The following is a 121,896-nucleotide window of genomic DNA, read 5'->3' as shown; positions in this document are numbered from 1 at the left end:
AAATATTTTATGTGGATATGTGTGAGTGATGTAAGAGTGATGAGAGGCAGGTGCACAACCGCATTTAAACGCCAAAGTAGCGACAGAAACCCCATGATACACACTTTCTTCTTTGTGTTTTTGTTCTTCTCAATCCTTGCACTAGTGGAGAAATAGTTCACTTTAACGTTCTTTTGCATCTGCATGAGATTGTTTGGCTTGGTCTCTAAAACCTTGTGTGAAGCAAGCTGAACCAGCTGAAGGTGTGAATTACCTCAGGTTCACCGTTACCTGCACCGATCCTTAGACTGGATCCTGATTAGGGTACCTGCTCAAGGGTCAGACTCCTGGATACCTGGAGTCAGAAAAACCCAATTTAGCATCAAATGCCATTCGGCCAGAGTTTAAACTACAAACAAACACTGCAGCAGGACAATATTCTTAGAATATGAGCAGATTATATTTCTGTTTCACTCCCCCATAAAAGGAAAATGATCAAAGTCTCCTCACTGTTAATCAGAGGTTTGTGATGTCACCATGAGACACTTCTGTAACTCTGAAATCGGTGATAGGAAGCATTGCAAATGGAACTGACCACAACACCAAGATGAAACCTCCAAGCGTAATTATAAATCTATTTTTTTGCAGTAAAAATTTATTTACCCATGTTTTATCTTTTCTCTACACACACCTGTCAGGGATTACCCATCATACACAGCAGGTTCTTTTTTGTAATGCTAACATCAGGGATCCAAATCCTAAATGAGAAACCACCAAGATGTTAAAAGCCAATTCGGACGGTGGTAGAGAGAGACTGCTAGCTGCGATCAGAGGGAATTTTCTTATTTATTTTAGACCAAGAGAGGTCTCTCCTTAGCATCTCTGTGCCTTAGAAATAGCATGAGGTGATGGATCAAAGGTGGATTATCACTTTAATGTCCAACCATCTTCCTGCGTCCAAACTTTTTCCTCCAAATCAAATCAGGTAAAATAGTTTCTGACAATGTGCAAAATCCTATAAATTGGATTTCTGAGCAGCACGTTGATAGAACCATTAAAGCAATAGATACCATAAGTTGGAGTTCTCAAATTTAAATCAAAAATTCATGTCATGATTTGTATCAGCTGCTCTTGAGAGAGAAAGGTTTCAGTTTGCTAAACAGAAATTGTAAATATGAATATATTATAATATAATAATATTCAAATAAACAGAAGCCACCACCCTGGGGTCATGACACTAGACTGTTGTCATAGCTTGTAAATAAATAATTTTTTCTATTACTGTCCTACAATACAGTTCTTTGATATATATTTAATACTGATGAATTTTTTTTATTAAGATACATTAAGATACATAGAAAAGATTAACATAGCGTTAACCGATTAACATAATCAATATCTATTTGGAATGTAGATTCTCATTTTAATTCCTCTCTGTCTTTGGTACAGCAGACTGGAGAGAAAGTCATTACTCCAGATTAAAACCCTGGTTTGGAACCAGCTGATTGTCATTGTTTGTTTAGAGGAAATGCCTTCTTTAAGTCTTTAACTGTCTGTATCAAGGCGTTATAGACCTCCTGCTACCTTTAGAGAGCACGGGAGATGAAGTGAAGCAGGTTTACAGCGTGTAAAAATAGACTCAATTCCTGTGTTCTTTGTGACTTTAGCAGCAAAGCTCTGAACCTCCAGGCTGTCGCTTTTAAACCTACACATAGAAAAATAAAAAACTTTAATAATGACAACTAATGCGTCCAAACATGGCTTAAAAGATAAGAGTTATGACAATATGTTGTCTCCAAGTCTCTAAATTCTAAAGGGATCTAAATCACTGAGCGAATGACTCATTTTTTAGAAACAAATCTCAATAAGATAGATTAGTAAGTTCTGATTTATAGGGTATTTAAATACTGTTGGAGATTTGTTTCCATTTTATTTTTTTTTTTTAATACATATAATTTAGATCACTAAAAAGTATATCCATGCTCCAAACACTGCATATACTAAATGCTTGGTCAGGGCTTCTTCTGACCACTGAAAAAGATCAAGTTCTTCTAATCCTTATGCTGTCTCTGGTTCAGGGGTGGTTTTAAATAACAAAATCAACAACTGCATGCCATTGTGCTGGATATCTCTCTGTAAGGTGGCTTTAGAAACACTGACCCCAGCTGCAGTCAATCTCCCCAAAGTCATAAATGGGTTTTGTGAAAAAAAACATTAAGGCTTCAGCCATCCTTGTTGCCTCTGGACTGTTCTCTTAGCACCACCTTCCATTACAGCAGGAGTGGCTGGTAGACCCTGGACAGGTTACCAGTCCATCACAGGGTATCACAGAAGGACAACATAACAAAAGACTAACAATGATGCAAACACAACAAGTCACTCCTAGGGGCAATTTTGAGAGACCAATTAACAACCAATTAACAACATAGAGCAGAAGACTGAATATGTAGGGAGAATGCAAGAAAGAAGACAAAAACTAATGCAGAAACAAATAGTCTGAGAAAGACTTTAAATGTATTTTTCTGACGCAATTAGTAACAAATATATTAAACAAATCAATGTTTCAAATACGGTCTTCTTTTTTTATTAATTTGTATAAAGAGTGCACAAGACCACCGGGACAGATTTTACCAGAGAGCTAATTCCAATGCGATATTCATCGTCCCCGATTTATAGAACACATAGGAACATCAAGAGATAATCTGAACATATCTGGTCTATCAAAAATTCAAGATTTAAATTAATAAATCAGAATCCAATCTGGAAATCCACCTTCTCAACAGCATCAACATTCTGGCAAAAAAGGAATTTAATGTTTTCAGCCTTGCTGCCAGTCAACTATCTTTGAGAATGGAATGGTTTGTTGTTAAACACTGCTCAAAAAATAAAGGTAACATGTAAACAACACAATACAACTTCAAATGAATCAAACTTCTGTGAAACCAAACTGTCCACATAGGAAACAACAGTTATTGACAATCAATTCCACATGCTGTTATGTAAATAGATTAGAAAACAGGTAAAAATTATTGACAATTAGCAAGACAGACTCAATAAAGGATTGGTTCTGCAGGTGGGGACCACAGATGACCTCCAGTAGCCTACAAATGTGTATGTGTCTGCATAAACGGTTAGAAACAGACTCCATGAGAATTGTATGAGGGCCCAACATCCACAGATGGGGGTTGTGCAAGAGAACACCAGGATTTGCAAATTAAGCCATTAGAGCCCTGTGCTTTTCCCTGAGCACATGTGACCGCGCATGGAGACACCGTGGAGGCCGCACGGCCCCCCAGGTGTCATTTTGACCGTTTTAAGGACATTACATCAAAGTTTGTGTTTTTTCACCTTAAGTTTGTGTGCGACTCCAAATCAGGGCCTCCATTGGTTAATACATTTGATTTCCAATAATAATTTTTGTGCTATTTTGTTGCCAGTACATTCAAATTTGTACAGAACATGGTATTCACTGAGAGTATTTCATTCTTTTCACATCACTGGGGTCCTTTGCTCTTCACAGATGAAAGCAGGTTCAACCTGAGCACACGTGACTAACGTGACAGAGTCTGGAGTCACCAGGGAGAGCGATCTGATGCCTGCAACATCCTTCAGTTTGACCTGTTTGAAATTAGCTCAGTAATGGTGTAGGGTGGAGATCCTCAGGTCTTTTGTGAAACCATATGCAGGTGCGGTTGACTCTGGGTTCCTCCTAATGTAGGACAACACTAGACCTCATGTGGCTGGAGTTTGTCAGCAGTTCCTGCAAGATAAAGGCATTGAAGCGGACGACTGGCCCGCCCATTCCCCAGAAGTTAATCCAACTGAGCACATATGGGACAACATGTCTTCGTTGGACCACAGACTGTCCTGGAGTTGCTGGATGCTTTAGTCCAAATCTGGAAGGAAATCCCTCAGGAGACCATCCACCACTTCATCAGGAGCATGCCCAAGTGTTGTAGGAAGCTCAGCATGTGGATGCCAGACACAATAATGAGCCTCATTTTGACCTATTGTAAGGACATTACATCAAAGTTGGATCAGCCTTTAGTGCATTTTTCCATTTTAATTTTGTGTGTTACTCCAAATACACGGCTCCATATGTTGATAAATACGATTTCCATTGCTGATTATTGTGTAAGTTCACTGTTAGCACATTCAACTTTGTACAGAACAAAGTATTCAGTGAGAATATTTAATTCCATCAAAATCTAGGATGTTTTATGTGAGTTTTCCCTTTCTTTTTTTTTTAGCAGTGTATATAAAGAAATCTACATGGTAAAAAACCTTAAGTTTCCATCCAACGTAATTGTCATAATAGACGTCAGGGTTCTACATGTTTATTGAAACAGAAGAGTACGCATTGGAATCTGGTTCAAATCCCAAAACAATATTTCTACAAATCAGTTCAACTCAAAAAATCAACCCAAGCTAAAAGCTTAAAGTCATGCAGTGTCTTTTGACATGATGTACAATGACCCCGTAGCAATGAATCGTGGGTAGAAATCATTCAGCAGGAGAGTAAACATCATCTAGTTTTATGACATTAAAACATTGCAGGAAAGATACATTAAGGATTGGACAAGCACAGATAACTCCTGCTGGGAACAACTGTGCCATGATGGGCTGTATAACTGTCTGATCTGCACAATGTGGGGAACCACTTTTATTCTGAAGCATTATCACCTGTAGTTATCACTTCTTCCAAGGCAGAACGTCAGTTATCCCTCAAAGCCATTTCCCTTCTCATCTTCAGAGAACATATAGACCATGAAACTTGGAGATTTCTGTGGAATGATAAATTGAGTGCTTGGAATAAAAATAAGCCCTGAAGGCCAAAGGTATATATATTCAGTTAGAAAAAAAAAATCAAAATGGACAAAGTGATGGGAGCGCTGTTGGTAACATCCAACACATTGTAGAATAATGTTTTTGTCTGAGTCCTGTTAAAGACTGACAGCCTGTGCGAGTGTTTTACATAACTCATGAATAAAAATAAGCCATCAGCGAAACTCGAGGAGTGATTGATGGGATTGAGTCCGCTGCCTAAAAGCTGGCATTCTGTAAAAGTTAAAATGTATTCAATCTTTTGCAGTAAAATGTCTTCATACATACGATCAGTGCTCATGCTGATGCGTCTACAGCCACAAACTGAGCCGTGACATGGAGTTGGAGCTGCAAGGCGATTTTTGGGACGATGATAGTGTCTTTGTTCTCTCTCTGAGAGGCATATATATTTTATGGGAGGGGATGGAGCTCTGAGCAACAGAGATGGTGATGAAGATAAGGGGAAATAAACAGAGAGAAAGCGAGTCCTCTGGGCTTTTACTGCCCTCTAACAGCATATATCCTAAGGGTACCGGGACAGGGAGCGGTTGCCACTAAAAGGCTATTGATCACATCACTGTGTTATCTCCTTCACTTCAGAGCATATAAGTCACGTCTTCCCGCAGGGTGTGGACGTGTGTTACGATGAGTCTCTGCTGTCTGCGTGACCGGTGGCTGGAACATATATTGACAGGAGCAGCTTGACAATGCCAATGACCTGCAGTGTCAGTTTATTGAACTGCTCCATAATGCAGGGTGATTACACAGCAGTGTTAATTCACTCCAATGCAAACAGTCCACCAAGAGACAACAACACAAGCACTAATACAAACACAGAGGCCCAGCAGGCATTCTACGTTAGTATTACTTCCTGACGATCTGTTGGTGTGTTTCAAAGGTTTCCAAGGGTTCCAACAAGTGAGACTTTTATTTTTGAGAAATTACACGTGCAGTTTAAGTGTTCAGATTAATTGAATAGATGAAGTTGTGAGTTTACCTATAGATCTACATCTTGTTTCTCCATGTGGGTCAAAGTTTCAGAGTAAAATGAACAGTCATTAAATTATTAGAATAAGAGGATACAATTTTTTGTTTTTCCGATTGCAGGTTCTTGCTGCAAAAGCTAAATTTGAAGGAAGGATGAATATTCTGGTTCTGTTGGCACCAAAAAGTCAAACATTTTAAATTTACAGTCAAAAACACACAATGAAGTTCGAATTCTAAAAAAAAAAATTTAGCACCATATGGCAGGTACACATTTAATATGCAGTGAAAGCTGACTTAATAACTATCATTATAATATTATATTGCAATTACCTCCTGTTTGTCAATGTGTCCATTTGCTGTTTTATTAAAAAAACAAAACATGGAGAGAATGATATTATTATGGGCTTTTTAACAGTAGTAAATAATACAACTAATAACACAATTTGAATTATTTTCTGCTGTGCAAAATGAACACTCTGAAGTCAGACGGGGCATAATTCCCATCTCTGAGCTGTGTATTATTAATACTAAAAGTAACTGGTCAAAATCAAGCTGATCTAACAGACCTGAAACCAGCGAGATGCTTATCACATATTTCTGTATTGATTGCTGAGGTGGACCTTAAGAAACAGAGGGAAAAAAAAGAAAAGTGCCAGTTTCATGTTCAATAACTGATCGTTTTTGTCTTTGTTGTTTCTCTCTATACTTTCTAACAAAGACCATTGATTGAAAGGTGTCGGTTGTTAAGGGAGGATAATGTCTTTCAGAGGTCAACTGAACAAATATCCTCATGACCAAACATGAGGTTTTTTTAAATTGTCTATTTTGGCTTGGCTGTCAGTAAAACAAACAAAAAAACATGCTACAAACTGTGTCCACAATAATGTCTCCAAGTCAGTGGCCCCTACATAAACACTGCCTTTATACTTCCCTTTGGAGTTAATCAGTTAATGATATGGTTTTCCTTTTGATTTCAGCCATCCATCACCTCAAGCAATGCCTGTCTGGTATAATTTATTATCTGATAGTTCTTGCTTCTTGTATTTCCACGGACTCTTCTGAGATCCCAGCTGGCCTTGGCTGTTGGACCAGGAGGTAGAAGATTAAATCTGGTTAAGACTTTCTGTAGCTTAGTTGTAAAATATGTTAAAGATGTCTTTCCTCATGAAGTCTCCTAGGCTAACTGCATCACTGGAAATAGTGCTTTCAAAAATAAAAGTGGTCAGATAGGATAAACAAACATCAAATATCTTGGAAATGTTCAGACCCTTAGTGCATTTTAACATTTCAAGTTTCAACCACGTCCAAAGAGCATCACATAGTTCATTTGCATTTCTGTCTTCAGGATTGTGACTGTCAAAGTCTCCAAAATAATTAAGCTGTCGTATTCAATACATTTCACAAGATAAGAGGTCATTAAAGATACAGAAGTTTGTTTTGGACTTATAAGGCCTTTAACTTTTCAAGGCTGGATTCTTTACATGGAGAGCCAAATACTTAAAAGAATCAGTTTTGCCCAAAAATGCCTTCTTACACTTCAGTGAATCCAAAATATAGATGTCTTTAAAAAGGTTAAGTAAAAAGTTAGACAGAGATAGTGTACATGAAGTGCAAAGTTTAAACACCAGTGTAAAAAAAAAAAAAAAAAAAAAAAAAAAAAATTATATATATATATATATATATATATATATATATATATATATATATATATGCATGCATTGTATATAGCTATATTAAGAGATTAAAACTAGTTTGGCTTTTTTTACTAGCAAAATTAAGTACCACTCTACCAGTCTAATAACAATCACAGAATTAAAGATGTCAAATTGCATTGCACTCTCTGATTACAGTAGCTGAAAAGGACAAACCTGTTGACCTTATGCGTTTTGAAGATCCGCTGTTGGTGGAGGATGCATTTAAAACAGGCAAAGGCAACCACAGATGAATCTGCTTGCCGTTTTCTGTTGAAGGAAAGGACCGTCCATACTCTTCACCCAGTGAGAGAAGCAGAAGTATTCAAGAAATGTAAAGGAACAAATATGGAGAAGAGAGCCTACAGCGCAAATACATCGCAGTTTAATATATCTGACAAAATTGTTTTTATAAAGGTTTTTTTCTTTTTTTTTAAATAAACCATTTTAAATGCCACAATAATCACATTTAGTGAATTTTAATGCATATTAAGCCCTTAATTTAAAAAATAATAATCAAATGACTTTTGATGACCCGCGAAAACCCTGGATTGGAGTTGCATGAGTCTTCTTTCAGAATAGCTGACAGCTGTCTTGTTTTTGTTATGTAATGTACTCATCCCCTTGGGGAGCAGTGTGATGTCATTGTGTGGTGCCCAGGGAGCAGTGTGGGACTAAGGGTCTTGCTCAGGGACCCAGAGTGTCGGCTGTGGGGATCAAACTGGGTACTTGCGACCTTCTCAGAGCACAAGTGCACTGCTCTAACCAGAAGGCCAACACTTCCCCACAGGGATGTGGATGAACGGGTATGGAAAATCTGCCCGGATCCACTCTTTTAGTCTTTATAGACTTTTCTATTATTTGACAAACCAATATAGACTAAGTTGGTTTATTTACACAGTCTATTTTTTAGTGCTCAGAAAAGGGAATAACTTTGGCCATTGTTATGGGCTACTTTTAAGATAAGAAAAGAAGGAAAAAGATTTCTTGAACGGTATGCTAGACTTTTTTTCCCCAGAGCTTTAACCAATTGCAACCTTTTATACACACACAGTGGTAGGGAGTTACAACGTCAGCTGTTGGCCTAAGGAAGGCAGTTTTGAGATCTGCTGAAGCGTCCAACAGGCTGTTTTAAATGGTGACTGCTGGAAATCTAAGAGAGGCCCACATAGTAACAAACACATGCCTACTGACACACAAACAGGGTGACACACTTCAGTCGCCACAGTTTGTGAGCTTGTGAGTTCGCCAACTGTCAGCTGTGAAATTAGATCAGCCACCCTCCACAGATGTGACGGCTAACAGGAAATGCAGCGAGGCACTGAGACAGAAGCTCTGTCACACAGGGATAAAATGTGCAGGAATCCTTATTTGTTACCCAGCAGATTTTTGGACAGCAATTTACATAAAATGTTTGTGTTTCAAAAAAGCTTGACAACAGAATAAAGGAAATGTGTACATCCAAAGATCTCTTTAGCAGGTTGTAAATGTGGTTAGGATAATTAAATCTACCTGGTGTTATTTTTAAGCCTTAACACTGAAAAATCTGACTCTACTTGAAAGAATAACAGAAACGTCATTCATGGGGACAAATGGACTGGTATAGATTCCAAGTTGAAGGCATCAGCAAAATAAACAGATAAATTAGAAGCTTTGTGTTTCAGAAAGTTAAGTTCACAGAAATAGTGAGGGTAGAGGATGTGCATTTTAGGTCCCGTGGGCTTTAACCAAAAACTGTACTGGTCCTCCCATCTAATGAGAAAGAGCTGAGAGCTTTTAATTGACATACCTTTCTATATTTTAATTCTCACCAATATTTAGGTAATGTCTGAGAGAACATAATGATGAATATTCCGTAAAAGTTCAAAAAAATCCACTGGACTTGGTTTCCAAGATTTGAAGACGTTTCGCCACCTCTCCAGGAAGCTTTCTCAGAGGTGGTGAAACATCTTCAAATCTTGGAAACCAAGTCCAGTGGATTTTTTTTTTTTACTTTTATGGAATGACTATGACCTGGATTACTGAGAATCTTCATCAGCATAATGATGAATAAGAGTTGCTAAAATAAGACTGTTCAGGGTTGCTAGAAAAAGGTAAGGCAGGTTTATTTGTCTAGCATCATTTTTTACAAAGATGATTCAAAGTACAATACTTAACAATAAAGGCAATTAAAGATAAAAACAAGATAGAAACAGGTATTAAAGCAAACAAAACAGTTGGTCCACAACCTTAAACTAGGAATGCCTCAGTTAAGTTTTTCAAAGGTGGTTCCAAACAAATGGGTTTTTAACTTTGACCCTAAAAGAATTCAGGCTTTCAGCACTTATACAGTCTTCTGGAAGTTTGTTCCAGATAAGTAGAGCATAGGGACTAAATACTGATTCTCCATGTTTGGTTCTAGTTCTGGGTGTACAAAGTAGACTTGAACTAAAAGACCTGAGTGGTCTGGGAGGTTGATACTCTGACAACTAATCTGTTGTGTATTTAGGTGCTGATCGATTCAGTCATTGATACACCAACAAATTTTAAGTATATTCTCTGAGTGACAGGGAGCCACTGTAATGACCTAAGAACTGGCTTGTCCTCTACTGTCTTAGTTCTAGTGAGAACATGGGCAGCAGCGTTTTGGATCAGCTGCAGGTCCACAAAGGACTTTTTAGGCAAACCTTGATGGTTTGGATTTTGTGGGGATAAGTCCAATATTTGTAGATTTAAAAACCCACTCAGTCCAAGAGCTGGAGGAGGTAGCTGGGGAAAGGAGGTTCTGGGGATCTTTAGTCAGGATTTTACCCAATGACTTAAACTCAGATGAGAGCTTAACCCCTTGAACCCTACGGACCCACCGGCGGGTCCAGCTGCTACGTGACCTCGTAATTTTACCAAACCCCCAGTATTGATGTAAAAAACATATTTGGCACAGTTTGGTGACATTTATGGATAAATGTGCCAAAATGGCCTCTCCGCCTACGAAATTTCTCACTAATACCATTCTAAAATAAATATGATTCATCTGATTGAGTCCAAATTTGGTATATTTTTACACAACATTTAGATTTGAAAGTCTGTACTACTTTTTTGTGCTATAAATAATATGTTGGTAGTGTTTTGCAATGTTTACTTCAAAGAAAATTTTTGCGAGGTTCAAAAAATGCAAAATATTTTGTATTTTGTCCCTAATATTTCAGGCAGGGTCAAAGCTACAATGGTGCTGACACCAGAAAACCATTCTATGACATCTTACCTTTACAGACGTACCAAAAGTTTCTTCTTAAATCTAATAGCTTTGAGGCTATAAGTTATTTACTTTTGTGTGTTTTTGTCAGGCAGAAATTTATTTAAACCCCCTTAGGGTGTAAGAGGTTAAGAAAAGATGAATCCATAAATGTAGGAAAAGAAGACTTTAATTGATTATTTCTAACTCTTGATGCCTTTAATCATCTGTCATAGGACTGGCCTAAGAGAAACAAGTAAAAATCTCCATATTTATTTCCACTTCTGTATTGGCAGCATTGGTATAGAAATGCTACTACATCCATGTAAAAGTGGTTGTCGCATACTATTGCTCTGCCTAAGACATTTATGTAAAAACTAAGAATAAAACACCACCTGAAAGCCGTCACGCCCTGGACTTCCTCTTGCTGGAATGAGCTGAAATATCTAGAATCAATCCTAAATGCTTTTCTGAGAGGTAGAACTAGTCATAATGATTAATTCCACTGTAAATCTAAAATCAAACTGAATCCCATCCATCATGCTGGGGGCGGTGCGAAACAAAAGGCCTTTTGGATTTTTAATCAGAAGAAAATGTCAACCTCGGTCTAAATAAGAAGACATTACGACAGAAGGCTTGAGTGAGTGAACTCACTGTCAGGGGAATAAAAAGCCAAGACAGAAGGAGGACTGGATGTGAGAGTTGAAACACTTTAAGTTTACTTACCTCAACGGCTACTGTGTTGTGAACAGCGTGGGCCAATTCCCAGTGACACCTCATTTATTACCCTGAACACATTGGAACAGAGGTACAATGACAGTGCTGCCACCCACACAGCGTAGAAGACAACAGCATGTTTCTTCAGCTCACGTGGCAAAAGCAGATTTACTGAACTGTAGTGCCATGGATAAGGGCATAAACATTGTTTTAAACAATAGCCTTTGCTCAATGGACCCAATCTTAGGGCATCTTCACTTCCAGGATAAACCTATGAAAAGAAGAGGCTATACGTTTGTGTAGGACAATGTTATTGAATGTCCATTATTATCCATATGCGAAGAACCCTCAAGCTCCCAGACCTCTAGCAGAGGTCCCAGCCTTGAGATGAAGGAACCACCCACCTGCCCAGGAGTACGAGGGATGGGTGGGGTTTTTTTTCTGGTTTTATACATATACAAGATATACAAGTACCTTGTATATCTCAAGGCTCTTGTATGCCTCAAGTACCTTTTCAAGCGAGTGGACTCCAAAATGCTTTACACTACAATCAGTTATTCACATTACATTTATTTCTGCTTAACTATCCTACTGGAACACACTAGGCTACTTGAGACAAAAAACAAGGGAACATCAGCAAAGTTGGTCAATCTTTAGTAATCTTTAGTCTTTAGGTAAATGAATTGCGCCTTAATTATATGATAAGTAATTATCCATTAAACCAACAGTGAATGTAAACGCCATTGAAGTGAGTTTGCAATATGATACAACAGAGCTAAGTGGAACCAGGGGTCTGTATATTTCCGACGCCAACAGTAAGCTAACGAAACTCGCGGCTGCTGGATTTGGTCTGCTTACACACAGTGCACAAAAATAGGGGACAATTAATGCAGATGGAGTGAGAGGGAAAGGGAAGGGAATTGATCCACTATCCAATGCTTCTGGAGCCGTTTTAAAAAACTCAACAATTAGCGGCAGCTTACTGCACAGTTAAAACCAACCGTACATTTGCTAGCAGAAAAATGTAATAAACTTTTACTGGAGCACACTTTAAAACATATTGCTTTCCTGTTACCTGCCCAGATACAGCAAAGAAAGAGTAAAAGTTTTCTTAAATGTGAAAAAGTTCTCTGTCGCTACATCTCTTTTTAGCTCTGATGGGGGAAATAGAGCTTGGCCGCTACAGGGGAGAGAGCAGTGGCGGTGCTTTCAGCTAGAGGACTTCTCTTTTAAAATTCAAATGATCATCTAACTTCACACTAAATTCCTATCTGTGACCTGGAAAAAAAGACCACTGTAGACAGCTCTTCTTTTTTTGCCTTAAAAGCATTGGAATATTTTGGTAGGTTTATACTTGATGCATTGAACTGGGTGTAATAGTCCGTTTTTTAATAGTAATGGAGTCACGCTATCCAAGACATTATTGTGATTCCTGGTCATGCACCTCTGATTATTTTTTTTTACTTTCCATCAACTACTGTACCTTCACACAGCTCCTATCAGAATTATGGATATGCAAGCATTAAGAACTCAGAAAAGACTGAATAAATTAACAGAAAGATATAGGATATAAAGTTAGCAACAGAATTAGGCAAATAAAAAAGGAGTAACGAGTCTTAATCTAAAACTTAAGTACATCGGTGGTTGCAATGATAACGGCTATCCAATAGGTTGTGGCAATAAGAGGAAAAAAAAGCAAGCAGAATGCCTCCTAGCAATAGCTCATTTGACCCAGGGACCAACAATTCCTATCTGGCACATAGGAGCAATAGAGGCTCCCATAATCCTTTGTTTGACAGGACATATGCACAGAGCTCTTCTCAAAAATTTAAACAAATATATATTATGTGCACTGTGTGACACATGCAAATGTACGCACCTTCATATATTTTGGGTTTTATAATGGAAAGCTTTGTTGGTTACATTTGTTTAATTTGTATTTTTGTTAAAAGGCTGCAGTCCCACTTTGACATGCACCATCCAGGTGTGTTTCAGTCTTGTAAAGACATCTGTGAAGCTAGAGGCTGAAGTTCCTCTCCAACTGACAATAGTGTTATAACATTTAACCTTGTAAAAGCAGAGAAAAAGGAGCTTAGAACAGGAGATAGGAGCTACAGTTTGGAGTATTCGGATTGAGGGAGTATTTTCTTCTATAGGCCACACAGCCATGTTTTGGTGTTTGTGTGAATGTTCTCTTTTACTACTTTTCCAGTGTTTTTGTAGTGTACTGCCCCATGTTTTCTGAGAATACCATACCCATATCCACATCCAGCATAAAAGCCCACAGCCCTCGTTCAGGCTCAAACCATCAGCACAGTGTTTCTCAGCCTTAACTATATGATGCCTCTGTCAAGATTTTATTCCTTTTAGGATTAAAAAGACCTGAATAAAGATCTAACAAAATTAGAGAGCTTGTGTTTTTTTTACTTTGACTATTACACCTATGCTGACAGGATAAATAAAAAGCTTGGGTAAGCTGTAAATTTATATTTGTTAGTGATGGAGAAAGTAAAACAAACACTGGTGTCCTTAATTCAAAAGATTGGGTAGTCTTTAAGGCACAACTACTTTAAAACGTGCTAGGTACAGTGTTTGTGTACTTGTACTAAAAAAATATAAAGAGGTAAATTTTTTAGGGAACTGTGAAGCAAAATATCAACAAAAACAATCGACAATCACAAAACATCTCTCTGCAACTTCAGATTCCCAGTTCCAATGCACAGTTACCTTTGATTCCATATTACTTTCATACGGGCTTTTGTGGAAGGAGCAAGTTGGTGCACACACCCCGTGATCTCATTTTTTTAGGGATGGTTAGGCAGAAATTAATGGCCCACTGAGGGGTGGCCAAACAGTGGTAGATACCAACACCAATATAGTGTAAAAACACAAATTAAACCAGCATAATATTTGTATTTTCTAAACAAAGAAATAAAAAATCACTTAAGATATACATCTACTTACATTTTTATACAGCTGCACGTCTTAATTTAGTAATTTATCATTTTGCAAAATATACACATTAAATAAGATGAGCAGTACCATAACTCTAATAAAAATAGACTCCTAAGCGACTGCAGAGACAAGTTTCCCCTTATCAATAATACAGAAAAACAATTCCAAAGAGCAAGAATATTTTTTTTCTAATAGTTGATTGATATTAATAATTAAGTGTATTTTGTTGTCAGTTTATAATTAATATACTAACAGGTAAAATGTCAGATTAGGACTTAAGAGAATCACTGCTTCCACCCACTGATTTAGAGAGGAAATTCTGGATCCCAGGTGGTGTATTAAGTCCACTAATCACCTGATGGGGGGGTGTTAAAAGGCTCGGAAGGGCTATGGCCACACCTAGTCACCCACCAGCTCAGCCACTGCATCCACTTCTGTTTTTTGGTGTTTATTCAACTTTGTGCTCAATAAACCTTCTTAAAAACGACATGTGTTGGTCTAGAAACATGTTTAAGTGAAATCAGTGTATCCAAGGGAACCAAGACTATGCCCAGACTACGAATGTTTTAATACAACTTGTAAAGAAAATAAATATATCTATCAAACCACAGAATCTGTTACCATCACATTTCTAAATGTGTATCTGATCAGTTTGTGACCTTCTGTACTTCTCCAGGCCTGTTCCACAGAGGGAGGAGAGAGAGCTGCCCTTATTAACAGTGGCAGGCCTGGGTGGCTCTGGGTGATAAAGATGGATGATCCAACTCTCCAACACACACATACAGCGACACATCTACTGCAGTTATAACACTTTGGCAAACCGTGAGAGCTGATGAAGAGGAAAATGTTTAGTTTTTGTATGCCTACAGCATCTTTTACAAACTGAAAAAGCAGCTTCAAAAAAGGTGTACCTGATGTTTTCCAAGACCAAAACTCGAGCTCATTTTAATTAACCCATCAAAAATAAGCAAATCCATCACCCTGTTTCACCAACAGTCACACTCGATCACATTTCCAAAGAGCAATAGAGAAATTATTTTCCCCTTTTGGACATTTTTTTTTTTTTTTTTTGCAATTATGCACTTCTGCTGATGAACTGCAGCAAGAAGCAAATTATCAGCAGACTTGGGGAGTGTGTCTCTAAGATTGGCTGCTGGAGGGATTATGGAAATAGAAAGGAGGAGCTGATATTCTGAATCCGGGCAGAATCGTGGTACAAAGTGAAAGCTGTTCATTTCATCCAGACTGTTGGTGTTAGCACCACTGGGTTGTCCCTAAGGTTCTGATGGTGTAGGCCTGCTACCGTCACTGTGAGCTGATAAACTCGATTTTCCTTTCATTTTTTAAGCTTTTTAGCGTTATTTAGACAAAATAAATCCAGTTTGACTTTAACCTTAAAAACTAACATCCACTTAAGAAGACATCTTACCTGCTGCACAGAAGAATATAAGCCATTCGGAGAATTGTGAGATGCCTGCTGACATTAGTTTTTAAGTCAAAACCCTGCTGCGCTTAAGTGTTTTCCTCACAGCGGTGCTGTACACTTAATCTGGATTTTCTGCGTATTTCTGAGGTAATTATAGCCTTCCAGCAGTAGTTAAATGTACGACCTCTGATATTCGTCAGGACAACAGTACAGCCATTGAGCTGGTACTGCTGTGACTTTTCCAATTACTTTCTACTGAGTACGATATCAGCAATAAGAGTTGGACAAGACAAAAAGTAAAACCTTATAACGAGAATTTCTAAACACATGGAATAGGTTGGGGAAAAAATGCAAATACAGTCATAAAAGCAAGACAGACTTTCACATATACTGTACCTGCATCTTGGATTGATACGTTATAAGAAAAGTTGTGACAGGAGAAATTCAACAACATCAAAGCATTACGTAAAAAGACAAATAAAACAAAAAAAGGATAATAATCTCATAGGGAAGTTTATTTTCCTTGACAGTGCTTTAAGGGGCACATGAAAGTGTTTTCCTTGGTGCATTTAATATGTTTACAATTCACACATTTGTCCAAATCTTGTGAAGTTTCCTCTCGGCTCAGATGCCGTTTCTGTTGTTCATGAAAAAAATTGCAAAGTGTAGTTATAGAAAAGAGGATGCATGATGTAAGAAACTCAGGATGGTCGATTTGCATTCTCAGTGCCTTGGAGCCATACCTCCATAAACGCAAAATGAAATAAAATCAAAGTGAAGTCATTTTATTAAAATACCATAAATGATCACGTTATCTCAAGGCACTTTACAATCAATTCAGTAAAATCCTAGAGATGGTGATAGTGACAGTGGAGAGTAGCTTAAATGGTATCATTGACATAACAGCAAGCCCTTACTGTATACCAACCATGTATGTAGTGACTGTGGAGAGAAAAAACTCTAACCAGGAAGAAAACTGGTGCATAACTAGCTAAAACTAACTAGGAGTTTGAGAAGAACAGATATACACAAGGAATGTGGAAGCACTGATCTAAGAGTACCGTCTATGTAGTAAAAGGTAGTAGCTCCAGTAATGGTTTCATAAAAGAGGGAAACAGCTAGATAGATGAGCTCTAAGTCAGCACTTGAGTTTAGAAGATAAAAGAAAGCACATAAAAGAGCATCCTATGTCTATAAGAGAAATAGAGTAAGCGATAGAAAGACAGGAACAAGTAGATCATCTATTGAAGGAGAACATGAGCAGCAACTCAGCCCTCCGCTCCAGAACAGTGTTACAGCTGAGACATAGATAAGTTAAAAAAATAACAAAAAACAGAGGTATCAAAGCTCAGGCTAAGCAGTCAACAATAGTTAGAGGTAAAGAGAGAGATGTGGAGCGATCGTAGGAGACAGAGCCAAGCAGATCTGTCTGATTGGACTGGATCCTCCACTGCTGGACTGGAGCAGAAAGCAGTGAGATGCAGCCCGAATTGATACATTTTTAGAACCTTTTATCTTTATTCATATTCATGACAAGTGAAGCAGACACTAAACTATACATATAGTATGTTTTAACAAACTTGTTTTTTAGGTGATTGCATTCAGATATAAAACCGGGAGCTCTGTCATTGCGGAGGGGAGTGACAGAGCTGTGGCTGAGCTGATTCATCAAATCAGGATGCCTCTTTTTGGACATTTTTCAAAGCCCTTTGAAAAATACCTATACCTAACTTTGGATGGTTGTCATCTCCAATCACGCTAAAAGCATCAAGATCACCATTATATTACTATGAACATTATTTATAACAGTGAGCATCCTCTCCAAAATATTTTTCAACAACAGACTGTCTTCATTAAGAGGCTTCTCCAGATCATTTGCAAAAAAACTTCAGGCACACAGTTATGAAAAGCTACAACAGATGGTTAAAAATAAGGGGGGGGGGACCCATAGAAGATACTGTGACATTTGATTTCACAATTAAAGATAGGATCTGTGTATGCACCTTGATGCTCTATCCCTCCGGTTCTTTTCCCTGAAAAAAGATCACTTGGGACAAACTCTTTAAATAACACTTCATCACTTGTATGTATTAAATAACCAGGAGACACAGATTCTGATAGAAATTGTAATCTTATTCAGATCAGAGAAATTGCTTAGAGTTTACAGAATGGCAGCTGCTCACCTCCGGGCTCACCTCTTAGGAAGTTAAAAGGCATTTTATACATCTCTAGTCTGTCTCATCATCACATCATTACATCATACATGTTAGCGGCTGAGTAGACATCCATGGCTCCAGCCTTATCAAAATATTACACTTCGTTATTAGCTGAAGGACACCGCTCTCATTTCATTTCCAAATCTTTGCCATGTACAGAATTAAGATTATAACTGTATATCCAAACAGAGGAACTGTCTTAATTAGAATAACTATTTTGGAAACATCAGTTCTGAGATGCAACATGCAGCCAATAACAACTTGTTAATGATAATTATCCTAGCATCACTTTGGGATTAAGTATTGTTGAATTTAATTGAATTCTGCTGATGTCAGATTTAATGTTGTTCATTTCAGCCTTTAAAGAAAAAAAAAAGAAATAAGTCACACTGTATATGTTGTTAACTTATGCTGCATTTTATTTCATCTTCTCTCAAATGATGCAGGTCTGACCGTTTAAGCTCAAATAAATGAATTCAAATCCATCACCAGATAAATGCAAACTAACATAAGATAGAAAACAAATAAAAGAGAATAAGAAAGTTAAAACTGAAAACAAAATTAAATAAAGGGACAAATTCTTAAACAGTATACGGCAGATTAAATTAAGAAACAACATAATACTCTTGACCTAGAAGTGTAGAGATTTTTTTTTTTCGCAGTGGAAGTACAGAATACTTCATTCTCATCAAAGCACCATAAAATAACAAGACAGCATTTGAAGTAGGGTTCTGTCAGCAAAAACTAAGTGAATTTAAATTAAACTTATTTTATATCTGTTGGTTGTGTTTATGGCACATAATTTATCACATAACATTATAAAGATTGTCTTTGTGAGATGATGTTTCCAGGAAAGTTCCTACACATAAACATACTGAGATAGTGAGGTTTCCAAAATCTTTGGAAAACACTAAACTGCAGCTTTAAATGTTCTTTTATGAAGCAGTAAAAACTTTTTATGATGAGGGCAAGAAAAGCCACTCCAGAAATGAAAATGCTACTATCTGCATATGTTCACAGCTGTCCCAGTTATTCCAACTCTGATGAGCTAACAATCCCATGATGCAGTTGGATTAGATTGGAACAGTTAACAATAACAGATGAAATACAAGTCATGCTTTATGAATGAAGGAATGGGGTTTAACCTAAAATAAACCGTAAACATGACCCGTCGATCGAAGTCAGGTGGAAAAAGTATGATGTGACGGATGTTTTGAGGTATTTTGTTGAGAAGCTGGAATGGAGCAGATCACATGCAAGCTGCCAACCCCTAAGAGTAAAACTACACGTATATATTAGGCAAAACTCTTAACATCAGGGCAGCAGCCGTCTGTTTTCCACACCTCAATGAGATCTGGGACTGATGACTCTCCTTCCAAAACATTATTTTTTTCCCAGCGGCCTGTTTAATATTTAGGTTAAGACAGTTTTTCATTTAGTCATTTATGGATTTAACTGCTTGACAAACAATGAAAGGGGCTCTTACAGCCGCTTTGTTTTGGAAACTGTGATATCTCAGATGAGACCTACATCATAAATAAATAACACTTCAATCTTACATACTTCCCAGCATTGTGGAGTCTTAAAGATGAAAAGTACAATTATGTTGATTCAGTATGAAAAGTTGTTGATTAAGTTTGTCAAGTGGAGCATTTAAACCAGACTGTGTGAGCGTCCTGGCCTGAAGACAATAATGATGTCCCTGTTCCAGATGTGTCTCAGTGCAGAAACGCCAGCAGAGCTGAAAGCCAGCGAGCCATCACAGATCCTCTGACCCACAGAAGAAGTTCATACACTGAGAGTTTCCACAGACTCACAGACTCGGCCAGCGTGATCTGCAGACACCTCCTCCTGGACTGGGCCTTGCTCCTTTTGTGCCTGTTAGTGGAACAGAGGAAGAGGAGGTAAAAAGTCACATTTCGAGATTTAGTCACATCCAACTCCAAAGGAATCAAATGAAGAGGTGATTACTGACAGTTTTGAAACTCAAAAATATAGTAAGCTAATAAATGTACACTGCCCCCCCCCAAAAAAGGAAACACTCAAAAAACGCATCATAGATCTAAAATAAAATAAAAAAATCTCATTGAATACAAAGATAAATATGCTGACAACAAAATAGCAAAGAACACGATCAAATCCGGGCTTTAACCAATTAAGGCCAGATGTGTCTCAGGTTGTGCCTTAACCAATTAAGGCCCGGATTTGGAGTCACACAGAAATGTATATTGGAAAAAAACACTAACTTTGAATGTCCTTAAAAAAGGTCAAAATGACACATGGAGGGCTGTAAAGCCTCAACTGTGTTTCCAGACTTTGTCAAGTCTGTGAAATTTGGTCAGGCAAGTGCACAGGGCGCTAGTGGGTTATTTACCAAACCTGGTGTTCTCTGGCAAATGCCAAACATCCTGCACAGTGTTGTGCTGCAAGCTCTAACCCATCTGTGGACATCGGGCCCTCATACCATCCTCATGGAGTCTGTATCCATCAGTTTGTCCAGACACATACACATTTGTGGCCTACTGGAGGTCATTTTGCAGGGCTCTGGCAGTGCTCCTCCTGTTTCTCCTTGCACAAAGGCAGAGGTAGCGGTCCTGCTGCTGGGTTGTTTCCCTCCTATGGCCTCTTCCACCTCTCCTGGTGTAGTGACCTGTATACTGGTAGCGTCTCCAGCCTCTGGACACTACACTGACTGACACAGCAAACCTTCTTGCCACAGCTTGCATTGATATGCCATCCTGGATGAGCTGCATTTCCTGAGCCACTTGTAGAGTCCGTCTCATACTACTATGAGTGTGAAAGCACCACCCACTTTCAAAAGTGACCAAAACACCAGCCAGTAAACATAGGTACTGAGAAGTGGTCTGTGTTCCCCACCCAAGGAACAACTATTTTATTTAGTCTGTCTTGCTAACCATCAATAATTTCCACCTAATGTCTATTACATTCTCATAACAGCATGTGAAATTTCTTGTAAATCAGTGTTGCTTCCTAAGTGGACAGTTTGATTTCACATAAATTAGATTTAATTGAAGATATATGTTGGTTCATGTTTTCCCTTTACTTTTTGGGCAGAGATTAAAAGTAAAGTTAATTTCCAACATTTCAATCATCTAGCGACTTTGGAGAAGTGAGAAGCACTGACAACAGAATCAGGACACTGACCTGGCAACGGCACGTATGCAGCAGCGGGACATGTTGATAAAGGACGAGGATGAGGCTCTGGTTTGTAATGTGGTCTCGATGCCCCTCAGAAGGTCGTTGGTCTTCAGCAGCAACAGCATCTGTCTGGGAACTCGGTTCAACAGGTCACTGATTTGAGGCAGGTAGAGAGCGGCGTTGGTCCGTATCTCAACGTCCTGCAGACAGAAAAAACTGATCACTACTTGGTGCATCTTTTGCTTTAAGTCGACATTTATACATCATAACTTGAATCAAGCTTATAATTCAACCTTTAAGCTCCCTCAAAGATCAATGTTTCTAAAAAATTTCTATTTTCACAATTCCCATTCTAAAAGTACCCTCTGTTGATTGGTTTGTTAACCACCATTGAGTCCATCACTTCAGCTGTGGAGTAAACTAGGTTTTTACAAAACTGTAACTACAGACTTTCATAAGAATCCAAGCTGAAGGACGGGGGTAAGGAAACAAGAACAAAAGAGCAAAGGGAAAAGAAAAGACGCAGGAAGAAAGAAAGCAGCGTTTACCTCAATGGAAACCATTTGTTCTCTTTGATGTTGCTGCTCGAGCACCACTGTCTTCCTCTACTCCACTTCAAAGGTTCTGCCTGCTGCACATCAGCCGGCCTAAATTACACTATTAGTCATGGAGGAGAGTGGACTGCAGGCTTACAGTCCTTTAGACACTCAGCAGTCTTTAAGCAGAGAGGAAAACCAGGACGCGAACAATCTGCACAAGGATGTGACGTTACAAAAAGCTCTCAACCGCTGTGAAATCAGGAGCTGATTGAAAACTAAATTGACAATTTTAATTCCAGACATAATGATGAGTTTATTTGATGTGTTTTATTAACCTGTATCAGCGCAGGTATAAACTGCAATAAGAAGACACACCCCAATGACTTTTCTATATCCAACGGCTCAAGATGTCGAGCAAAACAATTCTAATTAAGAAAACATTTTCGTCAGAAAATAGTGTGTTTTTTTGTGTTTGCAACCATTTAAATTTGTAATAATTTTTGAAATATAAAAGAAGCATAAAATGAATAAATTGGTTTTTTTATCCATGTTCCAGGTGGTATAATTTTAAAAAAGAAAGTCTGACCTTTAGGTGTGCTTCAGAGCTTACTTTCTCCTTTTTTTTAAGCACTTACTGAATGTCTGTGACATTTATTTCTGTGGCAATATATCATTTCTGCTGGACTGTGAGAAAGGCTTTGAATTATAATGGTCACTTATTCGGCAAAACTTTTAGATTTGCTGCAACATACCAGTTAGATAATCGTAAAAAAAAATTAAGTAAAAAAATTAAGTCACTGTTTTCCAGATAGACTGGTCATAATGCTTTTCTTCATTTAGGTTGTGGCACCAACTGTGGAACCAACTACTAGTTTAAGTCCATGAGGCAGACACCCCATCTACTTTTAAGGGTAGGCTTAAACTTTACATTTTGATAAAGCTTATAGTTAGAGAGGCTCAGGTTATCCTGAGCTATCTCTATAGTTATGCTGCTATAGGCTTAGACTTCTGGAGGACATGGGGCTCGGTTTTTCATCATTCTGCTTCATTCCATCCCTTTTTTCCCCATTCTGCAGAATTTATTAGTTCAATCTCTAACATCATGCTCTCTCTGTTTTTCGTTACAGTAGCTTCATCTGGTCTGTTACCGTTTGGCTTTGACTCCATCCTGGAAATATCAGCTGTGTTGCTGCGATAAAAACCTTTTATAGATGTTGGAGCTTGGCCTGTTTTTCAGTGTAGTCCTGTTTTTCTGAATGCGACTACCTGCATGTGCTCTCTTTCATCCTCTGACATGGGAGCCGTGTCGGAGCTCGTCTGCCTGGATGTGTGTTTCCTGGAAGGGGCCGCCTATGGAGTTGCCTTTTTGACAGTTGCCTTTTGTATTTCTGCTTCTTTCTGTATGTCTGCTTCTGTCTCCTTGTACCCCGGTCGCCCTCGCCAGATGGCCCCTCACACTTAGCTTGATTCACTTGGAGGTTTCTTCCTGTTAAAAGGGAGTTTTATACTCCACTGTCGCTACCAGCATGCTTGGCGTGAGGGATCACTTTCGAGTCAGTGAGTCAATGCAATCAGCTGGTTTTCCTTAGATAGAAAACTTTGAACCAATCTGATTGTATGATCTGGTTGAATTGTCTCAGTAAAGTGCCTTGAGATGACATGTGTTGTGAATTGGCGTTATATAAATAAACTGAATTGAAATTAACTATCGTCTGTAATGCCTTGCCTCTACAGGGTCATGGAGAGGCAGGCAGGTATCTCCAGCTGTAACTGGGAAATAATTGGGGCACACCCTGGACTGACTCCAGCACAGGGCGGACAAAGACAGTTTCACTGCATCTACCAGGATAGAAAATTAATCTCTTGAAAGGGCTCTGTAGCACTACCAACCAGCTACAAGGAATTATATATATATATATATATATATACTCCATTTCAGTTTCCCTTCTGAAAATTATTTTCATCATTACCATCAGCTTTATTTATAAAGCCCTTTAACAACAGCCAAAGCTGAAGTGCTGTACATTAAAGATAAATAATAAAAAAAAGAAAAGGCTACAATAGGTTGATAAAGCTACAGCTAAGCATATAATAACATATGTAGAATAAAAACAATGAAAGGACGGGCAGTTTATCAAAAAATTACACCGATTTCTGGTCCAATATCAGATTGCCAAACGAATCATATCAGGAATGAACAAGTGGTATCAGGACACCCCTATTTTATAGTGCATTTTACATTAGTATCTCAAAGTACTACAAACGAAAGTAAAAAATTAAATAAAAAGAATAAACAAAAGTCACAAAGTCACTGTCTTTCTCAACTATCTTCTGTGTGACAGCTAACCCACTTTAGACACACACAGCCACTACCTAATGGACTGAAGTGAGAGAAGTTAGAGTCTTGCTATTGTTAAATGTAATCTAATTAAAATTGAGAGTGTCTGCCATTGGAAAATTGCATTTATAAACTGTAACTATATTGCAAATGCAGTTAATTGCCTAGCCCAATTAGGGAAGGACCTAAAGCCTAGTGATGCCATTTAAAGGGTCAACAAAAGAACACTCCTGTAAGTGAAAAGTCAAAACAAGTGTACTAAACCTATAACATTAAATCCCTGGAATTAACATCACTTTAGAATGCATTTATCAATCCGTGTGATTGTGCCCATTTCTTAAATAACTAAAACAAACAAAAAAATTCAACAAAGACCCTTAACCTATATAGTTTAATCATGACTCATTTATATAAGTGGAATAAACGTTCTCATATCTGTAAAATTTACAGTCCCTAGCTGAGGCTACCTCTCTGTACATTTATTCACCTTATTTTGATTTTATGCAGCAAAGCTCTTTAGGGTCCAGGTCTCTGTAAACATAAGTGTAACATCATGATTGTCAGAGCTGTCGGTCCAGATAAAGAGATTTGAGATGCACAGAGGGAGACAGACAGCCAGTCAACAATGTGACATGGATAAACCCTGCGTCTGTCTCTGATGCCTACAGGAAGTGCTGAGAAGTGACAACCTCTGTAGAGAAAACATGCAGCAACCACATTATCCTGCACACAAATATACTGGAGCAAGAGAGGCTTTGCAGAGGAATGTAAAAAAAATGTCTTATCATATACAGCATGTTTCCTTACAAAATCATTGCACTTGTTATCTTTAGAGAGAAAAAAAGGAAACTTTTCTGCCCGTGTCAGCATGTATCATCTTTAAATAGTCCCTAAATCTATTCCTTTAATAGGTGACTTGAGGGCTGCTTTTCCAACAAAAGCAATAAAACAAAAGTAAAACAGAATCCCGAATTCTCAATCCTGGCACTGCCGCCCTGCCTTGCAGAACAGGGTCACTTCTAAATGAGAGGTTTAGTATTAAAACAGGGTTTAAAAAAAAAAAAAACACACAATAAAACATGCTGGATAAATATAATCTTCTTTTGTCTGTAATCAGTAGGAGGGTGTTTCCAGGACCAGACTCTAATCCGGTAACTACCACTGTGTGAAAATACAGTGAGGTATAACAATAACCGGTGACATCATGAGTGATTAACTCTTCATTCACTCAATGCAGCATTCTGTGACACGTTAATGAGAATAATCAGCTGTTCTATTCAGAATAAGAGATGCCTATTTGATAAGATCGTATGTTTTTACAAATATGTTTTTTCTAATTCTAAAATGAAAAAAATGCATTATATATCCTAAAATATACACTCAACTGGCTTAAGTCGCATGTGTATCTAAATGGCATCCCATTCTTAATCAACAGGGTTCAATATGAAGTTTGTTCACCGTTCCTTAACTGTATCAGCTTTAGGTATTTTGAGAAGGCTGTCCACATGATCTAGGGAAGTGTTAATGGGAATGTTTGATTACTCTTCCAGGAGTACATGTGAAAACAAAGACCGGAGAAAAGGCCATTTCCAAACCTTTTCTACAAACGTTTGTTATCAATGTCCCCTCAGCAGAGGATAAAAATGTCCGCCTCAACAGGATTTGAATAAAAAAATCTTAAACTAGAAATGTAAACTCTATAAGGTTGAAGATCATTGATGGACACAAATTATCTGTCACCTTCAGAAAATCTGTGGGTCAAAGCATTTTTCCAGGATTATATGAGCAAGTCTGTTCAAAAACCAACCCTGTCATGTATTTTCTGTGCACTTCTCTTGGTTAATTTCATTTAAAAAAATCTCTCTTATCAGGCATTGGGTTTTTGTTAGAGCAAATTGTCAAACAGATTTAGCATCAAACATGGAGTCATCTTTATGATTATTTATACCCTTTTCACACTGGCAAAAAAAAAAAAAAAAATTCGGGAACAATCGGTTTTTAGTGGCAGTGGGTAGAGCTCAGTGACGCATGTCTACCCGGGTCAACTGACTCGGTAAGCTACCAGTGTTAAAATTGCCTCGGCTCTGATCAGCATGCTGTGGGAACACCAGACCCGGATTGACGTGTTAAATTACGTGATATCATTAAGCACAAAGACGGACGTCAACATACGGCGCCAGTCACTTCTGATTTTAACAAGCCGAAACAACTCTGCTTACATTCGATAAACATGGCTCAGCTCTGGTTAGAGGGATTCGGGGAGATAAAAGAGTGAAATAATAAAGAATACAGACTACGCTCTGGCACCCGTCCATGTTCCTCTCCATTATTTACTTCCCTGATTTCTGTCATATCGTTGTCATTATCAATGCTCACCCATGGTGATGCCATCATCAGACACGCAGTAGTGGGGGACATTGGCCACGCAGCTTGTCAGCAGGGGTTAAACTCGACTTTTTGGTCAAATGGGAAAAGGGCCAAAAGCCGATTATTAGCAGGTCCACCCGATTTTGAAAAATGTGGGTTTTCAGTGGGAAAGCGGCTTTAGTGAAAAGGAAACTGTCTTAGAACAGGCTGGATTCAGAAATGTGGAAAGCTTTTTAGAAATGTCATGTTTGACATACAATCTCTAGAAAATACAAAGAGAGAAATCAGTTTGATTTACTTTACTTAAAAAAGGGATACATATTAAAATATTATTATTGAAATAGATGAGATACATATTAAAATCACACTGTTATTAGAACCTGAAAACAAATGGAGAGGCACTCTGAAGTTGTTCTAATTTGGGTTATCACTGCAACCTTATAGTCTGGTTATCTAGATTAATTTCATTACGAGTGCAAAGGAGACATAATACCTGCAGTAATGAGAAGCATAATTATTTTAATAATTCCTTAATTATATCCAAAACTGGCAGAAATGAGGTTGAATAACAGTTTGTGCATCTCCAGAGCCCTGTCGATGGCGATTATTGATAATTCTTAAACCATCAGGACTCTGTGATTAGTTTTCTTTAAAATATTCAGTATTAACAATAAATCCCCATCCGACTAGCTTTTGCTTGACTAACTGAGACCTCTACCGTCTCACCCACCACCTCTTCATTTCCTCTACTTACATGACAATCTAAACCAAGAATTACCAAGCTAAAGACATCGACATTCAGCACAAAACTGCGCCTCGCCCCCTCCTGTCCAAATAACAGGGTCTTCAGGAGTGCTTTGCTAAGTCCTGCCTTGGGAATAACAATTAGTAGCAATTATCGGAGGCAGGGAGGCCGGTCTCACAGCTGCCAGCAGGACACAGAGAAGGTGACGGTGCTCTCATTTGCATCTGAAAGCTTCAATAAGGACATATTGTATTGCGAGTGGCGCAATAATGGGCTATGCAAAAGGCAAAGGAAATTCATTTGGGAAAGGGAGGGGGATCAGGCTGGTGATTTTCCTTTTTCTACAGCATATTCAGAGTCAGAAAGCAGACAGTAGAATATATTACTCAGACACGCAGCCCGAAAAAGATAGTTGGGAATGTATTATTAGCTTTTATTAATGCATTTTTTAATAAGTGTGAATTTAAAATGAAGCTGAACATAAATTATACCATTCAGGTGCATTTATTGAGGAAGATGCATTTGCATTCAAAGGTACCAAATGATAAATTAACACACAACATTTTTAGTTAATCATCTTGTCAGCACACAAAAAAAGATTCAACATATCCGTACAAATTCAACTAAATGTAGTAGTTAAGAGTACAACTGGCTACTTAAAATAGAAGTCTTAGGTTTTTTGTTTATAAAGCAAAAATAGCCTCCTAACATAGCTAAGATGCAACACTAATCTCTTAGATCATCTGTAGTGAACGCTAACATAGATCAGCTTTTTTCCCCTTAAGGATAATCAAGGGTGTGATGGAGTTTGTCTAAACAATCTTTGTATTTTGTTGACCTGGGGAATGCTTTTGAATGTGTACCTAGTTGTGCTCTGCAGAGATTTATCTTGGAAGCTTTGGCCTTTTAGGAAGGGCAATTTCAACCCTGTGCAACTGGACTAAGAGTCTTGATGTACAGTATGTATGCCTGCATGCACGGACAGCATGAATAAAACTTGTGCATACTACCTATATCTTGATAAATCAAAAACATAATTAAAATTCAGCTCTTAGTCCGACTGACTAAAATGACTGCTACAGTTAAAGATTTTTGTTTTAGTTTTTTTTATGAACTCGGAGGAAAACAAAAAAACAATTTGGAGCTCAGAGAAACTGCCTCTTTGCTGTCAAAAATTGCAAATTGCTTATTATTGTGACTCAGTCTTGTCACAAACATCATAATCCCATCAGCACAATAACAATAAACTGCAGTTATAATAATATTCATACACAGTTCATTCTCTGTGCCACATATCTCCATCATGTCTCAGAATTTTTTAGCCTTTAAAGAAGCAGTTTGATGAGAAAAAAATTCTGCCTTTTGATTTTACAAAAATCGGTACAAACAGTGATAATTGGAAAACAAAAATGACAAGTTAAAGACCAACTAATGTTAAAGAACAAACACAAACACAAAAAAAAGGGAGCAGCAAGATAAAAGCTGCAACATATTGAGCTTGGCTTGCTTTAGTAGCTTTGTTTTGGTGGCGTTCAGTAAGAGAAGGATTCATTGAGGAGGTAAAATATTCCTGCCCATGAAAGAAAAAGCCTCAAAAAGCCACAGCTCTAAAAGCACTCAACACGAACTGCGTTCACGTGATTGCATTACTGTTAATGGAATGCATCGTTGGCTGTTAAGAGCAAAGCGTCAAAATGATACATAAAAAAAAGAGCTATGTGTCGGGGCAACTTGATAAGCGTACTGACAGAATATCCAGACTGAAAGTCAGGTTAAAACTGGTAATCAGACACTTTACCAACTAAATACAGTATTGGTTGTCTCTGACTATATGACTGTGCAGAGTTCAAATCCCATGTGGACTCTTTCTGTTCGCCATTTGACTTGTTTTGTGCTTTAACCACCTGGAATCTAAATTAATTTACAATTTTCCCCCATTTCGTTTATAGACTATACTTACAACTTTGAGGATGTATTTACTTATTCTTTTATGGCGAAGCAAACAACACATAAAACTAAATAACAGAAAACATGAATAAGGGTTCACCTCTTTCAAAAATGGTTTTGTTGAGCCATTTTTTGGGGCAATTACTGCTGATCAAAGCTATTCTTGCTCCTTCATGTTGGAGCGTTTCTGCTTGTAAACAGAATTTTGCAAAAACAACAATTTCCCCCCCCCGGATATTTCTATATTCTTACAAAATTATACTCATTTCCAATTGTAACTGAAACGGTTACTGGTGCATTAATCCAACATTATTCCCATTCAAATTTGTCTATGTTAATGTGTATACTGTACTCTTTTGATTTATCGGTTGATGCATTTTAACTGGTATGTACTAGGAGAGAGTAGACCTTTCAGAGCTTGTGTAATGTTTGTATGAATGCTCTATTGTGTTTATTGTATTTCTTTTTTTATTCCATTTCTTTAATTTGTGTAAATTTAGTCTCTGTCAAGGACCCCTGAAAATCTCAAAGGGCTATCCTTTCAATAAATGCCAAATTTAAAAAAATATGTTTAGCAGTCAGGAAGTAGTTACGGTTTTGCATGGCAGGCTGTGCATGACTCAGAACAAAAACACTCCAGACTCATAAGACAGCAGAATCATAAGCCTCTGTCCTTCATACTGCAACCATCTACTGAGACCAATATGGGTAAAAAGGGTAAGTTGCATTCTATATAGTATTTGCCAGCGCTGAATTAGGGGAATGATTAAGAGTATAAGAAGAGAATATAACCCCCCCTCCAGGAGTTATTTATGTTGCGGTCCCACCATGTGTGAGGGGGTGGCACACTGTAGCAGACCGTTGTGTCATAGTTTTGCCAGCTTCAAAGCATTGCATAAGGGAGGCATAAATAACCACTCCTTAAGACAGATGGTGTTGTAGAACACCTGAGGGTTTGATGGGACATGGTCCAGGATGGATCCTGAAACTGAATTCATCTTGGAAAAAAAAAAATTAATAATGAAGTCACATAGAATCTACAGCTTTCAGCACCAAATCCCCCTCTAACAAGGGGTAAACCACGCCTGAATGACTGTGTATGGAAATAAGCTGCCAGCTGGGAGGAGCTGCAATTGTGGAAGCTCTAAATGTACACCGGTAAGAGGCTGAGGATCGGAACAATGAGTGAAATGTATTAAAGCCATACTGCTGCAGTTTAATCAGCTAAATATGTATTTTAATATTACTTGCAGTTCAGCTGTATGGATGGATACTATATATTGTCAAATAAAGTCAATTATAATTTTCTTTCAGTCTTTGACAATAATTTTAGTTTCTAAAACAGGTTTAAATTTCACCTTTCTAATCAAAGTTTCTATGCAGTCATCTTGGACATGAACATCACATCATCTTATGTTGATATTTCACTGACTCAAAAACCACTCTTTTTCCTTTAATTTTCTTCTTTATGAGAGCGATTTTGGGATGCCTTTAGAAAAGAATGTAAAATATAAATAACATTTACTCCTGTACAGTTATTATATAACTGATATCATTGGAACTTCAGTTTAGAGCAAGGGTCTCTACCTCCGGTCATGGAGATCTACTGCCCTGCAGTTTATAGATACATCCCTGCTCCAGCAAATCTGAATCAAATAAGATACTCATTACTATGCCTTTGCCAAACGTGACAACATTTCAAGGATAAAATAATTTGATTCAGTTTTGCTGAAGCAGGGATGTACCTTAAAGCTGCAGGGCAGTAGAAAGGACCTAGATTGGCCACCCCTTGGTTTAGAGAACCGTTAATAATACAGAAATAATCTACCTGCTGCAGACAGTCAGGATCAAAATAAAGCTGTTATTAGGCTTTGATCACGTTAAGTAAAAAACAAACACTAACGAACGTTCAGCAGCACTCACTATGATTAGATAAATGTTCATGTAGGTATGCGTTTAAGTCTTTGAGGATTCACACAGCAGGTGATCTTTAAAGATGCTTTTTTTTTGTTTTTCACATTGTTGTTTATACACCAAAGCGACCCACAGAAGGAGATCACACAGCAGTGCACTGTTTTCAGAAGACATAATGAATGTGACTGCCATGCAAAGTATTAAATAAATCTTTGTTGAAAAACCAAAACATTGTTGTTGTGGATGTAAGTGTCCTGATAGAATGAACAATGTTGTGTACAAAAATCATCAAAAGAAAAAGGAAGGTAAATAAAAAACAGCATGTAACAATCAAAAAGTCAAGCTATAAAAAAAGGTTTAAACAGAAATATTCTATCCAAATCTAAAATAATAAAACAGAATTTAGTTCTCTTACTTCACTTTCCCCCACATATTTACCCTGAGTTCACAAACTCTCCAGGGAAACATTATTAAGATAATTCAAACAAACAAAAAACTGGTGTGGTCTAATAGTTAGATGCTCAGTGTATGCAAAGTTGTCCTTCCATGTCTGCTTTCATTTCATCAAGGGGCCAAGCCACATACTCTCCCCGCCCCCCCCCCCCAAAAAAAAAAACCAACAAAAAAAACATATCTTTATTTTGAAATAAAACAATACACACAAAGCGTTTCTCCTAATAATGTTTACTTATTCATACAGCTATCGTCTGCAGGCAGTACCTATTCACGCATTTATCACCCTACCAGCTTTGGCATTTTTACGTCGTGCTTCAGTGAACATCGACGGGGAACCTTTTAGAGATAAAAGCTATTGAGCCCAGTTACATGTGAAAAAGTAATTGCCCCAAATGCACCAACTTATTTTCCCACCATCGGTAGCAACCGCTACCATCACTTTAAGCTTAGGAGAAGTATTTATGTACAAGGGAGGTCTGCAGTAATGTCCTGGGTATGTTTGTGACCTCCTGCATGAGAGTATTGATGCATTGTTTTGGAAGAAAGGCCCCTCTGGTTCATCACATTTCAATGATCTCTCCATTTGCGGATAATGGCTCTCGATGTGGCTCAAAGGATTCCCAAATACTCAGGAAAGGATTTCTAACCATTTCAAACATGATGCCAATGAATAGGTTTCTCATTGCTTCTTAAAATTAGTTTAATCAAGGCACGCTTATTTGCTTTTAGGAATATTTGAGCCTAATTTCTGTTAAATCATATTCTATTTAATCATCTTAAAATTGAAGAGTTAAAGGCAATCAGTTGATCTGTCATTTACCTTCTATTTTCGCATACTAGTAAAAACAGCAAAGATTCAGTTGAAACACATTGAAAAGGTTTTTTGGAAAGAGATTTTTGTTAGTATGTTATTAAAATCTGCTTGAAGATCTGAAACGTTTAAATTTCAAAAAAAGCAAAAAAAAAAAAGAAATCTGCAATGGGACACATACATTTACACAGCACTACTTGTACCTGCAGGAACACCAAAATATCATACCTCTGCATGTGTGACGGGAACAGAACTGATTCCAGTGTTTACAGCATTCCAGGATCGAGCAGTAAGCACACAAGCAAAGAGGGGGTAAAGATCTCCTGCTCCCAGTCTGCGGCTGTAACGCTCCACTCCAGACATATCGCCTTTGATGAGGGACATCCACAGTCGACAGTAGTCCATCCTGAAATCTGGCTGTAAGACCTACAACAGAGAATTGGCGATTAGCTAGGTTAAGGTATTATTTATGATTTAATTCAACAAAGCAAGGCCAAATGGAAAGAAAAATGCTATCCTTTATGCCTTATGCAAACACACTTCACCTTGAAAGTTTTTACTTCGCTTATGAAAAGACTTTAGACTGTAAAGTTTGACGTCACCTTTCTCAACCAGGTCAAATTAAAAGTTTGGAATGATTTATAAATTGATTTCAAATGAATGAACTCAGTTTGGTGGTTTGGATTTGCCTTAGGAATAAATATAAAGATGTCAAATAATCTTTATCATCATGAGGAGGATTGGGAAATGTTTTCTGGGTTAATTGTTCTTTTGACTTTCAGATCAACATTAGACCAAGTGCTGTAAACTTTTTTAATGATTTACTACACTTTGATTAAATCATATTAAAGTTTAAGTCTTGTCTAAAAGTTGTTTTTCTAGAGAAGAATTGTTACCAAAAGTTCTCTTTGAGGATTGATTGCTCCAAACTTAAAAAACTGTGAATAAGTTAAGAGGCAGCAGCCTGCATTATAAAATGGTCTTTCCACCCCACCTGTAAGTAAAACAGCGCTCACTGTAGCCACTATGGATGGACGGCATAGCAGCGGGCGTTATGAGTTATGAGTTTTCTTTTCATTTTTTTGAGTTTCCTTTTAATAGCCTCAGTTTTTTTCTTAATAGTAAATTAGTTGTGTTGTCCATTCCAGAGTGAGCTGATGTTTTAATACTTTCAGCAGCAGAGAAATGGTTCAGAGAAGTTTGAAATATTTTTGTGTAGGTGAAGTGATGGACAGGATGTGTATGACTGTATCAGTTAAAAGTTCCGGAGCGTGGTGGTCCAGCTTTTGAAGGTTCTATAGTCTAGGGAAGTCAGGTTTAAAATTTGAGTACCTTGTATGGGTCAATAACATCTCTTACATAACATATAAACAGATACCTTTCTGGAAAATAACAATTTAGGCTCTGAGTCCAGGTACATCTTAAAGGTATAGTGGAGGATGTTCTTTTTTCCTGGTGGATCATCAAAATAAGTGGTCCTCCTAATTGTCAATCAATCTGGTGATATGTCTAGGTAAGGCTGTCCTATGTGCTCATCCCCATTTTCAATTACCAGTGGCGAGTCTGACATAGTGGAAAAATTGCACATCTTCTTTTGGAGAGTAAGCTTGTATGAGATATGCAGACAACTTTTAAACAGAGTGTGCATGAGGAGAAATAGGTTTGTGCATGCTCCTGCAAGCGTTTTATTGGCGATCCTGGTACAGGGTTATGCATGTGTAAATCCTCCACTATACCTTTAAGTAGCACCAAATGTCACTGCTTTGGGGGCGATATTTAGATTTGATTGATCTCAGAGGCCAGGATATCAAAAAGGCACAGATCTTATAGGATGAAACATGAAGAAAACCATAAATATAAAATAATTAATCTGGGTAGCATGTTGAGTATTTCTGACTAAAATAGACGTCAGTAAAATAGACAGTAGGAGTGAAACCCATTGGAAACCCTATGGTGAAAATAATAAGTTAGGCGATGGTTACATGAGCTCTGATGTATGAGAAGTGATTAAAGAGCTCTCCTTCAACTAGGTTAGTTGGAGCATGTTTGGATTCCAATGATTACTGAAGAGAAGTATTACCCCTACAAAAATGGAGAGATTTGAATAACCAAAACAATCCTTAAAGTTACAAAGGTGGTTCCACTCTATGAAATTATACATATTTAGTTTAATAATGCTAACAGAGTAGTCCTGAAAAAAACCATGAACCAGAGACCTGGAGTGTAAAAACATTTTTGAGATGTCTGATGGCCTGTATGATTTATTACAAGAGGAAGTGTCTTCATTCCAACTAGGGATGCAGAAATAAAGCTTTTAAACTAAAGAGATGAAAGTTTAAAACTTGATTGTTTCTTTTTTGTGGAAAACAAAAATCCCAGTCAGGGACAAAATGTGATTTTGGTTAACAGAGATTTGGACTTTTTAAACAGTTACACGGTGAACAAATTAGACTCAGATCTAACAAGATGAAACACATAGTTAAGAAGGAATAACAAAAACAGGCTTATTATAATTATAAACAATGAAAAAAAAATCTCATCTGAAATGGAGAGAACATTATTGTTACCTCCAATAAAACAACTGTGCTTAAAAAGAAATAATTTAAGTTCACTGAAACCGTGTTTTGTTTTTATAAAACAAGGACAAAATAAAACTGTAAGATCTCCTTTGTGTCTCTCGATCCTAATCGTGGTAAACTGATCAATTCTTTTTCCACAGGGCTCAGTTGCACTCAGCTGTACTTGAAAAAGATTTTGAAAATGATACCTAGGGTTGCGGTTTGATACTTGCATTCACAGGCTGAGGAATAAAATTCACTGACCTTTTTAATCCTAGGAAGAGTATGATATATTAAATAGATACTGGATTTAATGAAACTTTAAACCAAAACTAAATTAGATGATGAGCAAAATGAAACTCATAAACCTCTTCTACAAAATTAGAATTAAAGTCATCAAGGGGGAAAGTGACATAGAGATGCCTCTACTTTCCACTAAGAGAGTTTTTTTTTTTTTACTTCATATGTAGTCTGACATGGGTACATCTACAGATTGAGTGGAATATTCCAGTTTACATCCTGTAACTTATGCCCTGTGTAAGAAAATAATGGTGGAAATAGAGGAATTGTTTGAAAAAAAAAGGTTTGATACAATAATGTTTCTGAGTAGGGCTGAAACAATTAGATTAATCAATTATTGAAATAATCGTAAACTAATTTAGTAATCGATTAATAATCAGGAGTATAGAGAGTGTAAAACATTCCTTTAGCTGTGAGAGCAACCCACTTGGAGCGATAAGTACACTAAGATAAAAAATATTTTTAATCTGTCAATATACCCAGAACTCCTCAAGTGGAAAAGATTTAGTTTCACTAGGTTTCATTTAGTAAAAAAGTCTTTCTTAAGGAATCTTTTGTTATCTGATTATTAATTGAAATAATAACAGACAGATTAATAGATTTGTAAAATAATCATTAGTTGCAGCCCTAGTTCATAAGGTATTTATGAACAGATTTTTTTTTTTAGGGCAGATTGGTGAACTGAGATCACCTAGTTTACACCGCAGTGGTTTCCATTGTTGTCGCAGCAACAAAACATTACCACAAACTGCTGATATTGGTTGTTGTTTGCACCAAGCATGTGTTAATTACTCAAACCAACAACGTAGGGAGTTTTTTTTTTTTCTCATCTTCAACCAGTTTGATAAAACCCAGCTAATTTCCAAACTAGGGGAAAAGGAACAACATGCCCTGAGTTCAATACTGGCTAGTTTCCCTGCATCGATGATCATCTTCAAATACATTATAATTTCTAAGCATGTACTCAATATGTTAAAAAAGTAATATTTATTTATGCATAAAACACCTTGTTTATTTTGCAAAATGTAAAGTTGTGTGAAGCTGTTCTGCAATGTAGAGTCATGTTTTGCTGCACACCAGTAAAATCATTGATCAAACTTTACCATAAAGGTAAAGAAAGTCATAACACAGTGTGTCATAGCGTGTGTGTGTTGTACCATTTGTTAAAGTGCAAGGATAATTTTCCAACATATACCACATACGCTGCATCTTATGGCGATTGAAGTCTGGCCCCCATAGGGAAAAGTCCGGTTTTGGGGATAGGTTTGGGACTAAAGAGTTAATTGAAGAAGGACCTAATGTATGTGTGTGGGGTGTTGGGATACGGTTAAAAATCTACATGTACTGAAAACTGACATCTGAAATTACAAATCATTAGGAACAAATTTGGACCCATTATGATCCAAAGCCTGCAAGTGATGCATGTGTCTTGTTTCTATAGGTGTGTGTGTTGCTGATTTTGAGTTGGATGATTTAGTTGCATATTTATGACTAAAGTTTCCCATGAATACTGCAATAAGCAGACAGAAAAAGTCAAGCCAAACCTGCGTGAGGGAGTGCATGTGTCAACATGAGCGTGTGCCCCTGTGTGATTAAGCTGCCATACATTCAAATGCAGGACACAGCACTCTGTGAAGAACAACATCAAATGAGTTGTTTATCAAAAAGCTTTTATCCTGCTGTACTCTAATATAAGTGTGTCTGTTTTTGAGAGTGTGCGTCATCACTGTGTTTGTGTGTTTGCTGCTCCGCCAATTTAGCCAAAGCCTCCACCGGCAGCATGAAAAATGGGTTGCAATAATACAACAAACGGGGGAGCGTTTGTGTGCGGGCAGCCTGCAGATTTCCTACCTGATACAGGCCGTGATCGAGTAGAACGATCTCCGTCTTCTGGCTCCGGGGACACTTTCGGACCAAAACGTTGCCCGGGTGGGGGTCACAGTGGACGAAGCCATGGACGAAAATCATTTCACTGTACATTTTACCCAAGTTTTCCGAGATCTGTTGGAAAAGTGAAGGATGAATGTGATAAATAAGAAAAGACAAACAAACCTTCACATCTGTCTGAACAAATTAAGCAGGCAACATCTGTGGAAATTCCATTTGGTTCCCCATAAATCATATGGCTCCTCCAACAAGCAGCAATGCAACTTTAAAATACAATCCACCACAAATGCATCAGTTTATTCATCTCACAGTTACTCTTATGCTCTCAATAGGTTTATGTTCTTTGACATTTACAATTTCTACTTAATGCATGGTACATTTTTCATCCTGTTTTGGAATTATCTTATAAATAAGCTCCTAAATTCATCCATCTATCCATGCACCTATTATTATTTTAATAAATGCATCATCAAACACACTTTTACCCACCCATAGCAGGGTCCTGGAGATGAGCTTGAACATATATTATATGCCCAACATAAGATCAAGAGAAAAAAAGTCACCCGTCTTTGAATAACAAAAAACTGCTTCTTTAAACCTTAAATGTAAATCCCATTATTGTCCCACAATGGGGAAATTCACTTTCTGCATTTAACCCATCCCCTTGGGGGGCAGTTGAATAGCAATTATGCCGCACGAGGAGAGCAGTGTGGGGTTGAGGGCCTTGCTCAGGCACATAGAATAGAGGCTGTGGGGATCGAACCAGGTACTTGCAACTTTCTCAGAAAACAAGCACACTGCTCTAACAACTAGACAAACATTCCCCAATATATATAAATAATCTCTAAATAGCTGTTCCAACCCAAGAATAAAACTTTTAAAATTGACAAGGCCACTAAACTCAACCAAGGAAACTTTTATTTGTTTCCTTAGGGCTATATAAAACCTTCTTTATCTTCTGATGGAGCCAGATGAGTCAATAGAACTGCAGCAGCAATTTGTTTGACCCATAGCTGCGGCTTTTACTGTATGGCTGAACATCAGTTATAGTTAGGATATGACTTTATGATTCTTCTTTCATATCAAACTTTTAACCACCACCCGTACAGCCAAAAGGCATACCTCATTGACGTTGATGTTGTGTTTCTTCATGTATTCTCTGTCATTGACTTGCCCTCCCTCTAAAAACTCCATGGTCAGAATTCTTTTTGTGGATAGATCCCAGTAAATCATGGGAACCTGAAGAAAAGTGAGAAAAAGGTAAATGAGACAAAAATATGATTAGTACCTCCTAAATCTTAAATCCTTTGTTGAAATTTTAAACAAACAGAAATCTGAGATCTAATCTTACAATTATAAAAAGTAGTAATCTAAAAATGTGCAATAAAATCACAACACATTTGATTCTGATACTGACTTCATGGCAGGCTATATAAAGCCTGCCATAAAGATATTCCATGCTTTGCCTTATCAGCTAATTTATTTGTAAATATATGTTCTGGCATTTCATGCTGTAAGAAGTTCCCAAAAATAATTGAATAGAAGAATTTTAGGGCTAGTAAACGGAGAATGGGTGTCAGGCTCCAACCATCATTCATCAATGGGTAATAAATCCACACAGACAGGAAATTGCTTTAATAAAAACCTTTGCCAGTTTTAAATGCTACTCCACACTGTATGGTCACAATCCCATACTGCAGTTTCATTGTAGAAAAGCCAGAATGTCTTTAATATCATCTTATTTTTTCCAGGGATTACCATAAAATATTCTCATCAACACAACGGAAAGCAATATACCACACACTTGCTGAAAGCATAGTTGATTACAGAGGTACAGCTGTGGGACAGACCTGCTGACAGTTGTTGGAGAATTTAAAGAGATGGCAACAGGGCTGCAATACCATCATTAACCTTAAAACATTTGAAATAAGCAATGAAATAGGAGTGTGGCTAATTAATTTGCTCATTAATTAATATGTTGGCTATTTTATTCATTTAACAGATTATTAATCAGACTACAAAATGTGCTTTATTGGAGATTTTTTACAGTATTTGTAATGGCTGAAGATAAAACTTCTTCGCAATGATGGTAACTGCAACAAAGGTTTTTCAGTTTAAATGCAAAATGTATATATGTTTTGTACAGTCTTAGCTAAACTACTTTTTCTAGTTGTCCTTTCAGTATGTTTTAGATTATGTATACTCCAGTTAACCTTATTGAATTATATTTTTTATATAAATAATACATTTTCAATCAGATTCATTATCACAGTCCCAGAATGGAAAAGCATAACCCTCTGAAATCTACGGCTGACTAGCCCCAATAGTGGATAGATCAATAAGCAGGGTTTTCCTTACTTTAATATAAGTTGACTGTTTATGTACTTTAAATACCTGTTTATACTCTAGCAACAGTGATACAAAAGGTGAAATGGTAAAAAGGACCAGTTGAGAGACCTTTGGTTGGATACATCAACACATAGGGATTCATAGGTCAGTTTTTTTTTTTTTGAATCACATGAATTAGACTTCACTCTTTCAGTGAGTCATGCTTGGTTAATCGGCCAATTTTCATGTGATCTGCCACAACTGGCATCCTGCCAATCATCAAGAAGACAACCAATTTTAATCATCTGTCATTGCATTGTTGATGAGTTTTTCTCTGGGCGGATGCACGTGTCCTATGCTTGGTCCATGTTTGTTTTGGTCAGAGTGCCCAAAACAGTGGGAAGAATCACCTGAACAACAGCAGGAAGGGGAGACAGGATTCTAAGCTCAGACAGAAGCAGTGGGGAATCAGTATGAGAACACCAGGAGAGAGAGCAACATAAGTGGGATGAGGCGTCCAATTGTGCTCTCCTCTGGAGCTAAGGAACCAGTGCGGTACAATGGAGGAGCCCGCTGGGCAGACAGGACACAAGAGTGGGAAGATAAGGCAGCTCAAGAGGAAAGCAGAGGAGCACAGCGGTAGATCGGAGAAGCCTGCCTGGGAAACAACACCAGGACGGGCAAAGGCTACAGCTGACCAAGGCTAGCTAGGCTAACTGTGGAGGATTGAAGGAACATAGCCGGAGATTGGATAAGTCAGCCAGGAAGACAGTATGCTGAATGCAGGGGAGAGGCTACTGCTGGAAAGGAGTCGGACAGTGGTACTTTGGTAAAGCCTGCCAGGGAGAATGATCAGGGCAAGGCTACAGCTGACCAAGGCTAGAGGCTCTCACACCACAACTCACTCCTGTCTCCTTTGGCCATTAATTCTCCCCTGGTCTCTTTCCTCTCTTTGATGAGCAACATGCTCATAATTATAGGGTTAGGGTCCATCACACGGAAAGTTGTCCACATTAAAGTCTCTATGTTGTCTGAATTAGCATTGGTATCCCCCATTTACTTCTGTAAAGCTAAATAGTCCCATGTCATGTCACCTCCTGTGCCCATTTTAAATACGAAAGTAAAACATTTTCACAAAAATCACCCAAAAAACTCAAACAGTTCATATATTAACATTTTAACACAGTGTATACCCAGCATTAAATGTATCAGTAGGAGCAGGACTGAGAAACAGTCAGTTTGTTTGAATAGTTTTTTCTATAATAATTTTAAAACTGCATTGAGATTTTTATATGACATTATATTTAATGTTTAAAGGGTTATTACTCTATCAAAACCAAATCATGCAGTTGAAATCTGAAGATTAAAAATCAGCGACTTGCCAATAAAGACTGTTTAAGCGTTTCAGATCCAAAAACAGAAAAAAACTCAGGCTAGAAGAGTCAGAATAAGTTAATTTGCGTTCATAAAAGCTAATAAAATCACTCTTACTGACATATAAAGGAAAACGACATCAGGAAATGAAACCATAATGACATCAAGTCTATCTCTATCTAGTAATGGAAATATGATTCAGCATTGGTAGAATGTAGAAGAGCTGACGAGTAACACAAAGGAGGATTCTGACCTCTATTAACGGCAGACAGCAACATTACTAACACTCTGATTTTAAATTCAGACAGACAGTGTAGGAATTAAAACAAGCATGCTGAAGAATCACAAGTTCCTCGCTATAAAAAAAAGCACTGGAGGAGAACAGTACTAAAATGTGAGTACCTTGAGAAAAGGGAAGTGGGACAGCATTTTAGCCACCTTTTCTGCATTGTGTCCCTCGTTAAGGAAGTCCAGCTCCAGTGGCATGTTTTTCTTGGCTTCCTCTACCAACCACATGAAGGCAAAGTCTGGGAAGAGCCAATGGACTGCCTTCAACAACACCTTCAAAATAAAACAGACACAGATGAACTCAATATGGTTTTACAGCACATGTTTCAAGTTAGTATTGTAATGAAATACTCACTCCGCACAATGATACTTAACATACCGTAAATTCTCTAATATTGGCCTGTATTCCAATAGCGGCCGGGTCTCTAATAATGGCCGGTCTCGCTGTCAGAGGAGGTAAATAATGGCCGGTCTCTAATACCGGGGCTATAAACGTTTTTTCTGGGCATACCTCAACATTATACTTGTGGTAGTAAGTAACATACAAGTACCACAGCCCTGCGCAGCTGGATGACAGGCCCTGACTGCTGCCCGTCTGCGCGAGGAAGAGAACAGACACGCAGCAGAACAGGAGGAGCGCGAGTGATGAGGAGATTAAAGGGAGAGATGAAGAGGAGGAGAAAAACTGAGGAGGAGAATTAAACAGAATTGGAGGATTTTTTTTTTTTTTTTACTTCAAACCAAGCGAGACATGGTAACTGTACTTTTTCAATAAATGAACCTAGTGTTTTATAGGTTCAAATAGACACAAAATCTCATTTTTATTCATTCCACTGGTAGTCTGTTTTGCTCAAATAGCAATAGAGGCCTGTCTCTAATTCTGGCCTCTATCCAATAAAGGCCTGGACCGCGATGCACTTGAGTGAAATAAAGGCCCGGGCCTATATTAGAGAATTTACGGTATTTATAAAATAATAAAAAAATAGACCTCAGTTTTGTTCTAAAGCTATAGCTTTGATGAATTTATGGCAGTTATACTGGAATTCATATCTCTTTATAGTCACAAGACATTTTTTAATAATCCATAGATTTTTAACTGAAGCCAAAAATTTGACCTTAAGTTAAAGGTTCTATGGAAAATTAAGCACAGGTGCAAAACATCCCACCAAAATTATGTGGTGAAACTAAAAGATGCTGTCCATAATTATCAGTAACTTAATTCTGTTTTAAAGAGAATTGGCACGGTAAAAATAATAGCAGCAAATCTCTTAAAATAGATTCCAGGCTAACTAGCTAATCTTGGCAAGATGCTAAAATATTCTGTGCAATTTGAAGGTAAATACTTGTGATAAATGTATGCTCATTCCACATTTGCTTTCGCCTTTTTTGAAGGTCTATATCTCTTAAAGAATGTTTTTCTTCTGAAGACAGTCAATTCTTCAGACATCTTTAGTTGAAAAATATGTGTATGTGACCGTGACTGAGTGGATGTGCTCTCTTCGTCCTCTGACATGGGAGCCGGCTCGGAGCTCGTCTGCCTGGCTGTGTGTTTCCTGGACAGGGCCGCCTTTTAAAGCTGCTTTTTGTGTCTCTGCTTCTGTCTCCTTGAACCCCAGTCAGCCTCAGCAGATGGCCGCTCACACTGAGCCTGGTTCTGCTGGAGGTTTCTTCCTGTTAAAAGGGAGTTTTTCCTCTCCACTGTCGCTACAAGCATGCTTAGTGTGAGGGATTGTATTTGAGTCAATGCAATCAACTGGTTTTCCTTAGATAGAAAACTTTGTATAAATTTGACTGTATGATCTGGTTGAACTGTAAAGTGCCTTGAGATGACGTGTTGTGAATTTGGCGCTATATAAATAAACTGAATTGAATTGAATTGTATTGTATTTAACGCATTGTTATTAGTATATAAAGGATACTACAAGGTAAAAACTCTTAACCCTGTTTTAGTTCATAAAAACATGCTGTAAAAGAAGCATACCCATTGTTGGACTGCACAGGGTCTTAAGATTAGCACCTTATACCTACACAAAGTATTTTTGGAGGCTTTTTGTCTAAAGCTGGCAAGCTCACACTGTGCATGTGAGTTGTTTCCAGGTTCTCCAACCCCTGCAATTTTTTCTATAAACATGTATGTAAATTAAGCTGATGAATCTAGATTATCCTTACATGTGTATGCATGGTTATTTTCCCAAGTGTAGTTCTGTTTTGTTATGAACATGAGACTTTATTGTCTGCAATCCTTTGTAAATCGAACATGGTAAAGTTTACACAGATACAGAATGCATGGCTATATAGTTTTGACATGCAGGTGTGCACAGACAGATATAAAACAGCAATTCTCACCTCAATCACCATTATATCCTTGGAGCTTTGTCGTTGAACTTTTGGGTGCTGGACCTTGATGGCTACAGTTCTGCCATCATGCAGGACTGCTTTGTGGACCTGCGCTAAAGACGCTGCACCCTGAGGCTTTTCCTCAAATGAAACAAACAACTCCGAAAGCTGCAGGAGAACAAAAAAATGCAAACATTTTAACTCCCAGTCTGGTAATGAAAATGCCAATGCAATAGTTAAAAAATAGATTTTTCTAAAATATGCAACTTAGGCTTTTCCTCTTGAAATATCTGTAATAGGGGGATGGGCATTAAACAAGATTAGCTACCCATATTGTGTGTATATTAATGTGTAATCCCATTCATGTTTTCATTGTTGCAGGTCTAGTTAAAGTTCAGAAGGAGGTGTGTTGCCCAATGAAACGCCACCATCTATAGAGGAAACCATGAGTGTAGAGATCAGAGGCTGCTGTCTGATCCCCTCAGTCCACCAGCATGTCTGTATCACAGCATTCAGCCCCCAGTTTGTCCTCAGAGCATAGGTGGTCCCTCATTAGCTTCCACTGCTCTCTGTGGACTCCCAGAACACACACAGTAATTAGTGTGTAGGTTTGAAGGTTAAACAGACTTCCCCAGGGACATTTGGTTATTAGAAACGACTTATTGTGTACTTGGGAATCTGAGAATTGCCCCCAAGCTTTCCTGCTTCATGGAGACAAATCTGTTCAGTTAAAGCAAAACGCTACATACAGCCTCAAGAAAATTGTTTTCCCTAAGGCCTGCAGCAACTACTTACTGACATATACAACAATGTTAACAGTTAAATGCATCCTAAGGACATATTGTGACTAACAATGTATTTGGAAACAACATCCCAAATGTATAACAGCAGATTATGTTTCCAATTTTTTGAACTGCAGTAACTGTAAATGCTCATATTTTCCAAAAATGGTTTGTTGGGCTGTCTTTAGCTTCTAGTTTTGACTGAATCTATGAAGAGAAAAAAGAGAAGAAAATAGACATAGATATAGATAGAAATAAGTTTTCCTGTTATATCAATTCAAGAAACAAAGCCAAAATAAAGGATGAGAGCTGGGTAGTTAGGTAGAATGTGTCTTAGTTAAACAGTAGGTTTGGGGCGACAGTGAGTTTGCCCTGCTATCGGAGGGTTGACGGTTCAAACTCTGTCTTTCAGTGTCCTTGGGCTAGGCACTTCACCTGCATTGCCTGCTGATGGTGGTCAGAGGGCCCCGTGGCCCCAGTGTATGGCAGCCTTGCTTCTGTCAGCGAGCCCCAGGGTAGCTGTGGCTACAATGTAGTTTGCCACCATCAGTGAGCGAGTGTATGCGTGAATGACTGAATGTAGTTTAAAGCATTTTGGTCGTCTCCTGATTTGAAAAAAGAAGAGCTATATAAGTACAGGCCATTTACCAAAACAGTAAGTTTCCGTCTGTTTTATCAACCAGGTTTTGTTTAAGCAATACAAAAGGCATCTTTATTTCTTTCCCAGGGTGTTTTTGCTTAGACTTCTATGTTGTGGGTTAGTATTTGGTTAATGGTCGTATCAAACTCTAGATTATTATTTTAATTGCTTTTAGTCTTCAGGCTTCCTCTTGTAGTACTTTAGTGTCGAATCAAGCAAATAACTGGAAAAGGCCCTCCTGCCCCCAACTTAATTTTACACTAAAAGTTTTTAAATGAAGTCATGTGTGGAATCAGGGAACTTGTACAGAGTCCCAAAGAGATATTTGGGTATGTTGATAGGAGTGTTCAAGAAATCACTGGTGTCCAAAGCCAGTCTTCAGTGATATGGTTTGTATGTTAAGATGGTGTACTGATTTAAATCAATTAATTCAAATAATTGGTTTATTCAGAGGCCTCGTCAGAGCTTGGTTATTTGCTAAGGAGGCAGTAAATGTAGTAGGCCAGTAATATATGACAAATATGTGGCTTAAACTTAAATCTGTGAATCAGATCTTTAGTAGCATAGTGAAGTATGAGATCAGACTGATTGGTTAAAAATACTTTTCAGATTCTCTTTTTTAGTTTAAATCTGTTTTGCACTTTTGTTTTTCTTTCGATTAGTTTTACACTCCTTTCATGTTTTTTGTTTGCTTTTATAGTCATATATTACAACATTTAAAAATATAAATTTTGTGTCATCTTAGCTGTGGAAAAAGAATGTTTAAAGAAATTCAGTGTTCTTCACTGGATGCATTGTTCTTTATAACTTAGCAAAAAATGCTGCTAGAGGAACCTGTGCTAAAGTCTTAAAACAAACTTATATTTCGTTGTCCTGTTTCAAAACAATCCATAAAGAGAGAAGATTCCCCTGCTGTTTGGTAACATGAAAAGAGGCTAATTTGAACACAATGTTGGCCCGTCAGGTACAGACAGAACATGAGCCCTGCAGAAGATGCCACCAGATATTAAATTATACATCCAGCAGGAGCTGCTGTGCGGCCTCAGCTGAGCTATTCATTATGCAAATACGCTAAATGGAATGAAATTGTCTGCACCCACCAGTGTCTACACAGGACAACATCAACAATCCGGAGGGATCTGACACGCCAAAAGTCCTTTCATGGTTTAAGAAAACGTGTAATTTCTCAGATGAGCCCATCATTTTAAGCAGCAGCCTGAGCTCTCGGAAATCCCAGCAAAATTAAATCAGACAGAATTATAAAACTAACATCAACTTAATCTAAGAGAGGATGGAATACTATGAATATTTGCAGCTCTCTGCCATACACTCAACACTCATGTTGAACTCGGCTTTGGAGTTAATAAACATGGTAATGCATGCAATCAGGCCCTGCTCCCATGGGGCAGACCCTCAGTGACATACGTTCCCTGAAATGAGTTATGGCACAAATAAAATGGCCCCCGAGGCCTCACAGTTGGATGGAAACACATCGGTGTCTGTGTCACTGAGGAAAGGTGGCCAGTTTGGCTGCTGGCAGTGAGCCACAGCCCCAGCTGGCTGAAAATACATAAATCATTACAGAGCAGAGAAAAACGGAGGCAGGAAGGAGAGATTGCTCTGCAGAAGTTGGAAACTAACAGCCCTTTCAAGGAATCTTAATGTAAACCTCAAAGTCATACAGACAAATATCCACACCCTTGTTGACCTGCATTGGTGTATAATGAAAACAGCCACATTGACTTTCCTAGGTCTTAAATATCAAATACTTAAGTAGGCTTCCTATATTGCCAGAAGATTCCTGAGAAAATTCATCCAAATATAATTTATGCAAAGAATAGCAAAATAAAAAATAAGTGCAGAATGCATTAGTTTGCATTGCATTTCTGTGAGTCATATTTGGATTTTTGGATTAATAAATAACTTATTGATCTCTCCCATATGATGCAAAATGATCATAGATAGTAAAAAAGTTAAGATAATTCAAATATTTTGCGGGTATGATCAGGGTATCTCCAAAACAATCCTCCTACGTAGGTGTATGGTTTCATTTGGTGGCTTATTTGGGATTTTTATCAGTTTGGGAACAACATTCCTCCTCCACTTCCTGAAACGCCACAGATGTCCTCACACCCACACACTCCAACTTGGACAGCCATATAGTGGTCATGTTCTCCTAGGTCACGCCTTTATTAGCAGCTAAGTGTGACATTCATCCTGGACTCAGTTTAGTAAAACATATTGTGCATATTGGGCTTTTCAGCAGGTTTGCTGCAGCCAGATCTGTGCACAGTGGGAATACATATGTTGCTACAAATGGTGCTGGAAATGGCGCGCACCGCACTTAATGCTTCTACATGACAAAAAGGCCATGATGTAAAAAAGAAACATGTGCGGTGAAAAGGAAATGATGCCGGAGCGGCCGACGCTTCCACTCCGGAGCTGCCTGGTACAGCTCATCAGCGTTGCTTCTTTCCCAGCCACTTTGGGAGGGAGGAGGGCTGATTCATCCCATTCGCCCTGCTTTCTACATACAAGACTTGTATCATTGCCTTTTCAGGGATAATGAGACCCCATGCAGATAGCAGGAGAAATCAAACCCAATGAGCACCTTTTGTAAAAAGCCTGAGAAAAATATTATCTAGTGGTTTTGCATTAGAGGAGGACTTGAATAAATGTACAGATATAAAATATAAGATGAAACTTGTAATTTGTGATTTCTTTTTTTCCTCTGAGAGCTTTACAGAAGTTCTTCTGAATGTTGGAGATGCTGCAGGTGTGCTGCTGTATACAGAGTTCAGAAATCAAGTGCTACTATCAATTAGCCTAGATGTTAGAACTGCTTCCTTCTCTCTCTCTATATATAAAAATTATGATAATACATTTTATTTAAAGTGAATTTCAGAACCCGCATATTAGTTTTAGATTCAAACAAAGGTAAAGTATCAGTATTATGAATATCAAGAGGGAGTGAATTCCAGAGTTTGGGAGAGAGCGGCAAAAAGCTCTTCTACCCATGGTGATAAGGCAGGCAGGAGGTATCAGGAGATACCAATCTGAAGAGATCTGAGAGTTATGGGGGAGCTAGATTAGGGATGTGCTTGAAAGCAAACATGAGGATTTTGAACTGAACTCTGAATCTGACAGGAAGTCAGTGAAGCTCCTGTAGGACTGAGGTGATTTGATGATGTATGAGTGTTTTGGTAAGTAAAAGAGCTGAATTCTGGACCAACTAAACCTAATGGAGAGATTTCGGATCAAGACCAAAAAGAAGAGAGAAGCAGTAATCAATGAGGGAGGTGAGAAGGCTACAGACATGAACAGAAGCAGAGAGCAGAGAAAGACGGATGAAGATGAATGTTTCGCAGATACAGATATGCAGAACGGGAAATGTTAATGATGTGGAAGGTGAATGAGAGAAGCTACAGAGGATGACACCCAGACTTTGACCTTAGGAGAGACGGTGGAACTGCAAATTGAAAGAGAGAAACAGTCCGTCTTGGTTAAAACTGATTTAGTTCTTACCAGCAGCATCTTTGTTTTGTGGCAATTTAGCTCCAAGATAATAAAGGTGAACCAGCCTTTAATATCAGCAAGACAGAAGGTAAGGGGTGAGCAGGGCTCTTTCTGAACCCTCATACCTCCGTGGGTGCGCCCTCATGCATTTTTTGTTTGTGTTTTTTTAAGTCATAGGGAAGCAGCTGTTCCAACAGTTGCACTTCTGAGTTCTCCCGAGTGGTGCCCGACTACACATGTTAATAAAGTGAATGTGACTGGTCGATTATCAAGGGGGAGGGATTATGGTGGCGGAAGGTTTGCAAGCATGTTTGGTTGTGGCCGGTGTCCCAGAAGCATCTTGCTAACCAGTTAGCAACTTGGTGTTAGTAGGTTCCCAATGGGAAATTACATTGGGACGAAGTAGTACTTAGCAACGACACTGTCAAGGAACGTTATGGATAGCGGAAACATGCAGGAGGAGGAGAGTTTTGGGAAAATATGGTCTGATAAAGAGTACCTTTATATACATGTTTAAGCCAGAATGATTTGAAATTTAAATACAACTTCCCTACGACTTTTTTTCCTTTTTATTATTTTTTGAGCTCCTACGGCCATTCACGCACACAGTTACACACTGATGGTGGTAGGCCACAGCTGCGACAGAATCAAGACTGCCCTTCACAGACGCCAACGGGCCCTCTGACCTAACATCAGTAGGTGAAGTAGGTAAACTATCTTGCCCAATGACAAGAGTGAGCTATGGAGCAGAGCAGGGGCTAAATTAGTCAACTCTGTTTTTAGGAAAAACTCCTCTATCCTATGCTACTGTCCCCCTCTTCGACCATGCAGTAGACTGGGTGGCCGTGCAGGCTCAGGTACACCATACAAAATTTCAACAACGGGTACATGTCAATCAGAAGAGGACAACTGAGTAAAAACAGGTGTCCTGGTCTGATCGATAATGTTTTTTTTTTTCTTTTTTTAACATCATATGGTGAAATCTCCATTTGCCTTCAGTAAACATGGCTCTAATACCCAATATAAGAGAAAGGTAAACTTGTGAAGATATTTTGATGCTTGTTGGAAGGTTCTGCAATGAAGACCTTGTGTCTAGCTATTTATCTGGATAGCTCTATGACACACATAACCAACCCAACCTTTTCATAGAACAGGTGCCGATGACTGTGGACTCTTACAGTCAGATATGTCATGTTATCTATCTATCTATTGCCTATCCTCACATGAATTCTGGGGAATTGTGTTAATCTTCTGCAAGAGGCAGGTACACCTTGAACAGAATCACAAAGTAAAACAAGGACACCCACATTGGACAACTACCATATCTCAGCAGAGTTCAGAGAGACCACTGAACATAAAAGCCATGCTTTTTCACTGTCGGAGAAAGCTAATTCCATTAAAAGCCCCTGGGCCAGGATTCAGTGGGAAAGGCCTTCTGCTGCTCACACTGGGCTTGGTTCTGCTGGAGGTTTCTTCCTATAAAAAGGGAATTTTACCTCAACATTGTCATTGCATGCTCATTGTTAGGGATTTCTAAGGTCAATGACAGTACAAGTCAGGCAGTTTGAGTTGGTCTTCAAAATTGATTTATGAGAACATTTTTCATTTTGCTCAGTTTCTTTTTATCATCCATTTTAGTTTGCTTCTCATCGTCCAAGCATACAAATAGGTATAAATGTTCAAAAAAGTGTTTTTTTGATATTCACAAAAATAATTTTGTTACTGAACTGGGTCTAGAAATTAGAGTTTATGAGGTTACTTTCTCATATTCTTCCATGTCCTGTATTTATGGAACCATTATTTATCCTGCACTTGCTGCTATTGCACTTCAGGTTAGATCTAAACTGCATTCCGTTGCCTTGTACATGTACCTGTGTAATGACAATAAAGTTCAATATAATCTAAAAAAAAATCTAATATTCCACTTTGCTCAACATTGATGCAAACTAGAGATAATATCAATACTGGTCGCCATATTGAAGAAAATTCTAGAAGTGGTATTAGTGAAAACGGGCGCAATGCATAGTGGCAGATTTATCCAGTGTATTTCTATAATAAATTTAAGTTGGTTTAAAAATCTCTTGAACAGAAGAACCCCTCCCTAATTTAAGAGGTAAATTCAGCCAACCAATACACCAAAAGAAAGCTTTAGGTGTTGAAAAATGTACCATCATCTGCATATAATATCCGGATTACAAGAGACCAAAATGTGGATCGGTGCCTCCCAGGACACGCACACCCGTTCATTCATGTACCTAAAGCTGTAGCCTCCCTCAGTAGTAAAATGTGTCCTGTTGTAAACCAAAAAATGTCTCAGGCATTGAGTTTAACAAGTTTAGAGTAGGTTCATGGTGTTTAAATTCCCCAGATTTAACGCCAACTATACCTTAATGGTAAAGAACATAAGGAAATAAAATGTCCCTCTGTGACACCCAGCAGTGTAAAAGCTTACCACACCAAAGTGATCCAAGGCAGATGAGTAGTGTAGGAAAATGAACATGTTAAGGCTGCCCTGCATTGTGTTGAGCTTATAATTGTTGTGAAACTGTTACATCTGATTTAATGGAAATATAGAAAAATCTAAGTGAAACATGCATTTCTATAAAGGCTTCATCAGTTTCTTCAATGAAGCGAATTGGTTTCTTTCGAAGCAACAACAAAATGTTCAGTCCAAACCTGACAATTACTGACAGTTCACATCCAGAGATTATATCAACCTTTCTACAAAGCAGGGGGAAGACAATTAACTTTACTACCGATGTTGCTGATTCGATGTTCCTCAACTGGGCACAATAAGTCCACTTCTTTAGTACCCAGTATGCGTTAGGAGAGGACCTGTGTATCTGAGTATAACAGAATAATTGCCTGGCCTCCTGCAGGCCCTAAAAGGCTGTCATAACAACTGGGTTTGAGAGCAAACACCGCACTCGGTGCCAATAGCTGTAACAGCTTTTTCAGCTTATAAAACCAAGCAAGGACACAATGTCAGACTGCTCCAGCTCTGCTTTATCTGCCCTTTTTTTCCCTGCAAGCCACAAAGAGCACATGTACAGACAAGCGCACATTTAACACCAAATCAGAGCTGGTGATAAAGAAGCCTCAAGTGCCAAAAAGTGCAAATGTAAGTGCATTAAAGGAAATTGGGAGCTCGAAGTCACGCTTTCCTTTAGCAGAGAATAAAACCCTCAGAGTACTTTGGTTAATGCAACTCTCAGTTTGCTTTAACTGCAGTGTAATTTATATTTAAACCTGTGCTTTCTTAACATCAAATCCGTATGGATCTGATAAGTGGATTTCTGAATAGCACAATCTGAGAAAAACTGATTGGTAAAGAGGAGGTGTAAACATGCAATAGGATCCAGCGTAAAAAGTCAAGATTTAGGTTAGTATTCATTTTCACAGCAATCCTGTTTTATTTTCACCACAGGTATATATATATATATATATATATATATATATATATATATATATATATATATATATAAAGCAAAATATGAATTTAGCTTTTCAGAAGCAGTTTTCTAAAGAAAAAGTAAAAAGTAAAGCATGCCGTAATGTGTCTGGTGTGTTTTATGATTTTTACCCAGTTTTCTAATCTTTGGTTTTACAAAACTTTATATTTAATAAGGGTTTTAATCCAACAAATTGTCTTATAGGATTGAAGAAAAAAATATTAAATTATAAAGAACATTTTAAGCATACGTTTTATAAAGCTGTATCCCTCTCTTTATCACTATTGATAAACAAGAAAACTGACTGATGATCAAACAAGCAGAAACTTCCTGTTTTAGTGTCTAGTGCTAAAAGTTAACCTTCAAATCTTTGCCACAATTGTTCAGTTGAAGGGTATACTGTATCTAACTGGTTTTACCTCCTTTCCGAGATCCTCTCTGATGACCTGCTGAATCTCCTCCATGGTGCTCTCAGGAGCTCTGCTGTGGAGCACCTTCAGGGTGGAGGTGTACTCCTCGGGCAGCAGATAGTCCAAAGCACCGAGGTGTTGCCCCACTTTGATGAAGGTGCCCCTGTTGGCACAACACAAGTCTCGAAGACGCTCTGCTGATCGCCGATGCACCTAAAAGGAGAGGGAGTATCCAAATAAAATGATTTTGTAAAACTCATAACCTCTTTTTATCATTTTTAAATAAATTGTTCCAAGTTAGAAAAAATAAATAAAAAATCTGGAAAGATTCAAGTAGGTTCGTTTGTTAAGATCGGGTGAAATTTTTAAATCTATGCAAAGGGGGCAAATACTAACTAAAATCTTTCCTCCTCCACAAATAGAAAAATGATAATAGTTTCTTTATGTATGTGACTTATGCTGGAAGGCATCATCACTGTGAGACAGAAGAGGGACAAACACAAAGCCTGTGTGTGTTGGTCCCGTCCCGTCTGTCCCATTTGAACCAGCTGGATGTGATAATGCTTATAGAGAGTTTGTCTCCTGAGACCCGTGCAAATAAAAAGGCGTGAAATTAGCTCCCCTTAACCCCAGTAACCCCACCCCCCCACAGACACACACTCACACACGCATGCACAGCTGACTCCCAGAGGAGCGTTTGACACCAGTGTCATCTGGCCGATGATGACAACGCAATGACAGAAACAAGTCACCAGAGATTACCAGATGAGCCTTTTTTTGCTCAGAAGAGCATTGGATTTATTTACAGCAGGCCACCTTCTCAAACTGGAGTGTATTGAGCGCTCCTTTAGCACCAAAAACACTGCCTGGAATAAATTATGTTTCTCAAAGTACAAAAAAATGGAAAGGAAGGTATTTCAAAAAATCAAATCAATGACATTTTACTGTAAAACATTTTTAATATTTGAGAGAAATTTACTACATCTACATATAAATCCCAACTGCAATCATGAAAAAAAAAATCATTTCCATTTTGAGAAAAAAAAAACACCTGAGTTTAAACACACTAAATACCATTTGCTTCATCTTTAACATATATATAAATTAGGGCTGAAACAATTCATTGGATTAATCATAATTAATAGATTATTGAAACAATCGTCAACTAATTTAGTAATAGATTAATCGTTAAACGGAGTATAGAGAGTCTTAAACATGTCTTTAGCTGACAGAGAAACCTACTTAGAGCAGCAATTACACCAAAATTGCAACAATTTTTTTTTTAACATTTTGCATTTAAGATTTAAAATCAAAGTAATCTGTACATATTCTCTAGCCAGAACTCATCATTTCGAAACCTTTTAGTTTCACTTGCTTTAATTTTACAAGAAGTCTTCTTTAAGGAAACTTTTGCTATCTGATTATTAATCTACAGATTAAATGATTTTTAAAATAAAATATATAAAAGAAGAGAAATTTGATGAACAAAAAAAAAAAACTAAACACACAAATAACTGAATATATATCATAGGAACCATCCTCAACAGTACATGCAGGACAGAAAAATATGCTGATCTAAATGGATGTTAAATCAGAAGTGATTACTTTAAATTTAAATGAGTTATTTTTAATCATAAATCAGTGTATAATATACATCTACACCCCTCCATTATTAGGGACTGCAGCATGCAACTGTAAAAACTGTTTAAAGTAGAAATATAAAGGTTATGTTTACAAATTAACATATTAAACTTATACAAAGAATATTTTTATTTTAACAAAAATTATAAATAAAAGCTTAACAGTACATATTAAATAATAATGACACAAATAATAGCATAATGAAAAGACTTGTCAGAACCATAAAACAAATAATTTGTTTGACTGCATCTCTTCTTAGCAGAGTCAGATATAGTTAATGTAGCCTACCTCATTTTATTGAAAGGATGGTAAACATAACTGTACGAAAAAAATGTTAAAATACAAGAGTGAGAACAAAATAACATTACATATATTAGGAAAGAGAAACTTGAAAAAAACTGATGGAAAAAACAAAGAGAATAAAAACTCAAATGTAATAATTGAATATTTTATATTCAGATGATGAGATTAAACTGTATGAACCTTGCAGCTCATTCCCATGAATACTTGTTTGCTGCAGATTATCTCATTATCATGTCTGCCTTTAGGGGGGAAGATTATGACTGAAAACTAATCTGGAAGTTGATCAGACCCAAAGTGATGCCATCTCATGGTTCGATCATCAGATCGATCTCTGCTCTTCCTCTTTTCTGCTCTCCTCCAGTAATCAGTCAGCTTTGCTGAATGAGGGCGTGCACTAAGCTTGAGGATGACATCACCATAGCGATGCAGCTCCCTGAGAGCCGGAGGGGGAACGCTGCTCACAGATAGGCTGACACCCACCACCGCCCACCACCTCGGCGCACGCGCAGACCATGGAAACGGACAATTAGTGATAGAGACACAAGGGTTAATTTGTGAGAGATACGGGTTGGTGCAGAGTGTCTCACAGTATCTCTACACTTATGCTCTGCACTAAGATGGTGATTTGAAGGAAAGAAACAGCTGCAGGAATCATGATGGGATGGATTTGAGGCCGAGGAAGCAAGGCAGCGAACTGAGGGAATGGAAATGGCAAAAATTAGTCAAACTGACAGCTAAAAAAAGCATCGGATTCCTTAACTAATGCTTAATTTTGATAACATCGAAGCAGAAAATGTGCCAACTCTCAAGCAGGCAGGTCGCAATCACCTGGCTAATTGTTATCCATTGGTTCAGCTCTTCTGTTGCAAGGGAAAAGCAGGTGTAACTCCTCTGACTTTTCCTCCACAGATGGTTAAATGTTAGGTTAAAAAAGGCTGGATCTTGTTTTTCCTGGTATTTACTGTGTTTCTGTTCAAACATGGGGACCTCGAGGCCAGCTCCCCGCGGAGCCTATCGCTGGATGGCCTTCAGATGCCATTAAGCACAGATGGCAAATTGTTTTCTGAGAGAGCACCCCCTCCTCTTCCCTTTGTGCACTTTGATAGTATTTCAGAGTAAAGTCAATGGATTAAACACATTGGTTAAATCAATTTGACATAAATCCTCACAATAGAGATGGTCTGAGTGATCCAAACTCAATTATACAATAAATCTCAAGGTAGTCTTAATATTAAAGTAAAAAGATAGAAAAAATAGTAGATGACTTCATTATTAGAAACCGAAAATCAAGAAGCAAGCTTATTATGTACAAAATAAATCTAGAAACAGATCCAGAATGACACTCACTGTCTCTAGAGTCAGAGGTGTGGACATGTGTGCAGCTGGAAAGCAGAGATCAAGCTCCAGCTGCAGTAATTGATTTCTGCAGCCCCACCACGACTAAATGACTGGGATTAGTGGACTATGAACAAGACCTATTTATTACTGGGATGCTCATGATTAGCTCGTTACTCAGTTCACTGGGGCTCATCTCTCCGCCTGTCACTGGGGAGGGGAGAGGCTGCACAGTGTTTGTGCTGAGATTTAAGCCCGTACGGTCAATAAGGCTTGGCTACAAGTATTATAGCAGCAAAGCCACCCTCAAAGAGTGCTCCTGCAGTTAATGCACAGGCCCCGCTGCTGCGGATAATATCAAAAATACATTTATTTTAACAAAGCCCAACAGGAACACGACAAATTGAGAAAAAAAAATCTAAGCCGTTGGCTACGTATTTCTCTGAGCCCTTGCTGCTGCTTGCCGCCGTGATGCAGCTTTGTCACTGTAACACCCTGAGAACGGCCTGGGTGCAGAATTCAGGGAGAATGTCTGGGAAACGAAGAAGAGGGGCCATGAGAAGATGGAGGGTGCTGATTTTTCCAACAGCAAGCACAGTTAATTTCATGCTCTGCATTTTATTGTCATGCCTGAGTGATGCTGCCTGGTGCTGCAAGAACGACAGAAAGACTCTAAGTCACAACCCAGTGGACGCTCAGGATCAGTTATAACCAGCCAAGCTTAAGGTAAATACAGAACAGACTACAGAAAAACACCATTACTGCTAATTAAAAGTATTTCTACAACAACGGAAATATTTGGATTTGGTGAAATTCAATTCTACCTCTCATACTCATCATTAAAAAAGATTTTTGTCTATTGCCCTGAAACAAATGACTATTTTCCTTTCAGGTATAAAAGTATAGAGGATGATCTTTTATTTCGGGTGGATCACCTAAATAAGTGGTCCTCTTAATTGTCAATCATTCTGGTGATATGTTTACGTAAGGCCGTCCTACATGCTCACCCCGTTAGCTATCTTTTTCTGCACATGAATTCTTTCAGCATATATGTGTGATTATTTAAAAAAAGGCAGAGGGTCATATGTGAAAAAATAAAGAAATGAAAGGAGGCAGAACAGGTCGATATATCCCAGAATGCTTTGCATGGAGAGATCTCCTTGCAAATGCCATTAAGCGGCGACTAATAACAAAGATAGTGCAGGGACCGCGCAGTGGAGGAGGGTTTATGTGACTAAAAGGGAGCAAAATGCAGTGATTACCTGTCTGAATGGTCCGCTAACTGAGTTTGCTATAAAGCTATGGGTTAGGGCGGACGTTCGGCCACAGTAAGCTTGAATGAGCTATGAGAATAGCAGTTTTTAAACAGAGCATACACGTGAAGAAATGGGCTTGTGCATTTTTTTTTTTTTTTTATAGAGAGAGCGGGTCTTTTAAAAAAATTTGTGAAAATCCTCCACAATACCTTTAAAGTCTGCTTCTTAGCAACCTCAAGGTTAAGCTCCTTTTACAGATTTCAGTCTAAAGGTTAGCCATTTGTGTCAAAAATAATACAGAGCTTCTTTAAAACAAATTTCTAGTTTGCTTACTATCCTGAGAGTCTATGTTAATCTGGAAAGCCCAAAACTACGGATGGGAATCAAAAACCGGTTCCTGTTCAGAACCGGTTCTGTGTGTTCCAATTCTATGGTACCCGTTTGACTGCTTGCTTAACTATTCTCTTATCGATTCAAGGCAGCACCAGAGCCTAGGGCTCTGGGAAGCACGAATTACGTCATGTTTTGTACGCAAGTTACACACACGGCATTCAGTAAGCAAGTACGGCATGACCAGGTGTAAGTCTAGAAAAGCGAAACAAAAAAATGGTGTCCCATCAGGTAAACCGATCGAAAGTTTGGCTTCATTTTAATAGGGTGACCAGACGTCCTCTTTTTCCCGGACATGTCCTACTTTTCAGACCTTAAAAAATGTCCAGGGGGGATTTCAAAATCGTCCGGGATTTTGGTCGAGTACAGCGCAGCACGTAGTCAAAACAGGGAGTCAGAGCGGGGACAAATGCCCGTCGAATGAATGGTAGCTGCGCGCACAGGCTACCATTCATTCATCCTGTCTGCTGAACTGTTGCTAGATTTACTCACATGCCTTGAAGATGTCTAGTGCTACTACCACAGATGATATAACCCCATCAGGGACTTGGGTAATTAATACAGAATGGATAACTCTACTAATAGCCTTAAAAAGGTAGGAAAACACTTTCTTATATACTCAGATTACACCAACTGGCTTTCTTTTTCTTTAACATCTATTCATGCCCCAAACCAACCGGGTTTATTGATATCGAACACCACATCAAGGTTATTACTGGATTTGGGCCGGCTTAAGGAGAATATTCATCAAAAGAAAAAGAAAAAACTTTCCAGTGAAACATTTCAATTTCTTCCGGAAGAAACTGAAAGAAACTGTTTTTTTCGTCCGTCGGGAAAAACCATGGAAGAATTCTGGGGGAAAAATAAAAAATAAAAAAAATCGCCATTCAGAAGAAACTTCCAACCCTGCTTACAGGACACAACATGTCAACTGCATCTCAATGTCTTTGGATAGCATTAAGGGTTGGGCCTTAAGCTTACATCTTTAGATGTGAAGCAAAGCCAAAGTTGTCAAGCTTGAAGTGAGGGTAAGTAATTAAGTGTCAAAGCTAATAAATCCACAAACAATGTCTAGATTGGTAAGGAATAAAATAAAAAATACATAAATAATTGTAGAACATTTGATGGGTACAGTATAAATATTTACCCCTCGTGACGATTCCAGTGTTGAAACTAAATGATTCTGCATCCTTAGGAATAGTAGGGTGAAGTCCAATGAGAAGGAGCTTAGGCATTGCCGGGCTGAAGTGGCTCTATAATAGTGTTGAGATAGTGATGCATGGAGCGTTTCTTCTTGGCGTTACATTTCAAAGATTTGTGCCCCAAAAAATAATCAAAAGAAGGGTAAACAGTCAAGCTTTTGAGCACTGGTGCTGAGTTGCGGAAGCAATGAGGCTTAGAAGTCACACGGAGGTTAACGCTTAACTTTTGGACAGGAAGGTTATATGTTTCACCAAACAACTGCTTAGCAAACAGTACATTTGAAGGTTGGAGCAAGATTGGGTGGGCATGCGTGTACCACCTACTGGCTTGGAGGACTTTAACTTCTAGACATCTCCTTTTATATTAAAATACATAAAGAGATTTAAGGTTTGTTCAGTGGAAAACTCTGAGGTCAAACCCAACTGGGGCTAAAATAAAACAAATGAAGGATCAAAAGTTCCTTCAAAATTATGTAAAAAATGTGTTGCCTAGAATAATGAATGCTTGATTGCAGTTATCTCCACCAAGGGTGGCACAAATAGTAAGTGTAGAAAGTACATAGGTAATGCTCTTATATACTGCATTCCACTACAAAGCTAAGAGATGCTATAAAGAAACCTGAGATTACTCAATAAAGGCCAGTGATGAAATACATAAGTCTGGCCAAAGAAATTCGCTCCGTCTAAGACGGATGTAAGTCAGTTAAAACTTTTTTTTCTAGGAGGTTTTTACAGTACAAGTGGCTCGTATTTTTTTTTAACAGTAGGTTGACAAGAAACGGGGTACAATACAGGGGGAGAGACATCCAGGTTAAAACGGTTTTAAGGTTTTTTTTTCCTGCATCCACATATTTTCCCAATTTTTTCTACAACCTATTTCTAAAATGATTACAGATATAAAATATGTGTAAATATATTCATATTTCTATTGGATCTCATTTCTAAGAGCTTCAAGAAAATACACTCCATATTTCTTTAATTAATTGGAAAATACTAAACGTTGTAAATATTTTGTAAATTGGTCCCTAACTTTCTGTCCTTTCATTCTTAAGTGTTTTAAAATCTTCTTAGAGAGAAATCGCAATCATCCAACATCCCTGACAATAACCAGAGCTTTGCAAAAACTGGACTTAAGAAATTATGCGCAAAACTGATGAGTGTATCTTCAGCAGTCAAACTTTTACCAAACTTCTGTGGTATAGAAATTTACTTTAAGGCTTTTACAGAGTTGCTGGACATTTAATGGATGTTTATAATGCATATAAATGATTAGGCAGGCATTTCCCTCTTAGATTTTCTATATTGTTTCAGAACATTGGTAATCCTGACCAAGAAAAGTAGTTTATTATTGTATAACATAAGCTGAGGTAAACAACATTGTGTGAAAATAATAGCATTTATGTAAGTATCTATGGATTAAGTTTAATAGGGGAACTGAGTCTCTCTTGGGAAAAAATGTCATCTGTGATTTAATATGTGAACTTTTTGGAGATTTTATGAGCAAAATCTGGGAGTGTTGTGAGATTTTGTATTTTATCAGTTCTGTGACAGCTGATGTTTTTGATGTCTGCTAGATTAGCTCTAGGATTACTTAAATGTGGTTGTGTGAGCAGGAACTGCTTGTTCTACTATAAATGTCCTCGGAGGACTGTTTTTTACCACTGCAGCTACCATAGAAGATAGACATCCGTGGAACATTATAGAACATAATAAAAGACACAAAACCCATAATTTTCTTTTTCCTTTTTTTGATGACTTGGTGTACAATTTTCCCTTTACAAACTGGAGATGTTTAGATTTCTTTTCCATTTTTTTTTTTCACATTAGAATTATGTCGCTCTATCAATCTGTCAAGCACTAAATACTGCTCAACCACCATTTTAACACCTGTGATCGCTGACTGATTTTTGAGTAAACAAAAAGAGATGCCGTTAAAGGAATAGTACACCCAAAACATGATTAGCCTTCATTTTCTACTCACCCCCATGCTGAACAACACTCTGGAGTACTTTTTTGATATCTCAAATGCATCTGGAGATCTGGGAGGCTTCTTGCTGTCTGCTGACATTCAAATAATGGAAGTCTATGGCGCCCGAGGCAGAAAGGTCCATAACAGTCCGCAAAAAACGTGTCAATATTCCTCCATACTGCTCGTCCAATGTATTCCAAGTGTCCTGAGTGGGTAGCGTCCATAATTTACTCGAAACGAAGTCATTTAGAATGTTTTTAGAGCATAAACAGTAGTGTATAGGATTTCCTAAAAGCGCGTTCACGAGTCTACGGAAACCGCGGCAGACCAAACCAGATGAAAGTGCGCATTCAGCGTCTGCTCTGCCGATAATGCAAGCGTAGAAGAAGAAATGTGCTGTTTACCTGTGCAAAGAAAGAAACAACGAAAGAAAAATGTCTGAGGACTTCAGTGTTGAGGAAGAGCATGAGTTCTTTGCCGAGCTGGATGCGCACTTTCATCTGGTTTGGTCTGCCGCGGTTTCCGTAGACTCGTGAACGCGCTTTTAGGAAATCCTATACACTACTGTTTATGCTCTAAAAACATTCTAAATGACTTTGTTTCGAGTAAATTATGGACGCTACCCACTCAGGACACTTGGAATACATTGGACGAGCAGTATGGAGGAATATTTACACGTTTTTTGCGGACTTTTATGGACCTTTCTGCCTCGGCCACCATAGACCTCCATTATTTGAATGTCAGCAGACAGCAAGAAGCCTCCCAGATCTCCAGATGCATTTGAGATATCAAAAAAGTACTCCAGAGTGTTGTTCAGCATGGGGGTGAGTAGAAAATGAAGGCTAATCATGTTTTGGGTGTACTATTCCTTTAAGCTGGCTTTGAAACATGAATGTTGTCAGAATCCTCCGTTTTTGTTAAAGCTGAAAACATGGATATGTTTAAGACTGGTATAGATATTAAATAAAAATACTATAGATATAAGAATACCATTACGTTTTGAAATGGGAAGACTCAGCTTTTTCAGTTACCCATTTTGGGTAACTGTTTTAACTCTAAACATCAAGCTGAAAATTCCCTCCTACTCTCACTTTCTTGTCACTTATATTCACAGTAGTAAACAGGGAACATCAGTGTTGTAGCTGTCTGGCGCAAATAAAAATGAATGAGTGTTAGGGTTACCTCAAAACAGTAATGACTAAGAGAAATTGTAAACACCATTAAGGCATTTTCAAATTTAGCATGGACACAAGTATATCCAAGCCATGACTATCATCTAAGTGTGTCTAATCAATTTTTCTTTTACTTTATCCTAAATATTTAGGTTATTCAAAAACCTTCTTTGATAAATGATCCAATACTGAATTGTGTTTTATGTTTGGGGGATGGGGTTGGGATGTGTTCCCAATTAAAACATCTTGCACATCATGTTGCCGTGCAGTGGCCACTCCTTAAAAAAAAAAAGAAAAACACAACATAGTGTGATTTCAGCGGCGCCATGCCAACTGCTGCGGGACTTGTCTTCTTCGGCTGGCACACAAGACAAAAAAAAAACCCACCAGCGACAGTGGAATGGAGTATTTACGCTGCTGTTGCTGCTGGAGAGTAGCTCGTCAGCCATGATGTAACCACAGCAGGCAGTCGGGAAGCAAATGTCAAACGTTCCCTCCTCTCCATCATCCCTCAAGGATTTTCCTGCCTTGGACTAGCTTGGCTGATAAGCTGCTGCCATGAGCACATCAAGGTCAGCAGTTATCTGGCCCCACCCCATATTTACATCGCTTCTCCCTCACAAGAGCGAGAGCTCCAGGAGGGGTGGTGGACCTCATATCATGGCTGAGCACATCCCCTGTCATAACACTATGATACATGCAGACAATGCTGACATCTGCTGGTGGAAAGATAGAGTGCAACACTATGAGAGATTTGCTCCCTGATGTCAAATCACTTTCTTTGAACTAAAGGACCAAAAATCTAAAATCAAGAACCAAGACAGGAATTTTCCCAAAGTTAGGGTCAGATAGTGTTAGAAAAGGCTACAACCGCTAAATTAATTAATGAAGATACACCGCAAACTTTGAATTGATGTTTCACAAAAGGTAAGAGGTGATTATGGACTAGAACTAATCCAATCTTTTAACTCAGCAGAACCTATGGGGTTTATTTCAATCAAAACATTTAAAAAATATTTTTTTTAAAGAAGAACAAATTAAACAGGTCTAAAAATGATACAATTGCCATTGCCAAGTGGCATTTAAAGGAAATTCCACAACTGTCAGAGATACTTTTAAGAATAGGGGCCAAGAGAGACCAGTTAGGGAACCACTAGGTAAAGATTATGAGAAAATACAAATAACAGCAGGGCTGGGGGCTGTATCAAAGTGAGGCCATTTTGCTGGTCCTCACTTCCTATTATGTTAATGGTTAATTCAATTAAATTAAATTCAGTTTATTTCTATAGCGTCAATTCACAACCATGTCATCTCAAGGCACTTTACAGTTCACCAGATCATAGTCAAATTCATTCAGCTTTCTATCTAAGAAAAATCAGCTGATTGCATCGACCCATTGACTCAAAGGCAGTCCCTCACACTAAGCATGCTTGTAGCGACAGTGGAGAGGAAAAACTCCCTTTTAACAGGAAGAAACCTCCAGCAGAACCAGGCTCAGTGTGAGCGGCCATCTGACGAGGTCGACTGGGGTTCAAAGAGACAGAAGCAGAGATACAAAAGGCAAATGTAAAAGGTGACACAGCCAGGCAGACCAGCTCGGAGCCAGCTCCCCGGTCAGAGGATGAAGAGAGCACAGGGTGAGGTATGCACTGGTAATGGTAAGGTTTAGGGTTATTGTCAGGGGTAGGGCATAGAGAGGGTTAAAAATGACTGAAAATCAAAAGGAGTCAATACATGGTCCAGACTAAGTATGACAAGAGGAGAAAGTGTGTGTGTGTGTGTGTGTGTGCATGCATGTGGCCATGTATTTGTTATTCAGTTGAGACAAATTCCCAGAAATATGCTACATTTTGGGGGACTTGTAGGTACTTGTGGGGACCATTGACTGGTCCCCATGAGGAGAAGTTATCTTCTCGGGTTTGAGGTTAGGTTTAGGACATAGTTGTGAGTTGAGTTTAGGTAAGGTTAAGGGTTATGTATATTTTGGTAATGGTTAGGATCTGGGTTAGTACATACAAATGAATGCCAAATAAGTGGAAGTCAGTCTAAGGTTCTTCTAACAATTAGCGGGGACATATCATGTGTGTGTGTGTTCTTTAGATTGAGGATCGTTTGTAACAAAGGGAGGACATTTTGCCGGTCCTCACTTAGATTTTTTTTCTCACGTTTAGGGAGTGACTACAGCTTAAGTTAAGGTAATATTAGGTTAAGGCATAGCAGGCTTGGTAATGATTGAAAATCAATAGAAGTCAACACTTGGTACCCAGTAAATACAGTATAGCAAGAAAATAATGTCTGTGAGTATGACTATACATATAAGTATTTGCATTCATTTACTTTAAACTTGTTGAAAATGTATATATAAACAAGATTAACCATAGAACCATTATCCTAACTAGGACAGCCAGGCAGTTATTTAACAGATTTGCACAACCTCTCTTAACTGAGACGAAAACAAATTTATTGGCACAGCATCATAAGCTTAGACTGTAATTGCAACTAGTTGACATGCAGCTAAAAATACCATACAGAGTTCTCATAAACATGTTTGAATCACTACAAACAGCATTATGTTAAAGCCAAAAGAACCTGCATGAAAGAGAAGCAGATTATTTTAACATTTTTAATAATTTTATCAAAACCTTCCAAAAAGAAAGTTTTTTTTTTTTATTGCTTTATGGATTTCTGCAAGTACCTTCGATCATCCTGGTTAATTTCCAGCTGTTCTGTGTTCAAACCTATATTTATACTAATGCAGAAATATATTAAGCTGAAAGTCTACCTTTTAATGCAACAACTTCCCTATTAACTATGATAAACAACAAAATAATGTGTTCAAACAGTCCTTATATGGACTGACTGGTTAAATAAATAATCACTGATTAGCAGATTTTGAAGGGAATACTGCACACCTGCAGTGATTTGTAATCCCTTCTGCATTTGTGGAGAAGATCGTCAATTAAAGCACCATTAAAATTGAATATACAAATATAAAAATGGGGCCAATAGAGTGAAAGTTGTTTTCTCTGGTAAAAAGTCACAAATCAGCATAAGCAGAGGTACTGATTTCCTTCCCCTCTGTGGTTCTTTTATATCACTGTGACAACCTCAGTGCAACAGGGGCAAGAAGCTGCGCTTTATCTTTAACCTTTGGGTGATGCGGAGACAGAGGCTGCATAATGCTGCGCAGATGTGTCGAGTGAATCAGCGTTTTTGTTCTTTTCATCTCAGCCATGGAAAGCCACCTTCAAAATGGCTGCTTGCCTAAAGCCGCTCTGCCTTCTGCAGCTGAAGAGGCAAAGAGATCATTAGACATCACTTTCAGCAGTTTATCGCATCTCTCTTCATGCTTTCCTTTCTCCATATCCGCTAAAATGAACTTAAAAACCTGCAGAGGGCCTTCATTTCATTATGCCTTTAGGTTATTACAGTAATCTAATGCAAAGTCTCCTCTTTGTCTGCCATAACACCACTGGAGCACATACTGAGGTTCACAGAACAAAGACAATACAACATTTTTCATTAACATCAATATGCTTATGTTTGACATCCAATCTTGTTTGAAAACTGTTATTACTATTATCAAAGATATATAAAAAATACATCTAAATGTTCTTTACATATTGTTACCCATTTCTGGGAAAAACTTGTGTTCGAAAACAGCTTGAATTTCCAATAAAACCACAAGTAATAAACAAAAAAAGAGCTCATTTGCTTTTTGGGGGCCAAAGCAAATAATTACATTTTCTAATAGGAAAAAGAGGAACACACTCAATAAGCAATACCAGGCGATACCAGAGTATTGTACTTTGCACGTACTTTTATAAGGATTCTGTTAAAAATGGGCATTTGATAAAAAAAAATAATAATAATAATGACAAGCAGCCTATACGTGATGTAAGCCTTCATGTTGTCATGTTCTTTATCCTTTAAACAGGGCTATGTTCAATTACTGTATTTTTAAAATCTCAATATTCGAGGCAACCGACCCCTCCCAACCTTGCCTGTAGGCTTCATTCGGTGGTCATGCATTATTCATTTGCATTAAGTAAGCTACATTTAATTTCCCAATCATGTGTTGGCATGGCTTGTAATGAGATGCTAATAGAAGCTTGTACAGCTGGAGAGGGAGAAAGTAAAAGACAGACAACGCGGAAAGAGGACCAGGAGAGGATTGCATAATCAGTGCAGAGATAAAGACCTATCTCCATCGCACAGCACTCTGTGATGTTAATGGTGCTTCTGATGTGCATTTTAATCTGTCTGATTGTTTTGTCTTTGATTTGACTCAGTGGCATGAAGAGCTGAAGGGCAGGTGGAAGGACCACAAAGGAATACAGAGACAAGTGCAATCTGAGGACACCAAAATCAAAATAAGAAATAAAGAGAACAAGGATAGGGAAAAATCTGCAAAATCACTGTTGATAGGTTGGGATTTCACTTGGAGTGCATCAGAAAACTATCTCTATATTTTCCACCAAATGTTTGCCCGTTGATTGGAAGCTCACATAAGTTAATCCCAAGTTTGCAACAAAATACTAAGAATTAATAACATTGGCCAAAGAATCTATACCTATCAAATATTTTTTGACTGCAGTAGCCAAAGTGCAGTTCCAGGTGAGCCCTGAGGAACTCTCACATGGTCCTATGGAGAAGTCTATGCTGTTAAAGATCATTCTACATTGTTACAGTTAGACATGTTCATACATTTTGGACTCAAGGGATTTTTACCTATATTTTTTGTAAGTGCCACAAAAAATTATCAATATTTCAGTTTTTCTTACTATGCTCTGTTCTTGCTTCATTCAAACTAGACTGAGCTGCAACCCAGAGCAAAACATCTTGCATACTAAGGCAAAATTCAATCTGCTTTAGTATCTTCTTGACAGCAAAGACTCTGTAATATACATCTTGCCATGGGTATCGGTCTACTTGTATCTGCTAGGACTACTCAGACATTGACTTGTAGCCAAGACTTCTGAAACAAAGCTGGCTGTGGATGCTTAAGAAACAACACAACCTCCATTTAAAAGGTGGTGCCAATTACAGAGCAAATGAAGAAAGTCAGATCATGTAGAAGAGACAACAAAAACGCTTGCTTTATAGAACATTAGTAAACCTGATAGCCTGAGCAAAGATGATCTACTAACCAGGTGAAAATTGCATTGTGTCGCTAAAATGCGGGGCAGCAGACATAAACAATTCAGTGCTGTTTACTTTCACGAATATGCAGAACATACGCTGTTTAACAGATTATGCAAATAACCAAAAAGTGGTTCAAGACTGAGCCACAGCATTGATGACCATATGGAATAAATATTTTTATGGATAAATTGTCCATTGTCAAGGTATAATAGTTAAATCTATCTGATTCTGACTAAATTGGTTGAATATTTAAAACCTGTTTAATCTGTCTTTATGTTATTTATTCATTATTTTATTTCTCTTTGGGATCAATAAAGTATTTTTGAAATTAATTGAATTATGACCAGGGTTAGTTAAAGCTTGTTTCATGGGTAGGCCACCTGTCCTTTTCCAACGGCGTTGGTGGAAAAGAGGAAGTAAATAAATTAATATCTGAAATTACAAACAAAAAAACAAAAAAAAACAACCTCTTTTCTAAATAAAAAAGGGAATATGTAAAATACTGGTTTAAGGCTATAATAATAATTGAACTTGAAATGTACCTCTGCATTTAACCCATCCCCTAGGGGAGCAGTGGGCTGCCATTGTGTGGCGCCCGGGAGCAATCGGGGGTTAAAGGTCAGAACCCCAGGATTCAAAACTCTATGTCCTAACCACTAGGCCGCCACTCCCCCATATGGAAATGTATTTACTTACGAGGTCATTGATAAAATCAGAATTGGATTTTAGGTGCAGTTTGTGCTCCTCTTTTGAAAAAACCTCTGCTAGAAAACCAATATGTTTTTTCTTTCTGTTTCATAAAATAAAGATTGTAATATCTTCTCAAGGACATGAATTATACAAAGATTCTCTGCTTTTTAGGGGGAAAAACATTTGTTTCAAGGCTGTGTGGAAAGAATTAATGTTTCTGAGTGACACTGCATTCAGAAAATAAAAGAAATGACCTTATGGTGTAATACTGGTTGTGATCCAGATACCAGAAACAACTCTGCCATGTTTGCACCTATAATAGGCTAGTGATAGATCCTGATTTTATTGATTTTTTTTTTATTTTAGAGAAACAAAGAATGTTCTTTTATTTTGTTTCTTCTCTACCAGCATTTTCTCACCCCTGAGGTCATCTCTACGGTCTGTGCCCAATGTTCTCTGATACCAACTCTTTAATAAAGATTTCCCATCCTAAAAAATGGCTTGAAGTTGCAAAATGGCATCATCGCCTAATTTGCGTATTTGGTCATATGATCCAAACTGTAGAAAAGAGGAATTTCAATGCTGGAAAGACAAAGAGGTGGTGAAGTGAAAAGCAATTAAAGATTTTAAGATCTGCAAATTAACTTAAAGATATAAACAGTTGTTATTCTTATTTCTTTGTTAAACTTAACCCAACTGCTTGATCTGATGATTTCAAGATTTTTTAAGTATTGTATTTACTCCAAGAAAAATACAACTCAAATGATTTGAGGACAATTTTCAACAACTTGAAGGTTATTTTAATCCAACTTTTGTCATCTCTTAAGAGCCTTTGACGGAGTAAGGAATGACTTCAAACTATCCTAGACTTAAACATTTAGTTAGCTGACTGATGATATTCTATAGGCATGTTCCAGCTTTCATTTGGCAGAATTTAGAGTGTTTGCATGCTTGTTCCGTGATGCTCTCTAATTGGCTGTGAATAGGCCCTCGGGTAGCTCAGGGAAGCCTTTGATGAGACTCTGAAACTGGCTGCTCAAGTGGCTTTTGAATCAAGCTCTTCAGGAGAGGCTGAAAGCATCTGGCTGCTCTGCTGAGCGATGAGCATGCAGCCAGGACGACGGGAAGAAGTGCAGGAGCACTTACAGGAGCTCATTAACCGTGCAGCCAAACAAGTACAAAGAGGGAAATAATTTTAGTAGTCAGTGGGCGCTGACATTATGACTTCATTTGACACACAGGATTTACATGGTTTTAACCTCCTTTTTGATATTGGCTGTCTGGATTATAGTAGATGCTATAATGAAAGACGAGTAATTTCTCAGGTCATGTTTCTGTTCATCGCTAATATTCAAGAATTCCAGATGCTCTGCATGTTCTAAAGACCATGTATTCTTCCAAGTGTTGCGTCTATTATTTGTTCAACGTTGTATCCCATTTCCAAATGAAATCTCTACAGCATTAAGTAGAAAAACAGGAGTTAAACTAAGTGAAAGAGCAGCTGGTGTTCACAGATGAGTTTCAAAAGCCTGAAAAACTATTCCTCAATTGTTCAGGGATCAAAGCAGATCCCTGTTCAGAAGCCAGGATCTGCTCAGCATCAAGAGTCTGTCTCTTTAGGTAAAGGGCCACAGACAAGAGTCTGATCAGATTAGGAAATCTGCAGAGTTAAGAATCAGTTAGTAGGAACTTGTCTGTTCACTTTCCAAACCAGCTTAACCAACTAATCATCAGCTGAGGCATATTTAAAATAAGCCAGATGTGTTTGTTACAAGTTTAAACATAAGTAATCTTTCCAACATCTAGAATCCTGTCTACATTAGTAATTCAGAGAGCTAAACATTTCTTTGAACAGGAGATTGACTAAGCAGGACCATTCTAAGACTGAGATATGTTCTATTTGTCCTGAGAAGTAAGTGGTATAAACATATTTTATAAGCCAGTAAAATGGCTGATGTAATCCGGAACCAGTCATTCTTTAATCATGAACGTTCATAGTGCAGAAAGGAAAACATGTTTAAGAATCCAATTAGATTAAAGGGTGTTTTAAATGAAGGAAATAAAAAAAAAAAAAAATGGAAATTGTTCACAACCATTAATCTGTTCTTCAATGGAACACCTTTGATTTAACTTAGCTGAAACTGGTGAAATCACAGTAAGTGACTAAAGAAAAACTTAGAAACGAAAAAGTAAGGTCTGGGAATCTACTAATAAAGATCAATTTACTTGATTGGAGGCATAAATTGAACCATACAGGTTTTTAAGACCGATCTTATGCCAATCATCACAGTAGTAGCCATTCAAAATCTCCCCACTTTCCTTTATGTCTCCCACAATTCCTTTTTAAACCTTTAAAATATTCTGTCATGATTTGTGGACATTAAGACCTCAAGAGAAGCGTTTTCTCGTGGTCAGACCCTGTAATTCAATGAAAGGGTGGAGTCAGAGTAAAAAAATATACACGCCAATGATGGCCATTGGCTGGAAGTTGGAGGGGATTTTGCAGCCATTTGGCTGGCTTTTGACAGGGAAGGACCATTTTGAATGGCTGCTACTGTACCATTCAGTTTGACATCAGGGCAGGATACTATGGACTGAAAATAAAAGTTTAACATTTTTACAAAATCTGTTTCTTTCTTTCTTTCTTTCTTTCTTTCTTTCTTTCTTTCTTTCTTTCTTGTGACAAAAAAAAATAAATAATATAAGTTGCTTTCAAAATCAAACTTTTGTTTCAATCTTACTCTCTAGACTGTTAACCCAAAGTCTGAGTAAATCCAAGCTGTGAAACATGCCTGTGTGAAAAGCTGGCCGGCCTGCCACTGAAAAAAAAAAAAAAAAAAAAGCATACCATAAAAAACTTAAAGCCTGGTCTTCAAAGTTAAAAAAAAAAAGTGGGGGATATGAATTACACATGCATTTTGTTTTATAGTAAATGCAATAAGTGAGCATGTTGCGGTTGATCTACAAAGATTGCTGCTCAAATGTTAAGATGTCCACCCATGAATTTGGGCAGTTTTTTCCATATGTAATCCGCATAATGATAATGGCACATTGCCTGCTAAAATGCAAACGCAAATCACTTTACACCTTCTTTTCGGATCTGCTTTGTGTGTAAAAACACAGTTGCACCACTTTTAAGATGTGCAAACCTTTTGAAGATTAGTCCCAAAATCTTTAGAGCTGGAGGTATAACACAGTGAGCTAGTTAATAGGTTTTTATTCTGGAGTACACATCCAGAACAAAAACTGATGAATGTATGTCAATCTAGGATATACAAGTCCAAAGGGTGCATTGGTGAGAAAAACTGTTTGCCAAAATTTGATTAATCAATAATATCTAACTAGCATTTTCTGTAATATAAGCAGCAGATTTCACTGGTGATGATGCTTTGGGCCAATGTTGCTTTTTCTTCCTCTATTTATGTGGTAAAATGACACAGTGATAACAAATATTATATAAGTCTCAATATAACCAAAAATAAACATGTCACAAATCAAAGAAAACATAACCCAAGAAAAATTGGCTAATGTCTGCAAAAATATCAGCCAACCGATGTACGGGTCTATCTCTAATAGGATAAACTATTTCTAACTGACACAGTCTTGACAGAATGTTTAATCTTTAGTTTTAAACTGAGTGGTATGATAAACAGAAAGAATCCAACCAAGGCTCCCTATTAAGTGAAATGTTCCAGATTGGCCATTTGGGCCAGGTCCTCCAGGGGAATCCTGAGGCATTCCCAGACCAGCCGACAAACATACAGTATGCTGAATTCGAATTCAGCGGCTGCGTCCTCCGAAGGCCAGATTTATCGGTCCATTACCTCATAGTCGGGCGCCAAGGCCTGTTCGGATTGGAAGACTCTTCGTTATGTGGCCGACATACAGTCTTCATTTTGACTGTATTGAAGGATTGGTCCGGTATATCCTATGTAGCCTTGAGTATTCATTGTGAGTCCAGGTAGACCGGGTCCTTGCAGCCTCTGAAATCGAACACACCCATAGTCCCTCCAGCGTGTTCTGGTTCTCCCTCTAGGTCTCCTCCCGGTGGGACATGCCCAGAACACCTCACCAGGGAGGCGTCCAGGGGGCATCCAAACTAGATGCTCGAGCCACCTCAGCTGGCTCCTCTTGACGTGGAGGAGCAGCGGCTCTACTCTGAGTCCTCCCCGGATGACTGAGCTCCTCACCCTTTCTAAGAGAGAGTCCAGACACAACACAGAGAAAACGTATTTCACTAGCTGGTATCCTGGATCTCGTTCTTTCGGTCATGACCCAAAGATAATGACCACAGATGAGGGTAGGAACGTAGATCGACCCGTAAATGGAGAGCTTTGCCTTTGGCAGCTCTGTCTTTACCACAATGGACTGGTACAGTACCCGCTTTACAGCAGACGCTGCACCAATCAGCCTATCGATCTCTCGCTCCATCTTCTCTTCATTCGTAAACAAAACCAAAGATACTTAAGCTCCTCCACTGGGGACATTCATTGTAAATGAATAAGCCAATCTAAAGTTTCTCATCCTCAAGAATGAGACAAACTTGTTTTCTTTTTTCTTATTAAAGCCGACTTTAAAAAGACATTGACCTATTATTTCTACCTGTGGTCCTTTTCCAGTCTGCAACACAAAAAGTGAAGAATGAACTGCAGCTCTGAAGCCTCACCTCTTTGACTTGAGGATAATTAGGAGCCGAGTCTCCTCTCTGGAATAAATCAGCAACATGCATTAATTCTAATCAGCCTGTGCAGCCATGCTTAACTGGCGCCGCCCGAGGGGGCAGGAGCACTTGTCTGAGTGTTTGAGTCCCATCCACATAGCCAGCCATGCTGAACCATGTTCTTCAAGGTTCACTGCAAAGTTCCTGCAACAACACCAACAGCAGCAGAGCTCCAAGACTAGGAGCAGGTTGTTTCTGACCTTTTTACCACAAAGCTCACTTTAATGACCTGGGCTGACCTGCACAACTGAAGCACAAGAGTAAAAGCCCACGCAAACTGTCACAATGCCCTTCTATTATATAAAGAATGCTATATTATGTTCTGTCATTTTATGCAAACAGATTTGAGCTTGATCCTGAGTAGCAATCAATGAATCAGTAGCTATGTTTATATTAAATTAATTAATCAAAAACAGCCCATTGGACTTAAAATGTTTAATGTAAACATGTCAGTCGGAATATTCTGATTGGATTCAGCGGGACCAGGATAAGATTGTAATCTGACTGAGTTTGGTGGTTTATGCTGATTCATTCATGCAAATGTTTGTAAGGATCAAATTTTTCATTTGGTGCGAACTGAGCGAAATGTGACAAAGTCTCACTTTGAGTGGTTAGATGGTATGGCAATTTTAGTCTGACTAAGCATTTTATTCAGATGATTTGTTTTTATATTAAAGTTTTGGGTCTTTTTCTGTTTTTTTTGTCTGAAACATTTCAGTTTGATACCGATTTTGTGCATGTAAACATAACCCATGTCTCCAAGGTGACAAGACAAGTTGTGTCATACAGTACAGGAACTGTGGAATGGTGCATTCACCTTAAATTTGTTTTGAGTGTCAAGAGCGTTTGGTTTCTTTGGTAAGTCTGTGTTGTTAAATCCTGCATGTAAAAAAAATATCCAATTTCATATTTTGGTATTTGCAGTTTTGATAATATACCTAAAAGAATAATTATGTTGACTGTCATCCACTACGAATGCCAGAGGGAAAGCCTGGCCTGTTTGAGGGAGATTAAATAGGCATTTCCAGCATCACTTACTTGTATGCGAATAACTGAATTTTTAAAAGTAGCATCTTAAACCTGATGAACTGACAGTACAAATCACAATTTGAGGTTTAATATGTGAAAATAATTATTTTTCCCCTTCCATCAAAGCAAACAAAGCCAATGCAAGCAAAGTAAAAAATAAAAACCACACCAGAAACACTTCAGAGGCCTCTGTTCACGATGTTCCGTCCACAAACGTTAAACTGTTGGACAATCAAAATGCATTCATTTAATGGAAATATCAAATTAGGAACTTTTTGTTTTGAATAATTTTGATACAAAAAAATATTCTTTGCTTTGTTAAAAAAATATATATATAAATTAAAATTCTAAGATTCAATGTTAGATTTCAGCCCCTGCCTCAAGTGCATTGAAGCAGGACCTATTCATGTCAGTCGGACTATTAATTTTCCTTTTTTCTTCTTACGGTAGTTTTTAGGTTCAAACCTTCTCTACATAAGTAACCCCTACTGACAGGGAAGGTATTTTGTAGATACACCTGTTTTAAACAGCTCAAAACAAATATGATTTAGGATATAAGAAATGCATATATATATATATATATATATATATATATATATTGCATATTTTATACTAACTGCTTAGAATATTGATACAGTAATATTATTTTAGTATATTACTGTATCAATATTCTAAGCATTTAGTATATATATATATATATAATATATATATATATATATATATATATATATATATATATATATATATATATATATATATATATATATATATATGAATAAGCCCCAACTATGATATGTTAATCATTCTGGTAAGGCCTGCTGAGGTTGAGCCCTTGAATAGAAACATGAATGAATACAGTAAATTTAGGGCATTTATTTTCTAAATAGAACAGTATAAAGCTTTCTCTGACAGATTTCAGGTGATCAGCTCTTCATCTCTAAAACAGCAGGTGGCAGCACACCACAATTGTTTTAAGATTAGCAAAGAACTATGTCAGAATTAATTTTTAGATTAGATTAGAGTCAACTTTATTGTCATTACACATGTACAGGAACAAGGCAACAAAATGCAGTTTAGGTCTAACCAGAAGTGCAATAGCAGCAAGTGCAGGATAAAAAATGGTTCCATAAATACAGGACGTGGGTATTTCTACTGAATGAGTGTAGAGATGAATACTATTATAAATAATAAATATAATATATAGATCACTAGTGTTATGAACTAAATTTACAGCTGGATATGTACCAAATATAATATACAGATGGATATTACTATTAAAAAAAGTTTTTTACAGTTATGTACAATAGCTTAATATACAGATGGGTTTTACTATAAAATGAATAAATAGAGTTTGGGCAGAAGCTACCGTATCTAAATTAAAGTGCAGTGGAAGGTAATTGCAAAGAACTATGTCAGAATTAATGGAGCCTAAGCAGTAAATAGATTCCTATTATAATTCCTATTTTTGTATCTGATACATTTCTGATACTGGTATTGGAATTGGAACAACCCATAAAAAAAAAATTATAAAAAAAAAAAAAAATAATATATATATATATATATATATATATATATATATATATATATATATATATATATATATATATATATATATATATATATATATAAACAAAATGGGTGAATTTTTTTTCTCATACACTATATTGCCAAAAGTATTTGCTCACCCATCCAAATTATTGGAATCAGGTGTTCCAATCACTTCCATGGCCACAGGTGTATAAATTCAAGCACCTAGGCATGCAGACTGTTTTTACAAACATTTGTGAAAGAATGGGTCGCTCTCAGGAGCTCAGTGAATTCCAGCGTGGAACTGTGATAGGATGCCACCTGTGCAACAAATCCAGTCGTGAAATTTCCTCGCTCCTAAATATTCCACAGTCAACTGTCAGCTGTATTATAAGAAAATGGAAGTGTTTGGGAACGACAGCAACTCAGCCACGAAGTGGTAGGCCACGTAAACTGACGGAGCGGGGTCAGCGGATGCTGACGCGCATAGTGCGAAGAGGTCGCCAACTTTCTGCAGAGTCAATCACTACAGACCTCCAAACTTCATGTGGCCTTCAGATTAGCTCAAGAACAGTGCGCAGAGAGCTTCATGGAATGGGTTTCCATGGTCGAGCAGCTGCATCCAAGCCATACATCACCAAGTGCAATGCAAAGCGTCGGATGCGGTGGTGTAAAGCACGCCGCCACTGGACTCTAGAGCAGTGGAGACGCGTTCTCTGGAGTGACGTATCGCGCTTCTCCATCTGGCAATCTGATGGACGGGTCTGGGTTTGGCGGTTGCCAGGAGAACGGTACTTGTCTGACTGCATTGTGCCAAGTGTAAAGTTTGGTGGAGGGGGGATTATGGTGTGGGGTTGTTTTTCAGGAGCTGGGCTTGGCCCCTTAGTTCCAGTGAAAGGAACTCTGAATGCTTCAGCATACCAAGACATTTTGGACAATTCCATGCTCCCAACTTTGTGGGAACAGTTTGGAGCTGGCCCCTTCCTCTTCCAACATGACTGTGCACCAGTGCACAAAGCAAGGTCCATAAAGACATGGATGACAGAGTCTGGTGTGGATGAACTTGACTGGCCTGCACAGAGTCCTGACCTCAACCCGATAGAACACCTTTGGGATGAATTAGAGCGGAGACTGAGAGCCAGGCCTTCTCGTCCAACATCAGTGTGCGACCTCACAAATGCGCTTCTGGAAGAATGGTCAAAAATTCCCATAAACACACTCCTAAACCTTGTGGACAGCCTTCCCAGAAGAGTTGAAGCTGTTCTAGCTGCAAAGGGTGGACCGACGTCATATTGAACCCTATGGATTAGGAACGGGATGTCACTTAAGCTCATATGTGAGTCAAGGCAGGTGAGCAAATACTTTTGGCAATATAGTGTATTTTTTGCTTTTATTTCCATTTTAGCATTAGCAAATATAAAGAATATGATTAGTTATGGTTACTATAGGATCTTCGTCAATACATCACACTTCTTTATCAAACTGAAGTCCTAAAAGACTAAAGTTGCAATGTTTTTGAAGAGTAGAATTTGTGATTGTGGTATAATTGCTGGGGATTGCAGTGATGGCTACACAGTTGCCTAAGAACTACTTAAAATAATTAATGAAGAGTGTTTTTAATCACCAAATTTATCTTTATCACAATAGTGTATCACAAAACATAATGCGATTTTAAGGTCATATCGCCCAGCCATTTTCTAAACTATTCCATAAAATGTAAAATCAATCATCATATTAGAGAAAAAAAAAAGTGGTAATATCATTAATATTTATGACAAGGAGTATACCAGTATGACACAAATAAATATTTGTCCTAATCCTTGTTAGTAATCAGGATTCATCCAGCTGCTTCTGTTACCTTTGGCATATTAGAAACAACAATCTAATTGATGTGTGCAATTTTCTTCACTCCTACAGCTGGATATGTAGTAGTGAGGCTTAAAACTTTCCTTTTTGATAAAGCTTATAGTTAGAGTGGCTCAGGTTACCCTGAGCTATCTCTATAGTTATGCTGCTATATGCTTAGACTTCTGGAGGACATAGGGACCCCTATTTCATCATTCTGCTTCATTCCATCTCTATTCTTCCACTCTGCAGAATCTGCTAGTTCAGTCTGTAATATTCTGCTCTCTTTGCTTCTTCTCATAGTAGCTTTGCCTCGTCTGTTCCTGTTTGGCTGTCACGCCATCCTGGAGAGAAATATCAGCTGTGCTGCTGCCATCAACACCATTGTTTATATATGTTTGAGATCGCCCTGTTTTCCAGTGTGGTCCTGTTCTCTGACCGTGACTGGCTGGATGTGCTCTCTTCATCCTCTGGCATGGGAGTTGGCTCGGAGCTCGTCTGCCTGGCTGTGTGTTTCCTGGACGGGGACGCCTTTTACAGCTGCTTTTTGTGTCTCTGCTTCTATCTCCTTGAACCCCAGTCGGCCTCGGCAGATGGCCGCTCACACTGAGCCTGGTTCTGCTGGAGGTTTCTTCCTGCTAAAAGGGAGTTTTTCCTCTCCACTATCGCTCCAAGCATGCTTAGTGTGAGGGATGACCTTCGAGTCAATGAGTTGATGCAATCAACTGGTTTTCCTTAGATAGAAAACTTTGAATCAATTTGACTGTATGATCTGGTTGAACTGTAAAGTGCCTTGAGATGACATGCGTTGTGAATTGGCGCTATATAAATAAACCAAATTGAAAATTGAAATTGAATTGATATCTCTTTGGCATTCAAAGCTTTAACTCCGAAATTTTAAGGAAAATAAACAGCAAATATTTAGTTGTAAACCATTCTATGCAAACTACCACAATGCATTAACCATACATTGTGCTGCCATAATGTCACTGCATACTGCAGATTTGTCAGAAGAACTGAAAGGTTTCTAAAAGAAAAAAAAGTGTTACTTCTGACCAGGTTCTAATATTAGTGTTTAAGAAATCATAAATCTTTATCATTGAAATGTAAAGTGTCAGTTCTTTGCATGCCCAGAAAAGAACCTGTCAACCTGTCAAAACTTCAGCAAAATAGAGGGTAAAGCATGTTTTCCTTCCTAAAATCACACATTACTGCCAAGTTATCACAGTACATGTCGCAATCTGGCGCATGACATACAAAGAACGCACCAATCACAGATGAGTCCTGAACAGTAGAGGGCACACATGTGTGCATTTATTCCTTTTTGAGTTATTGAGCAGTTTGACAGTAAAATAAGTAGGAGAGACGATCTTAAGCATTCCACACCAACGTAAGGCACAAAAAGCTCTTTAGAATAATGTTTTTGGCTTTTATGAGAGAAAAAAACAAAGTATTATGATTCAATTTAAAGTCCCTCTGGAATACCTAATCAAAAAAGCATTAGTTCCAATTTTATGGCAGCAGGTCGTTGACAAAGTTGATCTGATGACAACACTAGATACTTAACAACAGCCAGCATTTTAATTGTGTTTTTACAATGCTAAAAACCAACCATCTCCCTCTGGTAATCTGGATCCTGGAACACATCTATATTCCTGAATTTAATCTGCTCCTGATTAATGAGAAACTTTATTCTGTGACAGTGACCCCATCAACAACAAAAACTGATAAGCAAAGTGCATTAATCACTTATATATACACCTGAGAGCTGTCAGATTAAACTGAAGCTGTCTTTAAAACAATGCAGAGCAAAGATGATCTCCATAAGACCTGACCTTGGACTTGAGGGCCCAGTACTCCTCTGTACCGTAGTCCACATGTTTGAAGGCCGTCAGATAGTCGTAGCTGATCACCGCTGTCTGAAACATAAACAGGGGGGGTAAATATGTGCAGCTTTTTTAAATGAAAGTAGCAGCAAAAATAATAAAAAAAAAAATTTAATGTCTTAAAATTTCGACCTTAAACCACAGTCCTGATTTATCCCTTTATTTCATCACCTGTTTCCCGTTTTAGTTCAAGCCCCAATTCTATCTAGCATTAAAATCTTTTAAAATGGGTAGTTGAAGTATTTCAGTCCCAACACCAAAGTTTACTTTCCTGTAAGTTTCCCTTGCACTGCAGAAAGCTAAGATTGACCATCCTGACCAAAACCCGATGACAGGATATTATCTTTTTCGATACGTTGTCAATCTGTTTATACAAACATTCGATCCTAGTGAGATAATTTTAGAAAGGATACTAAGCAATACTATTTTGTACAAAACTAAAGGGATAAATGGGTTTTGACTATGGATATGCTGGTCTGACGGGGTATGCTGATCTGACAGAACACTGGCACCATAGCTGTATTTTTTTACTACCCCAAAACTATGTGACAAATTTCATTATAAAGTTGAAACTTTATGAATGGGCTTTGTAAATTATAACACTTATTAGATGAGTTTAAAGTTACTCTTGGCCATCTAGTTTTCATTATTTCTCTGCAGATGTATGCAAGTCCCCAAAGATTTTACTCCTGCAGACACTTGAATAGTCTTATGTCACTTTTGGTTGAAAATACTGCTCCATGGAAATGTGAAGCCATCTACCAAGAGGGAAAGAGAGAAATATACTTCTTTGGCCAAATTTATGCCTGAAGTTACGTGGTACAGGCCCCTCCATGCAGTGTGCATGCAGCCTGGTTTTCTGCAACGCTCACCAAGAAATATTTGCACCTTGACAGTTCAGCCCAGAAAAAAAATGTTGGACAGGTAACAGCTCGAACTGCAAGGGTTTGGCAAGTATAAAACTCTAGAGAAATCTTATGATATGACGCATAAATACCACTATTAATCGATTGTGAAAATATCTTGAAAATAAATGACTTGAGTCTTGAATGACAAATAGAGGCTTTAAAAGTGTTGGAAACAACTTTGTTTTCTACTCCTACATGTTTAATCTGTGCCGTCCTCAGCCTGCTAAAGTTGGCTAGAATAGTATCTACAGGGGGAAAAGCAGCGCAGTGTATAAAAACTGCTAACGCTGTTTCCCACGCATCGAGTTGATAAAGGAGTTCCCCTCTAGATACTATGGAGACGATTTCACAGATTGAAGTTCTTCATAAAATGAATAACAATTGGGACAACAATGAGCATCAGCTTCAGAAAACTGTTAGATTTTATCAAAGCTTTGTCCAGATCTACTTGAAGACAGACTGTTGCAGAATATTCTTCCTTCCTACAGCGATTAACCTCTTCAACAACTTCAAAAAATGAGATATGATAACATTTATATTCCCTTTACAATCAATAAAATATTTCTGAAATGAAGATTACTAAAAGGTCCTAGAAGGCATGATTACTAGACCCCACTTTGATGCACTTGCTGCTGTTAAATTTTGATTTAGATCAAATATTATTTTACTTTTTTTAGGATTTTGTTGAAAAATTGCTCTTTATACATAGTTTTTAGGCAGGATTAAGTACAAATAGCCTCTATGCATATGGAGCCTATAGCCCTTTTATTGTATTTTAATTAAATAATTTTTAAATGGTCTGGCCCACTGTTATTAAACTAAGTAGCATGACCTTCAGACACTTGAGGGACCAACAGTACATGGAGCCTTATCCTATCAGTGCAGCAGAGATCAGAACTAATACACAAAGGTAATCGGTCTTATTTTGCCTCCTTATATCTGTAGCCAAAAATTTGAAATTAACTTCCTTAAACTAGCTTTTTAAACTTTGCTTGGAGTCACATTTGTGTTTTTCTTTTCTGCTTTGTACCCTTCATTTAGTATTAGATTACACACATTTTTGCGCATCGTTTTTACTTATCTTTTATATTAATACTTTTTATTGTTTGTTTTATTAGTCTCTTAATAGCACATGGGTCAAGATTACCGCTTTAAATCTGCTAAACACACAGATTACTGCTGGTTTTCAAAACTATTTTATTGTTGCTACGTAAATAACAAATGGATTAGAACTATTCTAAAGTAACTCATATTTGTAAAGATAAGTGATGTACAGATCCACATAAATAAACCCAACAGCTTGGGCCACTGGCATCAGATTTAGAAAAATTAAGAGTTTCATCTGCTTTTATATCTCTCTAACTTTAAAACTGGTTTTAAAAATGTCTAGGTTCATATTTTGGATAAAGTTATATTTCTAACATGCATTTTCTGCTTTTATATCTGACAGTTTTTACCATGTGATCACCTGCTTGCCAGTGTTTTATAAACCTGAAATCCAAAGAGCTCCTTCAACAAAAGCAAAACTCAGCAATAACATTTCCAAACCACAGTAAATGTCTCTAGAAAGCTGGACTTCAACCCAAACCAGACATGCAGTTACATCTGAGGTTGGTTTAAACTCACGGTGGCTGCAGCTCGTCCGAAGCGGATCACGCTGAGGTCACTGAGGTCCAGCTGCCTGCTGTAGAGGTAGAAGCCTGAGGAGGCGAACACTGCTGTGGCCAGAGATGAGACTTTGAGGAGCCGACCCGCCATTGGAGGTCTGCGGGAGGAGAAAGAAATCCGTATATAAAGACTAAAACACAGAAAACAACCAGTGCTCTTTGTTAAAGATACTACAGAATAGAAACGAATTAAATGACAAAAACGAAGGGCAGATATCAGCCTTTTTTTGACTAAAGAAAACATCCTGACCCTGATTTCGGAATATGTAAAAAGCCTTGGAATATATACAAGAAATCTCATCACTTAAAATGTCCCTTGATAAAAATCACTTAAACATCTTCTGATATTAACGCTGCAAAGGGCTGAGAAGTTTCCAGTATCATCTCTGTCAACATGAGGAAGACGCCGCTAATCTAAATCAAATTTTTAATTCCAGATAAAAGAAGGAAAAACAAACAGGTCTGATATATACTGAGTTTACATTTAGGTTCCTACATTCTGTAGGGAAAACAATGAGTCCCCAGCATAGGAGACAAAGCAGCAACAGCTGAGGTTTATTATCTATGTTTTGATGCACAGGCTACTGGCTTCACACAGTAACAAACGAAGACATGATGAAGTCAGAGTCTGAGCTAAACATTCTGTGGTAATATTGAATAAAAATCATAAAAATTTATTTTATATGAGCTTTATTAGGCCTTTTGTGTAGCTTTGTTGAGGTTTTCACCAAGATATTGCACTGGAAAAAAAATCTAAATGTATATAATTAATTTTCTTCTTAAAATAAGTGCATTTGTTCTTGAATTGAGAAGGTAAAAGAGGCATTTTGCCAATGGGACAAGAAAATTTACATTTAAAAAAAGAAAACACAATTGCATTGTCTTATTTCAAGTGCATTGTATCTAAATACTCATTCCATTGGCAAATCATCTCATTTACCTACTCACTCCTATTTACTCAGGGTAAATGCACTTAATTTGAGAATTTTTTACTTATTTCTAGATTGTTTTTCCAGTGTGTTGTGACCTTCAGCTCATCTGTGCTGTTGCATCTTTTGAATGATTTACTTCAACTATGCAGGATGAAGGCAACTAACCTCTGGTTCTGCTGATGCACAGTGAACCCTAGACTTTAATACTATTATTCAGGTCATATATATTGCTCAATCTGGCCTCTCTCATTTTCCACTTGACGATAACTAAGGAACTGCAGTTCCAGTCCTTCTTAGGTCTTTATAAGGGAATCTGGGACCTGGATTTTTAAATTAAATGCAAAAGATACTTGAAAAATGGCCATTTAACAACAATAATTAGTTGTTTTTTAACCAACTTACTCCAGGAGTGACCTCTCTGACTTTGTCTTTGCTTCCTACCTGGTAGTAGGGGTGTCAAAAGTACACACATTTGTTACTGCAGTTGAAAAACACTGGTAAAAGTTGAAGTATCAACTTGACCTCTTTACTCAGGTAAAAGTGAAAAAGTATGTGCTCCAAAAACTACTTAAAGTATAAAACTATAAAGTAACCTTTAAAAAAAAAAACAGCCAGATCCTACTATATGAATTGAAAGCAAACATTTTTTCGACTATTCCGAAAAATTCTTGGAGATAGGGCCAAGGATGAGGGAGGTCTTTTTGGTCTCTGTCTCCATCTTCTGATACGCTCTCGCCTAAAGGCCCATTCATACCTCACGTAAAAGACGGATACGGATACGTGTGGAGTGTTTCATACGTTCTAACCGTCGATTTCGGCCGTACTTTGACACGAAAATTGGGAGCTTACGCTTACGGACGAAACGGATCAATACGGAGCAATACTACCGGAAACGGTGGGGGCGCTATTGAGTTTTTAGTACAAAATGTCAACAAAATCACAAAGAAGGTTAGAATTCTGGGCTTTAAACAATGGCGGGAGGTGTTCCCCAGCAACAGCAGCAGTGCCATGTCTGAGGCGGTGGTGCCCGACGCCATGGTACCCCCAGCAGTGGGCAGTCTGTATGGGGAGAAGGCCGCTGGAGCTGTGGTGGACTTCAGCTATGTGGGCATTGATGCCATTCTGGAGCAGATGAGGAGAAAAGCCATGAAGCAGGGCTTCGAGCTCAACATCATGGTAGTAGGACAGAGTGGCCTCGGAAAGTCGACTCTGATGAACACTCTCTTCAAGTCTAAAGTCAGCAGGAAGTCTGTACTGGGCACAGGCCAGGAGAAGATCCCTAAAACCATAGAAATTAAGTCCATCAGTCATGACATTGAGGAGAAAGGAGTCCGAATGAAGCTGACTGTCATCGACACACCAGGATTTGGAGACCAGATCAACAATGAGAACTGCTGGCAGCCCATCATGAAGTTTATTAACGACCAGTATGAAGCATACCTCCAGGAGGAAATTAACATCAACAGGAAGAAAAGGATCCCAGACTCCAGAGTCCACTGCTGCATTTATTTCATCCCCCCAACTGGTCACTGTTTGCGGCCCCTTGATGTAGAATTTATGAGGCGTCTCAGTAAGGTGGTCAACATCGTCCCGGTCATTGCTAAGGCAGATACTCTCACACTGGAGGAGAGAGACTTCTTCAAAAAGAAGATCAGGGAAGAGCTGCGAGCCAATGGGATTGATGTATACCCCCAGAAAGAATTTGATGAAGATGCAGAGGACAGAATGATTAATGAAAAGATCAGAGAGATGATCCCGTTCGCAGTAGTGGGCAGTGATCAGGAGTACCAAGTGAACGGAAGAAGGTTGCTGGGGAGGAAGACCAAGTGGGGCACGATTGAAGTTGAGAACATCGCCCACTGTGAGTTTGCCTACTTACGAGATCTTCTTATCAGGACCCACATGCAGAACATTAAGGACATCACCAGCAGCATCCACTATGAGATGTACCGCGTGAGGCGCCTCAATGAGAACAACACTGCGGTGACTCACGCCAACTGCATCCCCGAACATCACCTGACCGCTCACGAGATGTAGGCCGTCGTCTGTAGAGTAAAACACCAACTACAAGACTTGATCTTGTTCTTCCCTCCACTCCAGCCCTGATCTCACAGGTGGGGTCCAACGTAAAGTCTGCCAGAGGGACTTTATCATCTGCAGCTTCCAGGACTCTTTGTTTATTGCTTTTTTTTAACCATATCCTTATTGATGACAAACAGAGAACAAAGGGTTCTGCCTTCAAGTTTTGCTGCAGCTTGGTTTTTATATTCCTCTCCTGTCTTACAAATCTTATCGTTCATATTTTTGGTGCCAAAGTGTTTCTCTCTACCAAACTGACCAGTTATCTGATTTGCTTTAATAGGTTAAACAAGTTTGTTGTTTCATTTCAATGGTAAGCCTTTGTGCAGCATTAGAAGCACAGTTTCATCTAGAACACCAATATGCATGAAAACTGATAAAGATCATGTTTTAAGGTGATCATTATGTAACCAGAATGTGTTTGAGGAGAGTAGGGGAGCTCTTTCTCAACATGTCTGACCTTCAACCAACCAACCAACACTAACTACAGCTACAGGTTGAAGTAAAGCACATGATGTGCCTTAGATTTTTCTCTCTCTGCATCACATCCTGTGTTTTGGTTTTATTCTTCTATGTTCATATCCTGTTAAATATAAATCTCAACTCTCTTTAACCATCAGCATTATTTAGTTGGAATATCTTAAAGAGTGATTTAAGATACAAAAAAAGTATTTATGCACGCTTTAAAATGTGAACATTTCTCACAGCTTTTCTTCCACTTATTCAGGAACGGTAACAGCAACATGCTCTCAAAAGTTTTTCCTGCTCTTATTGGGTCCTCCTCAGTGCCTTATTTATTGGGGGATGATTTGCGATTTTGTCGGCCGAAACTGGAAAGAAAAGCAGGTTTTTTGATTCCACCTTTTAAAATATCATTTAACATCCTTTAGTCCTCTTGTCGTTTTATCTTCCATTGACCAGACAACCTTCTGTTCTGTTGATCATAATGTACCAATAATCTTTTCCTGTCATGCATATCTAATGTCCTGTCATTGCCATGCTCTATTGTATATTCCTCTGTGTTCTGTGATACAGTTTTTTAGTTGTATTATTGATAAAGTTTTCTTTATCTTATTTTAAAGAAATAAAGATTGAAGTTTTAAATGTTAAAAAAAAAAAAAAAAAAAAAAAAAAAAAAAAAAAACAATGGCGGGATTCGAGTAACGACTCTCGGAGCTTGCCCAGCACTGCCACCTAGAGGAAATACGGGTTATTGCGCACCTCAACGGACGGAGGTATGAAGGAGTCAACGGATAGAACGTACGGACAGAAATACGGACGTGCAGGCCAAACGTGAGGTATGAATGGGCCTTAAGTCCGACTTTTCAGACATTTCAACATCTTTTTCTGAATCCAACATTGTAGCATGGCATAGACAATTCATGTTTGCAGTTTGAAGAACACCTGCTTGCTTCTGATGATTTCCTTTAGCTAACCAATGAGTGTTTGTGTTATGCGACTCATCCAATGACACTAGTTTTCACTAGATGGATGGCACCAATTATCTGCATTGGATGGCGCACATGACGTGAAATAAATATCTATAAACATTAAACCGAAGCCATGAGTAACGAGTAACATTTGCTTTAAAGATGAAAGGAATAGAAAGTAGAGATACTTATGTGAAAATATAATGAGTAGAAGTCAGAGGTAGGAAAAAAAATAAGTAATGGAGTAGAGTATAGATACCTAAAAAGTGTACTTAAGAACAGTAACAAAGAATTTGACACCTCTGCTCTTATCTAACATAGAAAAAGCTTCCTTAACAGTAAGGTTATTCACCAATTATCATGAATCTCACTCATTAAAAACCAATATAATGTCACTGGGATAAATAAAATATGTATGGAATACAATACAAACATTTTTCTGGGACTGAATTGTATCTGTAAGTTATGATGATTTAATATATAAATTGATATAAAACATTTAAACTATGCCCTCTGAGTAACATTAGTCTAAATTTGAGTTGTTGTTTTTTTTATTAGTGAAAATCCATTGTTTTTTTTTTGCAAGCTTCCTGAGTGAAATGTAAAATAATCGTCCTGATAAAGGGAGCTTATCTAATGTGCTAACAGTGTTGCTTAATAAAGATTCTCTGATTTGAAGGTTTTTACACGTGGCTTTAAATGTGAAATGACAGCTTGTGATTGTGAATAAAACCCATTCTTATCTTCTCACCTCACGCAGCTAGACAGCCTCAGGTGTGAAATCCAACTCCTGATTAAACCTCTTCCCGTCCCTCCGACAGCCGCCTACCAACGGGTCAAAACAACATCCGCAGGTTCAGTCTTTTTTTAATAGACATATTTATAATGTTTAGCTTAAGAGGGCTGACTTGAACGTCTCTCGAACATTTAACTTATGCAACCACTGTTTGGTGAGTCTGAGCAAGTTCATAACAAATTGCAACCTGTCTCACACACACACACAGCTGCCTTGAGTTAAAATATCTTCACTTTATTCAAAAATAAAACACGACCAGCACATCACTCTCCTTCACTCACCGGTTTGATTTGTGACCCCTTCTCCGGGTTTTCGAAACATGACCGAGGAATTCTGGGTAATGTAGTTCCAAAGGGAAATATAACCAAAAGTTTGTATTCCAAACGGAAGCCTGTCTGAGACTCACACAATAGAAATGTATTTATAATGTATATTGGATCTAAAAGAAATATACTATGCCTTCATATTTGGTAAATATATTTAATCTACTCTTCTAGTGACCTTAGTGACGCCTTCATTTGCGTCACGGTCAAAGGAAAGCGTTGGTGCGTCGTGCTGCGTTCACGTAAATCTGGGAAATCGGAATGCATTCAAATGATGAGCAAAGGGTTTAAGAGGCATGCACTATTTGCTTTAATAAAAAAAAAAAATTCATAATGCAATGTGAAGGCGGTCTTCCCCGTCAAACTGTTAAGAATAATGAAACGTATTATGTCGTATTAGAATTTATTTCTTTTTCAACGCAATATAAAATATTATCCTTCCCATTCAAGATACTATTTTGCTACTTCCTCGGCAGGTTGTTTTCTTTAAAAATTTGTACCACTATTCATTTCAGTTAAAAAAAGAACAATAAAATACTAGATTCTTTTGAAGTAAAAATAAATACATTTTTTAAAAGTACAGCAAAGTACACATATTTTGAGAGGAATACAATTTTTGGGTTGAAACACACATTACATTTTTATATTAAAGAAATGAAAAACTGAGTACTACATTCTTCTGAACAAGAAAAAGTTTCAATTTTCCTTTTTCAAAATATTGTATAAAAAATCTGAATAGCATCATGCTAAAATGTGCTGCATTCACTTTGAGCATTTTTCTTGTGAAACCTTGTCTGTGAAAATGTGCTATACCAATAAAAGTTACTTTGCTGAAAATAAAGTATTGCAACACAAATATATCTATATTTCTTCCTGTAAAATAAGTTGAAATAAAAAATATCCTCCTGCTAATTTCCATAAAAATTGAAATTAAATTTATTCGAAATGTTTTTAAAAAAAGATTAATACTTCATACAAAGAATATTAAATACAATAATATTATAATATAAACATATTAGCCTCATTGATACCAGGTTTTGAGCAAGGTCTTCTTCTCAATGGTCTGAATGTATAAACCATCCACAAAATACTGTTTAAGGAAAAACAGAAATGTAGATAAATTTTTGCAAATTCTGTAAAGGGTTTTTAAATATCCAGGCAAAACCTTTTTGGACGCTATAAAGAAATATGTGGCTTTAATAAATATTTGTTAGCTTCCACTCATGTGGGACCAGGTCGCAGTGGGCAGCAGTCTGAGGAGACACTTCCCTCTACCCTGACACCTCCTTCAGCTCTGCTTGGGAATATTCCACACCAGCAGAGAGACTTCCCTCCAGCTTTTTCAAGGCCGTTCCCCGAGTCTCCTCCCAGGGAAGCAGGGGAAAAATGAGGAACCGGTGCAAATAAAACTAAGCAGCAGTCTGAGGCCTCAGCCATAATGACAAATTAATCTTATTCCCTGGGCACATTCTATATGATTTTATGCATATGTATTATAAACATTATAAAAACAGAGTGAAATGGCAACAATAAACACTTTTTATTGCTTAAAAAAACAGACACTATGTGAGGGAGAGGAATATTTCTCACAATAAATACAGAATTTATTAGAGGACAAAACTTAAAATAAAACTGACAATGTTGTTGCTCAGTTCCAGTGAGACTGGATAAAGAAAAAATCCTTTTTGATGTTGGGATCCAGACACATTGATCACGTTTTTTGTCTGAATTGGCTGTTCAAATACAAAGAAGCTGGAATAATGGAGTCTGACAACAAAAAAAAAAAAAAAATTAATCTGTTTGGTCTGATCGGCTCAGCAGAACCACATTTTCAATCAGAGTCTCCGTCTTTATTGGACCTCTGTCCTGCGAAGGGACGTCTGTTCCTCTGAACCTGAAGCTGGAACAAAATAACATCATCAGTAAATCTAGTAAGCTGACCTTTTCTTTTTAATACTGAAACCGTTCAGACCACCTAGAAATGTGTTTTTGTCGTTTACCTTTGCTCCTTCCAGAATATGGGGGTCCTTCTGCAGAGCATTGTTCAGTCCTTCCTCTGTGGAGAATCCAACCCAGCAGAAACCTCTGTGGAAGCCGGTCTCTTTGTCCTGATCCATCACAGAGTACACATTGAGACAAATATCCCCCCACATAAACAGTGCTCAATATGACCAGAGCAAATATTTTCCATCTTGATCTTTTCAAATCACTTATCAGCTTAAAAAAACTTACAAATGGAAGGAGACACCTCTTTACTGTGCCGAACTGTCCGAAATACTCTTTCATCTCCTCTGAAATATAAACAGATCAGTTACGAATTCAGAACAGATAAATGTATCCTCTCATATCCTGAAGTTGAACAGATTTATTTAATACAAATAATAATTAAGTTCACCAGTTCATGTTAAATGCTACTGTAGTCTGGAGTATTTCAGACCTGGAAAGGAAGATGTTTTGGCATGTTTATGTTACTTTATCTGTATCCATTTATTTAGATACATTTCACAATAACATGAATTAAAGTCTAATTTTACTCCAGCTTACCTCAAACCAAGCTGACTGTAGGGTGTCAGCTAGAGTTAAAAAGGAGCACTTACACTTACAAACAAAATAATAGCTTGAAAATCTGATGATCCAGTGTTAACAAATCAGGCTCTATTAAAAAAATTCAATTATTGGCAAAAAAAGAAAACAGATAAAGGATCTTTTTTTTAAATGCAATAAATATAAAGATTTCTATTATTATAAAATAGAAATCGTTAAAAAACGATAAAAAACGTTAAAACGTTAAAAAAATGAAATTATTTAATGCAAGCAATATACTAACAAAGATATGGTAGACCAATAAAAAAATAAGAGAATCATCAATCAAGAATAAATATCTGACTTAATTTAGTTTTAAAGAGATTTGTTGGGTATATTTTTAAGGGGCCAATCTACGCTCAGAGCTGTGATGGATGTAATCAGAACCTTGCAGATATTTCTAGATCTGCATAAATGCTTCGAAAAATTAGGTGTGTATTTACAATTTTAACTAAAAGCAGTTATTCAACCTTCAGCAAAAAGCTTACAGGAACCCTTGTGGACTTATCTTTGAGGTTGAAACTGAGCTCGCTTTCTCAAACGTCTTGATTTAAAACATAAAATAAATATAACACATGTATACAGTTAAAATGGGAAAATAAATAAGGATATATTCCCTTTAGGCACTAAAACTAGCCAATCAGAAGCTGAGCTGACCTTCCTGTCCTCACGTGCGTTACATCACATATATTTTTGAAAACATTTTTCCAGTTAAGATTTCAGAGAAAAAAAGAAAGAAAAACCGCCACAACTCGGTAACAACTTAAAAACTAGGAGGACTCACTGGTTGCTACAGTCCAGGGGATTTTAGACACAAACACCTCCAACACTTTCTTAGACGGGGCCGCCATCTTGCTTCCTTGAGATGCTACTCTGACCTCTGACGTCTATGGACACGTGGGTCCCGCCGCCAGCGTGCTACGTCATGGCCAAGATGGCGGCCTCCATGGTCGCAGAAAGCGGAGAGGATGTTTTTAAGAAAATGTTTAAGTTTTATAAAAGAAGGGAGCCTCCTCCAGACCTCAGGGATGTGACAGACTTTGGCAGCGGAGCAACAGCAGGAGGAAAGGTCTCTAAAATGATTCAAATGTGAATTAAACCTAGAAAAATAATAAAATATGTTACTATAGACCTGGAGATAAAGGGAAACGTCGATGTTGACCGATATATATGTTGTGTTTAAACTAACAGATTGTCCCATTGAAACTGGATCCGGTTGCTGTAAGTGATGAAGAGGCCGCAGGCGTTGGTTTACAGCCCGTCAGAGACTGGAGAGCTTTCGGCTTGCAGGGGTACCCAGGTATGTGGTTCTGAAAGGATGGTTTGGGGGAGCTTCTCTTTAATTTCTACCCTAAAGGGAATCAGAAGATCTAAATCAAAACAATGCACATGTCCCACTCAACTCTTATGTCTTTTTAGGCTTTATTTTCATCTCCAATCCTTTCCTTCGGGGCTCCCAGGCTTTCTGGGTCAGGCAGTGTTTGAAGACATACCCTCAGAAACCAAACGTTTGCAATCTGGACATGCATATGTCACTCTGTGAGACGCAGGACATCTGGGCCAAGAGTGTGCAAGCCATCCGGTAAGGGAAGCTCTGAGTATATTTACCCAATGGGGTAAATATCAGTAAGCAGAGACAGCAGTTGCTTAGGGGCCCCTGACCTCTTAGGGGCCACATCACTGATACCTGGTTGGCCCCCTATGCAATTGTCGACTAGGACGTCTCTTTGCAGACGTAATGGTGCAAAAAATTCCTCTTAAACCCACCTGATATTGAAGTGACGGACTGCACCGGACCTTATTTATACCCCAATACATGCCAGATTTCAACATGATGGTGAGCCGTTTAAACACGACACTGATAGCAAAGCAGACAGTGGTACTTTTAATTACTATGTTAATAACTGTGTATAGTTCACTAGACGGTTGTTTATCTAATAATATGTTTCAAACCGCAATAAACATCATAAAAGAACAATGTATTAGAGTATTTTATTTTTTACACTAGGACTTGGAATTATGGGTAATCCGGTGCGTAGATTAAAACCATATCTGTTACATAGAATGTGTTAGCGACGACGGATACCAAAAAGAGGCACTTAAGCGGATTCCTGAAAAGAAAAAGGAAAGAAGAGCTGCTGGAAGAGCTGAAAAAACGTAACAAAATAAACACGTTCTTTCAAAGAACCGAAGAGGGTGAGGTTGGCGTTGCTGCTACAGTGAGTAAATATTGCGACCAGGAGATGAATGGAGAGAGCGTCAGTGAGGAGGGGGGCTGTGAAGCTCAAGGTAGCCCGATGAGCCTGATAAGACTCATTTTACAGCAGAATACACTAAAGCTGTCACCAATGGTTCCATTCGTGGTGCGCAGTCACTATTTTTGGGTGTGAGGTGTGATCATATACTACTGAGAATTGCATAAGTATATCTTCTTGGCCGATTTATTGAACCGTTGCCCTATCCTGAACCTTTATCATGTGTTGTACTTCATATGGGGCCCACCCAGATAATGTTGCTTATGGGCCCATTGTTGTGTCGTTACGCCATAGAGTACTGTAGAAGTTTCATGCATAAATGTGTCATTCAATAAGTACTTGTACTGCCAACCAACAGATAGGTTTGTAATAAAAAAAAAGAAGTCAAAAATTTTGAAGATTCATTATTTTATTTAGAATCTCTTTTTGCATAGAGATGACGTCTGATGGTGCAATTTCCGTGTGTTAGAGAGGCTGAAATTTAGAAAAAGGGGCATTCTATAGCCAGCATGTAGTGACCTGCTTCCAATCCACAGGTCTCCCCTCTCTGTAAAGAGGCAACCAAAAACTCTACTGGAGAGGCTGCGCTGGGTAACGCTGGGATACCATTACAACTGGGACACCAAGGTGAGCTTGCTAGGTGAAGACAGTCACATTGGAACAGTGATCATCATTCAAATTATAGATACAAATATAATTTCTATGTCTGATCAGGTCTGAAATTACTTCTTTTTTTTATTACAGGGCATTTATACGCCAGTAAATCTTCCAAAAAATAAAAGAAATCATACAGCATAAATTGAAACAAATATTTGTATAAAATTGTGATATCTTTTAAGAAATGATTGTTTTTATGTTATTTTTCTTCTCTCAGGAATGATGCATTGAAATAAATTTTTTTTCTTACATTTTCATAATATGTTCTCAATGTTTTTCCATTCCTAGACCTACTCTGCCAACAGTTATACTCCGTTCCCAGCTGATCTGCACATGCTTTCCTTCCGAATAACGGCTGCCTGTGGCTTCCCCGGATTTAACTCAGAGGCTGCCATCCTTAACTACTACCGATCAGATTCTTCTCTGGGTATCCATGTAGATGAGTCAGAGCTCGATCATTCTCGTCCTCTGCTGTCCCTCAGGTGAGAGAAATATCAGTTAACTGTTTCAGTTGGATAATGCTGCATAATTCTTGGAGTGTCCTCAGTAACGAGGCTTTGTTGTTCCAGTTTCGGACAGTCGGCCCTCTTCCTGCTGGGTGGACCTCACAGACAAGATCCCCCCACTGCTATGTTTATGCACAGCGGAGATGTGATGGTGATGTCAGGGCCAAGCAGGTTGCTGTATCATGCCGTCCCACGGATTCTCCCTGCACCACCACAGCGTGCGTCGCTTTTAGAAGAGCCCAGCTGTTGCTTGGCCCTGCAGATGGGGGGTGTGCTGGAGCCGGTGACAGAGGAAGACTGGGACATGTGTTCTAAGTACATTCAAAACTCAAGAGTGAACATGACTGTCAGACAAGTGTTGGGGCCTGGACAAACCCTTCCAGAGAAGCCACCTCTCGCGCTTCAAAAGGACAATTAAGTTGTTGAGTGTCACAATAATGGAAACAACGGGAAAAGGAAAAGGAGCTGCAGTGACCCTGTGGAGACTGTAGAAACGTAAAACAGCCAATGTGTTTTATACTGAATGAAGCCACAATTAAATTGAATTATTAAGTTTTTCAGACAGTGAAGTCAAGTGTTAGTTTTAAGATGGTTGCAGATGTTTAACTCTCAACCTGGAGTTAAACATATAGAATTATTTTCAGATCTCTCAAGATTCAAATTAGTCTTTCAGTTTAAAATTTGAGGGTTTTTTTAAACATACACTAATTTTGACCACTTTCTTGGTTCTATCGTGCTGTTGAGTTCACCTCATTTATACGCTCTACTCTGAAAATATGTTTACTGTAAAATCAAAAATATAATTAAAAGGATGAATAAAACTAGTTACTTTAAACTGTGTATGTGTTGCACAAAAAGCACCGTGTTGTGTGTTCAGATTAACATTTTTGGCTCCACTTTTGCAAAGAGCAGTAACTAGTAATGTCCACTAGGTGGAATCAAATAATCAAAAAAAATATGCCAAAAGAAGTGCTTTGATATACAGCAAACTATGCAAATATGTCCTTATTTAAGCTTATATTTAAATAAATAAAATTCTCCCTCTTGACTAAACTGTTCCCTTTTTTTTTTTTTGCATTTATTCCTTAATGACGATCAACTGACCAATGAGAGTCTTTATGGTTTCATCCTGTTAGATCGTCTAAACAGAGAAAAACTTTTTAAAAAACTATGTTTAGGTAATCATCAGAAAAGATGTACGGCAAATCTTTTATGTTTATTTTTTATCCTTGAATGATACTGTTACTTAGCTTTCCTCCCCAAAAATAAAACAACAGAATTAGAATAAACAAAGTCCTTTATTTATCCCTAAATGTGTATGCACATGTTATTTTTTTAGGTAATCCTACATAACTGTACATTTATTACAGCTGAGTGGGCCATATTTAAAAACCACACAGTATTTGAGCTTAATGAACCCTCTCTTAATATTAAATACTGATTTTTATATGTTTTACTGAGGTGTGATCTGAAATGAATCCTTCAATTTCACCTGAATTTCCCACTAAGTGCCAGTAAAGGTTGCAACTATTTATCTGTCATATGAGTTATATAAATATTACTTAATGCCAAAGACATCTGAATTAATAGGGTTCCTCTTTAATCAGTACCAGAACATCATCTTAAATTCTTTGCGCCCCTGTGTTACATCTTGTTCCAATTGCTGTGCTCTTCATGCATTGAAAGAGCTTTACAGTCAGAATACTCTGCAGCCTGGAGCCACACAGATGTGCTATGTAAACTTGAGCAGTTGAAGTTGCATGTTTGTTGTATTTTCTGGCAAATAAGAATAAAACTCATGCAGAAATATAGGGGACATTTTTGTAAACTCCAAAAGAAGAGACTCCAGCTGAGTTTTAAATTGAGTAAAATGCTGATTGTGATGCAAAAAAAGCAAACCACCACACTTAGATAAAAATGGCACCACAAAGCTATAAATCACAGATGATTCACACTGCAAAATGAAACAAAGGCCCACAGTATGTTCACTGTTTATGCAGCTTTTATTTGGTAGGTGCTATGAGGATGTCACGGCGAGGACTTATAGGTGCTCCCCAAGGTCTTGCTGGGATGCCTCTTCTTTCTCTTGGCTTTTAATTTCAAAAGTATTGGAATAAAGCCGAGCTCTGCTTTTCATAATAATTAGATGGCCCTTAGGTTTTTGCTTAAGGTGGCCCTTGACTTTAAAAGATCTCTGAAGATTCAAAATCTTAGCCATAAAGCTGAAAATTGTAACATCTATTTTACGGTAAGTTGTTTAGTCCACCTAAGTATCTCTTAATAAGGATCTGAATCAGATGTCCACTGGTAAACTTTGTGATTTGAGTTCCATTCTTGCTTGTTTACGGAGTAGCCTTGAGTCAGACTAATTAAAACAGGACCAGCAGTATTTACTTTGCAAAAAACAGGTGAAACCGGGTTAATCTGTGTCTTTAAGCTGCAGATGTGAGGCTGTGGTTTTCACCATCAGTATTATTAAACTTCCATCTAACATTCTTCTGCACCTTTAACTCCGCTGCCTACTAATGAACAACATTCATGCACATCATTATAAATCCCATAAAACACGCCTGTGGTGGGATGACTGTGTATGTTGTGATCATGCAGTCACTGTGATTGCTTTCTTATTAAAACCTGAAGACTGCAAAAAGAATGCACTCACAAACACAATCACCCAGCCTGATATTCAATAATTTTTATGATGATATATTATATTTAAGCTTTAATGCAAGAGATTGTGACATCATTTGCGATTTGGTTCTGGAAAATCCAAATGCACATTTAGAAAATAGCTTTAACTTATACACTTTATCTTACAAAAGCTGCACTGTAGTTTGCAGCTCATTTTTAGAAGAGAGACAAGTGAGGAAAGTATGGAATCATCTTCATAATAATTCAATTTACATATAGAAATCTTTGTTTCCTCGTCGTTGATCAAATGGAGAATGAAACGGAGGACTAAAGGGGAACCAAAGCAGATCTTTTTGTTATTTTAAAGTATTTTAATTATTACAAAAACAGTTGCTTAACTTTAAAAGTGAAGCATAACTCTTACTTGTGAAAAATAGTGCAAATAAAAAACTGAGTTTTTTTCTTTTTATATTCATCTGTTTCCAACGACATAGACATTAACCACCTCCAAAGAGACTCTGGTTGAAACCTCAACAATCTGCTGGATCAAAGACTTCCTGAAAAACAGACCACAGTTTGTGAGACTGAAGGGTCAGCTGTCTAACCAGATAGTAACCAGCACAGGAGCACCACAGGGGACGGTACTCTCACCATTCCTTTCTGCTCTGTACACCTCCGACTTTGCAGGAATACTTGGAGGACTCTGCAGTTATTGGGTCCATCCAAGATGGCTAAGGAGCAGAGTACAGTAGCTGGTGGACTGCTTTGTGGTGTTCCAAACTTCATACTTTGGCATTCACATGGGAAACAGAATTGTCTGTAGTTGCAACTGGGAAGCCATCTACAAGCAGGGATAGACCAGATTCTACTTTTTAAGAAAGTTTAGACTCTTTAACGTTTGCAGCAAGATGTTGCATATCCTCTATAATTGTGTTGGGGAGATTTTGATCTCCCCTGACATTGTCTGCCGGGGTAACAACATCAGAGCAAATAACCTAAAGAAGCTCAACAAACTGAAATGAGAGGCTGATTCTGAGAACTCATCTGGAATCTCTGCAGCTGATTTCATAAAGAATTCTTTATAAAAGGGTCAAACCTGAGTATCCTTTTAAGATGACAACAACAGTGGCTGTGTCCGAACATCCGCCCAAACCCCTACTTAGAGCACTATATAGGATTACATTATTTTATACCCGTGTCCAAATGTCTGGTGGATAAAAAGAAAAAGTAGTGGACTCAAAATTTCCCATAATGCACCTTGAAAAGTAGTGTACCTCGATGGTCATTAGACAAGCAAATATATATATATATATATATATATATGTATATATATATATATATATATATATATATATATATATATATATATATATATATATATATATATATATATATATATATATATATATATATATATATATATATATATATATATATATATATATATATATATAAACAACCGTATGAGTTGCGACAAAATAAAAATCTCCCTTTGGGCTCCATAAGGTATTTTTTAGATAAATTGAATAGTATGGCAATGTTTATACATCAGTTGTTAAAAGTTTGGGATCAGTTTCAGTTTGAGATAATGACTAGATGCTAAATCAATGTTTGGTTCTGTACTGGATAGGTTGATTAGACTTCACCAGATAATCTAAAGCGGGGATTTACGCTATGAGGTGCCCCCAGGGACATAGATCAGAATTAACTTGCATATACACATATTAAATTACACTCTTCCATATAATATACTGAAAACCTCACAAAAACACTAGTAAAAAGCTCTCACATAAACTTGTGAAAACATTTACCTCTTATATAATCTACTCAAAAGCTCTCATACAAAGTAGTGAGAACTGTTCATATAAACTGGTGAAAAGCTTTACCTTTCATACACACTACTAGAAAGCTTTCATATACACTATTAAAAAGCTCTCATATACACTACTAGAACACTCTCATATACACTACTAGAACGCTCTCATATACACTACTAGAACGCTCTCATATACACTATAAGAAAGCTCTCATATACACTACTAGAAAGCTCTCATATACACTGCTAGAAAGCTCTTATATACACTGCTAGAAAGCTCTCATATACACTATTAGAACGCTCTCATATACACTACTAGAAAGCTCTCATACATGCTACTAGAAAGCTCTCATATACACTACTAGAAGGCTCTCATATACACTACTAGAAAGCTTTCATATACACTATTAAAAAGCTCTCATATACACTATTAGAACGCTCTCATATACACTACTAGAAAGCTCTCATATACACTATTAGAAAGCTCTCATATACACTACTAGAAAGCTCTCATACATACTACTAGAAAGCTCTCATATACACTACTAGAAGGCTCTCATATACACTACTAGAACGCTCTCATACACGCTACTAGAAAGCTCTCATACACACTACTAGAACGTTCTCATATACACAACTAGAACGCTCTCATACACACTACTAGAACGCTCTCATAAACACTACTAGAAAGCTTTCATACATACTACTGAAAAGCTATTAGCGGATTTCAGTTGAAACTGAAGGTGTTTCAGTGAAACAGGAAGGACCGTCATTACACCGGAAGTTGTTTTAAACGGAAGTCATTCTGGCTAGCTCCGTACATTTTGTGCTATCTCCGGCCGAAATTGTACAAATAAAATTATTGATTCATGCTCAGCTATCCGCTAAACAACTAGCATGGGCATTACTCGACTTTATTTTTTATGTTTTTGCTTCAACAGAGATCCTTTTCCGGTGTTGTGCGAAATTCTGTTCCCATGTGAAAATCTGTTCCACCTGTGTCGGGAGCGCGCTGCGCATTGCAGCCACATAAGCGGATCTGATCATTTCCCAGGCCTTTCGGATCATTTCTTGGTTAAAAAAAAAGTCGTAAAATTATACAAGGTTGAGACATTTAGTTTAATCTGTTGTTTACAAAATTGTAAAATAAAAAAAATAAATGTGGTTTTCTTATGCTGTTTTGTGTTGTTATTTTAAACGCCAAGAGAATCAGTCTCTTTCCAAGTTTTTTCACTTCAGCCTGACAGAAATAAAAGTCAAGTCACCAAATACCAAATTTGTATTTATAATTTTTTGTTACTGATATAAGATGATGGGAAGTGCCTGATAGCAGTTCCATAATATGGAAACAAATTAATTTAGCTGCAAATCTTAAACTGTGTTTATTCCTCTCTTCATCAACAACAAACCATCTGGATTCGGTGATATTTGAGCAATATTTGCCTAAATTAAAGGAGGGGGATCATATATTTTAGCTTTCTAATAGTGTGTATGAAAGCTTTCTAGTAGTGTATATGAGAGCTTTCTAATAGTGTATATGAGAGCGTTCTAGTAGTGTATATGAGAGCTTTCTAATAGTGTATATGAGAGCTTTCTAGTAGTGTATATGAGAGCGTTCTGATAGTGTATATGAGAGCTTTCTAGTAGTGTATATGAGAGCGTTCTAATAGTGTATATGAGAGCTTTCTAGCAGTGTATATGAGAGCTTTCTAATAGTGTATATGAGAGCGTTCTAGTAGTGTATATGAGAGCTTTCTAGCAGTGTATATGAGAGCTTTCTAATAGTATATATGAGAGCGTTCTAGTAGTGTATATGAGAGCGTTCTAGTAGTGTATATGAGAGCTTTCTAGCAGTGTATATGAGAGCTTTCTAATAGTGTATATGAGAGCATTCTAATAGTGTATATGAGAGCTTTCTAGTAGTGTATATGAGAGCGTTCTAATAGTGTATATGAGAGCTTTCTAGTAGTGTATATGAGAGCGTTCTAATAGTGTATATGTAAGCTTTCTAGCAGTGTATATGAGAGCTTTCTAATAGTGTATATGAGAGCGTTCTAGTAGTGTATATGAGAGCGTTCTAGTAGTGTATATGAGAGCGTTCTAATAGTGTATATGAGAGCTTTCTAGTAGTGTATATAAGAGTGTTCTAATAGTGTATATGAGAGCTTTCTAGTAGTGTATATGAGAGCTTTCTAATAGTGTATATGAGAGCGTTCTGGTAGTGTATATGAGAGCGTTCTAGTAGTGTATATGAGAGCGTTCTAGTAGTGTATATGAGAGCTTTCTAGCAGTGTATATGAGAGCTTTCTAGTAGTGTATATGAGAGCTTTCTAATAGTGTATATGAGAGCATTCTAGTAGTGTATATGAGAGCGTTCTAGTAGTGTATATGAGAGCTTTTTAATAGTGTATATGAAAGCTTTCTAGTAGTGTGTATGAAAGGTAAAGCTTTTCACCAGTTTATATGAACAGTTCTCACTACTTTGTATGAGAGCTTTTGAGTAGATTATATAAGAGGTAAATGTTTTCACAAGTTTATGTGAGAGCTTTTTACTAGTGTTTGTGTGAGGTTTTTCATTATATTATATGGAAGAGTGTAATTTAATATGTGTATATGCAAGTTAATTCTGATTTATGTCTTTGGGGGCACCTCATATTACGCACCCCCATTCATGCAAAACATGAAAAATTTAATGGCGGTCTGACAATTTCATCGATATTTTTCCCCCTCAAACAATAAAGAGGTGTAAATAAACATTTCCTTTGTAAAGAATCTATTCAAAGAGTAACTCTAGTAAATAAATAACATTCTGTTTCCAGAAAAAAATGCTTAATTAGAGGGAGTTTTTTTCTATGCTTAATTTTAAGATGGTTAAAAGAGGAAGTTATCTATCCACACATTGTAGTAAACAGTTAGTCTGTGGCCTCTACTTTAAACAAACTACGCTGCCCATGGTGCAGTGTCTCAGAACCATACCACAGGCTACACTGATGCGAATATCATTCCCTTCTGCTGTTAGGACAATTTAAGGTAGATGCAATTTTTTGACTATGCTCATGAACAGAGCTTTAAAACGTTTTTGCTAGTACTCAGACAAGAACGGAGAAATTGGTGATTATGCGGTTAACAGGCGACAGGGGATGCAAGTCTCGGTAGGCAGCACCTCTCCATGTTATTGTTACTCTATGCATCTCTACCAAAGTTCTCTCTGTTGTCATTGGACGATTGGGATTGGGGGTACATCAACCCGGTTAGGACACAGATGGGGGTGCACGGCTACAAAATGTTTGGTAACTGCTGGTCATAAATATGCAAAAGTTTTCTCTTAGACTGTTTTTATCACTAGTTTTCAGTTGGGGTTGACCACTGAACTGAACCTATTTCTTCTGCCAATAAGAGGCAAGCAATGGGTCTTCAACTTGCTGTTGTTCTTTGTTTTCAGTCATTTTGAAGATATGTATAGCAGGTCTGAAAAAAATACCAAATCTTCTTACCAAATTCTTCTGTTGTCCCTTCTCACCAAACTTTAATTCACTTAAATTCAGTTTACTTAATTCCCTTGATTTTGAATGGGAGAAGGTGACTCCTGGATTATGTTGTAAGATCATTGGGCCTCATGCAAGAAACATTTGCACAACCAACGCCTGCACTCATGATTTTTCTCCTATTTTTTATCTTCTCTTAGGTATTAACAAATTTGACAAGTGCTCCAAACTCGTAGCAGATTTGCATAATCAGTTAGCTGTTATCCAAGCCTAGTTTGTCACCAAATTACTATATTTGTTGTTACATAGAAGCAATTGTCCATTTACGTTTATTTACTGAAGAATATTTGTTAAATCTTATTTGACAAATTTGTTGAAACCCATGGTGGCAGAAAAAGTAGGACAAATGTACATCGAGAATAAAAAAAATGTTGTTTAAATGATTCTTGTAAATCTGAACTTTAAATCTGCTGTCCACCTTTGTAAGTGAGCGTGAGTTCCCAAGAAACTTAATTTGCATAATTACCGCCCCAATAATGTTATACAATTTGGTAAGACTTCCAAAACTTGTCAGAAGGTGTTCATTCACAAAAAAGGCATAGAAAACGAAGAAGAAAAACTTTGCTGGTTCAGAGATCAAGGTCAGTAGGTGCTACAGCGGCAGAGAAAGCTTTAATCATTAGCTTTTGACTTTTGAGTTTGACAGTTGCTATGAAAGGCTTTATAACTTATAACATTAAGTAAAAACAATTTGAGAGAAAATAAGTGTATTTATAATAGAGCAACCATTGGTATTTTCTCCATATAAATGATTAATAGCTTGGTAAAAAGTACATAATTTCTCGTTTAACTCCACTCCAATAAAAACACTCATCAGTTAAAGCATTTAAGCTAATTCATGTTGCCATTACAGACCCATCGAGCCCACTTTTCCACATTTACGGTTCAAGCTGTTTATGCATTGGGTATGTTTCAGAGCTTGCAATTTGCCATCTGCACATTTCTTTTTTCTTTTTTTTTTTAATGCCAGGGTCTGTTCTTACATTTCATTGTAGCTGTCATCAATTAAGCAAAGCCGAGGGCGTTTCATAGATTATGACAGAGAACAAGTGTTTTATTCTGAATGTAAAACAACCCCTTTGGTGACATCATGCTCACTGGGGTTGTTTAGATAGCTGACTGTTGAGTTAATGGGAGCTAATGATGGGCACATGTGCATGGTCCACTGAAACCTTTTGTTTGTGTTTACAACGGCAAGTTTTCAGTAAGTGATTCAGTATGTGACACTTTTCTTTGTCTGACCTCATCATTTGATACACCGAAGACCCAGGCTTGTGGTCCTGCTGCTGTTTGTCTCCGTGGGGGGATTTTATGGTATCACACCTGTTTGTTTGTTTGTTTAGGCTATGACTCATTTACCTCTGTGTTGTATTGTTATAGGTTGCTGTTTGACATCTTGTTTTAATTTGTTGAAGTTTGTAATGATAAACCCAGGAGTAATGATCCTTAAGCTTGTTCTTTTAATTGTTTTACTTTAAGCAGGACACAATAGTCGATTCTATCAGCAATAACAACGTTCGCTCTCTCACGGTAATACTGGTTAGAGGCGCAATAACAGATTAGCTGTTGCTATCAAAATTTCAAACTACTGGAGAAACAATTTTGAGGTCGTATTTCTTAAAGTCAAAATCTTTTACGTACATCAAAGTAATGATACAGTATCTTGTTACATTTATCAGTTAACCTTCTCATTTCGGTTTATATGTGTTGCATGCACATTTTACAACAACTTTGCAAGAGTTTAGAAAATGTTTTTAAGTGTCATTATTTTGACCAATAAATGCTGCATTGGGAAGCAACAGCTGTTGCGTTCCGATGATCGCTCACTTTCTGTATCTATTTTATGTTGTTCAGATGTGTTCCCAACAGCATAGAGTGAAGGTTAGAGGTAATGTTATGCCTACCCACTCTGCCTATTTAAACAAGATAAATATTAGTCAGTGGATAAGAAACAGACTGGGAATCTTCTTCCTGGTGAAACTCCCTCTGATCCCAAACACTCATATACCAGAAGGTGATACAGCTCCTCCTGCATATTATGGGTCTTGCCCAGAATATAACAGCAACTCTACTCCAAGGACAGACTAAATGACAGAACTCCTGACTCTGTCTCGGCCATCCATGGATAAATTAATTCCCCCAGAACTATTCTAGTTTAAACTAAATGATGGATCATAGTTATTCTGAATATGGATCCCAACAAAGACTGTTGTTACATCAGTCAACTGGTTCTATCTCCTGTGTTGTCTTCCATTAGTTTGAGTTTTATGGAAATGTAAATGATCCGGTTCAGCTTCCTTCACCTCTGTTTGACAGCTTGCTGCGCTTCATTACAGCTTAACAAAATTCTGTGGAAAAGTTCAGTATTGGAGTGCCTGCTCTTGGGTTCAACTATAGGGTTGTATATCAGATCAAGCTGCAGGTACTATATCTGTTTTCAGATGCTCCATGTATCTCACTGAAGGAGTTGGTATACCAGAATAATTATATAACAGCAATCACTTCCTCGCCGTGTTGATTAGCACATGACACTTCTAAGACCAGGGGAAAAATGTCCACCTGCCCTGATGGAGCTTTGTCACGTCTTCTTGTTGACATCATGGTTATAAAATTAGACTGGTTTCATCAGTCTCCCAGATGTGGAAGCTTGAAAATTGCATTCCGGGGCCTGTGCCACATTTCATCAGTGAATTTTCCCCCTTGCCGGTGTCCAAAAAGGGGGCTTGGCAGTACAGAGCTCTGGTAACACCCACACACTCTCATTACTCGCCGTGCAGAGTGAAGTTTCACCACCGCAGAGTTTGAATGGAGGCACAGCTGCTCTCGAAGCAGATATAAAAATCAAGCTGTTCATAATCTGGGCTGTTTATATTACTGGCTGCATTAAATAGAACAGACACATGTGGACAAAATTAAAGAAACTGTCAAAGATCCTTCTTCATTTCTATAATATCTGATTAACCTTTAAGAATTTCGTCAAGGGCTGAAAAAAATCTTCACATTACGAACACAGTTTTGAAGAAATGCACTGTAGGGATAAAGTAATGCACATATATAGCATTTATGTGGACATCAAATGTCTGATAGAACAGCCAGAATTTTGAAACTTTATAAAACTCTAACAAAGAGTTGATAAAAAAAAATGAAAGTTGTATAGCAGCCTCTGAAAAATTATGTTGTTTTAGGCAAAATGTTTCAGTGTGAAATCCTTAAAAAGTCCAGTTTATTGTTTGCGTCAGCCCATTTATAGAATGTGTTTTAGTCAGTCTATATTAGAAGAAAACTGGATCTAATCTGCATGCAAAACATGACTTGTAGCAGAAAACTAACATTGTCAATTATTCTGAACAGAGTATCCACACAATGAAACATGGTGGTGGAAGCATCATGCTTGGGGGAGGCAGCAGAGGGAGGATCGTCTATGAGGAGGACAATGGCCCAGAACATACAGCCAGTGCTACATTGGCAACATATTTATATGTTTTTTTGTCTTGCAATGTTTTATTGTCGGGAACTAAACACAAATTCATACAACAATTTCCAGATTTGTATTTGCAACACTTTAGGGTGGCAAAAGGTTTACATCATCCAAACTTTACTAAACCTTGAAGCTTACAGATTGGGAAACACTTCTCCCCCTCTATTTGTTTTTGGCAAATACTGACTGCTACTCTACAGTTTCCAGTGTTTCCAGTGTGGAGCTGTCGGATCCCCAGGCAGAGCCCACACCTGTGGTTGATAGGCTCTTTCTGGAGTACAAAGGCTCTGATTTACAGCCCCGATGGGCCGCAAGCCCGGCAACAGCTGCAGAACGGCAGGAAAAGGAAGCTGTTCATCACGCAGCAATAGAAGCTGCGCTGCCTGTGCAGACCGGGTGCTCGGACATCACCTCAGCAACAGGTAGCTCAACTTTGTGCTAATATTTTTAACGTTTAGAATAATGTCCAAGAAATTTGAAGGCTTATGGAATATGTTTTCCTTTAAACTGTCTGCGGCCCATTTGAAGGCTGAGTACAGATTATAAAGAGTTAGAGGAGGTGACTCAGCTGCTAATTTGCCTGAGTCACCCTGTTGAGTTAAAGTTTATGTTCTCCTGTTAAAAGACTGACCCAAACCCTAAACTGGATACTTTACTGCAGCCCATCTGATGGATCCCAGAAACAAAAACTGAACACATCCCGGAAATGAAGAATGACTTTCACCGTCAAGTGTTTGGAGTCTCTTTGGAAAGATATTTTCACTGAGAGGAATGTGATGAAATGTTGAGCTCTTCTGCACATGTGAGTTCAGTGCGTTAGAATGAGGCATGCAGAGTGGAACTAATGTATTTGGTTTAGCTCTTTAAAAGGATTTCCAAACAGTATGCTGTCAGAATAAAATAATAAATTTCTTATGCACATTGGGAAGAGAAAAATGAACACAAAAAATGTTCAGTCACTCTGAGAGAAATGCTTTTCAATGTGGTTCTTTATGCAAGAATGGTGGCAGGGCTGCAAAAGCAGAACAGAAGGTTGTGTGAGAATTCCCTTAAAAAGAAGTCAGAAGCACTAAGGAACAAATGCCCCCCACAGGAGATTCTGAATTAATACTCAAATGCATAAGCTTGGTGTTTGAATCCACAGCGGCCGTCTGCAGTCTCAGAATCAGCCACTTCAGGCAGAAGGAGGCCATGCTGTTAGCTCAGGCTGTGAACCTTGGCTCAGCGATCCCAGACACAGCTGTCTTGGAACCCGCTCACTTGTTTGTGTACCCGTTCACACATGCACGCTTTGGAGTTTTATTTGCAGATCCCTGAGCATCACAGCTATGTTCCCCGAGCCAGGCCACCTGCAACAATTAAAATTGCCTCTGCAGCTTGCTGGCTCAGCAGGGCTCTGATCAACACTGCATTACATTATAAAGAGGGGTTGTTTTGCAAGTGGCTGTAAAAGAGGATCTGGTTTCAACCCCCTAAGAGCATGTTAGGGCCGTCATTTTCCCCACTTTGTTCCCATACCGAACAAGAGAAGTAAAGTCAGGAAGAATGTGCCCATATTGCAGCCACAAACTGGTGTTTTTTCCCTCTCTGTGCTTAAATCTGGAGGCAACCTGTGTCTGATATTGATCAATGTGTTACAGAGTCACAAAAGAATAGAAGCCCAAGAAGAGTGTAGAACTTATATAACAAGCTGGCCATTCTTAATCTGTTATAGAAGATCTGGGAATTTAATTTCTGCACCAACCAAACAACTTATTTTGGGTATTTATGAAAGATTGGCCACGTTGTAACATTTAGGTCATTCATTCATTCATTCATTCATTCATTCATTCATTCATTCATTCATTCATTCATTCATTCATTCATTCATTCATTCATTCATTCATAATAACTACATCATCAATTTGATTTCATGCTTGCAAGATCTCCAACTGGTACACAAATATTCCTTGCAAAACCCTACCACCCAGGTAGGTTTAGGTGTTTGAGTCATTCATCAGCAAGTCTAAATGATTAGCAAAACATTAACTAAGAATTTCTGTTGTTAATCACCTCCCAGATTTCCACAATTTATTATTGTGGTGAAAAGTGAATCCTAACTATGAGTTTAGATATGTGGAAAGGAGAATATCCTGACTCAAAGACGAGCAGCTCTGTCCAGAAAACAGTAGTAATGCTGCGACAGAAATTCCTCAAAAACGAGTCGCACAGGGAGCAATATTTCCCCTTTTTCCTTCCAACAGAAGCCAAAGATTTTGGCTCTTTTTTTTCCCCAGAGCCTCACCAAGGACATAAGAAAATATAAATCAGGCAATGTAATGCTTCTTTTCCCATGTCAAAGAAAAGAATAACATTGAGAAAACTAGGCCTCGGAGGCTGTAAACCATTGAAACACTTCACGGAAAAGCGAAAACTAACGATGGAGGTCAGATCTGTGACCTGCCTGTTGGATGGACCTTCACACTATTCAAGGCCAGGACTTTAGCAACTCTTGGAAGCTGTTTCAAATTCTCAGCTCACTGTGTCTGATGTTCAACTGGGCATTTAATATTAAATGACTATATATCAAAGAATCGATGTTTTATGATAGCGGGAGACCAATAACATTTATTCAACATAAACTCCAGAGGTCAAAGAGTGGTATGCTTCTTTTGTGAAATCATCAGCCTCATCTTGTTGAAAATGCATATCATATCACCCTTCAAAGATTACCACCATTGCTAGTTCTCTAGGATTTCCTCAAGTAGCAATCTTTTTATTTTTAGGTTTTTCAAGTTTCTTTGTAGGATATTAAGTCCTCTTATGCTAAAAGCAAGATATGCGTCTACATTCTTGGCACAAAATCAAAACTGTTCCCTCCACGGTTTGATCTGTGGTGCTGAACATTAATTCAGCTGCGGATATTAAAAGGCTTCTTTGTATATTATCTGCAGAGACTACACATTACTTCCAGAAACATGAAAATGATAACCATTTCAAAAGAGCAGTATTTATTATGTGCTAAGTGCATTGCGTTTGTAGTGCCAGCCCATTAAGCAGCAGTTAAAATAAACAAAGTGATACCGCAAAGGTTCTCAAGTAATGATAGATGATTTCAAGCATGAGCAGAGACATTCTTGGTTTGCACAGCTGCCCAAAAAGACCATATCAAGGGTGAGTAGATTGCAGAGTAGTGATGCATCCATGTATAAAACAAATATGTCCAGAAGAGATACCACCTACGCACAAGTTTCAGACTGGATATGACTTTAAATGGTCTGTATCTGTTAAAACTAGTTTATTCAGATGCTATTGCTTAGTCATAAAACCACGGGGGAGACTGATCCCATGCTCCCCTTCTGTCAGTGGTTCTGATGATCGAGTTTTTGAAAAATAAATCATCCATCTAGGCATGAAAAATAAGACTACCATAGACATTTTTTTAGTAGCAACATCCTCCATAAATGTTGTTCTTTTTAGATCATTTTATGTAGTCACTTATTGGTATGAAGCTGAACCATGTGAAAACAATCTAAGAGGAGAGGTATGGAACTCCTTCATTCCTGACACCTCCTATGATTCTCCAAGATAATCCTTAAGATGTTGTCCCTCCACTTATCACTTCAGAAGTATCCAGGCATTTGTTTACAGAGCTATGACCAAATTCAAAAGGACTTAATAATCCTTAACATGCTAGCCAGCTGTTTTTGGTCCACTCTATAAAGCCTCGAACTCAACGTTATTTCATTTGAATCGAAAAAGCTTGCTGGATGGGAAGAGAAACGTCTTAAAACATGGAAACAAAGTCCAGTGGGTTTTTTTTTTTTTTTTTTTTACTTTTTTGGAATGACTATGACCTGGATTACTGAAAATCTTCACCATTCAGCATTTCACATTTTAGACACTGGAATATCCACATTTTTCTGGGAACTAATCCAATTAACTTCCAATTTCTTAATTCTGCCCTTAAATACCTGGAAATACACATAAAAAAACACCTAATTCTCAACTCCCAACCTAAATTAGATAAGTGGCAATGGCATTTGACCAGGAACTATGCACTTAAAGGTGTTAGTCCTCCATCTTTACACTTTATCCTAAGCTTCTGGCTAAAGGTAACATGTTAGCAAGGCTGATAAAAATAGTCAACAAGCTATTGGTTCTGGTGAAACCCTTTAAGCCATGGCTTTGAGTTTCTGTGTAATATCTTGAAGAATAATTGGGATTGATGTCCACCTGCTGATGTTTCACATCTTTTTTTTCCAGCCATAGTGACTAAAGCCTAAGAGTAAAATGAAACGCAATGAAAATCTGTGCAACAAGCCTGCTATGATATTCTAAATGGGAGATGTCCTTTGGTTCAACAGTGCTTTCCTCATTTAGAAAAGCTTGAGTGTCATTTGATGATTGGCTAATTGTACAGTTTCTGTCTATGCATGTGTCAAGGGGCGGAGCAAGATGGGGGGGCCAGAGGAGGCCAAACCTCTCTCAGCAAATCAATGGACACCTCTATGGCCACCACTGTCAGGTGATCCCACAAGGCCGTAATGCGCAAGAAGTTCCCTGCTAAAACAGAGGGTGGCAGCAGTAAAAGTCTAAAAGTGTAATGTTCAAACTCATTTTACATTCTGACTCTTCATCCATTAACAACAATCTGACAACAAAACTACAGTATTTAATTAGTTACATCAATATAATAACATTAAAAATTATTTTTTTTTCAGGAGTAGTATTTGTGTTTTATGAGAGAAAAGAGAAGATATGTTTCTGCAAGTCATCTGGTGTCATCAATTGAAGGAATCTCCTGAAATACACTATGGTCTATATTTCTTTCTTCTGAAGCCTTCCTCTTCTTCTCATACTCTTGTAAGACTGGTTTTTGTGACTGTGCAGTGAGAGGTAGAACCATTGGAAAACAATATTAAATTGATACATAAATGCTATATGTGTGCATTCACAGATACAGCATGCCAATAGATGGAAGTTCCTCCTGGAATCCAAAAGATCATTGTGCACTATGCCTTTTACTTAATAAACATGGATTGATGTGGTCATGTACCAGCAAGGGCTTTAGGTAAATCTAGTTTATATTTTATTTAGTAAATATGAATGTTGCGTTAGTTCATTTTCTCCTTGGTACAGTGTACATTTAGCCTAAACTGGTTTTGGCACCTGTCCACTTTGAGCAACCCTGCAGGCAGGTCACATTTGGTCCCTGCCTGGCCACCCCTATAAATGTTTTGTCTACACCACTGCTTCTGACCACAGGTAGTGCCAAAGGGCATCTTTGGCAAAGTCAAACATTCACTAGGAAAAAAAGATCTGATTTTCCTGTCATCAGTGTGTCTAAGCTCTCAGTCGATTTTACACTGTTAACACAGACCTTTGTATGTCATAAAAGTACTCTCCTGACACCATCTAGAATCCTTATATGGATAAAGTATTGGTTATTGTCCCCTTGACCCTGGACTCTAACTCCCTGCCTACCTCTTATCCAATGAAGACTTAATTAGGCAAGAAAAAGAAATGTAGTGATTTGTGGTTTGTAGCTGTTACACAGAAGCTAGTCCTGCATTAAACAGGGGCCACCATCTTGGTATGCCCATAAAGGGAACTGATTTTGCCCTCTGTAGAATTATCCACCTAAAAATGAAATGGTAAATCCCTCTACCACGCTGTAATTTAATCTGTACAAGGGCTCTAGGCTCAGGAAGGGTGACTATAACCGGACAAACCTGTGGGGCTCACTTTGATTGGTTCACTAGGGTTGTGTCATTTTAAATGTAAAAAACAATTAAAGGGGATGGAGTAAAACAAAAATAAGATGTTCAATGTGCGAAAATTCAATAAACACAATGTTAAGAAAACAAACAAAAAACAAACAAATATGATTTTGCATGTAGTTTAATTTTGAATACTATAGCATGTTGTTTCTGACCCATTTGGGGGATTTTCTCTACTGTTTCAAATAACACAGATTTAGTTGTTATCACTTCACATCATCTAAAAGACAGCTATTCTCTAAGACCAAATCAAATGGTTGGCAACTATTGTGACATGTTGGCAGAAATTGTAAAGCTTTTGTGATTTCGTCTGGTATTTCATCAACCTTAATAGCATTAAATTAAAACAAAACAGTACTTTATAAGATACAGGAGTAATCTATAACAAACCTAGTTGGGATTTTGCTTGTTACCCAACCTTTGAACTGGGGCTAATTTCTGAAATGGAGATGGTTTCCTTTGTTTAGGACTGTGTTTGATCTGCTGGCAGGAGAACTAGATCTCTTACAAGTTGGTCTGATTAGATTCAGTCTCCTTCATGATGCAATGTGAATTTCTTAAAACACAGAGGAATAGAAGTGTTTTGGATTAACTGTGCGCAGCCAGGGGAACATCGGCGTTCTGAGAATCTATTTCATGCAGTGATTAAAATGAAAAAAGAAGAATAAATGTTCACTGTGCTAGTCAAATATCATGTACAGCTGCTTCGTGCAGGCTGCAGTAGCCTCTCCATATGGAACCCATCATTATGCTGGAAGTATGACTATGATCCACAGGTTGGAAGTATCCTCCATCAAAGCCTGGTTTCTCTTTGGAATATTATCCTCAGAGCATCCATGTCTGGCACAAAGAGGCATCAGTAACCTCCTGCATCGGATCAGGGACACAGCTGATGATGGACGAGCAGCTTCTGCCCGCCATGATCCAGGCTTTTATCTTTTGGTAACAAGACACGGTAGGTTATGGAACTCTGATTTATACTCCCTGCACCAGCCAACACTGATAATTTATTATTTTACCTACATATAACAAATTCAAACCGCCTGGCTTACATCGTTTCAGTCATTCTTGAGCTACCAAAATAACTATGATGGTGTTGGATATTGGAGTCTTTCTAATCTTCATCTTTAATTTGATCGAAAAATAGCTCTTTAATTTATACAATTATCAATAAAGTGGTATACATTGTGCACAAAATATTTGTATGTAAAGTTTGTGTAAAGAATGGTCTGCCATATTTGAGTTACAATAAAATAAAGGTAATAGCCACATTATAATTATATTAAGCTAAATTATGTTAAGGTTCAAAGAAACATCTCTTATAGTTTATCAGAATCAATATCATGTTTAAAAAGTTAATTTCTGTACAGTTCTCATTATCAGGTTTCATTTTGAACTGACTGATGCTGAAATGTCCTCAATGCTTAAACGAGACTATGAGAAAAATGAACAAGTAGTAGTTATCAATGACATCAAGAATAAATTAACTGAGAAACAAACTTATTAGGCTCAATACTGATTAAAGATAAATACAACCCTCAAAATGCATTAATAAATGCCAAAAAAACAAAAACAAACAAAAACCAACCTACAGTTCCCAGATGAAGAAGGATTTAGAAAAGTTTTTCTAGGACTAGAAAATGAAAAGACCAAATAGGCTGAATTAGTGCAACCCTCAGTGCTTAAGCAGAACACTAATGTAACTCATGTCTTGATTCTTGAAGGTGTTTCATTTCTCATCCGAAAGGCTGCCTTAGTTCAGAAATGGACATGGCAATTCTTTTTTTGTATGTTTTCAGTTCAGCTGATTACTATTTTGCATTAATGAGTGATGGATGACTGTGAAGGTGCACCTGGTAAAATCTACAACAGCCACCAGATGGCATAATTGTGGCATCAGGCAATGCCTGGAGCATCAGTTAGAAGAGAGACTGAAGATCTTCACACACAGAGGATGCTTTATACACTCATTAGGCAGCATCACCAGCTTCTGATGGATCTTGATATGAGTCACAGTCCATGTTTGAATGAGGGGTGGTGGTTAGACTGTGCAAACTTTACAGCATGTGGGTTAAACAGATGTCTAAGAGGTTTCATGGTATATATGAGAGCTGCATGCTCAAATCATTACATTTGGGCTTGTCACAATCACCCACTGAGCATCTTTGGGATTTGGTCAAACTGGAAATTTACATCATGAGAAGACAACAAATGTCAGAAAAGATATGCACCAATTAGGTTAGATGAACATGTTAGTATTGGCAGGAATCTCAAAGGAAGGCTTCTGATACCTTATTCTGCAGTATAGAGTTTGTATTATAGAAGATTATGAAAAGAAACAAGTATTTTTTCAAGGCCTAGTATGATTCTTATTATTCAGTCCAGAGACAACTATACTGGTCTTTCGTGTTATAACTGGACAATAATGGTTTCAAAGCAATGAATCCTTTCCCATTTTAATTAAATATTTATAAATGTGAAACCACCTTTAGTTTAACAAATTAACACTAATATTATCAAGCAGCATACTTTGGTTAACAATTTACATTGGAATGTTGAATTACTTGGATTGGGTTTATTTTCAAGTTTTACATTTCTCAGGTTTCTAAGGATGCTGTAAGCTGGCTTCCCTCTTGCCACGGTGAAAAATACATCATAATTGCTTTCATAATGCTCCCCCTTAAAAAAAAACACCCACAGCATACACATGATGGTCTTGGCACCTACTTTCACATTATATTTCTTCGGTCCAGCGCTCATATAGAACTTTTCAAATTAAACCTGCACATTGTGATCCTGAGAACGGTATAAAATAGTTCTAAACCTATAAAAATTTGCTCTCCAGCAGAAGCAGTTACTGCAGGAATGCTGAAATCATAGAGGAATAAGCCCAGAGCCTGCGGTAGTGTGCTGTCTTTAAGTATGTGTTAAACACACTTGTGTATTTGCATGCACAAAAGTGCACCTGCAACCAGGCCTAATTTTATCTAAATCAAAAGCAGCTCCAATCCCAAATAGTTCCAGTGTGAGTCAATGGTGTTTTGGTTTCTACGAACAACCACCCTCTGTGGTTTCATGTGATCGTAAAATTACACGTTCTCATCGCGCACTGGCCTGGACTCAAACAAAAGAGATGAAACGCGCCAGGTAGGCCTAAGCTAAGCAGCGTGAGGAGCAAAGCTCACCAGGGAGAGACCATGGGACTGTTGTTCAGCTGCCACCTATTGTCCTTTGGTTTAAGCTGAGTTTGCTCACAAACTCAGAGCTAAACTCTCTTCTTCACCTCTTAACTGCTTGCTAACCGATTGACTATTGCTTGATAAAGCAGCTTTTATTTCTGCTGATAGTTGTGAAACATCAACTTCACATGAATTCAACCAACGTTTATGAACACATTGTTTATTGCAGGAGATATATATGATTAATTCTACTAACAAAACAAAGAATTTCACTGATCTGAAGATCATACAGAAAGGTGGAAGACAGGAAGGTTGAGAAACAAAAGAATTTGCAGCTCTAATCGAACTGGCCGAGCAGGGACAGGAGAGTATGAGAGAAACCAGGTAATAAAGTTGGAAAATGTGCAGCGTCTCAGTCTGCAAGGGTAGACAAGACATGAATGAAGAAACAGTGAATGCATGAGCATGAAAGTTACAGGGGTTTGGAAATAAAGATGAAGGTGCTGGTGGATTTAACCATGAGTTGGTTGTATGATGTACAACCAACCTAGACTTAGACAGACTTTATTGTCATTTTGTATACACAGTGTATACAAAAAGAAATTTTGTTCAGTGCAGCTCTCAAGACGTTTTTATTTTTAAAGTGCAGCAGTGATAGAATGTAAACGACTGTATATGATTTACAGTTTCCAACATTCAGTTTTTTTTTTTTTTTTTATAAACCCTATTTTATACAACATTTAGCAGTCTAATGGCAGATGGGAAGAAACTGTTCTGGAATCTGCTGGACCTGCATTGGATGCAGCAGTTTGCCCTGCAACTGGAGGGTTGTCGGTTTACTGTAAGCCCCAGTTCTGCCTTTAAGTGTCGTTGTGTCCTTGGGCAAGACACTTCACTTTGCCTACTGGTGGTGCCAGTGCACAGCAGCCTTGCTTCTGTCAGTAAGCCTCAGGACAGCTGTCGCTACCATGTAGTTTGCCATTCTCAGTGTGTGAGTCTGCCCATGAATGGGTGAATAACTGAATGTAGTATGAAGCACTTTAGTCAAGACTCCTGACTTTAAAAAGCACTATACAAATACAGGCCATGTAACAAGAACATGGAAATACAGAAGAAAAAGATCAACACATAGTTTTGAGGCATTTCACAGTATTTGAGTTCATTAAACTCGCATTTCAGTTATCCAGGTCAGAAAGGTTAGCATTGGACTGAAGATGACATAAAAAAGGTATCCATCAGGTGGTAAGATTGCTAAATACTCTCCCCCGCCTTTTATTACATTTCTATATTCTAACGTTCATTTGGTTTAAAAGCTTTATTTTCCAGCTTGGCTGTTCCAATGCATCTTATCATCTTATTCAAGATAATCCACAAGATTACACAAACGTCCTTTTGTTTCATTTTGCTGCAACATTGAAATCAGTGTTCCTTCTTTGTAGCTCTATGCTGCTTTGTATAAACATTTCAGAACTTTCATCTGTTCTAAATAAAGTATATAGGTGCCTCATGTTTCTTTCCAAGAATATGCTGCCTGGGTTTAGGATGGTTAATGCATTGAAACTAAGTGAAACCATCAGAATGAAAAGGGGCTTTTCTTTGCATCACATCAGGGCTTTGCTGGACGTTTTCCAAACAGGGCATAGAACTTAAAAACGTGGATCAAAATTGGATAACAAGCTAAAGCAGCATGTACCATTGGCTAAAGTCATCATTCCAAAAGGACTATGTCAAAAGCTATAAAGCTGAAAAAAAAATACTCATGTATCATATGGAAGAAAAATAAATTCAGACTAAAAGTAGTATTGCTAAAGCATGATTTTCCTGATTTCTAGTTACTGTAAAAAATAACTTGCTGAATGTTTAGACTAATTACTTTTAAGTGCTCCGTAGTTTGCTCAGCTGTCAGATAAATATCTAGTGGGACGCTAAAAGCAAATTTATTTCTGTATTTCAACTCAAAATTGTCTATTACACACATTTGTAAAGGAGACACTTATTTAAAGCCTCTGCAAGGAGGGTATCCACTAAATGTATTTGTTACAGACTCTGGGTATTTCAAATGTTCTGCATCCATGCTCATGATGAAAAATTTGGAAGAAATTAACAGTAAGGTTGAAAATCTAGGACAAGAGACTCTAGACTTCATAGGATTGTAAAAGCAAAGCCCAAAAATTGGAGGTAAAGGTATGACAGTCTTTGGTTACAATTGGAACTAGTTTCAGGAATTCAGTCATTCCTGAACCAAAGGCGATGTCAGGAACCCCTTTTATCTGGATGATGTAGAATAGAAACTGGTGGACGGGAGCTTCCTAAATTTTGGTCCAGTGTGTGGTTTCTATTCCCAGTGGTCATTTGGGTAGCCACAGCATCCAATAGGTGCACTGATTTTATTTTAAACCCTAAAGAAAATCTGTTGTCTAAAGGAAGCAAAGAGACTCCAGAGCCAATAATGCTGATGAGGTCACTTTCTGAGCAACCTGCATCCACAGGCTGATCAAAGGTCACTATAATGACAAAGCATTTAAGGCACACACCTTAAAAAAACACCATTGTTTCAGATGGAAAGTGATTCAGAGTAAAAACTCACTATTATTACTCGTATTATTCTCATGTTCATATTTGGTGTCCAATGTAATTCAAAAACGTGGATTAAATGCTTAAAAACACCTCCCTCTGTGTGTAGTGACTATTTATCTTATAGCTTAGAACCCTGACTTTTTGGGGCAACTTTCTTATACGCATCTTCTTCTCAATTGTTTTCTGTTTTGTTGAGATGCACCTGTTGAATTGTTTAAGTGTGACAAACTGAAAATAAATCCATCAGGCTTCTGCTGCTGGGAGCTATGAGGCCCACAGGAGTCGCTATTCTCAAACATTTCTGCACCGGGGCGTGTGGACGCGTGTGCTTTGCTGATGTGAGAAAAAGTCAATAAAATTCTTATAACATGTGCAAATGTAGCTGCAGATGGACAAAAAAATAAATAAATAAATAAAAAAGATGGAACATGGATTTACCCCCCAAGTTTTTATCACCTAATGCCGCTTTTAATCAGTGCAGAAGCGCGCGCGCTCTGTTGGCCGCACCAAGAGCCAACCCAACTCAGAGGAGCGCATCTTCTCAATGTCCAGCTGTGCATGCTCTCTCTCGGACGGTGCTGAGCTTATGGGCTGGCTGTGTGACGTGCCAGGAGGTGTTGGACTGTGGGCTGAGATAAGAGGCGGCCGACAGGAGGAGAGAGCGCAGAACAGTGAGGCAGAGCGTAAAGGCGTGAACACCACAGTGCCTGAACATCTGAGCGCAGAAAAGATCCGAACCAAACACGTCAGATCAGCAGAGAACAGACTGAGGCAGCTGGGAAATGCTGCTGCTCCAGCCGGCTCACTGACGCTCCAGTCCGGGTTCAGACAGCTGCCACACGGGCTTTCATATTTACTGCGTCCCGTCGGGAGAAAACCAATTAAACTCAACTTTTAGTGGTAAGTCTTTATTTCTTCTTATTTATCATGATATAAAAAAAAAAAAAAAAGATCACATTTTTTCTTAATATAAGGATTTTTAAAAATATTTTGGATTTCCATATTGACTCAAAGCGCAACAGGTGTTTCTTGTTAAACTGCTGCATGACGTTCAATTTTAATCAAAATGATTCAGTTTTTATTTTTAAAGCACTTTAGCAGATTTGTTTTACAATTGTATGCAATACGTTATTTTTACTTACAATTTCTTTTTCAACTCATTTAATGTAGCCTAATATTGTCTCTTTAACTCAGTTTATCCGCAAAAAACGAACAAACAAACAAGCAAAAACCTTCTCCGTTTTGAACTAGAAAATTGATGAAAACTTTTTACTGGGGTCTAAACAAATAAAGTTGTCTCCTCTTTGAATAAACATCTTTGCCGATGCTTTCTGGCACCTTCACAGCGGCCTCATTAGCTGATTAATCACACTGCTCCACCAAATCGCACATGGGATCTAATTAAGTTTAGATGCATTTAAAGGGCTCCTTGGGGGTGAAATCCGACGATTCAAACTGTGATTTATCTTTGATGCCTCCAATAGCCTCTAAATTATCTCAGAATCACCCAGAACTTTAAACAGCACTTATATTTCTCTCTGTTGTTTCAATACAATTTCTAACCATCAAATTCTTTTTTTCTTCTTCTAATAAATTAGCAATATGATTTCTGTAACACTTCTTCATTATTAAGGATGTAAAAAAAAATAATCTCAGATTAGTTTATAGGACTAAAATTTAACATCTGAAAGGAAACAAAGATATGGATAAGTTCAGAATTTGAACAGAGATGCGCTACTGAAAAATCATCAGGACTCAATTATAACTGTAATTTAATTTAATTAACTTTGCACCCCCCCCCCACTCGCAATTATATTTTATTAAACAATTTGCCTCAAATCCTCCTGTTTTTTTTATTTTAATTTTTTTATTTTAACTGCTTATTTCACTCAAAACAAAACAGACTTTAGCAAATACATTTCTCTTTATCTAAAAGTAAGAAGAAGATCCTAACCCTTGTATTAATTGGGGTATGAAGGGTTCCCTGAAACTAAAGTTCATGAGAGAGGCCTGAGGTTTACACTTTCCTGCTGACAGGTGTTTATTCTTCAGAGCGCAGAAAAAGAAACCTCTCTCTCGCCGAGCGCACAAGGACGCCGCATTCTCCAAACACACAGCCATTTATCATCTGTGATATAAGGTCCACAACTTTTACGAATCACTACTGCAGCTTCACATGTGTGCACATGAAAAACAGAAAAAAGAGCAAACTTTCTGAGAAGTCTTCTGTAAACTGCAACAGGCCTTAATATTAAAATCCATTTCTGATGTTATCCTTATTATGATTTTGTGCAGCAACTATACCTTTTTAGAATTTTTTTGTGCTTTGTTATCCCTAATATTCTATTTAACTAAGAGATTTTTTTTAATAAAGTAATATATGTTTATATATTTATAATTAATTTACCTATGTTTCAGGTTAACTAAAACGTTTAAAAAGACTACTACTACTTTTTACTGTTTTTCTTCCTACCTTCTGTTCTCCCAAACATGTTAAAATGTAAATTATTGCAGCAAAGTGAAAGAAACTCAACAGAGGGCCTGACACCTGCTTATCTTTTCTGAGTGTGATAAGGTGAGGGTGAGAGCAGTGTCCCACTGCAAAGCTCTCTGAGGTGCTGAATCTCAGTCCTGACCAAACTGAAGGGGCCACAAAGCACCTTGGAGGCCACTGCAGACAGGGTTAACGGGAGCAGGGAACTTGTCTCCTCTAATGACCTCCTGCATAAAAGTCAATTACTTCTGCGTGGTGATCAGAAAGGAGGAGCTGGTGGGGGGGCTGTTTGAGCTCCTCATTAGCAACCTTTTCTGCACTTTCAGGAAAGACTTCTGAAAATCTGCAGCTTCTAACAAATTATTAAAGTTTCTAGCACTGTTTTAGAACAAATACAAGGCTGGGGGTAAACTAATAAAATAGGCTTTTCAAAAAATGTTAATGTAAAACTTGATAATTTTTTTTATGGTGTGTTTTTTTTGATCGATTTTATTTAAAATACTATTTTTTATTTCCTCTCACCATATTTTAAAGGTTATTCAATACACTTTCTTATGCAATTTTTATACATGAAAATGATAACCAAACAAACTGTATATTTAAGCATCAGGTGTCGTCTAATGAGAGTTCACCGTCATCTCAACACATTCAGCAGCATTCAGAGGATCTAAAATTACACAGAAGAGACAAGGATCATTTTTGTCTTGTTGAGTTCAAGACGAAACTCAGATTTTCTTCCTTTATTTGATACCTGCTCCATAAAATCAGCATTAGCTCTTTAATCAAGATACATGGATTATATATATACTGTATTGATTAGTTACAAACTGAAAAATGTCAGTTAGAAAAGTTACACTTTTTTTCAACTTTTATCTAAGTTATTTTGAAATATTGATTACCTTTGTAACGATTGTTTTGGTGCATTATCATGAAATGTGTTTAGATTGAGTGAATATAGGTTCACTTCTAAATTTTTCGATGAAAAGTCAATAACCGGCCATCTGTTATAGCCCCTTTGAACACACATATAATGCACTTAATGATCTATAGATTTTTTTTTTATATGATACGTGCATTATATATATATTTACTTAATCTCTTTCTTAACGACTTAGTTATTATCATCCTATTAATGCACATATTTAGTTATTCACTAAATGCCTTAATCGTCTTAGTTGTTTTCTTATTTAGCAGTTTTTTTTTATGTTAATTAAGTTCTCAGTCTATGATCTTTTGTCCATCCATTCATCATCTTCCACTTATCCCATCAGGGTTGCGGTGGGGTCGGTGTCTATCTCTGGCAGTCTATAGGCGAAAGGCGGGGTACACCCTGGACAGGTCGCCAATATATAGCAGGGCAACACAGAGACACCAAGACACACAACCATGCAGACACACACACACTCACAATTAAGGAGAATATAGTAAAGCCAATTAACAGTCATGTTTTTGGACTGTGGGAGGAAGCTGGAGTACCCAGTGAGAAGCCCCACATGCATGTGGGGAACATGTAAACACCAAAGTCTGCAACTTTCTTGTAGCAAGGCAACAGTGCTACAAATTGCACCGTCATGCAACACCTGTTTATATACTATGGGGTCATCCACAAATTTCATAATTTTACAAGTGAACCAAAAAATAATAATTTCAGTCTGTTGTACCTTTTATAACTGTTATACACATATATTCATAGGTTTTTAGGTCTTGCTACAATTAAATAGGGATTGTAAAAAAAAAAAAAAAAAAAAAAAAAATCTTTTTTTCAAAGAAAAGATGTGGAGGATAATTTCTCAAAGAGAGTATGATTCTCTGCCATATTTTTTCAGATTAGTTCTTAGGAGCTTACTTAAATTTAAGTTTAGTTGTTTTCTTGCTAAACTACAGGGTAAGTTATCCTATTGCTCTTTCACTAAGTCATATGATGACTTTTATATATATTTATGTCATTAACTTTTCCACTGATTCACCTACTTTCTGTTCTAAATGACAAAAATTATAAAGAAGATTGCAAAGAATTGCTGCTTATTGATGTGAAAAGTAATACAAATACACATAATACAATAAAAAGGTATTTCATGCGTCACTTTTTAAAACATAAATTATATCTTATGCCTAAAAATGTGTTTATATCAATTAAAAAGGTTTGTTAGAGCATCAAGTTTCACATTTAGTTGCTAAACTTGTCAAGTTTAGTGTTCATGATACCTGAGAGCCAGTTGCTTCTAATATCCATTGTCAACAAGAGGAAGTCAGTAAAAACATATATAACCGTATTTTAACGACATTTTTTTCCTTTATGTTGTCGACGGCCTTTAGCCCAGTCTGTAATAAACAGATTTTGTAACAGATTTTTGAAACATAAAATTTGCTTACAGTTAGCAGCTGCTCATGTCATTGAAGTATTTGTTGATAATGTCTCCATTATGACCCAGAATATTTACACTCTGAATGAAAGGAGACAGGACATAAAACTCTGAAATGTCTGGACCAGCCAACAAAGTTTATGCTTTTAATTTTCTGCGAAACTGGTTCATGACATGGAAGTGACTTCATCTTGTTAGATTTTATTTAGATGTTCCTTCAGATGTGGTCTTTTATTCTCTGAGAATAAAAAATGGGATTTATTAGATCATGCTCATACTTACATGAACAAAGATGATCACTGTATTTTTATGACATTTTGTTCTTAACCACAACAGCATTACCATAACAGATTGAGTTTTAGATCATTACAAGAAGAAGTCAGATGTTTTACTGCCTGTAACTAAGTAGTTTAAATTGTTTAACCAAAATAATTTGCAGGCTAAAGGGGAAAAAATAGTCAGAGCGATGAATCAGCAACTTTGTGAAAGATATTATGCACAATTTTATTTCTGCTTGTGGGCCCTAAGTTCTGCTACAAGCTGCCTATCATGTTTTATCATTTTAAAATGAACTTGGTCTTTGCTAAAATCGTATGCAAAACAATGTTAGCCAAAGAAATTTTGACAGAAACTACTGTGCAATAAGATATGACCATTGACTTAATCGTGAAACTTTCACTTTTCCAATTAACAATAACATAAAAATATGGCAGATTTTATGCAGTCATGCACATGCTTCTCTGGTTCATTCATAAAAAAGGAAACAAGTCCTCCTTTTGGTCGGTACACTTTCACAAACTCAACAGCAGCTGCAGAGGTGTTAGCAGGTTTCATATGAGTGACACTATGCCAAGGTGTGGTTTGTGCTCTAAAACCTGGAGCTGCTGCTCATGTCTGTCATCGTCTGCCTTAGACAAAGCAACATTATTGTCTATTGTTACTCCAGCTTATCAAACCTGATGTAACACCTCGCAGGTATTTCTGTGGCTGAATGCTGTCATTCTGTCTCTCTGCCCTCAACAGCCCCGGGCATGTTTCTGGGAACAGGAAACACCCACACACAGCTTTGGGAGTATGCACATATGTTGGCAGTGCTTCTTTATTTTCGATTCAACGAGACGTTGGTTGCAGTTATTGAGTCAAATAGTTTAAAAACTGGTCGTAAATCTTTTAAGCCAGAGTTAATCTTAAAAAATGGAGAGTTTAAGGATCTTTTTAGCCTTATTTTTGTTTTCAATAACTATTTTTTATTGTCATAACACAGTCACAAGTACAGAGCAACAAAATGAACTCTGCATTTAACCCATCCCCTTGGGGAACAGTGGGCTGCCATTGTGCGGTGCCTGGGGAGCGGTGTTGGGTTAAGGGTCTAACTTTGCGAAAAACAGGCTTGAACCCAGAACGTCAGGATTCCAAGCTCTACGCTTTAACCACTAGGCCGCCACTCCCCAATAAAAAATAATAATTAAACTTTATTGACCTGACATTGGAGAAATTTACCTCTGCATTTAACCCATCCCATTGGGGAGCAGTGGGTTGCCATTGTGGGGCGCCCCAGGAGCAGTGTGTGGTTAAGGTTCTGGCCCAGAGAACCACAGTGGTGGTCTTTGAGAGTGGGGAGCGAACTCTGAACCTTCAAAGCTCTATGCCC

The 121,896-nt window shown here is 37.7% G+C and overlaps 5 protein-coding genes across 5 annotated transcripts in view; 3 read left to right on the top strand and 2 right to left on the bottom strand.

Annotated features, from left to right (window-relative positions):
* Positions 1-18,400: 18,400 nt before the first annotated feature.
* On the bottom strand, positions 18,401-86,472 carry adck1 (aarF domain containing kinase 1). Its single transcript, XM_038290670.1, has 12 exons — positions 86,358-86,472; positions 86,032-86,105; positions 80,799-80,937; positions 78,214-78,297; positions 52,164-52,367; positions 43,364-43,522; positions 41,132-41,290; positions 38,150-38,266; positions 36,992-37,141; positions 32,511-32,708; positions 21,172-21,365; positions 18,401-19,884 (listed from the first exon to the last, which is right to left on the bottom strand). Exons 3-12 carry the CDS (start codon positions 80,928-80,930, stop codon positions 19,725-19,727), a joined length of 1,557 nt encoding a protein of 518 aa, XP_038146598.1. The 5' UTR covers positions 80,931-80,937; positions 86,032-86,105; positions 86,358-86,472; the 3' UTR covers positions 18,401-19,724.
* Positions 82,755-84,994, top strand: LOC119787052 (septin-9-like). The gene has a single exon (XM_038290671.1). It carries the CDS (start codon positions 82,780-82,782, stop codon positions 83,806-83,808), a length of 1,029 nt encoding a protein of 342 aa, XP_038146599.1. The 5' UTR covers positions 82,755-82,779; the 3' UTR covers positions 83,809-84,994.
* Positions 86,473-87,917: 1,445 nt separating the features above from the next.
* On the bottom strand, positions 87,918-89,899 carry LOC119787066 (SRA stem-loop interacting RNA binding protein). Its single transcript, XM_038290691.1, has 4 exons — positions 89,767-89,899; positions 88,632-88,690; positions 88,400-88,507; positions 87,918-88,299 (listed from the first exon to the last, which is right to left on the bottom strand). Exons 1-4 carry the CDS (start codon positions 89,831-89,833, stop codon positions 88,231-88,233), a joined length of 303 nt encoding a protein of 100 aa, XP_038146619.1. The 5' UTR covers positions 89,834-89,899; the 3' UTR covers positions 87,918-88,230.
* On the top strand, positions 89,871-93,448 carry alkbh1 (alkB homolog 1, histone H2A dioxygenase). The gene is made up of 6 exons (XM_038290690.1): positions 89,871-90,051; positions 90,174-90,282; positions 90,402-90,564; positions 91,774-91,864; positions 92,183-92,376; positions 92,464-93,448. Exons 1-6 carry the CDS (start codon positions 89,872-89,874, stop codon positions 92,816-92,818), a joined length of 1,092 nt encoding a protein of 363 aa, XP_038146618.1. The 5' UTR covers position 89,871; the 3' UTR covers positions 92,819-93,448.
* A 22,530-nt stretch (positions 93,449-115,978) lies between these two features.
* The window catches only part of osr1 (odd-skipped related transcription factor 1), an 8,474-nt gene continuing 2,556 nt past the window's right edge, over positions 115,979-121,896 (top strand). Inside the window, exon 1 of the mRNA XM_038290651.1 lies at positions 115,979-116,288. The gene's annotated coding sequence lies outside the window, so the exon portion shown is untranslated. The remainder of the gene's footprint in view (positions 116,289-121,896) is intronic.

This window comes from Cyprinodon tularosa, unplaced genomic scaffold (genome assembly GCF_016077235.1).
Source record: "Cyprinodon tularosa strain WSP-4 unplaced genomic scaffold, ASM1607723v1 ctg286, whole genome shotgun sequence".
NCBI classification, from domain to species: Eukaryota; Metazoa; Chordata; class Actinopteri; order Cyprinodontiformes; family Cyprinodontidae; genus Cyprinodon; species Cyprinodon tularosa.
Note: the sequence above shows the minus strand (reverse complement) of the source record. Positions and strands in the feature narration are given on the sequence as shown.

Excerpts from the sequence above, each read along its gene's own strand:
- alkbh1 (XM_038290690.1), top strand. The coding sequence starts at position 89,872 with ATGGACACGTGGGTCCCGCCGCCAGCGTGCTACGTCATGGCCAAGATG. Across the intron at positions 90,052-90,173 it reads GAGCAACAGCAGGAGGAAAG|ATTGTCCCATTGAAACTGGA; the intron begins GTCTCTAAAATG and ends TTAAACTAACAG. Across the intron at positions 91,865-92,182 it reads ATTACAACTGGGACACCAAG|ACCTACTCTGCCAACAGTTA; the intron begins GTGAGCTTGCTA and ends TTCCATTCCTAG.
- LOC119787066 (XM_038290691.1), bottom strand. The coding sequence starts at position 89,833 with ATGGCGGCCCCGTCTAAGAAAGTGTTGGAGGTGTTTGTGTCTAAAATC. Across the intron at positions 88,691-89,766 it reads CCCCTGGACTGTAGCAACCA|AGGAGATGAAAGAGTATTTC; the intron begins GTGAGTCCTCCT and ends TTTATATTTCAG. Across the intron at positions 88,508-88,631 it reads AGAGGTGTCTCCTTCCATTT|GACAAAGAGACCGGCTTCCA; the intron begins GTAAGTTTTTTT and ends GTGATGGATCAG.
- adck1 (XM_038290670.1), bottom strand. The coding sequence starts at position 80,930 with ATGGCGGGTCGGCTCCTCAAAGTCTCATCTCTGGCCACAGCAGTGTTC. Across the intron at positions 52,368-78,213 it reads ACTGGGCCCTCAAGTCCAAG|GTGCATCGGCGATCAGCAGA; the intron begins GTCAGGTCTTAT and ends CTCTCCTTTTAG. Across the intron at positions 37,142-38,149 it reads ACAACATCAACGTCAATGAG|ATCTCGGAAAACTTGGGTAA; the intron begins GTATGCCTTTTG and ends CTTTTCCAACAG.
- LOC119787052 (XM_038290671.1), top strand. The coding sequence starts at position 82,780 with ATGTCTGAGGCGGTGGTGCCCGACGCCATGGTACCCCCAGCAGTGGGC.